General features: G+C 39.8%; 4 protein-coding genes across 13 annotated transcripts; 3 read left to right on the top strand and 1 right to left on the bottom strand.

Moving 5' to 3' along the window:
• Positions 1-8,955: 8,955 nt before the first annotated feature.
• On the top strand, positions 8,956-15,725 carry LOC131224075 (protein SODIUM POTASSIUM ROOT DEFECTIVE 2-like). The gene is made up of 3 exons (XM_058219641.1): positions 8,956-10,042; positions 11,077-11,152; positions 15,549-15,725. Exons 1-3 carry the CDS (start codon positions 9,842-9,844, stop codon positions 15,674-15,676), a joined length of 405 nt encoding a protein of 134 aa, XP_058075624.1. The 5' UTR covers positions 8,956-9,841; the 3' UTR covers positions 15,677-15,725.
• Positions 15,726-33,597: 17,872 nt separating this feature from the next.
• Positions 33,598-37,720, top strand: LOC131223358 (uncharacterized protein At5g01610). Its single transcript, XM_058218747.1, has 2 exons — positions 33,598-34,159; positions 37,532-37,720. Exon 1 carries the CDS (start codon positions 33,654-33,656, stop codon positions 34,134-34,136), a length of 483 nt encoding a protein of 160 aa, XP_058074730.1. The 5' UTR covers positions 33,598-33,653; the 3' UTR covers positions 34,137-34,159; positions 37,532-37,720.
• A 13,424-nt stretch (positions 37,721-51,144) lies between these two features.
• On the bottom strand, positions 51,145-68,156 carry LOC131223356 (25.3 kDa vesicle transport protein SEC22-1). 4 transcript variants are annotated; one of them, XM_058218745.1, is made up of 7 exons: positions 67,997-68,156; positions 66,912-67,074; positions 65,234-65,487; positions 60,792-60,952; positions 60,497-60,643; positions 59,066-59,142; positions 51,145-51,526 (listed from the first exon to the last, which is right to left on the bottom strand). In XM_058218745.1, the coding sequence occupies exons 3-7, from the start codon at positions 65,419-65,421 to the stop codon at positions 51,443-51,445; spliced, it is 657 nt and encodes a 218-aa protein (XP_058074728.1). In that variant the 5' UTR covers positions 65,422-65,487; positions 66,912-67,074; positions 67,997-68,156; the 3' UTR covers positions 51,145-51,442. The 4 variants fall into 4 exon arrangements, with proteins under 4 accessions (XP_058074728.1, XP_058074729.1, XP_058074726.1 ...); XM_058218746.1 differs by having other exon boundaries at positions 65,234-65,480; XM_058218743.1 differs by lacking the exon at positions 66,912-67,074 and having other exon boundaries at positions 67,997-68,155.
• A 2,241-nt stretch (positions 68,157-70,397) lies between these two features.
• LOC131223355 (3-hydroxyisobutyryl-CoA hydrolase-like protein 3, mitochondrial) lies at positions 70,398-109,744 on the top strand. 7 transcript variants are annotated; one of them, XM_058218736.1, is made up of 11 exons: positions 70,402-70,704; positions 73,846-73,947; positions 74,130-74,194; positions 76,085-76,219; positions 76,328-76,424; positions 82,420-82,549; positions 87,285-87,463; positions 92,240-92,367; positions 92,482-92,583; positions 104,843-104,938; positions 109,715-109,744. In XM_058218736.1, exons 1-11 carry the CDS (start codon positions 70,482-70,484, stop codon positions 109,727-109,729), a joined length of 1,272 nt encoding a protein of 423 aa, XP_058074719.1. In that variant the 5' UTR covers positions 70,402-70,481; the 3' UTR covers positions 109,730-109,744. The 7 variants fall into 7 exon arrangements, with proteins under 7 accessions (XP_058074724.1, XP_058074719.1, XP_058074723.1 ...); XM_058218740.1 differs by lacking the exon at positions 109,715-109,744 and adding an exon at positions 105,251-105,271; XM_058218742.1 differs by lacking the exon at positions 109,715-109,744 and adding an exon at positions 74,332-74,384 and having other exon boundaries at positions 74,130-74,174; positions 104,843-105,183.
• The last annotated feature ends 34,435 nt before the right edge of the window (positions 109,745-144,179 follow it).

Genomic DNA, 144,179 nt, shown 5'->3' with positions numbered 1-144,179 from the left:
ACATTAATCCACCGTCAGTCATTTCGAACTCTTTGAAAATAGCCTGCTTGAATTCTTCAAACATCGTCTGGCTGTTCCCAGTGAACAGCAGATCATCAACATATAAACAAGCGATAAGCATATCACCACGGGCATTCTTCTTTGTGTAGACGGCATGCTCATACGGACATTTGACGAAACCATTCTCTTGAAGATAACCATCGATCCATGCATTCCAAGCACGGGGAGCTTGCTTCAACCCATACAGGGCTTTCTTCAGCTGATACACCTTGTGTTCCTCCCCTTGCATGACAAAGCCTTTAGGCTAATCAACGTATACTTCTTCTTCGAGTACCCCATTTAGGAATGCGGATTTCACATCCAGTTGGTAGATCATCCAACTGTGATGAACTACAAGGGAGATAATCATTCTTACAGTGTCAAGGCAAGCAACTGGGGCGAAAACTTCTTTATAGTCTACCCCAAATTTTTGTTTGTAACCTTTTGCTATGAGCCTTACCTTATATCGTTCGATCTTACCATCAGCATTCCGCTTGATTTTGTACACCCATTTAAGACCAATGGTCTTTTGGCTTTTGGGGAGTGAGGTTAATTCCCATATTCAATTCTTCTCGATGGCATGAATTTCTTCTTCCATAGCCTTTCTCCAACATTCTTCATTCACAGCCTCCTCGAATGTGAATGGCTCGTGGTCCGCATACAGGCAAAGTAAATTCACTTCCTCAGTTTCTGCATAGATGTCATTGAGGCTTCTCATTTTAATAGGAGCTAAGGGTGAAGGAGAATTGAATGAAGATGTGCTGGATGAATTCTGATTTGATGAAGTACTTCCAGGAGAGATGGAACGTACTCCTGGACTTCTATGATCAGAAGGAGGTGATGTGGGTGTCTGCTCTTACTTCTCATGTCTCTCTTCTTCGTATTCTTCGACCTCGACCTGTTTTTCTTTGGCCGAGTTTCCCTCATTCTATTTCCACGCTTCTTCCTCACAAAACACCACATCTCTACTCACCACCAGCTTATTGGTTAGTGGGTTGTAGAGCTTGTATGCATTTAAGTCTTCGCTGTAGCCGATGAAGATGCACTTCTCACCATGATCATCAAGCTTTTCCTTCTCGCTTCTTGAACTTGAGCGTAGGCGACACACCCAAAGATCCTAATGTATGCCATGCACGACTTGTATCCACTCCATGCTTCCTGCGGTGTTTGGAATCTAATACTCTTGGTCGGACACCTATTGAGTAGATAGGCGATACATGCAACCCTCTACCCAGAAATTCTTTGCAGACTTTTCTCCTTCAACATAGTCCTCGTCATATCGAGGATGGTGCGGTTCTTCCATTCCGTAATTCCATTTTGTTGTAGCGTGTACGCTGCAGTGTGTGTTATTGCTTAATGTCATGTTCCCTACAATATTCTTGAAAAACATTTGAGGTGTACTCCCCACCTCTATCAGATCAGAGGGTTTTGATTTTAAGACCACTTTCTTTTCAACAAGGGCCTTAAAATTTTTAAATAGTAAAAGCAATGGACTTTTCTTTGATTACATACACCCACAATTTTCTACTGAAATCGTCAATAAAGGTAATAAAGTATTTATTACCTCCAAGAGAGATTGGCTCTAATGGTCCACATATGTTAGTGTGAACTAACTGCAATGGTTCTCTTGCTCTTCGGGATACTCCACACGAAAATGAGTTCCTTAGTTATTTTCCAAGTGTGCACACCTCACACACATGTTCTAGAGCTTCAATAGCAGGCAAGCCATACACCATGCTTGATGAGGATAGAAGTTTTAGCCCACTGAAATTTAGATAGCCAAAGCGAAGATGCCACATCCAGGAATCATTCTTTGCTTTTCCATAAAAACACTTCTCAAGCATTGTGTTTATATGGAGAAGAAACATACGATTCTTCGCCATCTGGACTTTCACAATCAAACGTCCATGCATATCTCTTATGGAAAGAGAAGAGTTCTCCATGCGTATGACATACCTTTTTTCAAGGAGTTGTCTGAGACTCAATATATTACTTTTCACGTTGGGCACGTAGTACACATTGGAGATATAGTTTGAAACACCATTATTCTGAAAGATTTTGATTTTGCCTTTACCTTTCACTGACATTTTTTATGAGTCTCCAAATGTTACATTACCATGAATTCCTTTTGTGAGTTCCACAAAGAGTTTCTTGTCACTGCACATGTGATTGCTTGCACCCGTGTCGAGATATCATACATCTTGTTGATCACTGCCTTTCTCTTATGCAAGGAGAAGTGTGGGGCTTTCTTATTCATGTCCTGATGCTTCGGCATAGTTGGATCGCTCGTCTTGATTCACCGGCTTACTCTAACAATCAGATACATAGTAGTCAAGCTTGTTGCAATTATAGCACTGAATGTTTTTTGTATTTTTCCGTCCACACATAGATCTACCTCTACCATTTTCTTTTCCACAGAAATTGATATTTTTCTGCTGGTTTTGGCCATGACTTTGTCGGTATTCGTGCCCTCTACCTCTTGCGCGATTGCTAGCAATACGCCCACCACGTTGTGAACTTCCACGTCCACCATTATTATTATTCAGAGTTAATCTTGACTCCAAAGCTTGTTCTATTGGCATGAAACTGACATTCTTCTGCATTCGTTGCTCGTGAACTTGCAACGATCCCATTAACTCCTCAATGGAGAGTTTTTCAATATCTTTTGATTCTTTGATCGCCACAACCACATGCTCAAACTTGATTGTGAGAGATCAAAATATTTTTTCAATAATTTGAACATCGTCAATCTTCTCACCATTTCTTTTTAGATTATTGACAGTTACAAGTAATCGCAAAAAATAATCAGCAATATTCTCACCTTCCTTCATATGAGTTGGTTCGAACTCGGCTCTTAATGCTTGAAGGCGAACCTGCTTCACTCAATCTACACCCTTGAAAATGGTGCCAAGGGTATCACATGCTTGCTTGCTTGATATTATTCAGTAATCTTTTCGAAGGTGGATTCATTCAACCCTTGATAGAGGAGAAACAAAGCCTTGTTGGCTCTCTTCCTTTGATTTTTTAGAGCGATCTTTTCTTCATTGGTGAAGGCGGCTTCTTCTTCCTTAGTGGGTTCTTCATACCCATCGATGACGATCTCTCATAGTTCTTACGACCTGAACAATGCTTTCATTTGGATGCACCATTTTTCATAGTTGTCCTTCGACAACTTAGGAACCTGCGGCTGAATTGTGCTAGCCATCTTTTCTATTTTTTAAAGGAATGACTGATTTTTTTGAAAAGTGAAGGGAGATGGATGAAATAAAAAATCAAGATTTTTAAAATAGATTTTTTTTTTTTTCGCAAACGCAGTATGTAAAAAGATATGTGTTTGCTACAATCGGATTTTTTTGAAAACAGATTTTTTTGTTTTTGTAATCAGATTTTTTGAAAATAGATTTTTTGTTTTTTAGTCGATTTTTCAAAACAGATTTTTTTTTTCAATCGGATTTTTTAAAAGCAGATTTTTTTTCAACTTATTTTTGAAAATGCATTTTTTCAATCTGATTTTTTTAAACAGATTTTTTTTTCTCAATAATTTTTTTTTTTTAAACACTTTTTTTTTTTTGTTTTTTTTGCTGCAATTTGATTTTTTGAAAAACATATTTTTTTGAAAAACAGGAGTGCAGGACCTTCTCACGGTGATTAGTCTTGGGTATTGCACTCCAAAACAAGTGGTGCAATACCTCCTTCTCACGGTTGATGAGGCCCAAGGATTAGCAGCTCCTCTCATAGCCGATGAGGCCCAAGGATCAAGGGCTTTGATACCACTTTGTTGGGTTTATAACCCAACTTCTTCTTGATGTGTGGTTGCAGCCACTGTAGAGAAAATTGAAACTTGAAGAAGAAGAGAACTTTGAAGAGAGAACTGCTGCAGTATTTCTTATTAAATAAAATCGTATTACACTGCTGCCTTTTATAGGCTTTCTTATTATGTAAAATGACTAATCTATCCCTGTCTAGATACATCCTAGGGGTAGCTAAAGAAAAAAAAAATCCAAAAAATATCTACCGTATATCTTCACCGAATTGCCACTTCCACTGTCGAGAACGTTGTAGCCACATTTGTCTAGAGTCCTAAATAGTCCTACATAAGGATTGTTGATGGGCAAGGCAGGCCCAACCCATAGCTGGGATTGGGCTGGATTATCAGGCCTGAGGACCAAGCTCAAGCTTAAAACTTAGGCTCGTTTCTGAATGGGTTGGTTTTGGACCATCTACAACAGCCCTAAGCCCAGCCTTATAATATATAGAAGTCCTCATTTATTCTTCATGTTACTGCTCCCACTCACTGATGTAGAGCAGGTCCCGAACAATTTCATGGCCAAGATAGACCAGAGAAGGCCCGATCAGAGGCAGAAGTGATCCGGACCGCCAGAACCTTAAAACCTGCATATCTCGCAAACCGGAATGAGTTATTCGACGCTGGGTTGCCCATGCCAAATTTGCGATATTCCATCAGATCGACGGTCGAAAATTCATTTTATTTCCGTTTTTACTATTTATAGCAAGTTTTAATTCGATCACGACTTCTGATCCATTGAGTTTTAGAAGTTGTGCCAAACATGAAAAGAGCTTAGAAAAATTAGGGGAATAATGTGGTCAGGCCGAATTGGACACTTACTATTTTTGGCCGAAAACCATGAAGTCTAGTGGAAATTATGATAGTCTATAAATAGTAGGTTTGCTATTTATAGTAAGTCACAATTTTAGAGAGTTTAAGTTATAGTTAGGGTTGTACACGAGTCAAGCTAGCTCGAAAAGCTCACTCGACTCGGCTCGACTCAACTCAGATTGACTCGGCTTGAAAGGCCGACTCAAGGCGAGTCAAGCTTGTTTACTAAAGTTCGAGTTGAGTTCAAGCCAAGTTTAACCATGGTGCATTTCAACTCAACTTGACTCGAACCTCGAGCTCGACTCAGCTCAAGTAATATATTTTAATAATATTATATATATATATATATATTATATTTATATTAAATATATATAATATATATCTAAGTAAAAAAAAGAAGTTAGAACTTAAAAGATTTTACTAAAAAACCATACCTAGCTCTACCCGTCCGCATTCCCTCTTTTTCTTTCCCTTACCCTACCGAGGTAAACTCGACTCGACTCGAACTTGACTCGAAAGCTATGGCAAACAAGCCAAGCTTCAATTTTGAGCTTAAGCTCAAACTCGAGTATAGCGTGGACAAGTCAAGCCGAGCCTGACCCACCTCGACTGGACTCGGCTCGATGTACAACCCTATTTACAGATAATGTGCAATAGTTAGGCCTTAAGTCCAGTTTAGGCATGATTTTTATTATCAATCAATTTATTTTCAATTTTTTTAGAATTTATTTCTATTTTCTATCTCTCCTCATGGATTTGAGGAATCTCCATGAGGAGTCTAACGAAGTTATCCCCCGAGGAAGAAAGTGCTCAATCTCATCACGTCCATCCCTTACACTCCCATCTCTCCCCCTCCCTCTAACTGATCAACCCTTGCGCTTGGGCTTAAAAAAACATTTCGGGCCAGGCGTGGCTGGACTGTTTTGGCTTGTCTTAGGCCTAACCCTCGGACACATACGTAGTATATGAACATTTTAGGCAGGGCTTAGCTGGATTATTTTGGCTCATCCAGGGCCTGGGCCAGGATAGGCTCCAACTTGATCAACCCTTAGGTTCAGGCCCAAGATAATCATTTCATTTTGGGCTGGACTTGGCCGGAAGCAGATTGGCTGGTGTATCACACACCACCTATGTGGCCCAGGATAATCTTGATTTCGATAACTAACTGGGGTTCACCCATTGATAGCCCGAAGCGTAGAGTCAGTTTCACATGTGCATAGACGTGTGAGAGTTGTGTTCATGTCATGGTGACGTAGGGCTGGTCAAGCTCTGCTGAACCCTAGCTCGCATTGTGCAAGATACACTTGAGCCTGTGATAGGCCACAATAGTCCAGCCAAGTCCAGCCCAAAATGAAATGATTATCCTGGGCCTGGGCCTGAGGGTTGTTCAGGTAGGAGCCTATCCTGGCCCAGGCTCCTGACGAGCCAAAATAATCCACCTAAGCCCCACCTGAAATGTTCATATTACATCTGTGCCTGAGGGTTAAGCATAAGACAAGCCAAAACAGTCCAACCAAGCCCGGCCTAAGATGTTTTTTTAAGCCCAAACGCAAGGGTTGATCGGTTAGATCTAGAGGGAGAGATGAGAGTGTGCGTGACACAGGACGCGAAGTAGCTACTGAACTAGGCAGTAGCAAGTCTCCTACTGAAGTGACGTCACCATGTTCTGTGGGCCCCACCATGATGTATGTGTTGTATCCACACGGCCCATCCATTTGGAGAGATCATTTTAGAAAATGATACAAATAACTAGTCAGATCCAAAGCTCAAGTGGACCCAGCCCACCACAGAAAACAGTGAGGATTGAACGCACCTGCCATTATAAAAAATTCTTTGAGCCATGGAAGTTTTCGAATAAGCGGATATTTGTGTTTTTCCTTATTTCATGTATGTGTTAAGGTATAAACAGGTTGGATTTCAAATAAACATCATGGTGAGCCCTAAGAAGATTTCAACGGTGGGCGTCACTGTCCCCACTTTTTTCTGTGGTGGGGTCCACTTGAACTTTGGATCTACCTCATTCTCTGGCTCATGGCCTAAAATAATCTCTCCAGATGGATGGATGGTGTAGATACAACACAAAAATCATGGTGGCGCCCACGTAATGTGGTGACGTAACTTCAGTAGCGAGACTCGCTACTGTCAGGTTCAGTAGCTAATCCCCACTCTTGCAACCTCTTTGTTTGTTGTTATTAAGATCCACAAGACCCGCACGTTCAAAACCTATCACATGAATTATACGGTACGTGACATCTTTGCACACCATATACAGGTTTTCAATTCTGACAAGCACGAGCCATGGTCAGTAATCCAGACCAATGACTGGTTTCCTATAACAAGAGGGAATATTAGATAAAACCAATCATTGAACTTTCTACGTGGATCAATTTATTATTTTTCTTCTTATTTGTATAGTTTTCGGTCATAGATCAAAGGGTTAAGATTGTCCCATTGATGTAATTTTTGACTTATACTCCATCTACCGTCAAACACAACAGACCAATTGTTTTGATCGCCTAAACATGGCCACTTGTTAGAAATGAAACCTGAATATACATATATCATGAAATCCTTTAACATATAAAATTTCTGTCATTCCCCTTTGACAACCCTTCTTCACGTGGACCCACCTGTAATGCCTAAAAAAATGGACTATCAAATAAATAAATAAATACATATAGCATGTCCTCAATAATTCAAAATGCCCCCAATAATGTCAGTCCATCTGTCACCGTTAATATTTTAAAAAAGGCAAAGGCAACGACAAGATCCAAGTGCTTCTAGTCTCACTTGTCTCTGAATGATTTCTGTACTTTTGGGCCAATTCTATCCACCGTTCCTTCACGCCATTCAATGAAGTTTGGATCCATCAAGGAAAACGAAGGAAGGATCACATGGGAAAAATAGCAGAGAGCGGATTAAGTGTTTACGCAGCCTGGAGCCCATCTTGATGTATGTCTTGTATATCCACACTGTCCATCAGTTTTTGCATATCATTTTAAGTTACAGTCTCAAAAATGAAGCAGATCCAAATCTCTAATGACTACATTACATGAAATAGTTGTCATTGAATGCCCATCATTAAAAACTTCCTGGGGTCAACCGCAATATTTATTTTCCACCTAACATGTTGATAAGTTCATGCAGACCTAAATCTATTAGAGATTTGGATATGATTCATTTTTAAGACCATGAGAGTTGAAAAAACTGATGAACAATATGGATATACAACACGTACATCAGGTTCGGCACTATAGGCTCAGGCCAACACGTTAGTGTTACCTGAATAACACCTAATCCACTCCCAACATCACATGCTAAGCTTAGCATATTTCTTGCCATGTATCATGACTGTAGGACATCTGAGCCATGAAAAACGATCAGCCCGCCATGCATGATATCATGAGGTGCAAACATCAGGTGCACTGCACTGCAAGTACATTGGGTCAGATCATCATCTATCCATCCATCCATTTTGATGGTATAGACCCATCTCATGAGTTGATCCACCTGATTTTCTTGTCAGTCGATCTTAATAATGGCCCCTTCCATTGGTCCCGCTTGGATATAATGTTACACTTTTACACGTAAGATCACTCATGCATCCATCACATTGAAAGAGGAAATTATAGGTGCATGTGAAATTCGTTACTGATAGACAGTAAATTTTAACGAACAAGAAGTTTGGTGAAAAGCCAAGATCTAGCCGAGTTTCTTCATCCTCAACTGCACCTTCATGAATGCCTAATTGGATGGGGCTTTCTGCTAACGTGTTGTGAAGTGAATTGGAATGAAAGGAGCATCTTTATAAATGAATAAATGAGAAGCTTTTCCCATTACTAAGATCTTGGATCTTTCAATCTCCACTTCTCTGGGTCGGTGCTTATGGCTCAGTGGTAGACTCACAAGAGCTCATGGGTTCCATCTGTTCATCTCTGTTCATACCTTCAATGAAATTGGTCTCTGTTAAATTTTTATTTTTATTTTTTTTTTTTTAAAGGTCATGGGTTCGAGTACCCACTTTGGTGAAAAACCAAAGTGGTATGAATGTGTGTTTAAAATAAATAAATAAATAAAAATATCCACATCTCTCATCAATGATCCAAATCATTGAATGACTTCTATGTTATGGTTAAATAAAAATATCCACATCTCTCATCAATGTTCCGAAACATTGAATGACTTCTATGTTATGGTTGTATGCAAACCCTAGCATGGATGATATTAAAAACAAAAAAATAAAAAAATAAAAATTTAATAGCATAACATGCACTTGGATAAACAAAAGAAAAGGCAATTGATGGGATTGTTTCATGGGGTTCTATCATTTCATGGGATTTTAATTTTAAGATGTAAGCCGTAGTGGTGCCAGTATGGATGGACTAGATTGATACATCAACCTGACACATCCTATGGAGAGATGCTCTATCATATTCTAGTCCTTGGGCTCTACCTTATATCATATCCCAGGCAAGGAGCTGTTCAGTTCTCATGCATAGAACTTTGGGATGTTGAGAGGAGTGTTCCTTTAAAGGTACAACCTGTAAAAACTCAAGGGTACTTGTGTAATTTTCAATTTTCAAAAGTACAAGAGTTCATATATCATCATGACCATGATTCAATATGCTCATCCATATCCACCTATATATACCCACAAGCTTGAGGTTCCCCCATTATGTCATAGGTCACCTTTTGTTTTCTTCTTTTATTTTTCTTCTCTTAATATTCCTTCTTCACATGTTAGTTAATGAGCTCATGAGCATATCCAGCACTCCAAATGGAAAGTGGTTGGTTTTGATATTTTGTTAAGGTTTACTAATATAAGTTGGTCACATGGGTGAGATTCCCATTTGTGTTACACATGAAGTTTCCTAGTAATCTAGTTGGACTCTTTGGTGTATGTCAATGTTTCTCACTTTGAGAGATGGTCACATGGGAAAATGAGTCTTGATGCTTTCTTGTAGTGTATATGAACGCCAATCCAAATGGGTCTTTCCCCATTGATATCTTCTTTCTTTCAACTGTAACTTCCTCCTTTTTTCTCTCTTTTGGGCAGTTGGCTGTATGGGGAGGTGTTAATTGTGGGTTTGGGGTTTGTTGATTTTTTTTTCTATGACCTTATATCTTGTGTGAGGATTTAATACTGTTTTTAGTTTGTTTTGTTATTTATAGAAAGTGGGTCACATGGGGAAGTTGGGTTTTGGGAGGGTGTTGGATTGCTTATGCCTCCCTACTTGTTCAAACTCTTGTTTTTGCATGAATTCACTGGACAACCAAGATGATATGGAGAGGAGGGCACTCATTGGAAGTGACAGAGGTCAGATGATGAGAACTAGAGATGTTGCTGATGGGAACCAGACATTGGCTTTTCATTTAAAATCCAAGGTATTTCTTTCTTCTTTGTTCTTCTTCTTTTTTTTCTTTTTCTTTTTCTTTTTCTTTTTTTTTTTTCTTGTATGTTTAATTATTTTATTTTCATTTCTATTTTTTAAACTTTGAATTACTCTTTTTTTTCAATAAGAAAACATGAAGTCTCAAATGAAACTAAGACACCATTTATGACATCTTAAGGCCTGCTTGGATGCCGATCATCATACTTGAAAACCCAAAAACTTAATATCCACTTTGGTCGGTCAGATTGAGACTTGAATAAGTTTTTACTTGACTCACCACCATATCTAATAATATTAATAGTTTCAAAAATATTTGGACTCTGTAGAAGGGTAAGGACTAAAAATAATTAAGATAACCAATAATCTCTAATACACAAATAATATTTACTAAAATAAGACAAACTCATTTCGGTATGAAAAGGCAATGCCCTTGCATTAATGAGGGGGAGTCTCAAACATGAAATCTCCCGCTCTGATAGCAATTTAATGTAGGACAATTAACCACCTACTTTAAAAGCTCAAACTGATAGAGCATGGCTAATTAATCTCCTTATCTCATAGCCCAGACACCACATCGCATGGGTTAGGATCTTGGCCAAATACTCCTCGTGGGCCCTACATCACGTGGGTACCGCCTCACACGAGCCACCTGCCTGCCTCACACAAGCCACCCGTCTCACACGGCGCGCTCACCCCGAGTGCGTCCTTGCATCCCAAATGCCACCTCACTCAAGTTCAGTGTGAAATTGCCCCTGCATTACTAACATGTCATGGTTGAAAACCCCTTTTGATCCAATTTTATGTTTGAGAAAAACATAAAGTGGCCAGGCAAGTTACTCATTCTGGTCAAAGCCAGGCTCATCAGATGTCCTGGTGAGCCAAAACAATGCACTATTTGGACAATCTGATGAATTTTGAGAGCTCATTATTTCTCCCATAGTTTTGCATTAACCATGTCTAAATTTCTAACATTCTGTAAGTATAACTTAGATAAATGTTACGTTTTTTTGTTGGGGTATTATGTAGATGGTGATCTTAAGGGTATCTATGCATTGTAATGGCTGTGCAAGAAAAGTTGGGAAGCATATCTCAAAGATGGAAGGTATGAAATTGGCCCACCACTTTTATTAGGATCACCATCATGGCCCTTAATCTAAAATCAATCACAAGCGTGGAAGTGGGGCGCCCTTTTTAAAATTAGGGGGTTATATATATATATGGGAAAAGGTACTATGTGCTCGACCTCACGATAAGCTCCCTTGATGTTGAGCTGTGTGGGCCCCACAGTGATGCGTGTCGACCATCAACACCGTGCATTTGATCGGCCCCCTCTAAATTTTGGGATATCCCAAAAATCAGCCGTATATGGAACTCAGGTGGGCCATACCATCTAAAATCATGTGAAGACACCGTTAAAACATATAAAAGCACTTGGTGGGGTTGACCTGAGTTTTTAATGCTGCTGAAACTTGGTCTGAACCCTCATCCAAGTGGGACACACATAATGGATGGGCTGGATTTGCAAACCACATCTCAGTGGGCCCAAAAAATGATTATGAATGTTTTCATGGTGCACGGCCCCTCCCCACTTCTGTATGTGGTGTGGCCCACACAAGGCACGGATTGACTTGATTTTTGAGACCTAGGCCCACAATGGAATGGTGCATCTGACGGAGGGGGTAGATGTTTGAAACGCATCACGTTGGGGCCCACACAGCTCGACCTCATGGGACAAACTTGTGAGGTAGAGGGAATAGTAACTTTTCCCATATATATATATATATATATATATATATATATATGGGAAAATGTACTATGTGCTCGACCTCACGATAAGCTCCTGTGAGGTCGAGCTATGTGGGCCCCACCGTGATACGTGTCGACCATCAACACCGTGCATTTGATGGGTCCCCTTTAAATTATCGAATATCCCAAAAATCATCTGTATACGGAACTCAAGTGGGTCATACCATCTAAAATCATGTGAAGACATCGTTAAAACATATAAAAGCACTTGGTGGGGCCGACCTGAGTTTTGAATGCTACTGAAACTTGGTCTGAACCCTCATCCAAGTGGGACACACATAATGGATGGGCTGGATTTGCAAACCACATCTCGGGGGCCCCAAAAAATGATTATGAATGTTTTAATGGTGCACGGCCCCTCCCCACTTCGGTATGTGGTGTGGCCCACACAAGTCACTAATTGACTTGATTTTTGAGACCTAGGCCCATGATGGAATGGTGCATCCGACCGATGGGGTAGATGTTTGAAACGCATCACGGTGGGGCCCACACTCGACCTCATGGGACGGACTCGTGAGGTAGAGCGAATAGTACCTTTTCCCACACACACACATATATATATATATAGGGAAAAGGAACTATGCGCTCGACCTCACGATAAGCTCCCACGAGTTCGAGCCGTGTGGGCCCCACCGTGATGCGTGTCGACCATCAACACTGTGCATTTGATGGGTACCCTTTAAATTATGAGATATCCCAAAAATCAGCTGTACGGAACTCACGTGGGCCATACCATCTAAAATCATGTGAAGACACCATTAAAACATATAAAAGCACTTGGTGGGGCCCACGAGTTTTTGCTGCTTAAACTTGGTCTGAACCCTCATCCAAGTGGGATACACATAATGGATGGGCTGGATTTGCAAACCACATCTCGGTGGGCCCAAAAAATGATTATGAATGTTTTAATGGTGCACGGCCCCTCCCCACTTCTGTATGTGGTGTGGCCCACACAAGTCACGGATTGACTTGATTTTGAGACCTAGGCCCACGATGGAATGGTGCATCCGATGGGGTAGATGTTAGAAACGCATCACGGTGGGGCCCACACGGCTCGACCTCATGGGACGGACTCGTGAGGTTGAGCGCATAGTACCTTTTCCTTTATATATATATATATATATATATATATATATATATATATATATATATATATATATATATATATATATATAAAAGGAAAAGGCACTATGCGCTCGACCTCACGACTGTGTGGGCCCCACCGTGATGCGTGTCAACCGTCAACATCGTGCATTTGATGGGTCCCCTTTAAATTATGGGATATCCCAAAAATCAGCCGTATACGGAACTCAGGTAAGCCATACCATCTAAAATCATATGAAGACACTGATAAAACATATAAAACCATTTGGTGGGGCTGACCTGAGTTTTTAATGCTGCTGAAACTTGGTCTGAACCCTCATCCAAGTGGGACACACATAATGGATGGGCTGGATTTGCAAACCACATCTCGGTGGGCCCAAAAAATGATTATGAATGTTTTAATGGTGCACGGCCCCTCGCCACTGCTGTATGTGGTGTGGCCCACACAAGTCACAGATTGACTTGATTTTGAGACCTAGGCCCACGATGGAATGGTGCATTTAACTGATGGGGTAGATGTTCGAAACGCATCACGGTGGGGCCCACACAGCTCGACCTCATGGGACGGACTCGTGAGGTCAAGCGCATAGTACCTTTTCCATATATATAATTGAAAGGATCTCTTGTGAGTAGGGCTGGCAATGGGTTGGGCCATGACGGCCCATTATAGTTTCCACTAGTACCGTTACATAGCAGATGTTTCATACCAGTTCTTTTAATACATTGTATATAGCTCCGTAGACGGTCGTAATAAGATATCTCTTATCTACTACATATAAAAACAATTCCATCTCAATAAATAAGGATACAATCGTTTACCCCACGTTGTACGTTGTTGGACTGGGATTCGGTATTGGTTGGTGTTGGTCGGTGTGCTGTGGGGCCCACCATGATGCATGTGTTTTATCCACTCCGTCCATCCATTTTCCAGCTTATTTTAAGGCGTAAGACCAAAAAGTGAGTCAGATCCAAATCTCAGGTCAACCACACTATAGGAAATAGTAGTGATTAAACACCCACCGTTAAAATTAAAAACTTCTTGAGGGCCACAAAAGTTTGGATCAAGCTGATATTTGTGTTTTCTCTTCATCCAGGTCCGAATGACCTACAGGTTGGATGGCAAATAAAAATTATAGTGGCCCAATGAAATTTTCAGGCGTTCAAGCACTACTAAAATGAGCTGGAAAAATGGGACGGTGTGGATAAAAGATAAGCATCATGTGAGCCCAGCACCGACCATTACAAACCTCGGTACTGGATGGGTCACTGACGAATCTGAGTCCCACCTAATCTCGTGTTAACATCAAAGAGGAGTGTGTGGTGTATTTGAAATATTTAAAAGGCTGGGCCCGGCCAAGTTGAATTAATGATCTGAGACCAAGCTCAGACTGATAATTTCTTAGGCCTTACATGTCAGGCCCAACCTCAGCCCATAGGACTAGCTAATGGGTCGACTCCCGGCCCAAAGCCGAGATTGAGCAGGACCAGTATACATGGCACGTGTGGGATGTTTCGGTCATGATTAAGGTGGGCTGCACAGTAAAGATGATCCGTCGAAAAAAATCTGATTGGTCCACTAATCAGGCGGATGGTTGTTAATGGTGCTTGCGAACTGTCCACATTCAACTTGGGGGTGTGGCCAGCCTGACAGCGGAATACCATATGCATTGCTGAGATGTCTCTCACACGCGGAGGTTGGAACATGTGCCATGCATAAAGTTTGGTGGGTGTACAATATTCGCCAACTGTAGCCTATGGTTCAGTGATCCATGCCGTCGATACTGTGGGGCCCACATTGGATGGCCAATGAACCAAATTTCTACCAGATGGACCAATCCGCATCCATCTGTAGGTGGATGGAAAAATTGACGGTTAGGATCTTAAAATTCAGGAGAGTTTTGGTTCATGGGCCATCTGGAAAGTGGGGAATCATATCTACAATTTGGATACTGAACCATGGGTCCATTGGTACAAAATGAAAACCCAAAGTTAAAGAGTACAAACTCTCGGCCAAGCATTTTATAATACTCTCTTCATTAAGTAGTGGTCCACCAAAAATTCCAGTGTGAGATGAAATCCCAACCTTATGATCCTAATCGAATGGTTGTAGGCATGGCTCACACTCAATCAGCTTGACAAATGCCAACGTTTTCGAATCACCCAAATTTAGTCTGGCTGACACATGCATAGAAAATTCTACCTAAGATATAAATTTGTTCCATCGACAATGATAACATATGTTCGAATGTACAGTAACTACCATTAATTGCAGCTGTGTGGGACGTACGGTGATGTGTGAGGGCCATCCAAACCGTGCATTAGATGCCTCCCCAATGTTAGGCCTACATCACAAAATCCATCCTTATCCAATGGAAATTCAGGCCATTCCAAATCTCAAGTGGGATTGCACATTGCTTGCTCCCTGTGGGGTCCTCCACCTGTGTTTTGGATTGGGATGATTCTTGACATGTGCGGCGAACATGAGAAGGCTCACCAGATGGGTGGCTTGAATTCCACGTTTACATCACCGGTGCTCCACACACAACCCAAATATGCAATATTTCCCCTTATTCCTCATTTCTCTACAGGAGTGACCGCTTTTCAAGTAGATTTGGAAACCAAGAAGGTGATTGTGATAGGCGATATTGCTCCATTTGAAGTGTTGGAGAGTGTTTCTAAGGTCAAAACTGCACAGCTTTGGACTTCTCCTTATTAAATAATCAAATGGTGGGAAGGACTTTAGATTGATCGTGTACTCAAAATCATATTAGATTAAACAATCCTGACCTTTGATTGATCAATCGACATTAATTTGCTTGTCAAATTTGAAACATTGGCTAATTTTTGTCCATTAGCTAGATGTCGGCAAATCAACCAATTCCGATCATTTGTTCCACAGTAAATGTAGGGGAACAATCCATTTCTACAGTGGGTGCTGCTGTTTGAGCACTTCGAATCTGAGGTGCATGCCACGAATACTCCGGAATACTCATAAGCAGTGGGCCACCGCGGTGAAGCAGCAGTTAAAGTGAATGAGTGTATCTTATTAGGTGGACCTTAAACTATTATTTTTTCTTAGTATTTTTTCAAATATTATAAATAAGAGAGATGGGGAGGGAAACAAATCATAACCCCATTTATCAATCCGAACTTGCGGCAATCATTCCCCTTGGATTTGTATCGAGGATAAGAAATGTACACGTAATTTGAATTGAATGCAGCAATAGTTAATTCTGTTTTTTCTTGAATGGTTACATTTGATATTTCATGATTTGTGGTGCCACCAAATGTACCTTTAATTCTTAAACACTAACCATCAAGCCAATGTTCTACATTGCCAAGCTAAAACTGTTCCAATTTTTAAGCTAAACTATTCTCTATGGATGCACACAATAGCCCACAATCACGTTCATCAGGTAATGCGGGAGAAGGAAGTTGAACCCTCACTTATAAGGAGCAAACCCATAATGTTGGCTGCTAGCCCACACCCCACTATGTCTATAGCAGGCAATATTTCAATGATGTTCTGTCCAAACGTCAAGTGGTTCTCAGTTTACAAAAAAAAAAAATTATGGCTGAAAAATACTTTTGATTTTTTTAATTAACTGTCCAACCATTTCTAACATTGTCACCCACCTTTTGAATTGAATATACCAGAGTTATCTTTGGGAGAGAATATCTACATCGTTATTACCATTCCCCATGTCAGTAGCACTTGTGGTGGCTCTTGCATTAGCCAACTTGTGCGCAATGTGTGTAGTAAAGTTCAGTAGCCAATGTAAATGAAATAAGTAACACACAAGGAAGTTTGAAGTTCAATTGATTGGACTACAAGTCATGGCCCACACAACGCATATTATCGAACCTTTCATGTTCATATGACATCCAACCTGTCCGGTAGGCCAGTCACTTGTGAAGATTACCTTGTGCAAAAATTCAGCCATATCCACTCATCCAATAGACCACGCTTTGTTATTTCGTAGTGGGTAGAAATTATTATGGTGTGGCCCACAAAATGAGTCATAGAGCTGATTTTTGAACCAGGTGGTTTACAGGTAGAAGAAGTAACTCATTTGGTGTGGTATCCAAACGGGCCCTAAAAGACATCCACTACATGATCTTAGCCATCCTACAGGAGAGATGTTCCAAGAAAGGGTGGTAACAAAAATCTTTGTCGAGGGTCAAATTTCAAAATCAGTAGTGAAGAAATGTAAAGGATAATATATAGGATCATCTGACGTGTGACTTAAAAAATAAATAAAAAATGAGTAGGCCATCCATGATGGAAGCTGGTACACGTCTGTGTGTTACTAGCCCATGGGGCCAAAAATCAGCTAAATCCACATGTTAGGCAGGCATACCATGGGTAATCAAAATGAGATCATGCCAACCAAAGGTTTTTGCGTGGGGCCACCATGATCATCAGTCAGGTGTGGCTCACGGGATGGGAAGTGGATGGTGTACTGCCCCTCCCTAGACATACTCAGTCGAGGGAGAGGGAGCCGTGGACCCACCGTGATGTATTGGTTATTCACGGTGTGGTCCATGCATTTTGCCATAGGTGCCAAAAAATAGGGAAATCCAAAGCTTAAGTGGACCACACAGTGAGGATTAAATGGCACCATTAAATTTTTCTTGAGAGCTGCAGTAAGGATATGTATGTTTTCCCTTTGTTAAGTTAGGTGGCCTTATCAATGTGTTGGATGGCAAATAAACATTTTATTGAGTTCTAGAAAGGTTTCACTGCTAATTCTTGTAGTGGGGACTTGAGCATTAAGTTTTAAATTTTTTTATTTTCTAATTGTACCCTAAAATAACCTATCAAAATGAATAATTGATAAGGATAAAAACACAAACATCGTGAGTGGATCTCACACAGGCAACATGATTGCCCAAAGAGTGTAGTCGTCATACATCATGGGCGAAGCAGGTGTTTGAGGGAGGATGATTGTGTCCTACCTGTTGGTCTCTAGCCACGAATAGATACATCTATGAGAGGGCCTACTGTGATTTATCCATTTATCTAGGCAGTTCATCCCTTTTCCCTGATCATTTTAAGGTAGCAGCCCAAAAATAAGACAGCTCAAGTGGACCACACCAAACAATAAGTTTAGGTTACATTAAATGCAAGAGTCATATGAGATTTGGTCTACTTGAGCATTGGAACTACCTCATATTCAGGCTTATATCTTAAAATGATATGAAAAAAAGGAGATGGAAGGCATGGATAAACAGATACATCATGGCGGGCCCATACTGATGTACCTGTTCGTGGCTAGAGACGAGCTGCGGCAGGACGCAATCCGCATGCGTGTTGGAGACAGATCTTGGTCAAGTTGTGGGCTCCGTGACGACCAAAAAACAAACGATCGTACAAAAGTGCTTCCACGTGTTGAAGTTGCAGTTGATTTTAGCTCATTAATGTTATTAAAAACCTTATTCTCTTCCTAACCAACAAAACTGGCTACGCAAATCTCATTTCAGGCAATTTCAACAAGAAAGAGATTTTCAAATTTTCCTTGAAATATTATTGTGAAAATCTAGTTAAAAATAAAAATATTTATTTTAAGTTAAATAGTTAATTAAACTTTTAAATATTTATAATTAAACTTTTAAATATTTATATTTATATAACAAAATACTTGTGCGTATTTTTCTCAATAATATTGTGATTTAACTATAATATTTTAAAATCTACCTAGTATTTGATGATATTGGGATAATATTAGTGTATTTTTCATGGGAGTATCCTCAGATTTTCAAATTTTAGGTGGTATTTGTTGGGAGCTGATGGTCTGTGACCCAACATAGGGATATCTCTATACCAATGGCTGTGTGGAGTCTATAATGATGTCTGTGACAAATCCACTCTGTCCATCTGTTTTGAAATACCATGACAAGATTTAAAAATTCAAGCAAATACAAAACTCTGGTGTTCAACATCAACAAAACAGTGGTAACAGCAATGTCCTCTATTGAAATTAATCTTCCTGGAGATGATATGATGTTTATATGCCATCCAAACCATTTATAAGATTATTACCGCTAGAATAAACTGTAGGAACAAATGCATCCTAATACAAAACTTTTGCCATGGTGTTTAATCCCCACTGTTACGTGTGGTGTGGCCCACATAAGTTTTAGATGTGACTTTTATTGCAGTAGTTCAAAATAGATGGATAGGGTGAATTTATCATGGACACCTTTGGGAATCTCACATTGTGGGTAACCTGACATGACCCAATGAAAACTTCCTGTGCTCGTGTCAGCGGCAGGAGATGCTAAAATTCCTTTGGTGAAATTGTCATTTTGTCTTTTTAATGCAATGCGTTTCACCGTAACTCTCACCTGTGCTCTTTTTTTTCTTTTTATTTTTTTTATTTTTTTTAATATTATGTCAATATTATAAGGAATTTTCATAAATATACAATTAATATTTTTATGCATGATGTGATCTCTAATTGTACATATGATTTCTTGGGACAATTTTAAGAATTCCAATGAAAAATAATTAAAAATAAGAAAAGTTCCCCTAAGCCAAAAAAAATATCTGCGGATCTAAACTTGTAAGGTCTAATGCTTCCATGCTATAGTTGAATTGTCTCGCCCCAGCATCTGTTAAGTCATTTTGCAAGTTGCATGGTGTATTTATACTTGTGAAGGGTTCACATGATACACATCAGCACTGATCGGTTTTAATATTGGAAAAAGATCTTCCCATTGTATACTAGGTTATGTCATGTGTGACGCACGTGAAGAGAAAGGGAGAGATCAAAAGTGAGAAAGTCAGCCTGCCATTTAACAGGTGAAATGGTGACAGTACATTTGTGAGCAGTCACATTCTCAAGCTTTTTAAAATGCCCTTAACTTCATTAAAATATATTTTCATGTTCTTTATAAAACTAAAAGTTGACTCCCCCACCTAAAAAGAATATATAAATGTCCAAGGTTATTAGTATCGAATGTCTCCTCTTACTGTTTCTAGGGTTTTGCCCCACCTGAGTTTTAAATATGGCGCCCCACTTTTTGTTGTGTCCTAACATGAGCCGTCGGATAGAGCAGATGTAACTCAAACATCCTCGTAGCACCGACAACGTTTTCTTAAACTGTCTGTCTTCTTGTCCTTTCGTAATACGGAGAAGATGAACATATTACGACACTCTTGCCCTGACTTCTAGCTTGTGCAGATGACTTAGTCGTCAAACATATCAAGCAATTGATGGGTATATCAGTTACTACTGGCTTCCAATAGCTTCCGATAGCTTTAAATTCATATTGCCAGGTACCGATCCCAGTATGTTTGATCTAACTGAAATTACTAGTGAGCTCAGAGTAATAATTTAAAGTCATGCCCATTAGTCCGAACACAAGGCTAGGGGTGCAACTCAGGTGGGTTGGGTTGGGTTGCGTTGGGTTGGGTGTCAACTCAAACCGACAGGACATCAGAATACCAAACTTGCAAACAACCTAAATTCTAACCTGAGGTGCTCAATCCAAACTACTTACACTTTTTTTTGCGCACACTTACAGCCACACATAACCACGCACTCACACCACTGCAGCATTTCACCACAATGAGTACTTGAACACATGACCTCATGTTCTAACACTTAGCCATGAGTGAGGACCAGAACTCCTCAATACTTGACCCAACTCAACTAGAACCAAATACAAGTGATTATCCCCAACCGTACTTTACAAGATTCAAATTAATTTCTCAACTCGAATCCAATCCGAATTCAAATCATGTTAGCTTTTTCCAACCTTAACACAACCAATGACCTTGGGTCCTTGACAACTGGACGTCACTCAAACTCAATTTAAGCTATCCAAAGCCAAGTTAAAGCACTAATGTATTACTGTGGGTCCAAATCCAATTGAAACCAACACAAGCGACAAGAACAAAGGCAAGCCCATCAAAATTTATCTAACACAAGGGTCACTATCATTATAGGACTTTGGATATTTCCCAGTGTAATAGAAATTTTATTAATTTTAAATATTTTTACGAGTATTTTTGTAAGAGCCAAGCTAGGTATTACTGGATTGACTTTCACAGACCAATAGTCATGTGGGTGAAACTTTTGTAAAATCTAACCCTATCCATCATATCCATCAGGTATATTGCCCCATTTTCACGGTTGAACTAAAAAATCATGATCATTTAAAATTTTAAGTAGGCCACACCACATAAAATAGTTGGGAGGAAACCTCCACTACCACTAGCTTTATGTAGTACCCACGGTAGTGTTTTTATGTGTTTACATGTGCCTCATTAGGATGAAAGAATTGAGAAAAAGATAGTGGTCTAAAACTTTGGCAGATCATGCTACGCCATGTGAATTTAGAGGCTTTACTTAGAATTATTTTTGGATTCCCCTTATGAGTGTTGAATCATCCTGATTATTAGGATCAGGTCTACAAGGGGTGCTGTACATGACGGACGGTGTGGATTTTATGCATGGCAAGTCTTTTCTTGCAGTTTAGTGCAAGTAAGTTCGTGGATGCCTAATGGCAGGTACCCTAATCCTTTTAGGTTTTGAAAAATAACTATGAAATTAATATGTTTAAAAATAACCACATCATTAATTTGTGGTTATTACAAATACTCACCTTTTGTTAATTTTTATTAATGGCTATTAATGTTTTTGGTATATTTTGAAAAAAAAATTATGATGAAGCTACCCTTACCTAAATCTTTTTCTCTCTGATCAATAAAAAATAAATAAATAAATAAAATAATTAAAAATATTTTATCCTTTGTTCCATATGAAGGAGAAACAAAGGGTGAATTTTGTAGTCTATTTCATACGAGCAGTATCGTCATTTAAAGCTATGAAAAATTAGTGAAATGTGGGTATTTGCAAAAAAAAAAAAAAAAATACACACCCAAGGGTGTCCTCCTCCAGCGAGATTGGACGAATGTTTCTAAGATAAATGGTCTAACAAAATCTTCAAAAAACAACTACGGCTCATTTCAAAAAAATAAAATAAAATCTAAATAAATTCAAAAAATACAAAACATGCGTGGCATCCGAGGCACTGACAGGTTGCCAATGCAACATTAATAAATGGTTTTGGAATTCCTCCGAATCAAATCTTTCTCAAAATCATAAAAACAGCATGGCAACTTGAACTTCTAGTGTCAGTCTAACTACCCTTTAGATGTGAACTTTGTTTATATGCAGGTCAAAGCAACCTGAATTATATTATAACCAAAGTGTCCGAGAAAAAGTCCAGTGGCAGGAGCATAATTCCGATGACTCTAATCAAGGATACCTGAAAAGCCTAATTGACGGCAATATAATAGACTTCTAAAGCCGTGGAACATGCAGGACAACTATTCAATTCAAATGATCAATCTTACAAATAATCCCAGGGATCATGCAATATCGGTAACTTCTATTTTAAATCAAAGTGTATTAGGTTAGTTCCCCAAAAGGTGGTAGAAAGTGCAGGGGCATTAGCCACCCAAAGTCCAATCTTACAGCCAAACCCGATATATATTGTCGATCATGGCATAAAAGAATTGTAATGTAATTTGATATGCCAGGTGACACCTAAATTGTTTTCCAGCCAAGTGAATTTTCGACAAAGATACTCTAGTTGGAATAAATAGAACGTGCTAATGCCTAACTAGAGGGTGGGGTATCCACTCACTTTGGCATTCAGTTACACATGTAACCTTCACTAAAGATGAGCATTTATATATACCCCATATAAAATCGTAAATAGTATTTCACATGATCATAGTAAACCTCCAAAATTGGCATCCATCGTCCTAAATGAACATAAAAAAACATAAACAGATTTCACCAAAGAGATACCCGGAATCACCTAGACTTGACTGACGATCTAGACCGACTAAAATCCACCATCGGGAATCAAATTCCCACCGGCCACGTGACAATCAGATTCAATAATGGGCCCTCAGTGGTTAAGGTGGTAAATTTGCCTTGAAAAGCATGAAAAAGCACCAACAGGAATCAGATTTCCACCGATCTAAAAAGTTCCACCTATCAATGCATGATGGCTCTTATCACCTAAGGAATCTTGAAATATACAAAATCAAGCCACATAATCACCAACAGAAATTTAATTCATGCCGATCATGTTTATGAAACTTCTACCATTTGGCATGGGTAGAATGGCGTAGAACTTTGAGAGACGCCTTTTCTTATCACTTAAGTCCTTCTCTACACTTAAGAAAAGAAAAGAGAGTATGGGAGAGAGAATTCTCTCTAGGATGAAGGTGCCCAAAGGAGCATGTGTTGAGGGTCAAATATTGCATATCAGACCCATTTATTGCATGAATTTACAAGCATGATACCGTTTAATGGCCTGATTAATCGTGTTTGTAATGCAGAGTGTATGTACGAGCCCGGACTGAAAAAAGAGTGGTAAATGCATGGATTTGACGCTCCAGAAGCACCAAGGCAAGGAACGGACTCTAGAAGACCAAGAGCGACGGAATTATACACCAGGGGTCCGCGAAATCGAGGAATTGAAGCTCAAATGGCCTGAAAAGTGTCCAGAATGCAAGATCATAGGGTTCTCACCATCCGATCAGTTCAAAACTTCATATATGGCCTGAAGACCCTAAATAAACCGTACACGTCAAATTTCAATAGTTGGATCGCTATGGAAGTATTCCAATGGTCAGATCAGCCCATGAATTACCGAGCTGAGGCCCACCTGATATTCACATATGCTTCAAATGTGGGCCTTATCCATTAAATGAGATGATAAAAGGGATGAGCGGATCTGATTTCCCGCAAACATCAAGGAAGACCCCGCTCCACGTGACAACTGTACACAGCAAAGGTACATGCACCGTGCACCGGATCAGCCGGCCTGGTCAAACCGACCGCGACCCGTCGCCCTCCCTCTTCTGCGGAAAAAACGGACAGCGTCTTTACGCTGTCCGTCCGTTCTTCGCTAATGGGCCCCACTCGTTATAGGGATCGATGATCTGAACCGTTCACCGGACTCAGGACACAGCCAAGACCGACTCCTAGCTGTCCGTCTGGTCCCATGCATTCACATATGCATAGATCTCTATTTAAACGCAGGTTGGACGGCTGGGTTACGCTCTCATGAGATACCGCACTCTGGATCGAAAACCGAACAATCCCAGACGGTTTTTCGTCCTGAAAACAATGGACGGAGTGGATTCTACATTTGAATTCTAGTGTGGCCACAGTCACCACCGACTAAACAACGTCCGCGGCTCTGTTTCCGTCTGCGTAACAGAGGCTGCGGACGATCGTAGTGGGCCATCATCACGGACCAAATCATCAATCCGAGCCATCCATCATGTAGAGGGACTCAATATTGTCAGAACCATGCTGACTGCTTTCAGCCATACACGCATACATGTCCGCCACAACGATCACAAAGGGACCACTCGAATACCGTTACAACAGGAATTCTTCCATGGGCAGCATCAACGGAGGATGAAAACAGACCATGTTCGGTCGAAATTCTGAGGAGAAGCTGTTGGACGGCATGGATCTCCCAAATGATAGATAAAGTGGGCCCCACCAAACATTCTTACGCAGAAAGCCTCTCTGTTGCGTGATTCAGAGCCCGGTCCTATTACAAACAGCTCCAGCTTTCGCAGCGGAGTCCTGCCAGGACTCCACAGCAGGAGATGAGAAGAAAGATAAAAGGGGGGAGAGGATTGGAAGCAGAGGGTATTAGCCTAGATAGGAAGGAGAAAACGGAGGCTGTGGGACTGTTTTTTTTGGTTTCGCTTGTCAGGGAGGAGGTTCTTTTGGAAAGTTGGGCTCGGTCTTGGCTTTGAGAGAAGAGGAGATCAGCGCTCGGTTTTGGTTGCTACTACTATCAGGGTGGAGATACAAGCTAGAGTCAATGCTACGATTTCTTGAAGATTATTTTCCTAAATATGAATTCTATTTGGAAAATGAAAAGACAGGTTGCATGTAAACTAAACTTGGTTTCCTTTCTTCTTTTCCTTTATATTTCTCATTTTATTTCTAAGTTCAACCACATCATGCCTATGTGTGGCTAAACCCCTTAGCTAGGGCTAAGAGGTGAAGCTTGTAGTGAGATGGGGGATTTTATTCATATGCCTTTAATTTGATTTCAATTCATGAACTGAATTTGGTTTTCGTTTAATTAAAGGAATACTTTCAGTTATTAATGGTGTGTTGTGACTGAAATTATGATAGATCTGCAATGGCTTTGAGTATTTCTTTTCCTTTTTATGTTTATGAAGTCAGGAACCCCTGTTATTCATCATTGTCCCATGGGCATGGTAGGATGACAGTACTCTTCCTGATCTTCGTACATTGTTGATTGGTTGTTAATTAATTTAATCCTGTTGTTTGCTCTGTCTCCTGGGCATGGTTAGATGATGGAATCCATTCTAATTCATATACCTTTCATCTCTTGAAAACCAAATCGAGTAAGTTCAGTTTGAATTCCATATGCGAGCATAAGATCTCCCTGATCTCTACAAGTGGATCCTCTGAATCCCTAGTTTCCATCCTCTGAATTCCTTAAAGTTTTAGATAATTATTCCACAATTATTTCTTAAATTCTATTTTGTTTAGATCGCATCTTAGTCCAGTTCTAGTTCTACTTGGTTTCAGATAACGTACAGGTATCAGTCCATGTGGATTCGACCTCGGTCTTACCGAGTTTATTACTACATCACAACCCTATACTTGGGGAGTGAACAGCATGAAAGTCTCCACTACATTGGAAGGCTACCAGTTTCAGAAGAGTTCATCGATTAATGGAGTAGAGATATAATCAAAGACATGCAGCTAACTTTTTTCATATAAGAGTGTTTGGTTTTTCCCTCTTTCTATTCTCATATCTTTATAAGTTTATATAAGCATCCCACACATAGCTTCTAAGAATCTTATTCTCGTCTCTTTTTAATTTTTTTACTCTAGTGTTTGTCCACTTAACCCTAGATGTAATCATTTTAGAACTCTTTCAAATTTTCAGAAAATTCAAAATTCCATAAAGTAGAAACAACACTCAATGCAAGCAAGAAATAAAAAATTAATGCACATGACCCCTTCTTTAAAAAAATAAAAATAAATCACCAAGGCCCTTACTTAGAGTCTTTAAGGCTCTTACTTAGAATCTTTGGCCATAGACTAACCATGGGTCAATAGGCCTTCACATCTTTCGTTCCCTAAGTAATTTTATGGTGTCTAGCTAACCTTAGATCCTAAACTTAATTAGCTAGTGATGACTCTAAAACAAGCAATCTATCATTTGTGAGCCAATACTAACCTCATCTGCACAAACAAGCAATATTCATCAGTAGTGGGTTGGCTCACCTCACACAAGATCAAGGTTCCGATAACATCCTATAATATTTTCGCTATTTTGGATTTTTCACAAAAAAAAAAAAAAAAAACTTGAAAATTTTCAATATAATTAACTTATGTTGCCACTTACTAACCATTAACACTCGATATTAGCCTATACATGGGTGGTACCAGTAAAAAACTGCACAAATTAGATTAATCAACCATAGAAAGTCAACGAATCCACCCGATTACTTAAGCATCGAGTTTAGCCTCATGATTGGTTCACATAAGTTCCACATCTAACCGACTTATCACTGACTAAGCAAGACGACCATAACTAAATTAAAGATCTTCTCAAAGCCGAGACAACTAGGGGTCAGATCTTAATTAACAAATCAAAGTGACCTAATTATTTATTTAGCCTACGAACTAACGGTTTAGAGTAATTATAACCGAATCATTATTTTCGTTAATTGCAAATAGGCTTTGATTATCTAAACAAGTTCTAGACTGCTCGTTAGTAGGTCACTAGTTCCGAAACTATAGAATAATGTATATCTCACTGGGCTTGACACTCATCGCGGATGGCGAACCAAGAAAGTGCATAAAACTACTCAACTTGGGCCAGAAGCCAAGTGTTTGCAACGCGCGAATCCCCTAGTCTGAAATATGAAACTTAAGCGAAATATACGCCCACTCTTTCGCAAAGTTGTGACTTTTCAACCATTAAATCGCAACCAAACTCGAGGTACGAGTTAAAGATATTTTTATTCTCATATCCGTATAGTTGCAGCCCCGATCAAACACCAACGACAATCATTCGTAAGTGGAGTCCCCACGGTTGATCGAAGTGTTAGATTGATACCCGTTTCTGACAAACCATAGATCCTATGGTGGAAAAAAAATTTCCTGGTACAAATGAGTCAGTGGGCTCCCAGAAAGACCCTGTAAATCGAAATCAACCTCCCCTAGGGCAAGTTTAATAGGAAAAGGAAAATCAAGGCTATTGTGCACACTTCTGGCATTATAAATAGCCCCATCTATCACCCCCCTCATTCCCACACAAATTTGATTGGAAGAAAAGAGGAGAGAGAGTGGAGAAGAGATGGAAAAGTGAGAGAGAGGAGCTAGTGTAGAAGATCCACCCCACCGCCACTAGCCAGTAATGCATCCGCATCACGTCGCATTGCTGAAATCTCCTCGACAACTATTTGAGGTAAATAACAACCCCTTTCATGAGGATTTTCATTTGAGAATCAAATGCATGAGCTCTTACAAGCCAACCGTCTTAGTACAGGGCGCTGATAAGCCAACCCGCAGGACCCTAGCACTAGGAGCAAGCCCGAACTCGACATACTAACCTAAGGTGAGGATCATTAACCCTAGGTTTTTGTTTATCGAACCATATGTTACGATTAATAATTTCTGTTATGAATGGATGAATGCATGCTAACTTGCGTCAAATAATGATTTGTGTAATGCGTAGACGAATGCATGCTAACCAGTGTCAATAATTGATTTGGGTAACGTATGGACGAATGCGTGCTAATAAGTGTTGGTTAATGATTGATATAATGCGTAGATGGATGCATGCTAACCAGTGCGTACTTGTATAACTGCTTACTTTCCATTAATTGATATCTTAGTGCAATGCCACATGCATGTTTGATGAAATGCATCATAAAGTAGAATTTTCTAAATTCATTGTTTATATCCCTCCCTGTTAGTCACGGTAGTCAATTTATTAGTGCGATTGACTGACTGGGGCTACTAGGGTAGTCTGGTTGGCCGGCAAACCATAAATCCACAAGGGCAGCCCCGATTGGGTTGGCCACCCCAAACTAGTCCGATTGATCTAGGCAGAACATGGATAACCGGCAGTAGTCGGACTACACCGGATGCTTACACCCAATGCCAGTTACGCTGGAGTTAGTCCGAGTCAACTGAATTAGACTAATAGCCGACCAACCGTGTGTGTTCACCATGTATGATCATGCTTGCTTGAATCTGAAGCACTCCAACCTTTGAAAGGCCTACTATTAACCGTTAGCGATATGATCCCTAACTCTCGAGAGCCGGGCATGGTGGTATGAGACACCGTATCAGTGTTGTCGGCCTACACTGGGGTGATGAGCCTCCCCATAGTGACCAACAAGTACTAATGGAGGTGATAGATCATTATTCGAATGGCCCCCGTCAAATTATCTGGCCGATGGTTTCAAGCCAGAGTACCGTTCGAATGACCCGGGCATGAATGGAATTGAGTGATGAGCCATTTTTCTTTGTGGTGATTTGTTTTTATATAACAAGCCCGCACCTTGGAACTGAGTGATCATACTCGATATTTAGGTGACAAACCATACCGAGTTGATCCTCATACCTTTAGGTATCATGACGTACCTTTGGAATTATTGATTTAAAAGATAAACGGGTGATACCTAAATTTTGATTAAGGATTGCAAGCACAGAGCCGCTACGGTCGCCCTGGGTCTAACAATCTAGATAAGACCATTAATTATATGGAGGTATTCCAGCTTCTCCAATTTTACTAGATGAACGGACTTAATTAATTCATTCAGCTAACACGAACATTCATCGCATCACATTAGTTTAGGTTGTGGCAACTTGGGAGTTGTGGTCACGTGTTGGGGGAGTGTTGGCATTTGCGAATATGGTGTCGAAGTTGCTTATGAAGGAGTGTTAGATTGTGAGGGAATGCATCATCTCATACAACATATATGTGCATTAATATGAGTATTTAGAAAATGGGTGTTCAAATTGCTTTATCATTACTTGTACTAGTGGAATTGATAACATACGTAACTTAGAGTTAATGGAACCACTAAGTTGATTATTCACTCCCACTTTGGGACAGTGTTTTGAAACACTAACCAGACCCTATCATGGATACAGGTACCCTGAAGTCCGACGCATTGGATGAGGCATCCATAGACTCAGATGAGGAGTCCTCGTATTTCCAGTTGCTAAGTGGGCCGGTGTAGGACGCCCGTGGGACGTCAATGAGATCTTAAAGTTAACACATTTTGTAAAATTCGGACTGTATATTTTACTCAGCTGTAGTCCCATACTCTTAATGGACATGTTTTATTGGTAGTTAATTTACTTACATTAAAATTTTCGTTTATGCCAGGGCATATCGCATAGTCTATTTTAATTCTATAAACTGCTCAAATGTCAGGTGAAACGAACTATAGAATCTCACTTCCGCGAAGCATAAGTAGCACCCCGGATATCAGGAGTCAAGTATTTACTCGGTCCTGAAATCCGGAGTGTTACAGTTCCACTCCATGTTAAGCCCAAGGCCCGAAAATCTGCCTCATCTAAGATTTAGGAAGATCACATGATTGGAAACAATATACAGGGCACGCTCACCCTCCAAATCATTCCCTTCATGTGGCCCACTTGAATCGTTTATGGGTCCGATTTTTTTGCTCTAGGCCTAATTTTTAGTGTGGAAACTAATGATTGGGTGGATTTCACATCACGGTGGGCCTAGTAAAAATAAAGGGTGTAGTCTCTCTCCCAACCATTTCCCTTGGTGTGGCCCATCTGAATCCTAGGATAGCCTCAGTTTTCATGCATGGGCCTAATGTAGGATTACACATCTAATGGTCGAAGTGGATTTCACATACACGTTACGGTGGGCCTCATAAAAATAAAAAATAAAAGGTTAGTGTCGGTTTCCCACCTATTTATAAAATAAAATAAAATAAAAAACCATGATATCTTAACTGAGAGAATTTAAAGTTGACCTAGTGGACCACAAGCTATAGTTCACCCATATACTAACTTTTGAAGTATAAAGTGCATGTGACATCCAGACCTTCCAGCATGCTAGCCCCGCCACAAGGAATTATGAGTACATTGGCCAGTCCTATTTACAAATTAAGTGGGCCACACCCTATAATCTTTCAAATATTGGTAAATAGCAAAACAAAAGTGCAATCCACTCAATAAGTGGATGGTGTGAAATTCTCCAAGTTATGAATCACATTATGTGGCAAACCTATTAGGTGAAGTGGATTTCTTATATACATGGAAGATTGGAAGTTACTTATAGGTTGGACCTCAGCCTATAGTCTAATATGTCCACGTCAATAGCAACTCTTGATTTTTATGGGGCCTACCATAATGTGTATGTGAGATCCACTCAAGCCATTGGATGTGTAATCCCATGTTGTGCCTAAAGCCAAACAATCAGGTTGACATATGATTCGAGTGGGCCATACCAAGGGAAATAGTTGGGAGAGAGATGTTCACCCTTAATTTTTATAAGGTCCAATGTGATGATTATATGAAATCCACTCCAACCATTAGTACCACACCAAAACTTAGGTCTGGAGCCCAAAAATGAGGCACATCCACAATTCAAGTGCAGCACACAAAGCGAAAGAGATTGGAAGCTGAGTGTTACTCGTACACTTTTTCCAATCGTGTGGTTCACCTAATTGCAGATGGGGTTGATTTCTAAGCCATGGGAATAACATGGAGTGACACACTTAGTAGTTGGGTGGATTTCATGGATGCAAATTATGTCTTACCCCTGCCCAAGATGGACTCGATCCTAATAGGGGCTTTATGGGGCCCACCATGATGCATTAGTTTATCCATTCATCCATCCATTTTAACATATCATTTTAAGGCATAAGCCTAATGAGGAGGAAGATTAAGTAATAATGCCTACGATGAAACCTTCCTAAGGCCCACCATGATGTTTATTTTCCATACAGCATATTCATAAGGTCACGTAGATCTGGATGAAGGGAAAACACAAATACCAGTGTGAATGCCCTCCCTTGCGCGGGCGCACGGCATGACCCTCACTTGGTCCTTTTTCTAGCTAGACTCTTCCTACCGCCGTGCACGGCATGACCCTCACTTGGTCCTTTTTCTAGCAGGACTCTTCCTACTTTAGGCGGTACTTGTCATGTTTAGATTATATGTGGGGTTGGCTCCAATGTGAAGATGTCTTTTTATGGACTTGGAATCGCTACTAGCCAAAATATAGCTTTATAATCTATGGCCTATTAGAACTCATAGAATCGTGTAGAGGACAAGAAAACACAAAATTTCTCGACTCAAGTGACTCTCGTCATTGACTTGCATCGTAAATTCTAAGCATGGGCCTCGTTTATGGAAAAGAAAGGGGTTAGCCATCCTTTTCTGCCCGTGCGTTACATGATATTCACTTTATGGGATTTTACTATTTTGATGGAGATTTAGAAAAACTTTTGATGTTACCATATTAAGTCATACTATGTTGGGTTGCAGGACCCTGAGTAGGTGAGTAAAGAAAATAAAGAAAGACATTAGGAGTCTAATGTTATCATGTTAAGCCTATTGTGTTGGGTTTCAGGACCATAGGCAAGCAAAGTAAAGAAGAAGAAAAAAAAATAATAGAAATGTATAGTGAAGATGTGTGCGTGTAGAAGTTATTAATGTTCTAAGAATGTGCGGGTGGAGTACAGTTTGATTCGAGATGTAAGAAGGAAAATGAAAAATCAGACACCTTTTTTTATTGAAGGGATGACCGGATGTTCTGAATTCCAACTGTATTTATTGATTTTAGTATCTTCTTCGACTTTAAATGTTTCATATCTTAGTTGGATAGAGTGGCCTTACAGGGGAACTTTTTCTGAGATGGCAGAGGATCGGGTAGGTTTGGACACATATAACTTTAAGTAGGTGATGGCACGTTGCCGCGACTATAACTAAACTTGAGAATCAGCTCTCATACAGCTCTTCCGCGAATATGCAGCTCAATTCAAACTGAACGACTACGACCCCAAGCACTAAGATATGCAGATACGTAAAAAAGTGGCCATATATGACTGAAATCTAATAGGATCGGTCGCTTATTCACCCACTTGCACAACGTTACTTAAGATGATCAAGCGATTATTAGAGGGTGGGGAACGACCTCTGAAAATGAGTCATACCTATGCCTTCCATATGAAAAAGACTTTTTCTCTTCAATACAGTCTGCCACAAAGAACAACTATAAAACGCCTCTCCGGATGAAAAACTTTACTTGATACTTGAATTGAATCCAATGTATAAGCATAGACTCAAATTACAGCTAAAGTTAACAATTATTTTGATTACTGCTACTGATTACACTAATGAATATAAATGGTAGATAAATGTAAAGATTATACTAAGGGATATTAATAACAGATAATTGAAAGATAGATTTGGTTTGGTTTGGTTTAGTTGGTATGAGATAAATTTCTTTTGTTGAATTTCTTTATTATTTATAACCTTGAATTGATTCTTCGGATGCTCCACATGTTCTAACTGTTGCTATAACCGTTTCAATACTATTAATACTTGAAACATTTTCTCTTCTTATCTTACCACCAGTACAAATAGCCACTCCAAGATTTCTTGTTGACTTGACCATGTTCTGCTTGGTGACTATTGTTTTATGGATGACACACTATCACTCGATAAACACCAACTCTATATATATCTACAAAATTCTCTTCAGATACAATATACATCTCATAAAAAGTTACACACATCTTTATTTAATTGTTAATCGTATGAACGGTCAGAACTATGGTACAATAGTATTTGTGAATGTAGAGCCATACTATATATATATATATATATATATATATATATATCAAAACTAGTACAACGCTCAAAAGTAGTTCTAGGCTTGATAAAAAACTCTTGCAGCCCCTAAAATGTTTTCAACAATAAGTGTTCAACCTTAATGTATCCTGTAATGTGACGCACTTCAGCATTGGATCTGCCTCTTTTTTGCCTTATGACTTAAAGACGTCTATTAAAATGGATGAATGGCGCGGTTAAGGCACATACGTTACGGTGGGCCTTACAGAGCCCCTGCCAGGACAGTATCCGTCCTGACAAAGGTAGGACGCAATCCACATCCGAATTTCACATAAACACTAGTGTTTATGGTGTGGGTTTCACCCAAGCCTACGATTCCTTTGAAATAACTTCCTATTAATTGACTACAGACGTCCAACCGGTTGGGCCCGAAAGTTTATTTGCAAATTATCCTAACCTGGCAGTATCCAAAAATCCCTTCCCTTTATTAGATTGTATCCCCTCCCCAGCAGATGGATCACATGCTCCAAGAAATCTCTCAGAACTGAGGATCCATCCCAGCAACGTATCTCGGGATTCTTTTTTCATTTGATTGCTAACCGTAGAAATTTATTTTGAGATAATCCATCCATCCACGCTGTTAAACAACAAATAAACGGTTCCGATCACCCATGGTGGGCCCCACTTGTTGGCATATACCACATAAAGATTTGGGTAGTGTAGCGGTGGTATCATATAAATGCATCTTCCTCAAATACAAAAGTCGGGTACGAAAGGGAAGAAAACAAGATAAAGAAAATGGCGAAGACCCTTCTCTTTCTCGTTCCTCTCATCCTTCTCTCCCTCCCTCCTTCTTCTTCTTCTTCTCCGCTTCCGAATCTCACCCAAAACCCTAACCCTAAACCTAATTCAGCATTCGACGAGCTCAAAAGCAACGGCTTTCCGATCGGATTGCTACCTTCCAGCATCTCCAATTACAGTCTCGATCGCAGCTCTGGCGATTTCTTGGTCCACCTCCCCGACTCCTGCCAGATCACGCTTCCGCCTGACAACTACCTCGCCACGTACTCCCGTCGGATCACTGGGAAGCTTGTGGAAGGACGGATTGCGGAGCTCGATGGAATCCGAGTGAGGGCTTTCTTCAAGTGGTGGTCCATCACTGGGATCCGATCGAGCGGCGAGAATCTGGTCTTTGAGGTTGGTGTTGTGACCGCTAAGTATCCCTCCAAGAACTTCGATGAGATCCCGGAGTGCGAGGGCCAGGGGCGTTCTTCTTCTTAGGCATCAGTAGCGCTGTATCTGAGGTGGGATTTTTCTCTCTCTATTTATTTCTGTTTCTAGTAGTTAGTGTTAGATTTTTGGGTTTGGCTACTGGCTGGTTGCCATGATAGTTATCGGTTTTTTTTTTTTTTTGTTTTGTGTGTGTGTGTGTGTGTGTGTGTGTGTGTGTGTGTGTGTGTGTGTAATATCTGATTAAGGTTTTGATATTTAGGGATAGCTGCCTTCTGGTATCTGACAATTGTAAACACCTCCCCTTTGGTTTGGATTCTTGCAAGTACCTCCCCTCTGCCAGAGACCATAGTTGGCAAAACCCAGTTAAACTCCGTAAAGAAGAAGAAGAAGAAAAGAAAAGATTAAAAACTGGTATAATTGGCTGGACAGTTAAACTCCATATATTTCAGAAGGTATGGAAAAAAAAAAAAAAATCTTGTTTGAAGGCTAACCACATTAAACGCTTTTTTTTTTTTTCTTTATGCGAACAGTTACAGTATCCTTTTTTCTGCCGGATGGCATTTTGTAACTATGCTGGAGACTTTGGAGGAATCTGCACAAAATAAAACAAATACCCTTGTCTTGTGAGTTATCTTTATTGCCCGTATATAGAGTTGACCATTATGTATAAATGGTATCCAAGCTGTCCACAAAAATCACTCCACCATAAATATTTGACACCAAAAAAAAAAATTAGGCAAAATCGAATCATCGGGTGGGCACAAGTTATTCAAAAATGGTTATGGTCACCGCGGTACCGTAATGGTGGGAACCATAATGCGTTACAGGGCTGTAACAGGGCCAATACAGTTTTTTTTTTTTTTTTCGTAGGGGGAAAGTATTAATGCTTTCACATCTACGAAAAATTGTGCAAGTTTGATAGTTACGAAATCTACATCCTGAAGGCAGCAGTGGAAAAACTGAAGTTTGATATCAAGAGACTTCCACGGACCTTTTGGACGCACCCACAAATAGGATGTTTAATGCCAAAATGCTGTTTTTAAGCCAAACCCTAGTTTGTTTATGCATTTTGATGTACTTCTGCAAGCTGTCGTTTGATCCCCCACTCAACAAAATTAGCACTAAAAAGCCCACTCACCGTAAACCATGTGTATTGGTTTTCAGCTGCCAACAAAATTGCGATAAACCCCCTTTTGCAGAACACCCTTTTTTTTTCTTTTCTTTTTTTTTGAAATTTTGTAGGACACCCTCTTTTGCAGTTGGGTTCAAAAGGGCCCTTAGAATTTCACCTGGTGACAAGTTTTAGAATGGAAACAAGATCAAAGAACATGTTGTTGCTTGATTACTTTTCCCATTGATGGCAAATATGATGAGGTTTGTTGTGATTGGGTACCAATGGATATGTATCATTGATTAATTGGGTCACTAAGCTTGGTATCCCATGATGGGAACAAAAAGAATTTCTTACCAGTTCGAAGAGTTCCATGTGGCTTTCGCGTTGCATCCTATGTTGGTCAACAAAGTGGAGATGAAATTTGGAACTAATTGTGATAAAAAGGATATTACAAAAAAAAAAAAAAATCAAATATTTGAAGCTGCTTACCTGCTCCAAACACCAGAAGATAAATAAATTGCATCAAAGTCCTAACCAGGGGAATAATGCAAGCAAGGATGATTGCTGGATGAGACTGATGGAGGAGATGTGGGTGCCAAAGGCCTAAACTCTGGTTCCTACAGCTCATCTAGTGGGCTCCACACGTGACACCTGTGTTGAAAACCAGTGTGTTCTTGTACTTTTTTTATGTTTTTATTTTATTAAGTAGGTTTATTTAGTCATTCGGGGGGTTTGAGAAGATTTTTTGTTGAAAGGAATGATCACATGCAACCATAACATGCTTAGCCTACCACACTACACCATTTTCCCTGTAAACTTGTCATGTGTGTTGGACATCCAAGCCAAGTAGGAGGCAAGAGCAATCATAGGCCACCTGGTGTGAAAATCAGGCCGATCCACTCATGTTGATGGATTGCACCATTGAAGCAATGTATGGCTGGCAATCTGAACCCAAAGTACAGGTGGCAAACTGGTGAATAGAGTGGCCTGATTTTCACCCCAGGCAATAAGTATGCTCGTCACCCTTTGCACATCATGACTGCCTACACATGTGATAGGTTGGGAAAACCAGTTTAACATGGTAGGTGCATCTAAATAGGATCTCTCTTTATAGAGAGGGCTGTGCAAAAGTGACTTGCTATGTTAAAGCTATGGTTCTACTACGATATTTTTAGGTCAATCAAGCTTTACTACAATATCTAGAGATTAGTGGCTGAGGCCCGAGATCAACTTATTGTAATGCTTTTCCCCTATCTTGCACAGGGTGAAAAACCTAAAAATCTCTTGAACTTGATGTATGAGAGGTGTTATCAAATCTCTCTCTTTAATCTTTATCCATTCTTTCTTCTAATCTTCTTCTACAAAATGCCTACCGCCTCATGTTAGTTTTTAATTAAACAAATCCACGAACATGAGGAAGAAGCAATGAAAAAGGCTGCCCTTCCAATTGTCCTTTACCCTTGGAGATGGTTATGGTATTGTTTTGGCAGACATGAGGACGCTTTGCAGCTCAATAACATGGCATGATGGAGAAGTGCTGCCTCCTTGGTGTCTTCTCTCAAAATTCAGGAAATTCTCCTGCTTCTGCTTTCATTGATATTGGAGGTCGAAAATCACCGATTGGAATTAGTTGTCAGTCCCACTGATGAGTTACAGTATGCTTTAAGTTTGCATTTAACATGAAGCTATTCATCATCTTTACTACATGGAAAAGGTTTAATTCTTTTGATTCTATGAAGAGGAGTGGTCCCAATTTCTAGGTTAACTCATGTGGACTAGATTAGAGTGTAAATAAGGTGAAAACATTATATATTGCCCTTTGTCATGGCACTGAGAGCACTTTGCAAGTATACTTACATTTACGAGAAATGAAAGAGGAAGATTGCAGGTTCGTTAGTTGGAGAGAAATGTTCACATGCAACCCTGTATTGGAAGTCTAACATACCTTCTTTTTTTCGTCAATTTGTCACTTTCCTGGAACATCCGAGCAATGGAATTGGTGGCACATACCATATTATCACTTGGGGAGTAATTTAGAACAATCCACTCATTAGGTGAGCCACATATTTACATTCAGTTGGACCATGTAGTCAACAATGCACCTGATTTGCATTTATGGTGCAAACGGGTTATATACGATGCTTCTCTTCATAGGAACAATATATATCTTGCTAGTTTCATGTTCACATATCAATCTTCCATTGTTGTTACTGTCTGCTGGAAATGATCATTGCTTTTGAAACAATTTGAAAGTTACCAGCGCCTCATTTGGATGTCTACTTATGGTTTGATTTGTAATGTTCATTCACACCTTGCCCGTTTCTTGCAGGTCCTTGCTTAATAGGATGTGTGAGGTAGGATCTCATGTCTCAAGGTAACAAACTACTGCTTTTAGATGCTATCTAACTATCTAAATGGTTGTACTCTTATTGATGCCCATTTGTATTATTACATGCCACGCATGTACCTGTAAAAGATTTCATTTCTCCTTCTATGCTAAACTAAGAACTTTCTATCATCTTGATCAGATGTAGTTGTTCGAGTCTTCTAGTTTAAGATGCTATTTCTCCCACCCGAGACTGAGAGGTTTCTGTTCGCACATTCGTTAGTTAAGCTTCAAAATTTTCAGTTAGCCTGCCTGCACTTTCTACCCATTTCCCGAAATCATAGGAGAGCTAAGAAATTTAGTTTCTTAGCTTCTCTTCTTTAACTTAAAATGGAGCTTCATATTAAGAGATCTATTTGAAATGGGACTCATTAAGTTAGTGGAGTTGGGTTAGCATGTTGAATTATGATTTACTTTCATTCTCCCTTATCAGCTGTAGTCATTGTTAGTCTCTCCTCACTGCACCCATCATCACCCTTCTCACGTCGGCGTGATTTGGAGGTTGTTTGTCTTCTCATTTTCATGTGCTTCCATCGTTGAATCTAGGAGTTGTTTATCGTTATATGCAAATTGAAATGGTATCTGTACCAATGGTTCAACCATGGCATATTAGAATCACGCACTACTGGTTTGCTCCTGGGAGTTCAAAGCTTTGGTTTTTTGCTTTCAAATCATGATGATGATGGTTTGCTAACTGAGAAATGGGAGAAAGATGGTTATCAGTTGAAGGACGCAAGTTGACCTTGTGTGGGGTAGAGGATATTGTCGAGCCAATATCCAAGTACTGGGAGCTACAGCATTGAAGGGCACCAGTGCCCAAAACCAACACAGGTGGGTAGGTAGAGAATACCTAGGGGCGCGAGACAACTTTCTCCAAGAATCTTGGCAAAATAGCCCCGTAACTCTGGGAAAAGGGTGCCTCGTCACAAATGGGGTCATAATGACTAGACCCAGGCAATTATTTACAAAAAAACACAGGTCTCCACAAAGTCTTGAGGCCATGTATGGGAGCTGACACCTACCCGGTATCGGAAGGTTAAGGAATTTGGTGACCTAGTGATAGGGGAGCCAGCTACCGAAGCCCTGGTGAATGGCAGCTGTAACTATGACGGTCCTAATAGAAGGAAAAAAGAAGACATTGTTGGTCCAAAACGTGACTTCTGGCACGTATTTACATTTCTATAAAAAAAAGGGGGGGTACTTACTATGGAGTCTAACAAAATATGATGCTCGAGCCACATGATCCACGTTTCTTTATGAATGTCTGTCTCAGGTATAAATCCCAACTTTCTCCTTTTTGGCACAAAGGTTCCTTTCCAGCTTTCTCCATCTTTTCATCAGAAAAGCCTTTTGAACTTTATTGCATCTTATGGTTTTGTTGTGGGGATTTTATTGTTTACGCTTTTCTCGGCTGCCATAAGTGGCCCATGCATGCCAATGTACGGTGTTATGGTGCACTCTGATTGATTGCATCTGCCACCACTCAAGTTTCTTCGGTGTGAAAGTTCACGAAGTCAGTTCTGCCATTGACCTGATCTCCATAGTTCAGATCAGGTTTCAATTGTAATGATTGAACTGCCGAAACTGATATGATTTTGGATATGGATTTGAGAATACAAAGTAGCAATAAGTACTTCGACGTGAAAAAAGGATCAGAGATGATGAGGTTTTGTTGTCAGGGTGTCAATGGGCTGCCAGAGCCTAGATTTCTTTGGTGTTGGGTCAGGTGTAAAATGTCAGACCCTGTAAAATTCATTTGGACTTGGGTCAAGTTTATCTCTGTGGAGTCGGATCAGGCAGGACTAACACCAGGCCACCATGGCAACCATGGGTGTTTGTATTAGACATATTATAACTTATAAAAATTGTTCATTGAGCTGGGCTGAGATCTGATAAAATTGTAGTTGGGTAAGGGTCGGGCCTAGGAAAATCACCTGTCACAGTGGCCCATGCGTTATTTTTGCGGGTTTGGCTGATTTTGGTTGGATCTGTTGGCCACCCCAATTTTTGGGAGAGTTAGAGTGGAAACAATGATGGAGAGATTGAGAGCTTCAAGGAACAAGTCATGGAACTGATTAGGTTGTCAACCCCAGCATAGGCCGTATTCAAAATGTTCTTCTCAGAATTCTCATGTTCCTACCTTGCAGGATTTCCTTACAGAGGAATTTAAGGTACATTCAACTACCTTTCAGATGAAAATAAAATAAGGTACATTCGACCTGTGCCTTTGCTACTCCTAGCATATTTGAGCTCCGACAAGTGGGGCCCATGCTCAGGTAATCTCATCGTTGGTCTTTTCCATCCCAACATGGAGTAGCGGTGCAACTCTGGCAGGTTGGATGTCAACCTGAGCCCAACCCGACCTCAAGAGAACTCAATCCACAACCTGACTCGACCCACATTCCAACCCAACCCAACCTGAATTGCTTTCTACTCAACCCAACCTGACCCAAATACATGTGAATATTCTAACCTGACCTAACCTGAATCAAATTTGCTCAACCCAAACCCAACCCAAATTCAAATTGGGCTGGCGTTTTCCTACCCAAACTTGACCAGAGACCTTGAAAACCCGGCTCGACTCAAACTCGGGTTGAGTCAATCAGGTTCAGGTCGACCCAAACCCAAGTTGCAGACCATGCCCCAAAAGCAAGTTCATCCCAGTTTAATTAATCATAATTAGGTACAAGAGATCATGAAGTAGCCTACATGCGGCCAGTTAAGATGAGAGATACAACGGTGCACAAACAATTGAAAAAGCTCCCTAGATTTGTTGCCAGAATGTTCCAGTCCCTCTGATTTGGAGAGGGTTATCAATTTCGGATGGCCCACCTTATACATGGCTGGAATGCCCCACACATGGGCACGTGTAAGGAAATCCAAGCCATTGGCAACTAATGAAAATTTGTCTTGGTTGTGGGACTATCCGGACCTTGTAATAAATATGTACTTCGCACTGAATATGTGAGCTTGTGCAGTCCTTTGCCGTCAGTGTCCATTCGGACTCTGTAGATTGAAAGGGATCATCAGATCATTTCAATCACATTATAAAGAGGAAATTCTAATAAAAGAAGAGTCGTCACTCCATGGGCCTTTGATCATTTCCCAATGTGAAGACGATTCAGCTTATGGCGTTGAGACTAGATCTGGGCATCTGACCGAGTCGGATTGGATTGGGTCCAACTCGAACCGATCTGAAATCTTAATGGCCTGACCTGAAATCGATCTGATCCGTGACCGAGTCCGGGTCACCTGACTCGAACCGATCTGAAATGTACATGGCCTTATCCGATCCGAGTCCAACTCGGTCAGGAAACCAAGTCGGATCAGATTGGGCACTATTCGGATTGGTCCAGATTTCAAGAGAAAAATTACAAAAGAAGTGATAAGGCAATCGACTCGTGAAGAAAAGGTGTCTTTGGATGACTCTAAATAAGGAGAGAGAGAGAGAGAGAGAGAGAGAGAGAGAGAGAGAGGAGAAGCAGGCGTTTTTGTTGCAGGGTCGGTGCCATAACGTGGACACTCTCAGAAGCGACATGTTTTGGTAATCATCAACCGGCAAATGCCGGTTTTGCCCTCTAAGGTCTCAGCTTACTGATATTTGAAAATTGAGATGTATGCTTCCACCGCCTAAAGTTGTTAGTAGTCCCTAAAAGGGTAATTTTGGTGAGAGAGTACTTTGATACTCGTGCGCTGGGACACGTGTTTGTTGAAGTGAGATCTTTGGATATTTCTCATTTACAGCCGTTCATTAAATTTCCAAGCCGAGACTGTGGGCCCGTGTGATGGGAGGACTTGGATGTCGCACGAATGTGTCAGCTAGTTGCAACTGATCCGGCGTGCACATCCCCTTCTGGTTCATCCTATCTTAGGAATTATAGTAGGCAGCAGCAGCAATAGTAAGGAGATAAAAAGGGTGTTGTGTATAATGCCTTCCTCGAGGATCGGTCCGGATCCCAAGTTGGATCTGGTCCAATCCGAACTTGACCCGAAAAGCTTTCGGATCTGAATGGACCTACTCGATCTGCACCCATCTAGGCCGTCGGTTCAGTTTGAATTGGGTCGGATCCACCAGATCGGGTCAGAAATGGCCAGCTCTAGTTGAGACTAAAGTTATGGCGAGGAGCATTTGTTGTACATACGTTAGACCCATATGGATTGATAACATGGATTGATTTGGATCGTTGGATGGGTTGCCCCACTGAATTTCCCATTGTATAAGAAAACCTTACCTGATCAAGAGATTGGAACAGGACCAGTAGATACTTTCAAGACAATCACATTCGAGGGCTAAAAAATTCAACATCAGACGGTTTTGGATCCCCTATTGAGATGATTCTTTGATCAACAGCAATGCGAGGTGTTCACCGAACCAATCGTCTGCATCAATCGGGCTTGGCCCACCTATCCAGTACAGGAGGTTCTGTCCCTTGGTTCCACTGAAGAGGATTGCTGATGTTGTGTGCATTGCAGGGATGCTCGTCGTACACCCATCTCCAGCATCTCTTTGCTCGTATACATCCCTAATACGTCAGTAACTTCCCTTCGAATCTGGGTTGTCTTCAAATGATCCAAACCATTTACAGAATTGAGTCCCACCTTGTCTGATGGAGAGAGAACCCAATAAAATAAAAGTTTAAAAGATAAAAACAAATTCTTTAAATTGGATTATTTTAACCCTTTGAAATTCTGCTCTTTTGCTCTTAAAATGGACGGTCACTATAACCTTTGTATAATTAAGGGTTGAATTATTCAATCTGAGAGATTTTTGGCAACTCAAGCCTTATCACAAAGGATTTGAATTATTGAAAAGAATCCAATTTCAATGGCTAAAGACCCAACGTATCATATTGTAATGTGAGGGGATGTATTGGAACAAACCCGTTGATCTGGCCAGCCACTGAACGGCAACAAGTCGTCACATTTCGGGCACTCTTTAAGTTGTCTGTTTTATAGCACTTGAAAAAATGGACAGGGATGCAAATCACATTTCTATGATCTTATATCCATAGATCACATGTATAGGATTGTTTTGGGTGTCACACACTCTGCGGATGGCCCGTTTCATTGTGGGGTCGGACCAACTATCGTACTTAGAAATCACTTGAGGATGTAGATATTATTGGAATCAATGTGATTTTGGGCTATTGTCTGAACAAGTGACGGTGACCAGGTAACCAGATCAACCATTTGGATCCCCGAGATAATTGCCACGAGTACTGTGGAGATACCAAATACATTTCAGTCATCATCTCGAGCATTAGAGGACGCAAATGGGTGGATTGAGTCACTGTCATTGGACCTGGCCTGGTAATGTCTTATTTGATTCTGGACCTTTGGATTGGGTGCGGGTCCAAAAATGTCAAATGGGTCAGTTTTGGAATCCCTCAAATTCAACCTGACCAAACCGCACCCGACTTCGGATTTGTACCAATGAGGTTCAGTGTACCCTACCGGTCACGGCTGAAACTGGGTTGCATCACCTCATATCAGCCGTTTTGGGCCTACACTGGTGCATGATTCATGGACAAAACTGGTCTGCATAACCGGATATGTACCGGTCCTGCCCCTCCTTTAGGCTGTGTGAGGAAAATAATTCATGTTCCAGGGATTTCTACTCTTTTGAGGTTTTTTTTTTTTCTTTTAAATGAAGAGAAAAGAATGCCCAAAAAGCTACAAGAAAACACCCAGGCCGAAAGTGAAAAATACAGTCATTGAGGGGCCTTACAAAAGAAGCCTATTCCATAATATCTAATTTCATCCTTCTTAGGATCTCCAAAATTGAACCGCTCTGGTTATGGAAGCATTGGTTGTTCCTCTCTCCATAAAAAAGTCTGCAAACTGGCCAACAAGGCAAGCCTCCACATTCACCCTTATATTTTGTTCTCTACCTTGCTCCCATGCCATGCAAGAAATAGGCCATCAATGGTGCCATGACAAAACCCACAGCAATTTGAAGAGACCAAAGAAATTATGTCACACTATTCCGGTGGAAGGGCAATGGATGAACAAATGGTTCAAGGACTCAGCAGCGTGCATGCACAAACTGCAACTATTTGGAAACTATCAACCTCTTCTGAAGATTAACAAAAGTAAGAATCTGATTCTTTCCCACCAACTAGGCAAAGGCCACAATCTTTGGGGGGTTAATGCCACACCAAGGTAGTGTAACCACAACACAGAGCCACTGAAGACTGCCACTAATCCATAATAGAAGGAATGAACTGAGACCCAACCCAACTTCTCCAACCTCCACGCAATCTCATGCTTCGCACCAGATCAGGGCTTGAAGATATGAATATGAGCCAAAAGCCATGTGATCCTCGCTTCTCGAGTTTCTTCTGCAAGGGAGAGACCAAACCACTTTCATTCCCGAGAAAGCAAAGCAACAATCAATAAAAATAACCACTTTCATTCTACAACCAATAAAAATGTCCACATTCGGAGAAAGCCTTGCTAGCCTAGGGAATTCAGCTTGGAGCGGGCCCTCATCGTTCCCCCTCTTTTGAGATTTTTAAAAATCATAAAATGATAATTCCATGGGCTGGTTGGACAACTAGTCGAGTCGGGACTTGCCCGAGTCAGTGTAACTCATGGTGTAGAATTGGAATGTGTACTACCAAATTCAAGTGGACTCCGACGAGTCGCGTCAGACATCTAAGTCTCAAAGCCTTTGTTTCAGAAGCTTTCTTTTCAATTCAACAAGAGACCATTTCTGTATATAGAAATTCTACTATGAAAATAGGCATGAGCCAAACAAACACCTTGTAGATAGCATTTGGACCTCTTATTCATCTCTACAAAATATGGCCCGAGCTTGGACCCAGTCCCAACCCGACCAGCTTACTTTGGCCTGAGCTTGCATGTTCTGACCCAAATACGAATCGGTCTGGGCTGCCGCTGAAATATAGACGTGCTAATCTCCCTACTCTTCCAAGATTAAGTATCATCCAAAACCAGTACAGAAACCGGTATGCTACACCGGCATAGCCCATGAATGATATGGCTTTATAGGCCTGAAACAGCCCTATACAGGTGTGATGCGGGCCATATCTGTGGTGAGTGATAAGATACCCGATACGCCATGCAGCAAACTGAATGAACGATCCTAATTTTCTGACTGAATGAACTATCATAATTTTCTGATTTTGTCCCTGATCAATTTCTGTTAGCTGATGACTTGATGACTAGGATGCCACGCCTACCGTACGACAAACGCACACTGTAGAGTCTAGCAGTAGACCATTTTTACACCTCACGCGATATTTTATATGCCATTGTCCTAGAATCGTACGGCCCTAATTGTCCAGGATGAATACAGTGTCTGGACTTGCCCAGTTCACACGATCAGAGCCCGTGGTTTGTTGGTCCATACACTGGTCGGACTGCCTGCAAAAGCAGGAAGTTCGTGCACTGGGAAGCTAGGTGGGGCCACCATGATGTTTGTAATAAATCCACCCCACCCGTCCTTTTTCCTTGCTCACTTAAGAACATTAGACAAAAAATGAGGCGGATCCAAAACTCAATTGGTTTTTTCAAAATTTGTCAATCGATCAACTTGATAGTTTGATCGTTCGAGACTGTCTAAAATTGTTTAAAGACTACTTTGTATAATTCAGCGTTCACTCGATTGATTGACAATGGTGGTCGATCGACCAAACCCCTATTCCATGTATGGATTAAAGACATCTCATAACAATCTCTACCATGGCTTCAATCATCATGAGCCATAGCTCCATATTGCATCACCATTACTAATCGTCTCCATGATAGCTTTACCATCATTATCACTTTTCATGCATAGTCCGTCTTCGTCAACCTTTCGCTAGATCTAGAGAAGTAAAACAAAATCGGAACTTCTTTATGGAACCACCTTCGTAAGCATGTTAGCCAGGTTCACACTCGTGTGCATCTTGTCTAGAGTAACACTGCCTTCCTCAAGTACTTATCAGATAAAATGGTGATGAACATCAATATGTTTAGTACGAGAGTGGTAAATTGAGCTCTTTTACAAATTAATTACGCTTTTGCTATCATAATTAACGGGCATGACCTCCTACTGAAGGTCAAACTAATTTATCATTCCTCTCAACCAAATACATTTCTTGAGAGTTTACGTCGCTGCCATATACTCAACTTTTGTTATGCAAAGAGCAACCATAGACTGAAGCTTCGACATCCAACTGATCGCTCTACTTACTAATACAAACGAAGAGTCAGAAGTCGACTTTCTATTATCCACATTTCCTATATAGTCCAAATCCGGGTAGCCTACCAATTTTCCTTCTGATTTCTCAGATTTCAAGACGTAGTCCGTTGTACCTCGTATATATCGAAGCAGCAATTTCACTGCCTCCTAATATTGTTTATCAAAGTTTGACATATATATGTTGACAACATCTATTGCATGTGAAATATCCAGTCTCGTAGAGGCCATGCCATACATCAACGTGCCAACTGCGGTCGAATAGGGTACATGAGACATAACCCTCTTTTCTTCATCTGTAATAGGACATTGTTATAACGAAAGCTTAAAGTGAGTAGCATTGGGTATACTAATTAGCTTAGCCTCGTCCATCCCAAACTTCACTAATACATTTTCAAGGTATTCCTCCTGATATAACTGTAACATGCTCCTCTCCCGATATCTGTATATATCCATGTTGAGAATCTTCTTTGCAACCTCCAGATCTTTCATTTCGAATGTCCTAGATAACTGAGTCTTCAATGTATCGATATTAGACATGCTATGACTGACAATAAACATGTTATTAACATAAAATGGCAGGACAAGGAACTGTCCATCACTCAGTCGTATTAATGGCCTCAATCAATAATTCTTTGCCCAAGGTATCATTACCCAACATATATTTAAATGCACATACTCTTTTTTTTAATTATTTTAAATTATTTTTAACACATGCACACATACCCCCACACACTCACGCTGTAGTGGGATTTCACCACCTATAGATGCTCGAACCCTTGACCAGGTGTTGAAACTCCTGAGAGTCTACCACCAGAGCAAGAGTAAGGATCCTAAATGCACATACTCCAGTACACACTTATGTGTATGCTTTCCAGTCTTAAAAGTTAACCGTGATTGTTTACCATATATGTAATGTTTATATACATTAAAATCAACGCTTTTAAAGGCATGAAGTAAGCAACGATCATAAATTACATTCATACCGTGGTAGCTCATGCGGCCTAGGTGCGCATGCGACAATTGTACCGATATGGATTCATGTATAGACAATGTAACTCCACCCAATACAATATTTCCGATCAACTTGTATAGGTTTCCGCTCCGTCGTGTCTTCATAACTATAAGTGTCCCCTTTGAAACTTTAAGGACACGATCAAACTCGATGAACTCGCACCCCAAGTGTCTCTAGTGCCCCAAGCGAGATCAGATTTTTCATGAGATCAGGAATGTATCTCACCTCTATTAGGATACGCTCCATCCCATCAAATATCTTGACACCAATACCTTATAGGAAATGTCATTGCCTATAAACATATGTCCATCATCACGGTCGTTGTAACTGATGAACCAATCTCGCTAAAAATTCATATGGTATGAGGCTCCCATATCCAAAACCCACTCGTTGCTGAGATATCCGAATTTGGATGTAGTTAGAGCATCACCACCATCAACTTCCTCGCTGGATTCCATTGTGTTGGTTTCCTTCAATGTATTACCAGATTTCTCTCCCTTTTGAGCTTTAGGATTCCGACAATCCCTATTCATGAGTCATGTCATCTCATAATTATAGCACTTCATCTTACATTTTTCTTTTGACTTTGACCACGATCGAGAGTTCCCTTTCTCCCATTTAGAATTCCTTCCCTTGACAACCAAAGCATCAGTAGAAGACACCTTGCCACTATATTTCTTTCTCAACTATTTCGCATGAATGGCCGAGTTGACAGTTTCAACATCTATGGCCTCTCTATCGTGGCACATGGTATTTATGAGATTCGTGTAAGATGGTTGAAGAGAATTCAATAGAATTAGGTATTGATTTTTTCTCTTCGATCTTAACCTTCGCATTTATCAGTTTGTAAAGCAACTCAATGAATGTGCTAATGTGTTCATTGATGTCAAACCCTTCTGCCATCTTAAGATTGAAGAATTGTTTATTAAGATACAGAAGTTTGCCCAGGAATTTCTTCATGTACAAACTATCAAGTTATGTTCATACCCTTGCGATGGTCTTTTGATCCAGGACATTATGAGAACATTATCCACTAGACACAATTGGATCGAGGTAGTAGCCCTCTCATCAAGTTCATCCCACTATTCATCACTCATAGATGTACGACATTTCGCTTTATCAAGGAGAGTGTGTTGCGATCCTTGTTGAACTAGGAGGCCTCTCATCTTCACTTTTCATAATTTAAAGTTATTTCTACCAGTGAGCTTCTATGTTTCATACTTCATGTTCGATCCCCCAGATGACATGTTTTGGATTAGATCTCGAAACCCAATGTTAACTCTAATACCACTCGTTGGGGATAGTGCGGATGTAAACCTGAATCTAATCAAACACGCGAAAGATAAACACAACAAAGCATACACAAGTACACATGAATTTTATATGAAAAACTCTTGTGGGAAAAAAAAAAAAAACCCATGACACAAAGCGACATCAAATTCACTATAACATATAATTTATAAAAGATTGATGCACTTACATTGATAAGAACCTCTTCGATTCTCCCCAAAACCCTAACTTTTCCTCTCTAAAACCTTTAATGATGCCCTCATTTGTCCTAATTCCGATTACACCTAATATATATAGTATAACACCTATAATATAAAACTAATCACGCGATTACGTAAAATCGTGTGCACCGTCGATTGGACCATCAATCGAGCAATCCTCAATCAATCGAGCCGGCATGTTCGATCAATCAAACATGCGTAAAATTGTCCAAAGAGTTAATTGTTTTTTTTTTTAAATAAAAATAAAAATTAATTTTTAATTTTTTTTTTAAATTATTTCTGTACTTGACAGTTCAATCGATCGAGATTATCCACAATTGTTCAAAGACCAATTTATATAATTCAGAGTTCACTGAATTGTTCAATCAGGGTGGTCGGTCTATCAAACCCTTGTTTGATGATGATGTACAGATTGAAGACATCTCATAACAATAATCCTTACCATTGATCAGATGTGCCTCGGTCAGTGAATGATAATATTCTCCACACAAAACAATACTTATACTTCCTTGAAGAACCATATCATCCATCTTATACTTCATATTTGTTACTCCCACATTAGCTTTAAACACAAGAGCTGCCGTTACCATAGACTGCCGTTGGAAGTGGAGAGTGACTTCGGGCCAGCCAGCAATGACAACTTGTTCACCTGCCGACAAAATATCCTTGTGGACAATAGTGACATCTAGATGGGTGGCTCTAAGAAATACATTATTAAGAAAACAACTATAGATGAAAATGGACCGTAATAAACTAGATGAGGATTTTGCTGGCTAGAATCTTTCAATCTGGGAGGTTTTTTAATCATGATCCAGTACTGGTCGGGCCTATCTGATTAATGATCCTGATTGCTTAACCATGGTCCCACTTGTACAAACCAAGCTCGGCCGACTCGCCGAGCCAACCTGTTTTTGAAGCCCACCAATTCAAAATTGGCGTACACTTGGCAGATGTCAAAATCTAACACAACTCAGTTGAGTTTGTCCGAGTTTTCAATTGACCTGGTGACTCATCCAGATGAAAAAGAAAAAAGAAACGCCACTGACCCGAATGGCCGGTCCCAGCAGGCAAAGGGGCAGACAGTGATCTAATTCGTTGATGCCGTGATGGAGCAAGACCCACCAAAAAAAATTATATTGGATCACTTTATACACCTGATCTACGGCTGCTATTTCGGATTGTTATTGTTTGTAAATGGGCTCTCTTCCATGTGTGTGGCTTAACCAACCTGGTTCAATTGGTAGAATAATTATTATATAAGAGCACTATAAGTTATATATTGTTCCTTGTTGCATTGGCTAACTTACACTCCCAAGTGATCAATCTGAACTGTCCATTAAGTCCATAACATATTTCAAGGGGCACCATGCAAAAATTGAACTGATTAGATGATCCAATCCATCCTTGATTTGGCCTTATTTTCTCTAGTCGTTCATTCTGCAAACCAGCATGGATGGCTTAAAAGTACCCTATGATGATCCTTAGCAAAAAGATGGATCAAATTGTTGAATGGACCTATCATTTAAAAATAAATAAATAAAAATCTTGACTATCCGTATCAAAGGACACTGATCAAATGGGTATTATTTGTTAGATGGGTATGATATTTACATGGTAGCTCATGAAATGTTAGAGAGTTTTGTGCTCTCATTACCAGTCCCAATCCAAATAAAAGAGGGTTGCGTCAGGTTGCCAGTCGGCATCAAACTCATGCCATAAGTTTCATCATGAATTGGAACGATATGACCTCCTAAACTCATGCTTCATCTACTCTGTAATGGGCAAAGGTTGGCTGGGGCGTCTCCTGAAAGCATGCCTCAAAATAAACGCAGAAAGCTTTGCCAGTTGGAGCGGTTATTTCTGCTCCCTTTTTTCTTTTTTTTTTTGTTACCAAAGGACAAATGTACAAACAGCTGTTGCATGCAAACATCAAACCAGTGAAGGTGCTAAGCCGGTTCAAGCCAACCCAACAAGTTGGCCTTCCATTGCCCCCATTTTGCCCCTTGTGAAAATGGACAGTTCATGTCTTTCAAAAAAGGGTCATCAATATCCATGCTTTTAAGTATTCCCACTAAACCCCGGTGGATAGGAGGCATGGTCAGCCATAAACATACCTTACTGTCCAAACGATGCACATGCCAGTCTATCCAGACCATCCACTTTTGGAGCCAACTCTTCCGAAAGCATGTGGTCTGAAAATCACAATGATCTCTGGTCTAACCATCCCAAGACACTAAAATTCTGCAGATGGATGCCATGGTCTTGTTGGAGTGAAAATAAAGAATAAAAAGTAAAAAAAGAAACTTTGTTCAGAAAGGTGGGACCATGCCACTCTACATTTTGACCCGTCCAAGAGTTGGCCCATTGGCTAGACGGTCCAGATCAATAGGCATGTCATCAGTGAGGCAATACAAGTCACAGCAAAAGGTGTGAATTCCTATGTGGGGCCCAAGTGAGCCCACATATGATCAGCAAGGAAAATATTGTGCATTGCACATGACACTGATGTCAATGAATTTTATAATCAATCATACAATTGAGTGCATGCAAAGTGGAGATGAGATTAAAAATGGTCTTACTGTCCAAATTGCGGGCCCTCATTTGAGTGGTTGTGATCACCTGATCAGGATTATAGAGGTCCATATGCAGTCCATCAAATGGTCCACTGTGATACCTTAACCTATTCTGCTTAAGACCAGGCCATTCATTATGGATTATATCCATGTCATGATTTCATCTCTACATTACTTTCTTGGGTTGAGTACAAGCTACCAATAATTCTCACCAGTCAGCTGATTAACAAGCATCTTAATAGCCCAAAACAAAGATTAAAATTCTGTTTCTTTAACTCAATTTCGAAAGAATTGGCCCAAATCTACTGAGCACTGAAGTTCATTTCACTCATCGTGAAATGTAGCATCACCTCATATATCCATGGAATTGACTTGTACCAAACATTTGACATTCGAAAATTTACGTTGCCCGTTTACATCATTCAAGTGATTAATAGACGTGGAAGCAGCTTGTTTTGCAGTGTCCAGAGAGCATGCCGTCAATCCTTTTGTGAATGACAGAGACCAGTCCAGATCATGTGGAGAGTATGAAATTGTCACAAGTAGAAATCACCATATCTTCTTTCTAACCCAAAAGAGAAGAAATACAACACCTAGCACAATGGCCACGGGTGCCCACTTCCGAATCAAGGCCTGAAAATGTGCCACAAGAGCAGACAAGGAGCATGATTAGGACATAGCTGATGTATAGAGGATGGTTCAGTACATAGCATGGATATTCTTGCTGAGAAAGAATGAAGAGTGTAAAAAAGCAGAACGAAGACTACAAGTCTCTCTTCTCCTTTTTTTTTTAAAAAAAAATGTCGGAAAGAAGAAGAAGAAGAAGAATGAAATTCGGTTTATGGGGTCCAAGTCCAGTACTGGTTCAGTGCTAACAATTGCAATGGAAAACTATTTATTTTTGTCCCTTTCCATTTGACAACACAGAAGATATATCAAAGATAAGACCGTAGAAGTTATAACAGTTTTGTTACCATGATGGCTGAATGAATATCCTGCAAGCCAGAAAAAACAGGCACGTGAATGGTGCACTATGTAGACCAACATGAATGGCATTCCAAGCATTCATTTGACAACATAAATAATATGGGTAGGATAGAGATCCTTTCTTTTTAAACAAAAATTAACTCCATATGATTTCTCAGGCATGCATTACGCACAACACAAATGAGTCTGCAGCCTTGATGTAAGCCACGAATGTTATGAAATCAAACAATGCACCACAAGTCACACATGTATGCACCATAGTTACAAAAATGGCATATGGCAAAGGAAAAAAAAAAAACATACAAGAACTGTTTGTGTTAAACTTGGTCTCCATGGTTAAAATACAGAAAAAAAGAAAGAAAGATGGAAATGCCAGAAATTTGGAGAGTGAAAAGTTCAGGTTTAATACAGTTTGGACTAAAAACACTGAGGATAAAAAAAGGCAATAAATGTGCATATATATACATATATATTATATATAGGGGTTTTGGTCATGTCCCCAAAGCTTTTAAATGGCACATGGGTTGACCTATCATTGATAACCATTCATTCATATAACAAAAGAGGAACCCATGGTGCAAAAATCACATCAATCAGACGATCCTAAGCATCCAATCAATAGCATGGAAAATGAGCAGTCAAGATTGAGCGCAGAGACAAAATAGGCCCAATCATCATCTTGAAAAATCTAGCAGATAGATCCCACTTTGTATTGCATATATGATTCCAACATAGCACTTCGATTTGATGATTCTAACCATGCGATTTATGGCTATGAATAACATATGGTTGTAACAAATTGGCCCCATTCAAATGGCTAGGATCATCCAATCATCATGATTCTCGCACCATGGCTTGCTCCCAATGGTGGTACTGAATGAATCATTCCAATTGAAGATTGGACGTCCCACATGTAATTCAAAAGATTTGGGGACATTGCTAACATCCCCATGAAGGAAGGGCGTTAGCAAAACCCAGTATATAGATGAGGTTAAAGTAGAAACTTTAATTAAAATGGTTATAATTTCTATATGTATGAACAACAATGCACATCGATAGTTAAATGGTATTCTTAGCCTATCTCAAATCTTTCCTTTTCAAGTAACCAAGTAAACCAAATATAAATCAGACCGTCAATTTTCACCTTCTGCAATTTTCTCAATGGTTGGTGACCACCAATTCCTATTTCTAAATTGCCCGCAAATTTTATTTATTTATTTTCAAATAAAACAGCTTTTTGCCTATCTTCTGAAATATATGGAGTTTTTTAAACGTTTAATCACCTATACAAGTTTTTTCACAAAAATAATAATAATAATAATAATAAAATGGAGTTTGCTAACAGAGGTTTGGACTACATGACACATGCCCAAACTGTGCAGCTCGTGGCACATGCCTGGCCCACCACATACCTGAATTACATCACATCCCAAATTAGAGACACAAACAAATTAATATCAATTAACATCCATACTTACCACCATGCATTATGCTACAACTTACCTAGAATGTTAAGCTGCATTACCCGCGTAGAAAGATACAATCAGAAATGCAAAAGGGGCAACCCACTAAAACAGAGCACAAAGACAATCATCAAAGAGAAAAATGAAAAAGAGAGGCGGATCTCTTATGGTTATGGTTGTAACTGTGAATACAAACTGGGAGTATGAAGGGATTGGTGGGAGGTTTCTACATAATAGTCACTGCCCATTTCCTCCAAACTGAGATAACAACATATATTAAATAGAGAGGAAACCTGTGCTCTCCTGATTTGCAGAATAAATTAATCGAAGCAAACTCTCATTACCTGATTCAAGGTTTAAGCAAGGTGTTCCGCAATGGTAATGGTGGCCCGTTATGGCCACCGTTACCATTATGATACGAGCCGTAACAGCCATTACGGTTCTTTAAAATTAAAAAAAAAAAAAGTGTTACAGGACCTTTACAGGACTGTTACAGGCTGTTACAGCCCTTTTTTCTGTAACAGTCGTTACGGCCATTACCGTTATGTAACCAATTTGGGATACCATGGGTTTTAGGTATGAAATTGCATCAACACAATAACTTCCCATGCGCGTGCAGTCACAGCACCAACCAATTGGAGCTCTGCGCCCCCAGAACAATGCAAACGTGGGATTAGGAGAAAAAAATACAAAGAAACTGTTCTCATTAACAGTTCACCATTCAGCCATACGGCATCTAAAAATTATAAATGCATGAAGGGAAGCAGAGAAAAACTCAAGTATGAGGTGGGGAAGCACCACTGAGGTGCGGGAGCAGCGCCTCAGTGGAAGGTTTGTGCAACTAAGCTACTAGTTGTATGTAAAGACCAAAAGAAGACCCAAAAGACCAAAACCTTTCTTTGGCCTTTAATAGCAATTCCAAATGTATTTCTCTAAGCCACAAGCAAATCCAATTAGATTTTGACATAGACCACCAGAGTTGTCTTGTTTCACAAGGAAACCTCTTTTCTTTTTGATTGGCACAGTAGTCTTGTTTCACGAGGCAACGTGATCAATCTCCATGGATCCTGCGTAATCAATTCAATCTCACAAAAGGCTTTTGGATTCTCATGAAAGAGCCTTGCTATGCCAGATGAGTGTGCAATAAAGCTCTTGTACATGCCAGACATGTGCCAGCATGGCATGGTAGCTCCGAGGTCCAATCCATCTATCAGAACTGCACCATTATACTGATGCCCTAGCCTGAGAACCAGGTTGATCCACTGGTCAAGTGGCCACAGTTAGCAGAACAAATGTACGCCATTGGCTGAAGTTTTCTAACCCATTCACCTGTTTCCAATATTGAGGGTTTGCATGCTGAGTGCACAAGATTTTCCAAGATGTACAAGGTCAGACCAACCTGATGGATGGATTGGACTCACACCAATGATCCATGCTGGCATGTGTATGGCGTGTACATGAGCTTTATTATTGCACATGCTTGTGCGCTTAGCAAAGCTCCTCATGAAAATTTGAGCAATACTTATTCTAGATCCTATCTAATATGAATCTTATCAAAACCCTAAAATCTCTAAAACTACCACCTGGACCAATGAGAGCACCAAAAAGCCTTCTAGCTCATACTTCAGCCCGAAAGCCTCATAACAAGACAAGGAAACAAAATTAATAAAAGTGCTAGACTAAACCCAGGTAAATCCCTAAATAAAAGCAAGTGACGTCCACTTGCATCCTTTACACCCCTTAGCAGGAGGGCCCATAAACGTTCTATTCGACATTTGCAGTCCTTATCAGCCCCATAAGATTACAAATCAATCAAAAATGAAAATACTGACACATGTGGCTCACTGGTTAGACTAAAGTCACGAAACATAAATTAGTGAAAATCAGAAATAACAAACTATTTTAGCACAATTTTTTTAGAGAATTCTTGTAGCAAGTGTTGTTCTAACAACTCTTGCACCAAAACATGGATTTTGTTGAGAAATCGTGATTGGAGAGAAATTTTGGAGCATAACTTTGTCCGATCGCACTTGTTTAATCCCCTAAATAATAGAAGATTATTTTTCAGTGTTTATTATATATATATATATATATATATATATATATATATATATATATATATATATATATATATATATATATTGTAATGCCTTTAGTTTTAAGCCTGTAATCATGTGTCTTTTAACATCTCCTGAAGTGACACCAAAACATTAAAATGTTTCCCTCAGACCGCGATACATTACACAATAAATATGATAGTTCCCAATGTTTCCCATGATATTCCTGTATCCATAGTGTGCAATACATAATGTAATACTGATGCAGGCTAAACTATGCCCAAGATCCATGGCCAAGCCCAAGCTCCACAGTTGGCCCATCAATAAGGAGCCCCAAACTTAATTAGGCAGCTAGTAATGCAAAATCAATCAGCCAAATTTTCTTCAACTCATTCTTATCATATAAACAATTTTTATTATTTTTCCATTTGTGTAATAAGTTATTGGTTGTCAACCATGTTATGAGCCTACCTTCTTTGTACGTGTAAAGAGCCTATTTAAGAGCCTTATATGAGTAGTTTTAAGACACCTTTGAATTAAATAAAAAAAAAATTTAGTGTTTTCTTTCTACTTTGTTTGTGGTTCTCGTGCTTAAATTGAAGGTGCCTACGTTTGGGGGGATCCTTCCTATCAGCCGACTGCGCTAGTTGGGTATCACAGAAGGTTCCAACAGCTGGATTGAAGTCCTATATCAACAAAAATCTCGATACTTGGTTTCCAGGTTCTTTAACAATACAATTTTGTATCTTTCACTTTATTCTATTTATTCCATCTATCCCTCCTAACCCCATTTGCTTTTATTTCTTTTGTTTTACAAAGCCCAATCGTCCAATTGACAAGGGGAGACGGCCAAAATTTTAGCAGCCATCTACCCTCCAAATCCAATACCTATTTCAGCCCATTAAAAGGTCCAAAATCCAGCCCCTATTCTGACCCATTAGAAGCCCAAAAAATCAACCATATGCTAGTCCAAATAAATCCCCTACTACAGCCTCTTAAAAGCCCCCCAACAATAGCCCTATTCCACTCTAAGTCCAGCCCTTTCACAGCCTATTAAAAGACCAAAATTCAACCCCTATTCCAGCCCATTAAGGGCGTGTTTGGATCACGTCAAATCACAGTAATGTAGTGTAATGGGTAGTAAAAAGAAATAATTACCATCACCACCGTATTTGGAAGGACAACAGAATATTGCCCCTATGCAATACTCCTCTTCCATTTTCACTACCGACAAGTAAAGCACTTTCATTGGTTAAATACATTGAGATATAATTTTGTCCATGTGTTATATCACACCATCTATCTATTTTACAATATTGTTTTGGGGCATGTCCCCAAAAATGTGGAAGATCCAACACTTTTGAGGACCTCAAGAAGTTTTCAATGGCAGACATCCAATCCCTACTGCTACATATCGTGTGGTCCATTTCAAATTTGTATCTGCCTCTATTTTTGTCTCATTGCATAAACTGATCACACAAGATGGGTGGACCATGTGGATATAACACAAACATCATGGTGGGGCCCATGAAACTATGCCACGTCAATCCATGTCCTCCCATTCATGCCATGCCGAGAATCCAAAGGATTCCAGTGGTTTGACAGTTGGTTGTATCCAATCAAAGGAAAGCAGTAACGATATGAGTTTTACTCTACATTACCGTGGTTTCCAGAAATCCAAACACGCCCTAAAGGCCCCAAAAATCAGCCCTATTCCAATCTGAATCCAGTCCCTGTTATAGCCCATTAAAAGCCCAAAAAAGCCCTTTTCCAGTCCAAATCCATCCCTTATTACAGCCCATTAGAAGCCCAAAATCCAGCCCCTATTCCAACCCATTAAAGACCCCAAAAATCAGCCATATTTCAATCCAAATCCAGCCCTTATTACAGCCCATTAAAGCCTAGAATCTTAGCCCATAAATAATCTTTTATTCTAAACAAAAAACCACTATATTTTGTCCATTACTTGGCCGATGTCGCTCTCCTGATATGATGTCTACCCATAGTGGTCACATTTATTGATAGAGGCTTATTAACCAACAACGAGACAATTGCATCACTAGGCTATTCATAAGGGTAGTCAACTTGGAAACTGTTGTTGACCAGCTTCGTGGAAAAACAGCACGAGGAGCAACCTGATTCCTTCGGAAAACCTGATGGTAACCCAAATCCATAACCACGGTTCTAGACAGAACCTTTGGTGAATCAAAATGGTATTGATCCTTGAGAGTTTGTATATGACTTCATACGACAACTCTTTGCAAAAGAGACACCTGGGTAGAGACACCCAAGAAAGATGATATCACCGCAAAAGTACGAGTTGAAGTTCCAGACTTCACGGGTTGCCTTGATGCAAAGGCTTTTGTTGACAGGATTACAACGTTTGAAGATTATTTTTGCATGGTACTATATTAATGATGTTCAACGAATGGCCTTTGTCAAGGTCAAGCGAAAGGGTCTAGCAAGAATCTAGTGGTGTATCATTAGTGACAAAAATCTCACCAGGGGTAGCCTTGGTATCACCAGGTTGGCTGACATGAGAGAGAAGCTAAAGAGTAAGTATTTGCCTTCAGACTACATAGATACTCTTCTCCATAAACTCCTCACATTCAAATAAGGAACTTTAAGTGCATGACTTCACTAAGAAATTCAAAGAGCTTTTTGTTCACCATAAGTTGCAGAAAAAAATTGCGTAACAACTGCTATCAGACAGGGTTACAATAAGAGTTCTAGTGTGAGATGGTCATGTATGATTTTGAGTCAATGGACGATATTCATCGGAAGGCTCGACGAGTTGAACATCAGTTGCGGTAGCAAAATCTCCAACGCTTTGGTTCTCCAGCTGGGAAACCTTCTGTAAGGAAAGCTCCGGATCCACATATTAACCAGACTCCACCGCAGGGCTACCAACCACCTCTCTACCCTTTTCAGTTGTGCTCATAGATGTAAACTTCACTTGTAAGGCAACCACAACCTTTACAACGCCTACCATTGTAGAATTCATACTAAAAGCAACCAGTGCTCTAGGGACATAACACCAAAAGGCGAGGTTCTAATCCTAATCCTCTCATCAGGTGAGAGAGGTGGGATGTTGATTATTGCCATTATGGAAAAAGATAAATGAATCAATTATCTATGCTTTTCTTCTTTATTTTGTTTTGGGTGTTCATCCATATGGGAGGGTCAGGTTAGGTAGGGTTCAACCCATTGACTTAAATGGGTCATAGTTCTAGCCCAAGCTTGACTCGCTACCCATTTAGATTGGCCCAAATTCACCTCAAAGCAGGTCGGGTCAGTTGACCTGGGGGCTGACTTGACCCATTGCCATCCCTAATTCTAATTGTAACTTGCTAAAGAGAGGATTTACGACGATGACCAGATCCAACAGATACCCCAGATTACTAAACAAAAATGCATGCAGTACTTCAAAAGTAAGCGAGAGGCTAAAGGCATCTGGGTTGGTTATATAATTGAAATTTCAAAGCATAAGATCAATATGGACATTTGTTTCAAAATATATTTCCAAAAACAACAAATAGAAAAGAAACACCATATACTAGAACATATGCAATAGCAAAAGTTGCCATAAAATTGAGCCAGATGAGTCTCACACAAATGTATTTGCAATGGGCTGATAGTCACTGGTATGATAAGATAATGCTCACCTGTCGATTTAGATCTTTTGCCTTATCAGCATAGATGCGAGATTCAGATGTCAATCGGCTTGACAGTTCACTGACCTCTGCAAGATTGAAAGCCAAAATTGTTATGAATGAATCTCAGATAAATATCTGTCACAAAAATATATAAATAACAGGATGCAACTGAACTAATGTAATGCAACCAGGCCACCAGATAATCCGATCAGGGCCCAAATACGGCCAACTGAGTGATCAGGCCGATTTAAAGGGTTCAGAATGCAGATTAGGCACATCCAAGGGTCCAAACTATAGATCATGCTTATCCAACCATCCAAATTGAAGTATGGGCCATCCAACCATCCAATATATGGATCACAACTGCACAACCCCTAAAGGCAATTCACTTCATATATGTACAAAAAAAAAGGGTATTGGTATTGTATAATCTTACAGCAGCAATAGAGCATACGGTTCGCATAAGGGCCTGTTTGGACAACCGTATTAAATGGTATGGAATTGCATTAGATGGAATTAACACCATTATTGCACAATGAGTACATGTTTGCAAATACCGTGGTATTTTCACCGTCCAATCCCACGTTTGCGATCAAATTCTTCCATTGGGAAATACATTGTCTTAAGTGAAGCCTGCGTTTGGTCGACCATGGAATTATAATCAACAGATCACATTTTCCAACTGTTGCTGGTCACCTATACACGTATGCAACTTGAATGTCATGTGTCAAGGGCACATATGGGTGGACGGCATGGATAAAACACACATCAACATGGGGCCATAGATGTATTGGATTTCAAAATCCTCTATAAATCCTGCATTATCCACTCTTAGCTTTGTAATATATAATTCCGGGATAAAACCAATCCATCCTATTGTTTCCAAACACCGGATGGAATTTGCACAGGACCAAATGCAATTCCATACCACTTAATCCCATCTAATACCATGCACATGGCCCTTGGACTCTCAAGTTGTTTCCATTTCCTTTTTCCTTCTCTCTCTCTCTCTCTCTCTCTCTCTCTCTCTCTCTCTCTCTCTCTCTCTCTCTCTTCTCCCTTTTATTTTATTGCAAGTGCGCATAGGATCCATTAAATTTTGCAACATATATTGTCCAATAGTGTACTATTGGAATTTATCGGAGTATATGTTGAAACCTGTGTAAAGACGATAACATAAGATCATAAAGTGTGGACTACACAAGTAATTGAATATTGAATGAAGCTTCTTCGGGGTTTTCTTTGCGATAATGTGAGATTCTCTTGTGAATTTGCTACTTTAAACTACAATGATGATGATGAGTTACTTTTACTTCTGCCCATGGTTCGATTTTTTTTTTTGTAATATAGATACTTTTCTCAAGATCAACTTCCAGCTACAAATCACTAGTGCATAATGAATGAGCCCATGCAAAAGGAAAAAATCAAAGATGAACTTACGGTCCAATTTTTCACCAACGCCAAGAACTTCTTGTATATTGCGAGTCATGATTTGGTGGACTTCATAAAGTTCATCATTTAACTTTGCAAGGTTCCGCTGAGTACGGGTGTCCAAGTATAATTTCTTGGTCTTCTGTATGAATGTATCTTTAAAACACAAAAGGAAAGAAAGAAAGAAAGAAAATAAAATAAAATAAAATAATCCAGCAAAAGAAAATACAAGGTATGAGAGCCAACACTGCAATCATATTAGCTTATGCTATGGGGAATAGAACAAGATGTAGAGAAGACATACCAAATTTGATAAAAGCATAAGGCCTCGCAGCAGTTTCTATTTGACTCCCATTGACTTTCTCAAATTCGTTTTTGAGGTCTTCTAGGTATTGAAATGCAAGTTTCTTCGGATAAGAACGATCACACATGGTTAAATAGCATACACGGCCTTCAATAATGTAACTGCAAAATTAGGTCAAGGTAATAACAGAAATTGAATTAAATGGACTGGACATAAAATGACTAACATAGAAGAATAAGGAATAAGGAAATTCATGTTGTGTCCTTAGGTAGCCAGTTATGTTACATGGGTCAAGCTTAAAACAGATCCCTAAACTCTCTCTCTCTCTCTCTCTCTCTCTCTCTCTCTCTCTCTCTCTCTAATGGTAAAAGATCCACACCATTTATGAGAATATGTTTCTTGATGGAAATTGAAACCTACATATAAAATGGGTCATATTGATCGCAGTAGTTGGAAATGCCCTAGAGACATGTGAAACACATTTCGGAAAGGGCATGATTCGCATTTCAAAGTTTCCACAAAAACGCTTGTGAAATGGCTGTGAAACACATTTCTGAAAGGGGAACAATTTGCATTTCACAAACTCTGCAAAAACTCGTGACAAATTTGTGAAATATACGTGAAACTCTTGTGAGATTTTTCTTTATTGGCAACATAAGTTGAACTCCCATGAAACATTTCTGAAACGTAAGTGAAACTGGTACAGTCAAAGGTGACTCAGGGGCATGCCAAGGTGTTTTGGTTTTTTTTGTTTATTATTATTATTATTATTATTATTATTATTTTTAACGTCAGGTTATCCTCGCCACATGTTGAGGTGAGATTATTCCCTGCAGATGCACACAATCACCAACAAACCACGTGCATTAGGTAATCCCGGAGAGGGGAATCAAACTCGCATCCGTGGGGAACATGAACGAGGTTGTTGTGCTTTGTCTGGACCATGAGCGAGGCATTTACCTTGGCGTGCAGCTAGGTGTGCCCAGTGTTCGAATTATCTCCGATATTATCGTTATCTCCAGCTCAACGATACCGATAACGCTAGTGTATCAGAAATTTCAGGTATTAGCAATGTATCGCTAAGTATCGCCAACGTATCAATATCGCTAATGTAATCGTCAATATTTTCAATTATGAAATTCTAAGTGTCACTTGTAGTATCAGAAATTTCAGGTATTAACAATGTATCGCTAAGTATCGCCAGCGTATCAATATCACTAATGTAATCGTCAATATTTTCAACTGTGTAAATTCTAGGTGTTGCCTGTATTGCCAATGTATCAATATTGCCAATATTTTTTACCATATAAATTCTAGGAAATGCTTGTATCATAAGTGTATCGACGATATTTCATAATATTGCCAATGTATTGATATCATTAGAAATTTGTTTGTTAAAAAATTTATTTCAAATTTTTTATCATGGGCACATGGTTGTATGTAGTGTTCAATTTACCATTGATAATATTAATAATATCTCGATATTATCGAAAACGCAACATGTGCGATATTGAGACCACAATCTTTTGTTTCCTTTCCAATTGTTGATGATTTCTTGGTAAAATATCATGCGTTGTTGATATTTTGCAATATCGATGGATGATTAGTTGGAAGGTTGGATGGTTAAATAGGCTGGATGGGATGGTTGGACTGATTTCTTACAACAACACATGTTTTTAAGGCCCCATTAAATGGAAACTTGTTATGTATTCATTCTTTTTGCAATTTTTCATTTCTAAATATGCAAGTATGTACATTTTAACATCTCCTGAAGTTTCGTTGAAAATTCCACCATTTTCCCCATGTTTCCCCGCATTTCGATTATCAACGATATCGATATTGTTTCTTTATCTCTAGCCAGCGAAACTTGTAGCGATATCGATACTTCGAACACTGGGTGCGCCTAGCACCTGGGTTAGAAGCGCCTACAATACACATGATACTTCATAAGAAGCACCCTTATGGGTACCTTATTTTTGTGTGTGTGTGTGTGTGTGTGTGTTTTATTTATTTATTTTAATTTTATGTTTTACCACCCAGTATGTAAATAGATAAGAAAGGGCTTTGAAGCCCAATTTTGACAACTTTCCTCATTTTTTGGGAGATTAAAGCTTGAGATGTTCTTCCCCCAAATTTCAACAACTTTTCCCATTTCTTTTTCTTCTTGATTTCTTTCTAATAGTGTGTTAAGGTCCTCACATATTCACATTAGACATCTTGAAAGTAATTTGAGCTTTTAATGTGTTGTACAAGAGATTTATGGTGAATTAGGAATTTTGGAGGAATTATCAAATTTAGATTAGAGGATTTGGGTTTTTGAAAAATTAAATAGGGTTCAAAAAATTTAGGAAATTTGGCAAAATTGTGGTTTTGGATTGGTGAATTTGGGGGATATGGGGAAAATGTGAATGTAAGGGCTAGAATTTGGGGAAATTGGAAAATTGTGAAATTTGCAAAAATTTGGGAATATGTAATGAATGGCATGAATTTTGATCATTTAAAAAATCGACTTACAGCTGTAAATAATTAAGGGGTTTTGCTAGCAGTCGTTAAAAAAAGAAAGAAAGAAAGAAAGAAATAAGAAGAAAAGAAAGGGGTTTGCTAGCGTCCCCACCTTCAGGGGATGTTAGCAACTTCCCCAACGCTTTTAATTGACGAATGGGTTGCTCAGTCATCAATTTGAAGTTTTCATTCTTTCATACAACTAGGGACAAGCACTGGTGCAAAAATCATGACAATCAAATGATCCTAAGCATCCAATCAATAGCATGGAAAATGGACACTCAAGATTGAGTGAAGAAACAAAATAGGTCCAATCATCATCTTGCACAATCCATCCAATATATCCCACTTTGTATTGCTTATGATTCCAAAGTAGCAATTTTGTTTAACAATTCTAACCATGCAATCTTTTTTTTTTTTTGAAAAGTCATATATTATATTAATAAACGAAAGAGAACCAAAAAAAATAGACTGCACAGACTACTATGAACCTAAAAAGAACAAATTACAGCCCTTCAATTTTTCTACGTTAACAACTAGAAATCTAGCTCTAGCAGTGACATAATCTGCTGATTTGGAAATCTCGTTAAAACACCTGCCATTTCTTTCTTCCCAAACAGCCCACCAGACAGCGAGAAGCGACAACTTATCCTTCTTGAGAGAGATACCATGCCAAGCCTTTTAAAAGCATCCAGCCGAAGTTGGGGCTGCCCGGTTCATTTCAAAATGAGAGAGAACATCCTTCCAAATACGGCTGATGAAGGGGCAGTGAATAAATAAATGATTCACTGTTTCCTCATTAGACATACAACAAAGACAAACATTAGTGAGAATCATTCCTCTTTTTCTTAAGTTGTCAATCGTGAGAACTCTATTCTTGCCCACTAACCAAGTAAACCCTACAATCTTTGGAGGAGCTTTGTACTTCCAGATCTTTTTGGTGTAGGTCTCTTCTTCCTTATCCGCTCCTTGGTCAATGCACCTGTAGAACAATTCAACTGAGAACTTTCCTGAATTGTGTTTGTTCCAGACTAACTTATCTTCGCTTTCCATATCTATCCTGACATCTTGAATACATTTTAATAGAGCCACATACTCTTCAACCCTGTTGTCGCGGAGATTCCTTCTGCACCCCACATTCCATACTACCACACCCCCAATCACAGAATAACTAGCTGCTACTGAAATGTCCTGATTAGCCACAATACAGTAAATACGCAGAAACTTTTCTTTTAACGCTCCATCCCCTACCCATGAATCTGACCAAAAGTTGATCCAATCCCCTAACCATGCAATCATGGCTTGTAAAAAAAAAAAAGGACACTTGGAACAAATTGGCCTCATTCATAGGGTTAGGAATTAGGATTATCCAATCAGCATGGTTCTCACACCATGGATTGCTCCCAATGGTACTATTGAATGAACAAGCATTTTGAGCGGTATAGGGGCAGGTGTGCCTAGCACCTTTAACTACACTGAGTGAAACGTTTGTGAGACTCAAGTGAAACACGTGAGACAATATTGAAACTTTAAATTAAAAAGTTCTCATATCTTCTTGCTTACTTTTCTATAAAATTTCCAATTTAACGGTGTACATATCTCGCGTGTTACTTGGACACCTTATAAATGTGAGAGGCGTGCTACCCATGCATGCATGCACGTGTGTGTGTGTGTGTGTGTGTGGGGGGGGGGGGAGACATACAATGTCTATAGCCAATTGCGTAAAAACATGATGGCGCTACTATAGTCATGAGGAGATTCTGCTTTATATAATTTCTAAATTCATATTGTCATCACATACTCGGTATTCTTTTGCACCAATATCTACAGATAAAATTGACTAGAAGCATTTGTCTATTGGCTCCATGCAAAAGATGGGGAATTCACAAAACTTTGGTCGTAACATGCCAAGACACAACAGGGCACAAATAAAAGGATACTGGAAAACATAAGGACCAGTTTCAATGGACATTCTCGATGCCTCATTGTGACCCTTCGAGAGATTCTTGAACAAAGACTTGGCCTGTTGCTTGTAGAATTCAGCATCTTTCTGATCACAACCGTCATCCAGTCCTTCAGCTAATGGAAGCCCATCAGTAACCCGAGCTATCATTGTCAGCTTCACCATCTTCCCTCCGCAGCCGTCCAATTACAGAAGTGTTGATAGAATATAATTGTCAATCACCTCTGGAGTCTGGATAAGACGGAATCAGATTTAGCATACCCAGGATGTAGTTGTGACAAATGAGTAATGACAGCTAAAAAAGGGCATTTTTTGTATCAAGACCAAGCTATCATTGCATATTATGTGAATGAAAATAAATGAGAAAAGCCAGGACTTCTCACTTCAGATAATTTCTGTTAGATCACATGTAGCATCAAGTTCAAGATGTGATGATACACACATACCATCAAGTCCAAAAATGTGACAGCCTTATTGTCCTAGACCTAGCAAATGAGTGACTTTAATGAGATCGATTTTCTATGTTCTCTAAAAGATACGGAATGTGGTTCTAAAAAGAACAGCAAATTCAGAATGAAGTATGGCAGGCACAACTGAGAACTTGCAGTATAATGACGGATTGTGATAATACCTCCCACTGGATTTACTCCATGCCAGTATACAATATAAACTAGCCTCACCTAGATGAAACAATTTATAGGTAAAGGCAGTTCTAAAATACCAATTCACAGTATAATAAAGTACTGGCTGACAGAATAATGAATCCATCAACCAATGGAAATTCCCTACTCTTTTGGTGGCAGTGGAAAACCAATAAATACATTACAGAGAAACTATATTTTCTTCTTGGGAAATGCAGGCTTACAGCTTACCACCAATAACATGATAAGCATATTAAAAAATTAGCAATTGAATGAATAATCGACCAATACGTCTGGGCAATTCAACTAGGCCCTGTCAAACCCAGATCTGGACAAGTTGAATGAGTTCATGGAAAATGGTACTAATGGTAAAATTGAGATTTAAAAAATGACAATTAAGCATATTAAAAAAAATTAGAATTAATATGCTCACCACCCAGAACATGATGAATATATTAAAATTTTTAAAACTGAATGAAAAATCTACAGAATTGTCAAGGCAGTTCCACTGGGCCCTGTCAAACCAGATCTCAATGAGTCGAATGCATCCAAGGCAAATGGTTAAATTGATATAAAAAATTCTTACCACTGTGAACACGATAAGATATTAAAAAATATGCAACTAAATGAAAAGAATCTACCGATGTGCCTGGGCAATTTGACAAAGCCCTGTCAAACCCAGAACTGGACAAGTTGAATGAGTCCGCAGCAAATGGTTAAATTGATGATAAAAAGATAATGGTAAAGCTATAGATTGCAAGGGGCAGACTTCTCCAATCCAATCCAAGATGGGATTTAACTTTCGAGCACTAAGCATCTATGTATCTTCTATCATGTTTCCTTCATAATCGGTCCCTTTTGGTATGGCTCTACACCAATGCCTGTTTCTATCAATTAGAGTTAAAGGTAGTGTATGAATGCCAAGTTGCGGTTAAACATTCCGGGTAACTGGAAATGATCACCACATATGTTGAACAAATGCATATGAACAGTGATAATCAAAACTCATTACACCTTTTGCACAAAATGACATCCAACCAGGGAGGTTCACCAGCATCAACTTTTGCACCTTTTGAGCCATGCCAATGCAACATTGTCAGCTCAAATCCTGGTTGGTCATGGTCGGGGTCCAGGTCCCTGTCCTGGTCTGGGTTCCTGATTTGCAGGTGAATTACGTCTGAATGAGCCAGCATGCGTTAGATCAGAATTCAAAAGAGATACGTATTTGAATGTCATTGCCAGTTGGACAGTTCACTTGCTGAAGCCAGGCTCAACAGAGGAAGCAGTGGCAATTGGGGAAAGAGTCTCATGAGCCCGCCTCTCCAAGGATGGTTCAAGCAAATGATGCTGGATCCACCACAAAGCTTTATAGGTTATAAGATTAACCTACAATGGGATGCGTGGGGCCTGCCATGATGTGTGCACGATATCCAATCCATCCATCACAAGCACACCTCAGTTGCTCTTTGGCGCCCAACAATCAGGCCGATCCTCATTTCTCTTGGCATTACTGAGGGCGACATCTTTGACAGATTACATGTCATGCACAAATTACGGTGGCCCCACACATCGCACCGTAGGTTAAGCTTACCCTACAAAGCTTTGCAGTGGATCAGGCCTCCAAGAAGAATTATGACGGGCATTCTTTGGTTAGTCAACTGTTTCGAGAGAACAGAGAGAAGGCAGGGACGGCATTCACGGGCCCCCATTTCAAAAGAGGCTCTCTGTCGGCTAAGATGCTTGCGCTGAGAGAAGCCCTCCATTCGCAATCTGGGAATCTCATCGTGGCACGAGATGCACCGATCGTTTGTTGGTGGATTACGGATCCCTAAGAAGGGCCCATGGCATCCACCTCATTCTATAGCTGAGTCCAAGATCTGGTTCATTTCCAGGTCGTGCTCCCGCCCAGCGTTTTCTGGTCCCAATCGAACGATCCAGATCGTCGGTCGTTCATGATCCGGACCGTCTGCTTCCGCGATCCCAGATTTTAGGGAGAACGCCCATAATCTATGATTTTTATGTTTTAAAAGAAGAACAAGAAGAAAATCCAGCCATACAAACATAGAAAAACACGATGGAAATTGATTGAAAATCCTGACCTCTTTTTCTATGCATTCTCAACCACGAGCATCTCGACCGTTCATTGTCGTAATCGCCGGGTCCACGATTTCAACGTAGGTAGGGTTGAGCCGGAGGAAGAAGGACGACAGGGGCCGGTCTGGATGTGGCGAGGAAGAAGACAATGGAATGGAGGTTTTAATGGAAAATGACGAAAATACCCCGAATCTTTTTTATATCCTAACGAAATTAAAGAGGGCACTTTTGATATTTTAATGGTTTGTACCAGATCCGCGCTAGCGTACCTCGTGCTAGGTACTTCGCGCTCTTACAGCCACATGAGTCAAATTTAATTAGATCCACTCCGTCCATCAGATAAAATGCCTCATGTTTACCTTATGACCTAAAAAACATGACCATCAAAACTTGAGTAGACCACCTGCGGAAAAAGTTGGGATGGTACGCTCAAAGTTAATTTTGTGTATGGTCCATCATGATGTTAAATGCTATCCAATCCATTCATTGATGTGCCTCGTAAGATGAAAGCATTGCCCAAAGATTACATTATTCCAAAACTTCAAAGTAAAAAATATCATGTAATTGAGAGGTTTTTAGATATAATTTGACAAGATGTTGGTAAATAAGTTCGCATAACCTATTTGAGGGGTGGATTTCTCACAAACAACAGTGCCCTGCATTGGATCCGAGCCCGTAAACTTCGTGTAAAGGCTTTTCGCAGGGAATCTGCGTCCGCCCTCTCATTCACGTGTGGTTCCGAGATTGGCAACTGTGACCTCACGCCAGCTACAATTGGTATATTGACACCGGCAAGTTCTATGGTAACATCACGAGGTATGTGTTATATCTAAACCATTCATCCATTTGGTAAGCTCATCTTAAAGTTTGAGCCAAAAAATAAAATAGATCTAAAGATCAAGTGGACCACACACCAAAAATTAGTGGGGTATTGAATGTCTACCATTGAAACCCTTTTGGGGTCAAAGAAGTTTCAGATCGATACTAAATTTGCTTTTCCTCTTCATCCATGTATTTGTGACCTTATTAATAGATTGGATGGAAAATAAATGTTATGGATACATGTGACCTTATTAATAGATTGGATGGAAAATAAACGTTACGGTGGGCCCTACAAATTTAAAACGGTGAAAATCATTATCCTAGTTGCTATTTTCGGTGTGGCCCATTTGAGTTTTGGATATAATTTTTTTTTGTATATAATGTTCAAAAATAATCTCTAAAAATGGATGAACGATTTAGATATAATAAATAAATTATTGCGGGGCCCATGTAATTTTGATCTCCTCTAAACTGTTTGTATAACTCTCAAAAGAGTGTCGGTGCTCATTTTTACATGACATATATATACATCAACTATATAGCTGGTGTATCAACAAGTTCTACGGGTTACATCATGAGATATGTGTTATATGTAATATGTCCATCGATTAGGTGAGCTCGTCTTAAGGCTTGAGTCGAAAAATAAAATAGATGTAAAGATCAAGTGGACCACACTGTAAAAAGCAATGGGGTATTGAATGTCTACCATTGAAACTCTTTTGGGGGTCGCAAAAGTTTAGGATCAACATGAACTTTGTTTTTCCCTTTCATCCATGTATTTGTGACCTTATTAATAGATTAGATGGAAAATAAATGTTACGATGGGCCCTGTGTATTTTTAACGGTGAAAATCATTATCCTCGCTGCTGTTTTTGATGTAGCCCATTTAAGCTTTGGATATGATTAGTTTTCTATATAATGCATTGAAAGGAACTCTAAAATTGGATGAATAGTTTGAATATAATAAATAAATCATTACGAAGCCCATGTAATTTTTATATCCTTTCAACTGTTTGTATAATTAGAGGAGCGTCGTCGTTAATTTTTGCCAAACACGTTCCTAAACCAGTTATATAGATGATGCACTGATGTCAGAAAGTCATGTGGGTCACACCACCATCGTATATGTTATATTCAAACTGTTCATCCATTCAGCGAGTTCGTTGTAAGGCTTGAGCTAAAAATAAAATAGCTCTAAAGATCAAGTGGGCCACACTGCAAAAAGCAGTGAGGTATTAAACGTCTAAAACCCTTTTGGGGGCTCACAGAAGTTTCGGATCATTGTATTCGTGACCTTATTAATAGATTGGATGAAAAATTGAAGTTATGGTGGCCCTATGAAATGAAATTTTAATGGCGAAAATCATTATCCTCTCTACTATTTTTGGTGTGGCCCATTTGAGCTTTAAATACGATTCTTTTTCTTTGTAGTGCCCTAAAATGGTCTCTGAAAATGAATGAACGGTTTGGATATAATAAATAAATCATTGTGTGCCATGTAATTTTGTTCTCCTTTGAACCGTTCGTACAACTCGGAGCTCGAGGAGCGTCGGCGCGCGTCTTTGCGTGACACGTATCTACACCAGCCGATCTGCTTCCTTCGATGACCCTTTCGGAAGCCGAAAAGGACATACATACAATCACACGGACATTGAAGGCGCACTCCTCATGCGAATCGTCAGAATCATCTCTTCCCGTTTCTTCCCCACAGAACCAAAGCTCTTCCATTTCCGCCATTTCCTTCTCCGCAAGAGCTTCAAACCCGCTCAATCTCTTCGGTCCTTCTCCGCTGCAGCCATGTCCGGAGATTTCGTCAAAGGGACCGTCTTCCCCAACGGCCTTGCCCTTATCACTCTCGATCGGCCCAAAGCACTCAACGCCATGAATCTAGGTCTTCTCCTTCTCCATTTCGTTTCAATCCCAATGTCTTGAAGTCAGGTTACGGATTCTCGCATTCCAGCCAAAAATGGCATTTTTTCCCGTTCTCCAGACAGTTTCCGAGCTAGGTTTTTTTTTTTTTTTGGTAATTCTAGGTCTTATTTGCAAGAAATAAACTAATCTTATGATTAAAAAAAACTCGAAAGTCTTGAAATCTGCTTACAGAATTCGAATTTCAGTTCAAAAGTTCTAAATGTTTTTTTTTTTTCCCCGGTTCTTGGACATGCTTTCCGAGCTATGGTTTCTGGTAATTCTAGGTTTTAATTGTCAGAAGTGAACCCATCTTATGGTTTTTATGAAAGGAATCTAGTTTTCATTCTGTTGACTAGCAGGTCTTGGAATTCTCAATTTCTGTCGAAAACCGTTGAGTTTCGTTCCTTGATGTGATTTCCAAGCTGGGGTCTGGATAGATATTCATAACTTGGGCTGGCCCATAACCTCTTTGAGAAGGCAGCTTGGTCCAACTGCCCAACGAAACGCTCGTCTGACCAGTCAGATATGTACTGGACTCATTTCAGCTGGAAATCTGCACATCTAAGATGATTAAAAACAGAGATAATTAACAGGCACTCTGCTGTTAGAGCAGTGGTTAGAGTTTGATTTTCAAGAAAAAGGTGTGGGGGGTTCAAGCTTTGACTGATGCAGTTAATTAATAAGTTGTTCTTATTATTGCCGTTGTTGTTTTTATTATTATTTTACAAAACACTCTCAACTTTAGGGACCGGGGTTTAATGTAGCAGAGCTGTTTTGCTGGCTGCTTCCAGTCCAACCGTCTGTGCAGGTTCCAGTTTTAACACACGTGCTTGAACAACTCTGGGTTTTACTTGCAATAGACAATTCATTAGAGGATTTTTTTAAAATATAATTTTTATGGGAGGATTTAGGTTCATTTTGTCTGGTAAAAGGTCCCAATTTTTTTTCCGAAAGATAAGATTATTGAAAATCCTTAGGTGCCATTTTGTAAACTGAAAAATAAGATCTGAAAGTTTAGTGCTGAAAACCTAAGTACTGAATTGTAATTTTGAAATGATTTTAGAAATATTTTAGTCAAAAGTGAAAAGAAATTTTAAGCCTTCAACTTTAAAGTGAAGGGAGGTGGGCTGAAAAAAGGATCCATATTTTCAGTGAAAATCAATTTAAGCACTTAATAATCTGGATTTGCCAAATGATATGGATCGAATAAGTGCTGACAATAAATAAGTTTTATCAAACGGCACCTTGGTTTGAATACTTAAAGAAGCTTATAATAATAATAATAATATTATTATTATTACTACTAGGGGTAAGTCAGTTGCGATGCATGTGTATCGAGGAGGGGGGAGATAAAGAAAGGGGTGAGAAATTTGGAGGGGATAGTGAAAAGGGACAGAGAGTCGGAGTCCTCTACAACACACGTTTATGCGGTGCGGAAAACACCCAAGTCTTGGGTCTCACCATGTTTTAAGTGTAAAATCCACTTTACCAATCAGATGCTATACTTGATGTTAGGTATTGAGGTAAAAAATCGGCTAGATCTACAACTCAAATGGGCCACACCACATGGAACAGTGTGAATGAATGCTGACCATAAGTTTATGCATGGACCATATGAGTATTTTATCGGGCTGATGTTTTCTATGTATGGTTCAAATAATGGTTCTCACCTGACGGATGGACTGGATTTTACTTTTATGACATGGTGGACCTCACAGAGGCATTGCACAATCTCCTCTTCATTCTTGCTAGGCGTGGAGAAGAGAAGTTGCTGCAGGCTACCTGCATTAAAAGAAGTGAAGGAAGCAGGTTTAATCTTAACCGTTGAGTGCATTTGTGGGTGAAATCTTAACCGCATGTTGTTAAGCATGCATATATTCCAATTCTCAAAATACCCATGAATTTATTTAAAATATCTTTTCATATCCATTAAACACAAAGTTATCTACTGTTGAAAAATAATTGCTGGGGCAAAAATGTCCCCCGCCATTGGCTTTATAACATAGATAGATTATTACTACCCTTTCTACCATTGATCCTTATCATTGGACCAAGAGAATTGTGGTCCCTCGTTCAGCGGTTGGACCATCTCATGAAGGGTGAGACGTTGAGAATACTCCAGGAAAAGCTCACGTGGTTAATTATTTTGGTTTGGTATGACCCACAAGGAAACCTAAGGTCCTGTTTGGTTGCCAACTAAAAATGATTTCATCTCATTTTAGTGAATAGTATTATGCTTTAGAGATCAATGCATATAAATTATGGGTCATTGTGATAATTTTAATCCTTATGAAAATCTCCAATGGCCTGTTTATTTTGCCGATTTTCCCAGTAATGTAGAGGAAATGGGTCATTGTTATGATTTTAGCACTGCCATACCAAATATAGGAATCGTTGGTCAAATGCAAATGTAATCAAGAGACAAGTAATTTGTAATCATCACGCCTTTTCATAAAATGATTGAAAATTTCAAACCCAAACAGCGATAATATCAGTGTATTTTGGTGATGAATTGACATTAAAGTAATGTAAAAATGGCGTTATTATGATTTTATCGCCGATAAACCAAACACGAGAATCGATGGCCAAATGCAAATGTTGTCAGGAGACAAGTAAGGTAATTTGTATTCATTACACATTTCGTCTACATTACTGTGGTAACTGGTGAAACAAACAGGCCCATACATAATTACTATTAGCTAAATTGAGATGAGCTCATTTTTAAGTGGCAACCAAACAGGGCCTAAGTTTCTTCTTATTTGAGAAGAGCTTCATGAATTGAATTGCTGAGAAATTTTGTGGAAATGCTCGATTTTGGTTCATGGATATAGGACATCTGTTTTTATTTTTATTTTTTCTATATCTTTTAAAATCATGATTAGATTTGCATACTCTTGGATTTATCTTACCAGGGAATGTTGTTGTGTTTCCACCGAAAAATTCTGGATTTATGAAAAAGGTGGTAAAATATAGTTTGCAGTTAAGTTATTGAATCTGGGTTCTGATGGAAGTTTGCTCTTAAATTTGGTATTTCGGACAAATTTTTTTTTTTTCCCTCTATAATGCTTCATTCCGGTGACTGTATTTTGATTGTGTTCACTTTTAACTGGACCATTTGCAGAGATGGATGTAAAGTACAAAGATTATCTCGATGAATGGGAAACTGATCCAAGAGTGAAATGTGTTCTGGTAGAGAGTAGTTCGCCTCGTGCCTTTTCGGCTGGTAAATCAAAATTGAATTTTAATTTTGTAGTTGTGATATACAGGTCATTTTAGTTTTGTTTGGTTTTCAAAATTTATTTTCATTTCTTCTTAAATTCATCCTTCTTTTTTCTTTTTTTTTTTGAGTAACCATTTTCTCGGGGTATTGGGTAAGGTTTGAGGGTGAACATTCATGATCTGCAGGAATGGATATTAAGGGTGTTGTGGCTGAAATTCGAAAGGACAAAACCACACCTCTCGTGCAGAAGGTCTTTTTTTGTAAAGTGTATTTCATGTTACAAAGTGTCTATTGCATGGTTGCATGTTTCAACTACGGTGTTTCTTAGTAGGTAGACTTGCTTGATGCTTCCATATTTGATAACTCAGGTCTTAGTGTGATCTGCAGGTGGTGATATAAAGCAAATAACAGTTGGACGCCATCTTTCAAAAATGATTGAGGTTTTGTTGTGTGACTTTGCACCAATAGCTGCTTTAGGACCATCTTGCTATTAATTAAATAAACCAAATACTTCAAAGCTTACATATGTTTATGAATTCATGTGCATGTTTTTAGAAACTATAAGTAAGAAACTGAAAGTTGACTATGACTCAACAAGTGGCCAAGGCTGAGTTACCTTGGTGAAGTGCTTAATTGATCAGTTGAATTTATGGCTTAACATGATAAAATGCTTCCAAAGACAAACATGGCAAAATTCTATTGCAACACTAAATGCCAACCATCTTCACATTTTCTCATATCCAATTATTTTATCGATTAGAAACCTATAAATAAAATCATCAATGGCTTCATACATAGCCCCAATTAGTCATAGGTTGTAGTCTTGCTGACTTGCTATTGGCTCATGGTTCAGTGTTTCATTTCACAATGGTCTTTTTACAAATCTTAATTTGGTACAACCTGAAAGGAGAACTGTGAGCGCAATTCTTGTTAGGAGAGATTGATTGATGGCACACACGTTAATGTTGCACACATGTGCAGACTTTGGGCCACTCATAAGGTGGGCAGTTCAGGTTCGTACATATGTAGGCTAGGCAGGTCTGGTCCAGCGACATGGCCCCTAGCTACAAGCCTATTGGATGTTGAGTCATGAGTGTTACACATTGGTGGTTGCTCATCGAATCCTTAAATTAGGACAGCACATCCTGAACATCAGGTGGTGGAGCAGGAGTCTCCTCAATTTGCTAAAGCTCGCACCCTCCCCCATCAATGTGTACATCACCCTTTTTCCACCTCTCCTCCATAAAGCATATCCTGCTCAGGACTGTAGTCTTTCTCTTGATGACATACTTGAATGCCTGATGACATAATATTCACTGAATTCCTCAATTGGACAAAAATGTATAATGTTCCTAACTTATGACTTCCAATCAATTGAAGGATAACTGGCATATGATTGTAACCCACAAAATTATCTTTCTTAAAGTTGCATTAGTGACAGAAGATTAAATGAGCATGTTCCTGTGGGGATAATGCTGGCATTTCATATATTTCGTAATGCCTATCCATTGATTTATGAATTACTTTCATGTGTTTGATACACCTGTCCTATAATTCTTGTTAAACATTCCCATGATCCTATCAGATTTTCCTCTAAGGGTCATTTGGCAGCTTGGATTGGATTTTTACTTAAGAATCCAAATCCGGGATTTGGAGTCCCTGAGATTTTCACTGTCAGCCATGTTTGGAGCTGTGAAGAAGGCATGTGCTGTGCTCAATTTGAAGAATATGGCTGTTAGAGATGATTTCAAATCCTTGGACAAGCTAGCTTTTGGAGAGGAATTGAAAAGTACAGTTAGGATTTCAAACCCAGGATGCAAACACAATGTTTTGGCCTGGATTTGGATCCAATTCCATGTCCCCAAGATCCAAGCTGCCAAACAACCCCTTAGTTGATTTCTATTCAGTATTTTTGCTCATTTGTCTATTGGGCTTGGTATTGAGATCTTGTTTAGGCCATTATCTTTTTGGATATGAAGTTTCTAGAACTTGTTCATTTTCAACATTATCTTTTATTTGAGCTGTAATTATCCACAACTTGATCCCAGTGGCCAGTAAAGTGTCCATGCCTTTCTCCATGAGTGGCCGAACAATGTTGTGTTGTAAGTTTAATTTATTATTATTGGTTGCATTCTTGCAGGTATTTACTGCGGAGTATTCTCTAATATGCAAAATTTTTGAGTATAAAAAGCCTTACATTTGCTTCATGGATGGAGTGACAATGGGTTTTGGAATTGGCCTTTCTGGTCATGGTCGGTACCGTATTGTTACTGAGGTATTTGTTTCATGGAGATAAGAATAGATTCGTGTTGTTATTATATATTTTCTGTATTATGAAATTTAGTTGACACTCTATCATTCAATCTAATATGGGTTTATGCAGAGGACCCTCCTCGCCATGCCAGAAAATGGAATTGGCTTATTCCCAGATGTTGGCTTTGCTTACATCGCAGCACAGAGTCCAGGAGGAGGAGCAGTTGGTAATATGCCTTTGAAATTCTACATTCATTGATTGATGTAATTGATTTTTAACTCAATGGCCAGTTAACTAAGTTTTAAATTCTCCAACATTTGAAGTTTTAGAATGCATGAAGATACTAGAAAAGGTAATTAAATTTACAAGTTGTAATTTTGCAAGTGCATCTCTGATTCTTTGTTCATTGAGTTTCCTGGACCCTGGGGTTGTTTAGCATTAGTTGCTCAAGCCTTCTACCCAGATTTCCTCTCTTACTTCCTAGCCCTTTATACTTGCTAACATTTTGAAACATGCATTTCCTGCTCGTGCACTTGAATTTGCTGCCGCTTCATGCTTAATGCAACTATGTTTCTACCTTGTCCTTTGGCCTAATGATCATGGGTTCTACATGGTCCACAATTAGCAGAAGAGTCAACTCCTCTATGATTCTTCAGTATCATATATTTGGCTATTTATTTCTTTATTTGAATGTGTGTGTAGGTGCTGTGCATGCAGTCATGCATGTGTGCAGTTGTTGTGTGTGCATGCATGCACATGTGCATGCGTTAGCAGCTGTCTACATTTAACTAAAAAGAGGCCCAGGATTGTGGCTATGATCTCCAACTGTGGAGATTTTTGGGCATGGTTCACCTGTTGTGGGCCCAATAAACCAGTGGTCCAAAGACTCAACTGAGGGAGGGAGAAGAAAACTCACCTCTTGTGCGACTGTATGCAAGGGCGATTGCTGTAGGTTTGGACAGCTTTAAATGAGTGCCACATGTGAGCAGTATAAATCACCACATAAAAAAATTTGTTGACAAACTAACCAAAAAATTTAAATACATCCCAAAAGGAAAATGCTAACGCAGTCTTACAGATAAAGGGGCATGCCTATTGCTTTTGTGGGGTGGAATGGCCTTGTGTGCATTTGATCCACACTGTCCATCAGGTGACTTAATATTTAGCCTTGAACCAGAACATCACACAGATCTGAAAATCAGGTGGGTCTGACCATAGGAAACATTGTAACATCATGCCTAAAACCTCAAAATTCACATGCAGTGGCTCACCTGAGTTCTAGAACAACATGGTTTTTGGAATGTCTATTCATCCTGGTGATTTGCAGCAGATGAACGGTTTGGATGGTGTATATAAACCACCATGGGCCTCACACAAATCATGGTGGGTGTTCCATCTCAACTCTTTTCTTATGGTGTGGCCTACTTGAGTTTTGGACCGGACTTATTTTTGCGTTCTAGGTTTAATGTGAGGCAACATGCCTGATGGATGGGGTGGATCTCTCACATGCCGCTCAGTCAGTAGTGGGCATGCCCTGGTATCCCTAGTTAGGTTATGGCAGTTCTTTCCAAAACCACCACGAATTTTGGAGGGTCCTTTTCTATTTGAAATTCAGAGGTTTTTCTTTGGAGGGGTTTTCTAATATTCCTCGGGTAATTGGGTAACTGGATGTGGATATGGTAATATTCGTATCTGACCTGCTTAGTAGTCAGGTAATTTGGTAAAAAATTTGAATTGGCTAAAACATCCCATATCTGAATTTGATTTTTTTTTTTTTGGGGTAGTCAGGTAAATGGATATCCATTCCCAGCCCTAATCAATCTATATGACCTCATGTTGCTCTCTGGCTACTATTTATGTGTGTAATGTCACTTATAGAGCAGAGAAATAAGTATTTCACCTGTTTACAATTGCAGATCTCTTAGTTGTGTTCATAAAAGTTTTCTCACCCTTTTCATTGGAGTTGTTTTAACTGATATATTTAATTTTGAGTTTGTCACAGGAGAAGTTCATGCATTATTTAGTGTGTTTTCTTTCATATAGTGGTTTTCCCGATAAAATAAGGCTAGATGATCTCAATTGAACAAGTTAGTTGACCATTCATGTACATAGAAGTGGATTATTAGACCAGCCTCTTCTTATTGGCAAGAAAAGAACAATATCTTCTTTTGTTATGTTTTAGTTACTTCAGTAATATAGAATAGGAGTCTTTTGGAATCATGATTCATTATATTATCTTTGTGTTGAATATCTGCTCTTTGCTCCCCTTGGAGCTCTGTGGTGTTTATCACATGCATGAAGTGGCAATATCTACTGTAAAAAGTCACCAATGAGGAAAGGATGCCTTTTGGATACCGAATTCTCTCATGATGCCTTGTACGTTTTGAGAGAATGTCTTTCGATGGCTGTTGAATGTTTGAGGATCTGGGTGTGAGATGAAGCTTGACATTCTTATACTTATTTGTTTCATTCTTTGTTAGGGAACTCTTTTTTTTTTTTTTTTTTGAGAGATAACAGGAGATTTTATTAAAAAACTTATGAAACGCCAGGAAAGAATACAACCCCAATGGAAAAGAAAGCCCACACAAAAACATCTAAATGACAACTAGACTGAGACTGCCTAGACATAAACAATCCACTCCGAAATCAAGTTCCTACCTTTAGCAATGGCCAGAGCTTCACTTTCCACTACATTTCTAAAGCAACGAGCGTTCCTCATTTTCCAAACAACCTGAAAAAACTGCCATGAGAAGCAATCTCCACTCAGCTTTCCCATGCTTTTCCATCCCACCTCCGTGCCATGCCCAAAGCAACTCTTCCACAAATTTCGGCATAACCCAATCGGTGTGCATCGAATTGAGAAAATGTGACCAAATGTAGTTAGTAAACTGACAATGAATGAATAGGTGATCGATGAATACCTCATTCGCCATACACATAAGGCAAATGTTGGGAAGAATCACGTCTCTACGCTGAAGATTATCAATCTTGAGGACACGCTTCCTATTGACAAGCCAGACGACCCGGTCAAGCGCAAGCCAAGGAAATAATCCTTGAAGAGCAGTATTACCACACCAAACATCAACCCAAGGCCTGGACGAAGAAGGTGCTGCGTGCCTGCGATTGCTTCCCACATAGAGGACACTCTATACAAGGACGAGCTCCTAACAAACCAACCCCCATCCTGAGTGCCATTTTTACCCACTATTAGCTTCCTCCACATGTTGTCCTCTTCAGTGCTAAATCTGCTTATCTACTTCCCTAACAATGTTGTATTCATATTTGTAAGGGGTTTCCTACCACGAATATTTAATATCTCCCATTGGAAGGTCCAACAGGTCATGTTTGCTTATCCAACTAGAGAATCCCTGCACACTAGAGGACACCTGAGACCTTGAAGATTTCTCATGAATGAAGTGAACAACATTAAAATCACCTCCTATGCACTAGGGAAGATTCCACTTACCTAAAGCTGAAGATAACTCTTCCTAAAAGGAATACTAAAGGATGGGATAGTCGGGTCATAGACACTAGAGAAAAGCCATAAAAAGTAGGGGAAATCTCCTTGAAGTGTCAGGTATAAGTGCTTCGCTACCTTCCCATTACATAGATGGAGACCCAAATACGTGGATGGAAATGACCCTGATTACAACCAAACACTATAGTAAAAGCACATGCTTCCTCGCTGATAGTGCTATACCCGACACCTTTAGACTTCTGGACTTTCATATATAAACCTGACATTGCTTCAAAATAAAAACGGCTTTCCAAAGATTATTTACTTGGGTGGCATCTGCTTCGCAAATAAAAATCATGTTGTCTGCAAACTGAAGATGAGAGACATGAAATTCCCTTCTATCACCCTTAAATCCTCGAAAGAGACTTTCAGATACCCCTTTCATCAACATACGATTTAAAGCTTTTGCCACCACTACAAAAAGGAATAGAGATAGAGGATCCCCTTACCTTAGCCCTCGGTTGACTTGAAAAACCCCTTGGGAGAACCATTCACTAAAATTGAGAACTTGTCCAAGCCCTTGCATTCCCGAATCCAATTTCTCCACTTTTCCCTACACCCAAACCAGCACAACATATAATCCAAAAAAGCTCAATCTACGTGATCATATGCTTTTCCAAATCCAGCTTGCAAACTACACCACTTTTTTTTATTCTTTTAATTTTAATATACTAAATTTTATTGAGGGCTAGGTGCCAAAAGGAGACAAAAAGCAAAGAAAAAAAAAATGAAAACAACGAATAAGGAGAAAATACAATACAATAGCCTAATGGTTATCAACCCCAAAGAAGACTAGCCCGAGAGCTACTTTTTCACGAGATTAAAAACCCTATTGAAGACCCCAAGAACCGAGTTGCTCATGTTGTTGAAGCATTGGTCATTACGTACCGAGTTTTGACCATATGCACCAAAGAACAACAATGAGAGATAAGTCCTAGGTAGATTTCTTGTTCTTCTTCCAATCATCTGAGAACCTTGACCAGAATAGCTGAATAGGTCTTCAATAGAACCTGGCATTACCTAGAGAATGTTGTGCGATTGAATGATTTTGGACCAAATGTTGCTAGAGAAGGGACAATGGATGAATAGGTGGTTCATAGATTCACCATCTTTATAGCACAACAGGCAAACATTAGGGAGGATGAAAGGCCTATTACGAAGGTTGTCTATGGTAAGAACCCAATTCCACCCATCTAACCTAGTGAACGTTGCCACCTTTGAAGAGGCCCTAGAAAACCAAGCCAGGAGGGTATGAAAGCGATTGGGTTGAGGAGAGTAGTAAGATAATCTATCATGAAGGGATCTCACCGAGAAAGAGCTAGAGGGATGAAATTTCCAGATTAGTGTACCTGGTTCGTCGACAATAGGCTTGAAGACCTACGGTTGAGAGAGAACGAATGTAAGTCGATCGATTTGTTCGTCTCAAGGATTACAACCCCTGTCCTAAGAGCCACAGAAACATTCAACAATTGATATCTCTGGGTCATTGCTAAGGGCCGCAATGGAGGGAAATGCAACACAAAGAGGGGCCTCTCTGCACTAGGAGTCTTGCAAAAAACGAATACAAGTGCAGGGACCAAGGGCAAAAGCATTCAACAACCGATATCTCTGGGTCATTACTAGGGTTGCAAGGGAGGGAAATGCAACACACAAAGGGGCCTCTTCGCACTAGGAGTCTTATGAAAAACAAATATAATTGTGGTCTCCAAGGGCTAAAACCATGCCCTCCTGCACTAGAGGGGCCATCTTGGCTATGGATTTCCAAGTATGGGAGGCTCGAAAAAGAGATGATATCCTGATTCTCTGATCCATGTGATTGGATTCATACTTCGCAACGATGAAAGATTTCCAGAGGCTATGATCTTCTAAAGGTAAATCTCCAGATCCATTTTCCTAACAAGGCCGACTTCACTTCTTTCAATCTCTTGGTGCTTGCACCACCAGCTTGAATGGGAGAACAAACTTCTTTCCAATTTACCTGAGGGCAAACCACCTTGCCATAGGACCACAACCAAATCGGAAAGGAGGGGGAGAATGAACCTCCTGCCAAGGGGCCAAGGTAGCTTGCTTACTCTTTCTCCCCAGCAGATACATATATTTATGAAGGTTCTCATGGGTGCTAGTTGTCGGATCCGGATGTTCCTAAAGCCGAACTCTTCTTAGAAGTGAACTATCCTTCTCTGTTGGGGTTAGGTGGCTAGGGAGTAGATATTTTAGAATATTGCAAATTTGCCACATGGAAGCCCTAATGTGTTGGGCTGTTGTACTTGGTCCAAGCCCAGCCCGTTTAAAAAGCAGCTTGAGTTTTAAGCTTGAGCCTAACCCTCAGGCTTGATATTGCAACCCAAGCCTGGGTTGAGGCGAGCTAGGCCCAAAAGCCCCATAGACCAACTCGGCCCATTGACAACCGTATTTAAAACACTACAATAAAAGCTAAACTTTACTTATCATTTTTCTAATTTCCAGAATTGTTTTGGGATTAAAGAAAAGGATGACTGATACATATTAGTTTTAGAACTTTCTGATATTCACTCTGTGATTGACGATTAGGACCTTATTCTAAAAAAAAAATAAAAATGGTTTGTGATTAGAACCTTATTATTTACCCTAATACACACATTCTTTAATCTTTTGCACATATTTTTCATGTGTTTTCTGCTTATTCTTTCTATTGTGTGACATGATTTTGTTAATTTTATTGTAGGTTCTTATCTTGGATTGACTGGAAAAAGGATTTCATCTCCCGCTGATGCACTGTACATAGGTCTTGGTACTCATTACGTGCCATCTGGAAACTTGGGTTCACTAAAGGAGGCACTTCTTGGGCTAGCCTTGTATGTCTCAAATAATCGTTTCATTTATGATTTCATTGTTCTAGTTGCACTAAAAAATAATAATAATAATAATAATAATAATAATAATAATAATAAAAGAAATCATGTCTCATTTGGGAAAGTTAATTATGTATCTGGTATGGGATCCTTCTAAAATAAGAAATATTTATTGTGCAAGCCCTTCTGGGAAGATGAATATATCCCTAATACTAACCGATGTAAACTTTGGGACATTGTTTTTTGCAAAATTGTTCATAGGACAAGTGTAGTTGAAATGATGATGTTGAGATGGGCACCACCGTTACCGTTACGATATGGGCCCTTAAGGCTATTATGGCCTTTGTTTTTTTTTTTTTGAAAAAATCCATTATGGGGCCATTACAAACCAATGTTTCTGTCACGGCCGTCGTTGTTGTCAACTAGTGTAAGCGATTGTATGTGACCCAAAGGGGGGTGTGCTCATATGCGATTGCACAATTGCATATGCCATCACACAACCTATATATATATATATATATATATATATATATATATATATATATATATTATCATATGAATGATGGCATAATCACATCTGCGATTGCATAATTGTGTAGGCACAATGTTTTAAATATCGACGATATCGGCCGATATATCCCATGATATATCTTGTATCCCACCTGTGCGATACGAAACGCACAAGTAGTACCGATATATCCCACATGTTCGATCCGGTGAGCATTTTTAATTTTCATGTTTTGCATGAAAAATCATAGAGTTGAAGCTTTGATTTCAATATCTATTGATTTTTCATGTTCTCCATTTTTTTTTTTTTTCAAAAATTTCCTTCAACCAGCTATCAATTGAGACTAATTTCGAAGTATTGTAGGAGTACTTGATGAAATGATAATCACATACACTGATTTTGAAATTTGAGCGTAGGTGCTCCGAATTGGGGAAAATTCGAATATTTCCCAATTTCTCCCAAATTGCTTGCAATGTTGAACTCCAAACATGAAATCAAGCATATATGAGGGTCGATCTACTGATTTGTTAAGTCCTTATAAATTTTTGGAAAATAAAAATCATTTTTAATTAAAAATTAAAAAAAAAATTATTACTATTTTTCAAAAATTCCCTTCAACCAGCTGTCAATTGAGACTAATTTCGAAGTATTTAAAAGTTTTTGATGAAATGATCATCACATACACTGTAAATGTTATGCATTCCATTTGAATATAGTTGCATCAGTTCAATCAAATAGCACAGAGCTTAGAACCCTATACAAAGGAAACTTATTATGTGCACTTCTTTTTTGAGATGTTATGATTTAAAAGTGTATTAATGTCTTTTTAACAATCCCTAAAGTTTCATTGAAAAATTCAACCATTTTCTCAATGTTTCCCCATGTTTCTCGAAAAGTGCAATAAATTACCTAATACAAACGATATATCTTGTGCGATAACCGATACGTATCTGTATCCCAAGGATGCGATACGTAACGCGATATCGATATTTCAAACACTACATAGGAATTTTCTATCGCACAATGTCCAATGTTCACAAAATTGCATATGCCACTGCCATCATATGTGGTATATGCTCCCAGAATGGCATATGCGATTGCATATTACAACACTGATGGTTGTTATGGCCATGTCGGCCTTGTAACGCATAATGGTAACCATCATTACCATTATGTAATGGGCCGTACGTACCGTTTTGGCATACCATGGTTGAGATGGATCAGTGTTTTCAGTAGCGCAGGTAGCGTAGTGGTAGCATACGCTACGTAGCGTATACAGTAGCATAAATCTCCTATAGCGCACGCTACAAGGGTCGTAGCATATGCTACGGACGCGTAGCGTGTATCGCAGGTAGCGCACGCTACCTATTTTGATTTTTATTTTTATTTTCCACTGCCGTAAATGGTGTTGAACTCACACCATAGCAGTAAGTTTTTTTTTTTTATATAAAACACTTAGCCTTTTCAAACAGTGTATTTGACATCCGGCCCTAAACCGATGCTGCTTCCTCTCCCCCCTCTTCAATCTTGCAATCGAAAGGCCCTTCGAAGGGGCTTCTTTGGCCGATTGTTGGAGACTACAAGGAGCTCCATTTGGTGCAGCTTCATCAACAATGGAGAAGAAATGAAGGAGAAATCGGATTTCCCCTATTCCGGTTGCGATCGGCTGTGGAGCTTCAACTTTTGCATATTTCATTAATTCAATCTCATCTTGAGACAAAAATAGGTTCGCACGCTCCTTTTTTTTGAATTTTTTTTGATGTACAATGAATAACTTGGTAGTTTGAGTTTTTTTCTCATTTTTTCCCTTTTAAAATGTCGGTTACTGTGCGTTTTTTTGTTCTTTATAATTTTTTTCATTTCTTTTTCAATATCTTTGTAGATATAGATTTTTTTTCTGTGGTATGACCCATGTGGGGCCCACTGAGGTGCGTGAAGGGGTGGATTTGCATTATTTTCTATATTGTGGCCCACGTGGGGCCCACTGTGGTGTGCGTATGTGTGAATGTGCATTGTTTTCTATGGTGTGGCCCACAGAGGTGCGTGAAGGGGTGGATTTGCATTGTTTTCTATGGTGGGCCCACTGTGGTGTGTGTATGTGTGCATTGTTTTTTATTGTGTGGTCCATGTGGGAACCACTATATTATTTTTCACAAGTTAATGTTTTTTTTTGTGACTCACTGATTTGTTTGTGACGTGTTTTTTTTTTGGGTTAAGTAGTGAATTAAAAAGAGAATTTGAGATATTTATTTTGAGGAATGTGACATTTGTATTGTACTTAATGCTCTTAACTTTGGGATTTTTATTTTGAAGAATGTGACATTTATATATTTTGCTTTTTTCTTGATATTTAATAGTGTGTGTGTGTGTGTGTGTATATATATATATATTAAATAATAAAAAATAGAAGTATTGTGTAGCTTATGCTACATGCTACGGAGGGTTGAACGCTACGCAACACGCTATCGCTATTTAAAACACTGGGATGGATGAGTGGTTAGAGAAGGAAGGATATAATTAAAAATGAATGCATTCTAGGGAACTTAGCAGTAGCACCAATAGACAATTAGATGAGGAAATTGCACTTGGATAATTTTGTTATGTGCAACGGAGACCACGAATTGCACCCCTCAGGATTAGGAGTGAGTTGGTACAAGTTGAAGGCTCTAAAAGGGTAAGGGAAGGACCAAGAGGACATTTTGTTTTTGTTAGCTGACCCTAATTGGTTGGGATAAATCTTAGATGACAGTGATTATTGTTTCTGCAAAATGAAGAAAACATGTACAATCCTTTGGGAGACCAAAAGCTCTCTTTTAGTGGCATCTCTCCTATTCTAACAGAGAAAAGTGATGAGATTGCTCATGTCTCCAGTAGAGGGCTTCTCTAGCTTGCTATTTTTCTTGCCGGCATTATCATAGGCATGTAGTTTTGTTATCCGTCTCGTGAACTTAGTGTTAAATTCCGGTGTGTTTTACCATTTAAAAATTCCAGTCTGTCTGTCATTACAATCACAATCACAATCACAACCAGAGTTTTAAATACTGAATAGCATGTACCATGGTGTTCGCTTCTTTGAAGCATGAGGTGTAAGCTGCATAGCTACTTCTAGATTTTTAATTAAAACAATAGGAAAAATATGGCAGTAACTAAAAAGATAAAAAATAGCAGCAAACTGATTTAATACTTCTAGATTTCATTGTCTTGTGGAACTGCCTTCATGATATCCAGCCCTCATAGGGAGAAGCATGTGTTGGTATTATCTAAAGATAAAACTGATCATTTTTCGGTTTGATCTTTATATAGGTTTCTTTGTGGCGTCCACGCAGAATCCCTTCATACCTCCTTTGTTTGGAATTCCTGCCCCCCCCCCCCCCCCCCCCCCCCCCGGAAAAAGGTCCTGACTATTGACAATCTCCGCAAGAGGAATATGATTTTAGTCAAAGTTTTTATCTTGTGCTTGCAAAATGAAGAGTCGAGAGATCATCTCTTCATTCATTGCTTGTTCACATGCGAGTTGTGGTCAGGGTTCATTTCAACCTTTTGTAGAGCTTGGTCACGCTGGGGTTGACTGGAAGTCCCTTCCTTGCTTGGCACCAGGGTGGGATTAGAAAGAAAAGCACAAAGCTTTGGAGATTAGCTTGCTGGAATTTGGGCTCTATGGGGAGAAAGGAACAATAGATGCTTCTGTAATAGAAGTTCGAGGGCTTCTGATGCATTCAGGAAGGCCAAATTCGATGTGATAAATTGGGCTTCAAATATTAAGGGCCTCAAGGAGTGTGTTTTTTCATCCTCTTCTTGTGAGCAAGTTTGTAATTTGTGAGGTTTTAGCCTCTTCTTAATAAGGTTGTTCAAAAAAAAAAAAAAAAATCTATTCATATTTATCTCACTAAAATCACTGAAAACACTAACTAATGATTAGTGAAAAATAGAAAAATAGAACAAATTATAAAAAACATTAATTGATTTTACTGTTTTGGTGAAAAGTAGCATGTAGTGTAAGCAACGTAGTGCGTAGGTGTAGCATGTAGTTTAATCAGTGGCATATGCTACATGACACTTGTGCTATTTCATGTTCTAAGTGGCATAGGCTATTTAAAACACTTGCAACAACATTCAATGATATACTATCAACCTGTGTCTTTGATATACTATCAACCTGTGTCTTTTATACTACATCTTTCAAGTTATGGGATATGACTCATGCTCACAATTAATATGCTGTGTATCCAGTTCGGATGACCCACACAAGGATGTCCAGGCACTACTTGCACAGTATAGGAAGGAGCTGGAGTCAGAAGCTCAACTGAAGTTGCTTTTACCTCAAATAGTTTCATCCTTTGGCACCCATAAGCCAGTCACTGAGATAATAGAAGAGCTGAAGAAGCATCAGCTGAGTACAGAATCAACAGGTATGCTAATTTTCTAGACACTCAAATTGGAGGTATATTATTGGTCTCTAACCACCCCTCAGAAAAGAAAAGAAGAAGAAGAAGAAGAAGAGTGACTGTATCCTTCAGAATATCCACAGGGCAACATAGAATACTGGCATCTACCCTAATATGATTATTAGCACCTGCTTTAGGATACCAATTCATGCATGTGTGACTTTAGAGATTGATTACTAGACAGCATTCATGGAGGTTTCGACTGTTCATATCCTATTTTGGCCAGCCCCTTGGTTGCAAAAGGTGCTTGCAGGAGTGTAATAGGCCTTTCATGGACAGGCCATGGAAATGTTCTTTTGTTAATCATGAAGTCCAAATCTCTCTCGCTTGTTGAATGTACTCATTTTTTTTCTTGATCGGTAAGCTGGGTGGGAACCCGAGACCTCAATGCTGACACACACCTTTTTTACCATTGAGGCATGGGCTTCTTGAACGTATCCTTTCCTTGTCTCTTGAGAGAGGCTAACAGTTTAGTTCACTCCCTCTCAAGGTGGAGTGACAAGAGGTTCACTTGCAGTTGGCTCATTTTTGGCTCTCCCATTAGCGTAATATATCATTTTCATTCAAAGAAAATTTAAAAATAATTGAAATGGTTAAGCTGGTTGCCCTTCCTTTTCACAAGCTTAGTTAGTAATGCGGCTGAGTCCATACATACCAGGCTGATAGCAAATAAATTAGCTCTTAGAACAGGCAGTAGGCGGACCTCCATTTCTATGATCAATGACCATGATCAAACACCAGGTGTAGAATGGAAGCAAAGAGGTGCTTGTTCATGACCATATGTGGGATCTGTATCAGGAGATTGACCTGGACATTATCCATGTGCAGCTGATCCATGACCGCCCCCTCTTTGGTCAGTGACAACCAGAAGAAAGAATCCAGGAAATCGAGAGTTGGGAAAAGGAGAATCTCTTGCTTAAGACGGAAAGTACGTATCTTGTTGGAGGAGGGCATTACAGGTTTGGTGGAAATGGAGGTGACCAGAACCTTGTTGGCAGGATCTGAGCAGAGCTCATGAAGATCTTATCCTCATCAAAAATTGGGTGCTGGATATCAGCATGGCAGTCACAAGTAGATATAAATAACATAAAATTCATGGCATTGGAGCCGAAGTTGCAGTTGAAGGCCCCCATCCATCACTTGCCCTATCCATTAAAAGAAGCTTGTCCCTTACTTAAGAGTGTGGTTTCAAGAGAAAAGCTGTGTTGAATGACTGCAATCTAAAAACCTGAGGGAGAACTTCCTTGGAAGGGATGGCTCTGCTCAGAAGAAGTTGACAATCCACGAGAGATAAGCAGGATTTAGAATAGAAAAGGGTTCCACTGGATGCATTGGTGAAATGAGGAGTTGGTGGGAATGACAGGTTAAAGTTTGCAAGTGATCAATATATAACAAGTTGCTGATTTATTTTTTTTTCTATTTTTTTTAAATATATATTTTTTGTTACTTTTTTCATCATTTTTTTTCTTAATTTTTTTCCCGGAACATACTTTCGTCAGATTAAGGAGCATCTGTGCTGGAGAGCTACTATGCTTGATTATAGTTCAAAATATTGGCTGATGTATATCATTGTTTAGGAAAACTGATATGATGCATTTCTCTTATGAAGCACCCATGGGCAACTAAATTGGTCAAAATTCACACTCATAGGACCAATTCGTAGTGCTTACCAGCGAACGTACTGATATGTGTCAGTTTTTGAGTAGGCTTTGGTACAGATTTTGAACCTCGTGCCTGAGAATGTCACTTGTGTCAGTATAGGTCGCTACGGTCCTGTGTAGATTTTCTTTCAACCATAGTAGGATACGGAGCTGCAATATTCTATTGTCATTTTAATTCTTACTCAGCTTTTCTAAAACCACAGACATGTTTAAGGCAGGCAATCTACATGCCAGCACAGGTGCTAGCATCTCACACAGGTGAGAGAAGCAATCCTTCCATCATGTGGGTCCTACATTGTAGATTTGATTGCCTAAAAGTAAGTCCAGTCTACTTACCAGGTAAACAAATGGATGAATGAAATAAACTTGGTCAAGTTTTATAAACCATCCAACTGTTTATCATATCACGCCCACCTAATAAGTTGGGTAGCCTGATCTTTAGTCTAGATCATCTAGACAATCAGACCCACCTGATGGACAACTTGGATCTTTGAAATTTTGTTTTGTCGACACATGCTTTTGACATTTTTGGACATGCTCATATGCAAAAGATTTTTATGTGCAACTAGAACTTTTAATAGATGATATTGGTTCATTGTCTCTCTTATTTGTCTTTGGGGTTTAGGTAGGAATGATTGATGAGGCAGCATGGGGCCTTTGATAGGGATGGTTGGGGAAACATGATTCGTAAAAACGACTGCAAATAGGTGTGACAAGGCTATGGTGATGTGATTTACCCTTGGCATGTCATTAAGGGGAATTTCTTGTGTTTCATGAAAGAATCTATTTAAAGTATAGGGCTTTGCTATTCCCCCACATGTGTGCAATAAGGCTCATGCACAATAGGTCTGAGATCCAATCCATCCACCAGAATGGCACCACTATATTGATGCCCTAGCCCAAGAATCAGGTTGATCCACTGGTCCGGTGGGCCACAGTTTGCAAAACAAGTGTACAACTCTGAAAAGCTTGGCTGAATTTTCTACCCCATCCACCTATTTATAATATTGAGGCCCACATGCTGATTGGACCAGAGTTATTTTTAGGAAAACATGAGCTGAGTCGAACCAACTATATGGATGGACTAGATCTCACACCAATGTGCCATGCTGGCAGATTCGTGCTTTGTACACGAGCCTTAGTGCACACTCATGTATGCTTAGCAAAGTCTAAGTTGAGGTCATGCCTTAACTACCCTCATCATGTCTATATCAAAGATCTAGGCGGCACTCTTTGGAAATCTAGTACTACAGTGATAAATTTGATGGGGAGTGTATATAAAGCCCTTTCTAAGACGCTCTCAATCCAACAGAGGGAGATGATAGATCATACAACCTCCCATTCTATAGTTTTAAGAGGCAAATTCTTGGTGGTATTCATGTGGCAAATGAATGTATTGATTCAAGATGCAAGGCGGGTGAGGCTGGCATTCTTTTATAAGATTGGTGTGGAGATCCTGTGTTCATGATTGAGACTTCTTGTCCTCTTTTGCTAAGCAGATGGGTCTTTGTGAGAAATGGATCTGATGGATTATGAAGTGTGTAGCCTCGGCATCCTTCTCTTTTTTCATCAATGGCGAGGCAACCCAACCTCCTCCTCTTGGTGACCGAGCCCTCAGTTTGTTTCTTATAGGGTGTCCAATATTGGTCCCTCTTAGGGTTTTGAGTCGATAATCCAGAGTTTGTAGGGCAATCCATTTATTGTTTTGCAGAAAAATACTCTTATTAGATGTTAAACCTCTCGTGATTGGATTAATAACCTGTTTGGATAGGAAGAAACCAAAACATGAACACGGAAAACCACACTGGAATCCTATGGATGGGATAACCGTGGAAATTAATAGAATTTTCCCTGTTTATTTAGTAAGCTTGTTTTTCATGGAAATGTTAAAGGACTCAATGGTCAAAGTCAAACAGTGAGCTGTCTCTCATAACTATGGAAATTGATATTTAACTTTTTTCAGGGAAACTGATATGCACAGTTTTTGAGGAAAATTGAGAGCGGAAAATAGTTTCCCTCTCTGCTTTCTTCTTTCCCTCAAATGGTGCAAAAGTATGTTTCCATAGTAATCGTCTTATTTTCTAAGGTTTTCATTGTTCCCAAACAACGTGTTTTGCGATGCTTCGAAGTGGTTTCAGCCTTTCAGGGCTTTGAGTTAATATGGAAAAAGTGCTATGACAGGGTGGGGTGGCTTCAAGTGGGGAGTTGTCATTTCTATGGTGAGCTGGATGGGGTGTAAAAGAATGGCTCTCCCTTTTGCGTATTTTGGCTACCAGTGGTGATAATCCGAACTGAGGTATTATCCTTATCGGACACGGTGATTGAAACGATGGTGTAAAGTTTGGCTGTGGAGAGTATCTTTCTTCAGGGTGCAGGATACTCTTATCAAGTTGGCTCTATTAAATCTTTCAGTCTATTTCATGCCTCTTTTTAAGATGCTGATAGCAGTGGCTAGGAAAGTGGAATGGTTGTAGCATGATTTCTTTAGGAGGGTTGAGGGAACAGGCATAAGTTTCACTATATGAATTAGAACGATGCCAAAGGGGAAATAGGGATGGGTTGAATTTTGGAAAAGAATTTGGCCCTTTTAGGGAAATGGTGGGGGAGGTATAATGAAGAGTCTAAATCTTTATGGAGGCCTGTAATCTTAGGGGCTGTTTGGTTACAAGGACAATAAGTTAAACATTTACCTGGGAGTTCATTATTTAACCATATTTGGTGAATTATGGACTGCCTTTGATGAGGTGACAAGAGAGTGGGAGGCTGGGTTATCTAGAGCCTGTCCTGATGCTTCTCGATTCAGGATCTAGAGGAATGCGATATGATGGTCCATTGGATGGCAAGAGATTCAGTGATGGGAGGGTTACTTGCTGTTTTCTCCTCACTTCTGTTGTCTTCTTGCTCCTTGAGCTCCTTGCCTAATAAATTTTACCCTTAGAAAAAAAAGGATACATGAGTATAATTTGCAGTGGTTCTTTGCTATTGGGTCTGTAGCTTTGTTCTATAGTCTTGCTTACTCTTTTCTTTTTCTTTTTTTCTTTTTTTCTTTTTAAAAAAAAAAATTTTAAAATCTATGCAGTGGCAGAATGGGCTAATGATGCGCTCCAAGGACTGGCAAAAGGTGCTCCTTTTTCTCTCTTCTTAACACACAAGCATTTCTCCCAAGCTGCATCTGCGCATGGGAACAACGACAATCATTTGTCGAAGGTGAGTCAACATATTTTGGTTTGATTTCTCATGAAATTTCTGTGAGTTTGTTATCAAGGTTCTACAATTTAAGAAATTGATACCTGCTATTCTTCATTAACTGGTGGTGTGCAGTTAACTGGTGTGATGAAGGCTGAATATCGCATTGCTATAAGGTCCTCACTTCGGGATGATTTTGCTGAAGGCGTCCGGGCCGTCTTGGTGGACAAGGACCAGGTTTTCTAACCTCAACAAAAAATTTTCTTGCCATTTAATGAATGAATAGGAGCAGGCCTACTGTGCTGGTTTTAACTTTTAACTGGAATGGCTTCTTTTTTCTTTTACACACGCACTCACACCCCTCACACACCCACACACTCACACCACGGTGACTTTTTTATATATACCAAAATGGGTACTTGAACCCATGACCTTGTGTTGAAGTTCTTGCGAGTCTACCACTGAGGCATGAGTAAGGACCTAACTAGAATGGCTATAGATCTATTGCTATTATCTGATAACAAGTTGCCTACTTTTATCCATTTTAGTACCATGATTCTACACCATAATCTTTTTAGAGCTTTGCTAAGTGCACATGATTGTGCAATAAAGCTAGTGTACGTGCCACACATGTGCAACATCTTATCCATCAATTAGGTTGGTCCAACTTTGTACATGTTTTCCCAAAAATAAAATCTGGTCCTATCAACATGTGGGCCCCAATATTGGAAACAGGTTGATGGGTGATGGGTTAGAAAACCTTCGCCAAGTTTTTTCAGAGCCATATGTTTTTTTTTCGGAGTGTGGTCCATTGGTGGTCAATTTGATTCTAGGGCTAGGACAACAATATAGCGGTGCCGTTCTGATGGATGGAATGGATCTTGGACCTATTATGCTATTCTGGCACATGTGTGGCATGCACATGAGTAGAGCTGGGCATCGAGTCGAGTCGGACCGAGTTAGGGCAGACCTGACTCAATCTGGTTTTGAAATAGGCCTAACTCGAACTCGACCCAATTCGGCACCGAGTCCAGCATGCCTGATCCGATCCGGGTCCAAGTCTGGCTTGACTAATCCAAAAGTACCGAATTGGGTCGAGTTGGCATCGAGTCAGATCGAGAGATATGAGAGAGAGAGAGAGAGAGAGAGAGAGAGAGAGAGAGAGAGAGAGAGAGAGGGGTGATGGTGGTGGGTAGCTGCCGGGCTTGGAAGAGGAGGATGAGGGATGGAGAGAGAGTTTGGGATCAGGTTGGGGTTGGGTCTAGCGGGTAGGGTTAGAGATACTTAGAAATTATGGTTTTTTATTATATATATACTTGAATTCGAGTCGAGTCGGGTTTCGGATCGAGTCGAGTCTGATCGGATCGAGTTTCGGGTTGAGTCGGGTCGAGCTACCGGGCAACTCGGACTCGTCTCGGTTTGAGTTTGGATTGGGGGAAGCCTACTCAGTTCGGACCGACTCACCCATTCGGTTCGGGTCGAGTCGGGTCTGAACGAGTTGGACGAGTCGAGTCAGGCGAGCCAAGGCGTCCCGTGCCCAGCTCTATACATGAGCTTTATTGCACGTATGTGGGCATAGCAAAACTCTTTTTTTTTTTTTTGTAATTAAATGCTTTCCTATTCAATCATTTCTTGTTTTGCATTGTGCATAGTGGATTGATTTATATTGGCACTGCATTGTACCACCTTACATACACGTAGGGTGATTAGAAGGCCAGTAAGTAGTAACAGGTTGATTCCACAAAGCATTTCTTGGGAATTCAATAAATTCTCTAACACCATGTGAAGTATAAAATTATCTTTTAAAAAAAACATGTGAAGTACAATAAAATAGATAGACAAGAATGGAGAAACAACGTCTCTCGCTTGTTAGATGAGCTGGTAGAGGTAGTGTAGTGTGTGTCAGTGATCCAAGGTTTAGTATTAGTTGTCTAGGCATCATATATGCTCAACCCCTAAATCTCAAGATATTGGGACATGGTCACAATGTAGTATTTTAGTGATAATATTTTACTATTAGAACATATAAATTTTTTTGAAAGGTGTATAAGTATAAAATATATTTTAAGCTGGTAGAGGTAGTGTAGTGTGTGTCAGTGATCCAAGGTTCATTACTAGTTGTCTAGGTGTCATATATGCTTGACTCCTAAATTTCAAGATATTGGGACATGGCCACAATGTAGTATTTTAGTGGTACTATTTTACTATCAGAACATATAAATTTTTTTTAGGAAGGTGTATAAATTATATTTTTCATACTTCACTTTTAAAATATGAAAAAATATATGATTTTGGCATGGCAGGACAAGACATGGGTAGAGGTAGTAAGAAAAGATGATAACCTATGGTTTAACTAACGATATGGCCCTTGATATAGTGGAATGGTGGAACTGGGTTCATGTAGCCAACTCCAATTAGTTGGGATAAGGCTTAGATGATGATGATGATGATGATTTTACTTTAAATATTATTTGTATAATAGAAAGAATTGGGCATGGCTTAAGCATACCTGACATGGATCTTTATGCATACCTATTTCTTGTTATATCTAGAATATTTGGATTGACTAAGCCATATCTCTTGATATTTGGCTGCTTTTAGGATTTTGAGGGATCTAGGTTTGGTAGGTTTGAATAAATTAGGATTGCACCTAGAGGTCTGATTATATTCGGAAACCCAATGAGGTAGCAAGGTTGAAGCAACACAACAACTGTGTAAGGAAAAATAATGTAAGGATTTTAATATGTTAGGTAATTAGGTTTCAAAAACATCATCAACTGATGGTTTGACAAATCAATGGTTATCTTTAAAAATCCAAATATGGTTCATGTGTCTCTTTATACCCTCTTTCTAGTATGATCTTCAAAACCCATGGAATACATTTCCATCTTCAATTTGAAGCTAGTTTGCGGTGCGGAAGATTATTTGAGAGAAGGTTCAAGATGTTCATTTGGCGATCGAAGGGTAGATTGTTGCAAAGGTGGTGTGGACTATAGAGTGACGTTTAGGAGGAGCTAGGCCAGAGAAGAATCTAGGAATTCTCAATTCTGATCTCGAGGCAAAAGATGAGGGCATGCAGGGCGCTCACGCGACTAGCATAATAAGTTCTGTGGCAATTGTCCTTGCAATGCTAGGAATCAATCAGGTCGAGGAAACGGAGAGAGTCTCTTAAGGTTGATTTGTTAAGTTGTTTTTGAATTCATCCAATCCGGTCGGATATCCAAAGAGTTGGGGAGCTCGTTTATCACCATCATCCCTAAGAAAGGGAGCTTCTTGCGTTGAACATTTCCAGCCTATTAGTCTCATAAGCAGCCCCTATAGGATTGTTGCAAAAATTCTTGTCAAGAAGCTCAGGTGTATTCTGGTCAAGGTCCTCTCGCCCTACCAAAACGCGTTTATTGCCGGAAGGCGGATCATTCATAGTGTGTTAATTGGTCAAGTATTGACTCATGTCACAAGATTGGAAGGAAAAGTTTAGTTTGTAAGCTTGACCTTGAGAAGGCTTATGACTTTTGTGGATTGGGGTTTTTTGCATTACATGTTGGGTAAGTTAGGGTTTGAGGAGAAATGGATATCATGGAACCATCATTGTGTCTCTTTAGCTCATTTTTCAATCCTCATTAATGGGTTCTTGTTCTTGTTCGTGTTCTTTCAAGCATCCAGAGGCCTGCATCTAGGTAACCCTCTCTCGCCTTCTTTTTTTTTTTTCTTCTTGGTTGTTTCCGAGGCCCTAAGCATAATGCTAGGCAAGGGGCAAGCGGTAGGTCTATTTGAGGGCTTTAAAATTCCTAATGTTGTATCTCTCATCTCCAATTCACAAATGATACACTTATTTTTTGTATTGCGGAGAAATCTCACGTGGACAATCTGTGTAAAGTTATCCGTTGTTTCAAAGTGGCCTCGGGTCTTAAAGCTAATCTTTCTAAGAGTGAGATTCTGGGTATCCATTTGGAAGCATGGGAAGTGGAGTTGGCAAAGATATTCAGATGCCGCATGGGTTCCTTCCAGTCGTCCTATTTGGGTCTCCCTTTATGTATGGGAAAGCCTCTAAAGGCGCCATAGAATTCGGTGATTAAGTGTATGGAGAGAAGTTGTTGCCTTGGAAAGCCAAGTTTCTTTCCCTTGGTGGTAGAAACACATTGATTAAGAGTGCTCTCTCAAATCTTTATCTGTATTTTATGTCGTTATTCCACTGCCCTAAATCAGTTCTTCTCAAAATCGACAAGTTGCTCAGGGATTTTCTATGGCAAAATGGGGGCCATAATGGGAAATTCCACCTATTGAAGTGGAAGGAAGTTTGCAACCCCTACAAGGATGGTGGTGCAGGGATCAAGATCAGGCTATCTTGATCCGAAGAGGGGCTTTTTGGAGGTCTATTGTCATTGGGAAATATGGGTTGTCTAGATTGGGCTGGGGGACTAAGGACTCTTCACTATATGAAGGTTCACATTGTTGGAAATTGATAGCCTTTTTGGCACATAAGGTTTTCTCGAAGGTTGTGTTTTTAGTTGGATGTGGCGAAAGGATTCAATTTGGAGCAACATTTGGTTGGGTGACTCCTCCCTTTGTTCGGCATTACCTGGATTGCTAGGTTGTGCTCGAATTAGAATCTCTCTTTGCCGTTTTCTTTCTGATTATGGGTAATGGTAGAGCGTGGGTCCCCCCATTTCGTCACACTCTCAAATGTAGAAATGGGTGAGTTAATGAGCCTCCTTTGGCTGTCTAAAAGATATCCATTCTAATCCTTCTGAAAAGGATGATTTAATATGGTTAAAGGATCAAGGGGAAGGAAAAAATTTGCGATTCCATAGTAAAATTTTATAAAGACTTGTCTCAGGATAGGTGCATTAGGCCGGCACTCGATAAATTTGCATTTTGAATCAATTTCGACCAAAGAGGCAAACTTGTTGGAACAAGTGTTCTCAGAAGATGAAATCAAACAAGCAGTGGCAGATTTGGGCAACGATAAGGCTCTAGGGCCAAACAGTTTCTTGATAGCATTTTTTCAAAAATTATGGGAGTGCGTGAAAGGTGATGTCATTGGTTTCATGCAAGAATTTTTTGAAAAAGGCTTAATCGCATCACAACTAGGGGCTACTTTTATAGCTTTGATTCCCAAGAAGGAAGGAGTTGAATGTTTGAATTACTTTTGGCCCATCAGTTTGTTGGGGGTCCATATAAGATTCTAGCAAAGGTGTTGGCTTCAAGATTTAGGAAAGAGTTGGGGAAGGTTATTTTAGAATCTCAATGGACTTTTGTGGATGGTAGACAAATAGTCAATTGCTCTCTATTAGCCAATGAATGTGTGGATTCTTGCTAGAGGAAAGGGGAGGAAGGTATGGTTTGCAAGCTTGATGTCAAAAAAGCTTATGATCATGTAGACTGACATTTCTAGATTACATGTTGGGCAGATTAGGCCGTGGTCCAAAATGGTGATATTGGATTCAGACATGCGTCAGTTCGGAAAAATTTTCCATAATGGTGAACGGTTCACAGAAAGGTTTTTTTACGGCTACTCGTGGACTGCGACAAGGTGATCCATTATCCCTTTTCTTGTTTGTCGCAATTATGAAGGCCCTTAGTAGAATGATTGAATGAGGGATATACGTGTAGGATTGGTAAGAGGCTTTTGGGGTGGATAACACGAATTTTCAGATTTCACATATTCAGTATGTAGATGATACTCTTTTATTGTGCAAGGCGGATGATTTTTTTGTGGAAAATCTACACTCAATTATAGTTTGTTTTGTGGTGGTTTCCGGTCTAAAAGTAAATATTTCAAAGAGCGAGATCTTAGGAGTAGGCATTTCCAAAGAAAAAGTGTGAGCATTGGCAAAGGTATTTAGGCACAGGGAAGCCTCTTCTCCAACAACGTACTTGGGGCTGCCACTTTGTATAGGAAGACTGGTAAAGCACATGTAGGATAGTTATTGAGAGATGCGAAAGAAAGATATCAAAATGACAGTTGAGGTACTTATCTATGGGTGGGCGGATGGTAATGATAAAATCATCCTCGTCGAATCTTTCAATCTATTGAATGTCTCTTTTCAAGTGCCCAAAATCTATTCTAAATGGTTTAGAGAGATGAAGAAGGGATTTTTTGAGGGAGGGGTCGGGGGAGAAACAAAAGTTTCATCTTATGAAATGGGAGGAAGTATGTAAACCAACGGTTCAAGGTGTAGCGGGGATCTTAAAGTTAGAAGAGATGAATTTAGCTCTTTTGGGAAAATGGGTTCGGAGATTTGGGGTGGAGGGAGAGGCTAGATGGAGGAAGGTAATAACGAAAAAATGTGGGGTAGAGGAAGGAGGGTGGTGGATGAAGGAATAATCCTTGTATCGGTCTTCTTACTTATGGAAGTCGGTAGCGTCCTTAAAAGAGAGTATGGGAAGGAATAGGCTTCCAGTTGGGGGTTGGTAATAGAATTAGATTTTGGGAGGATAGGTGGGTGGGTGAGGAGAGTTTGGCTGAGAGGTTTCCTTATTTAGCTAAGGTAGCTAGGGCAGAGGGGTAGGTGGTGAGCAATTGTTATTCTATGAGAGGGGAGGAGGTTTCATGGAGTCCTATTTTTAGAAGGAATCTTTCGGATGGGGAGATTGAAGAAATGGTTCTGTTGCTTAAGATGTTATTAAAGATTCCCCCTCTGCTTTCAGAAGCAGATTCCTTGCAATGGTGCAAATCGAGGACAAGTTCTTTCTCAGTTAGATCATTTTATCAGTTCTTGTGTGCGGGCAAGGATCATTTTATCAACAATGGCATATCTGTGGCACTGCGATGCTCCATTGAAGGTGGCGGCATTTGGTTGGCTAGTTGGTAGGAAGAAAGTGTCAACAATTGACAATCTAGGCAAGCAGAACATGTATCTCCCAAATGCGTGCTTATTGTGCTTCAAAGATGCGGAATCTGTGGATAATTTATTCATTCGCTGTGATTTCACCAAAGAGGTTTGGGATGTTCTTTTACAATTTTTCAGGGTTCTTTTGATGAGGACATCACGCGCACGCACGCCGCCCCCTACGCACGTACGGAATGAGAGGGAGGGCCCCACCGTCGATCTGGCTAGATGACGATGTCCAGGGAGGGCCTCCTAGGTAGAAGAAGTTTTAGTTCATTAGAGTGAGCTCGATAATCAAGTAAAGCCCATCATGAGATCTCATGATCGGGGCCCACTAGTCGGATTAAGTTCATACTTTAAGTTTTGCCTATTTATATTATTTAGAACATCATGAACGCTTTAGATTTCGTTGTTTGGTTTTTATTTTTTGTTTACTTCATCGTCAAGTAATAGGTTGTGCACATGGCGCGAGTTTTGGGGTATAAGGTTTTCCTATAAATAGGCACCCCTTGTAGGGTTTTTTTTTATTCAATGAAGATTAATAAAAAAATGTTGCGTTTTCCTGCTCCTTTCCGAGTTATGAAAACCTAATTGGGTGCGAAGCCCTCCTTTCTTCGAATGCGAAGCCACATCTATTCCGATTCACCCCCACCTTCTTCCATCCATATTTCTCCTCCTCAAGCATTTCATCTGCAAATCCATTAATAGTTGCAGCAGTTTTTCTCTCTATAGCAGATTTCGAGAATCTGGCCCTGCAGGAGGGCTGAAACTTCGGCGGAGCACCACCCACAAACTGTGCATCAGATCGAGCTGAGATTTGGGGGTTTTGAAGCCATCCCTGGCCGACCACTGCCAAGGTGGCCTTTTTCTGAATAGTGGGCCCCACACGTGCGGCCGTGATCACACGCACATGCGTCTGGGCCATTGTTGTTGTCCACGCGTGGGAACCGTCTTCCGGTTCAAGTTTTCTTCTTATTTTACCCTCTCATACTAGTTTTTCATAAACCCTAACCCTAGATTGCATTATCCTTAATTTATTTGTCATTTTTATTTAATCCTGGGGTTCCTTGAGTTGAAATTAGTGAATCCCTTGGATTAGGGACTGATTACTATGTATGTGTGGCTGATTTCTATTTCTCTTTGAGCATCGTTTGGTCCATAATTTTTATTAATCCAGCCCTAACATGTGTAGGCCTGGACCTGCATAAATTCCCCTTGATTGAGTGCTTGACTTTATATGGGATGTGGAATTTTATGTGGTTGTTTCTAATTTAGTATGATCTTAAGCCTGATTTTTTTTGCATATCATGTTTAATTTCCATATCGTGCATCAAATTTGGTATCAGAGCTTAGGGTTCTTATAGGGGAATACATTACGTGTTTAGGGTTAGTTTGTTTGAGTCCATCATGCACCCAGTTCATCATATATAGCTATTTAGAAACCCGTAGTTCCTGATATTAGTTGCTAAAATTTCTGATTAACAGGAAGTTAGCAATTCATTGCTATAACTTTCTGTTATTCCCTTATTTCAACAGCTACATTGCTGGATTTTGGTACGCACTGCGTAGTTTTCCTCATATAGAGTCTCATAGGGTCATTTAGTTCTTTTTAGACGCATATAGTTGTAGTAGAAGGTCCTTAGGTTGAGTTAGCAAGTGTATGCCCACACTTATGGGTCATGGTTTTGGATTACACCCTATACTAAACATGGAGCAATTGTTAGAGTCATTAAACCAACTGCTCCAGCAGATCGAGTCTTTGGGTAAGCGCTGGGAGCAACATATAAACCAATGCTTTGATCAATTTGATGTGCGCATTACCCAACTAAAGGCCTCCGCTGGGACAAACCCCACCCTTGGGGTGGATGTCCAATCTTAGGCAAGTGGCCAGGAGGATAGACTAATGAATGGATTTGGCCAAGTAATCAGTTATGGGCGTGCACCCGTGCACCCACCCCATGAGGGACATCAAGACCACTATTTTGAGGGGTATAACATGTGCGGCCTTGTGGCTGGAGAGATTGCACCAGAGGTTAGTGTAGAGTTACCCACTGAGGCCATTCCGGTAGTGGATGAGTTTCGTGATGTCTGTCCTGATGATCTACCGGATGAGTCTCCCCCTAGGAGGGATATAGAGCACCCCAGAACATGAGACACCGTAATACCTACAGCCGAGTTTGCGTTTAATAGTTCTGTCAATAGGTCCATAGGTCTCAGTCCTTATGAAGTCGTTACTGGTTATAAACTTGAGAAAACTATTGATCTTGTCCCTATGTCACTGTCCCATAGGCCGTCAGAGTCTACAGAATCTTTTGTGCATCACATTTATTCATGGCCTCAAGAAATTAGGCAGAAGATCACTACTAGTAATGAACATTACAAATTTTCTGCAAACCAACATAAATGTTTCAAAGAATTCAATATAAGGGACTATGATGGTATGCATCAGGCCCGAGCGGTATCCTCCGAGGGCCGTTCGTAAATTACACGCGCATAGCACTGGACCCTTTAAAATTATAAAACGAAACAGTCTCAATGCGTATGTGGCAAATCTTCCACCCACTAAGGGAATTAGTTCAACATTCAATGTGGAGGATCTAATTGCATTTCAATGGGCCATTGATGCATTGTCTAGCCTTTTGCCTAACCATCCTGATTCCCCTGAACTTTCCCTTGATCCATGGACCCTCCCGACCCATCTTCTCAGCCTCTACCTCCCATACCTACCATTCCCGACCCATTTTTCCAGCCTCTACGTCCCATACCTACCCATCCCGCCATTTTCCCAGCTCAACCTCCCATACCTACTCTTCCCGACCTTTCTTTCCAGCCTCTACCTCCCATACCTAGCCTTCACACACCCAGGGAGGAAATAGAGGATATTCTGGACCATCAGATAGTTTCAACGTCGGATGGTGAGTTTCAGAAGTACCTGGTTAAATGGAAGTCACGCCCAGCTTCAGATAGCATGTGGCTCACTGAGGAGGAGCTTCAGAGACTTGATCCTAACATCCTGGAGCGGTTCGGGAGTTTTATTTCACCAGTGGCGAAATCTTCGCAGTCGGATAGAATTGATGGGGACATCACGCGCACACGCGCACGCACGTCGCCCCCTACGCACATATGAAAGGAGAGGGAGGGCCCCATCGTCGATCTGGCTTGATGACGATGTCCAGAGAGGGCCTCCTAGTTAGAAGACGAAGTTTTGGTTCATTAGAGTGAGCCCGATAATCAAGTAAAGCCCATCATGGGATTTACGATCGGGGCCCACTAATCGGATTAAGTTCATACTTTAGGTTTTGCTTATTTATATTATTTAGAACATCATGAACGCTTTAGATTTCTTTGGTTGGTTTTTATTTTTGTTTACTTCATCGCCAAGTAATAGGTTGCGCATATGACGTGGATTTTTAGGTACAAGGGTTTTCCTATAAATAGGCACCCCTTGTAGGGGTTTTTTTTTTTTTATTCAATGAAGATTAATAAAAATTGTTGCGTTTTCCTTCTCCTTTCCGAGTCATGAAAACCTAATTAAGTACGAAGCCCTCCCTTCTTCGAAGGGCTAACTACCGTGGTGCGAAACCACATCTATCCCGATTCGCTTACACCTTCTTCCATCCATATTTCGCTTTTCCTTAAAGCATTCCATCTGCAAATCCATCAATAGTTGCAGCCTTTTTCTCTCTACAGCAAATTTCGAGAATCTGGCCTTGCAGAAGGGCTGAAACTTCGGCAGAGCACCACGCACAAACCGTGCATCGGATCAAGCTGAGATTTGGGGGTTTTTGGAGTCCATCCCTGGTCGACCAGGGCCAAGGTAGCATTTTTCTGAATAGTGGGCCCCACACACGTGCGGCCATGATCACACGCACGTGCGTCTGGGCCATTGTTGCTGTCCACGCGTGGGAACTGTCTTCCGGTTCAGGTTTTCTTCTTATTTTACCCTCTCATACTAGTTTTTCATAAACCTTAACCCTAGATTGCATTATCCTTAATTTATTTGTCATTAAAAAAAAAAAAAAAAAAAAACCCTGGGGTTCCTTGAGTTGAAATTAGTGAATCCCTTGGATTAGAGACTGATTACTATGCATGTGTGGCTGATTTCTATTTCCCTTTGAGCATCGTTTGGTCCATAATTTTTATTGATCCAGCCCTAACATGTGGAGGCCTGGACCTATGCAGATTCCCCTTTACTTGAATGTTTGAGCTTTTTGTGTGGGATGTGGAATTATTATGTGATTGTTCTGAATTAGTATGATCTAAGCCTGAAATCTTGCATATCATATTAAAATTTCATGTCCCGCATCATCTTTGGGTGTTACCGAAGAGGACAGGCCGACAGGGGGGGTTTCTTATAGCTTGTCACGGCAGGGAGATAGGGAAAGAAGGGAAAAGGTGGTGGTGACTAAGTCTATTAGCGACTCGATAGGTTTTATAGGGGGAAGGAACTAGCTTTGTTTCAGGAACAAATTGAGCGGGCCGGTGCAAGTATTCAATAGGGCAATTTTGAATATGGAGGATTGGGTGGAAGTTTAGTTCTTTTCTTGCTTCCCGTCTCCTTTTGGAGGCATTCCGATGGGTGGTGTTGTATTATTGTGTGTATATATGTATTAGTGCTTTCTTTGGCTTCGGCCTTTTTTTAATAAATCATCATCGTTCAATATATATATATATATATAGACACACACACACACACACACACATGCTGGAGAGATAGATCGGGAGGGTTCTCTGTCTGATCCTTCCTTGTAGTGATTCAGAACTGGCCTTTGCTGCTGAATGCCTCCATATCGGTGCCATGTGGTGGTATGGGACCCCATTGAAAGTCGTGGCGTTTGCTTCGCTGGCTTGTAGGAACAGAATTTTCACCGTTGATAATTTGAAGAAAAGGGGGATGGTCTTCCCTAATAGTTGCCTCCTCTATTTGAGCAATGAGGAAAACAGTGAATCACATCGTCATTCACTGCCCTTATGAGAAGGGGATTTGGGTCAATATCCTATCTGTTTTCAGCATTCCCTAGATTATGCCTTTTTCTCTTGGTGAGCTTTTTATCCTTTGTCTTGAAGGTGGCCCTGGCTCCAAAGATAGGAATAGATGGAGCATGTTGGTGCTTGCGTTTTTATAGTCTATCTGGCTAGAAAGGGACAGTAGATGTTTTAATAATTGTAATCAGCCTTCTGTTAGTATCGTCAGAAGAGCTTTCTCCCTTATTGGAGAGTGGGGGCTCTGATTTTTTGGGTTTGGTGGCTGCGGCTGGTGTTTTTCTTTGCTCTGTTTTGTTCTGCCTTTGGGCTCTCTAATAAATTACTATCCCTCAGAGTCCAAATTCACATATACCTGTGGAACACTGTCGTGTAGTTAATGGTCTGAAAATTAGATTGGTTGAACAATCCTAACCTCTGATTTTTGCACTTGTTTTAGGAATAGGACCATTGGATATTTTTCATTTTTAACCATCCAACAAATGTTTAGTAATATTTTGTTCGTTGTACATCTGAAATGTTAGCCATAATTTGGACTGTTTAGTTTAAATTACTCTTATGCCATGTCTGCAGTTTCTTAGTAATTTGTAACTGCTTGTGTGTCATCCATTACTTTCTGCCTGGGTATATTCTCTTTGGAATATCATTTGAATCGGGTTCTATTTTCAATGCCTTTGCAGAATCCGAAGTGGAACCCATCGAGGTTGGAGGACGTTGATCCTAGTGAAGTGGATTCTCTCTTCGAGCCTTTGCCCTCAGAAGTCGAGGAACTGAAAGTATGAACTTTGGTGAATTTGCTTGTTTTATTCTCTGCTTGTTTTGTTATACCAGTGAATGAAGTTAAAAGAAAAAAGAAGAAAGGAATAATTGTGCATGAAGTTGGGATTGTTCAAATACATTATCCCCCCTTTTGCAGTCTCCTTGATTGGCATGACTGTTATCTAGGATGATGAGAGTGCGTAGTGCTGAAGAAACTCTGATTATAGTTCATATGGAATTAGAAACTCTGATTTTCTTTTTATGCAATAATTTTGAAGGCTCTGTTGTTTAATTGTGCTACTCATCCTCTCATCCTCTTTCTGGTACAGAAATGATGTTGCTCATCTCACACAAGGTATCATACAATGCTAGGACTGTTTTCATTTTGTAGAAGTGGGGCCCATTATTCAGTATCCAAATCATTGGCATTTGGGGCCCTACTGTAGCAAATATCTCCAGTTGGGAAATCCTTGATAGTTTTTTTTTGAAAGGTGAGATGATTTCATAAAAACAGCAGAAAAGGCAAACAAAAGAGGGGCTGCTGAGGAAGCAGACCACCATTACACTGCAAGAAATAGAAAATCCTGGCCTAGAAGATCCTTGACATTGGAGGACCACTCTATCATAAGACGCTTGGCCCTAGTAGCTACATTCCCAGCCACAGTGGAAGAGTTCCTGAAACATTGTTATTCCTTTCTCCCCAAACTGACCACCAGACTGCAAGGACAGACATTCTCCAAATGACTGTCTTCACCTTTCCTAGATGGACACAGTGCCACGCTTGAAGGAACTGATTAACTTCACCTGGGAAACACCAAGAAAGATTAAAGCTGAGCATGATCTCTGCCCAAATGGCTTGGGCGAGGCGACAGTGAAGCAAAAGATGATCGACAGTCTCTTCGGATTGCATGCAACATAAACAAATATTGGGGAGATCATCCCTCTCTTCCTCAGGTTGTCTACCGTTAAAATTTTCTTTTTCCCTACTAGCCAGCCGAAGTCGATGATTTTTTTTAGGGGGGGGGGGCAGCAAGATTGGGCTTAGGATCTGCCTGTTGAAGGTGAATCTGATTGTAAAGGGATCGAACCATGAAGAGGGAAGATTTTTCAGGTTTCCAGAAAATATAATCTTCAGACGAGAGCGAGGGGGCTGCTGTGTAGAGACTATGAAGTAGATCAGTAAAATCAGGATCTCCCAGTCTTGGAGAGCTCTTCTACACGTGACATTCCATCCTGATTTCCCAGTCTTGGAGAGCTCTTCTACACGTGACATTCCATACAATTTTTCCTCCAATTTCAGAATAGTGATCAGCAACGTAGGAATTTTTGGAAGAAGCGATGCGATAGGCGATGGAGAATCTGATTTTAAGCGGTTGATCTCCTATCCATATATCTTCCCAAAAACGAATATTGGTGCCGTTGCCAAGCTCAAAACCAACATTCGGAAGAACTTTCCATTCCATTTTCATAATTCCCTGCCAGATATAGGAAACTTTATCTGAAGGCAAGTGTTTAACCCACCAGCCCCCAGAGGATGTGCCATACTTGGCCTTGATGATGGATCTCCGGAGACAATCTTGATCAGCCCCAAGCCGCTGAATCCACTTTCCAAGAAGAGCTTGATTCATAACTTTCAAATCTTTAATTCCCGCTCCCCCATCCGAGAAATGAAGGCAAACCTCGGACCATTTTAAAAGATGAAACTTTTTCCGAACTTCCTTACCTTGCCATAAGAAATCCCGCCTCGCTTTATCGATAGCTTCTCTGACAGGGGTCGGACAATTGAGGAGAGACATGAAGTAAATCGGTAGGTTGGATAGAGCAGATTTTATAAGCGTAAGGCGGCCACCTAACGAGAGATATCGGCTCTTCCATCTGGACAGATATGATTGGACTCTAGAAATCACTTTGTCCCAAACGGACATTGGGGGTTGACCAGAACAAAGCGGTAAGCCCACAAAGTAAGACGGCAGCGAATCCGCAGAACATCCAAATAAATGAGCAAGGCTTTCGACCTCTAATCTTTCCATGTTGATCCCGAAAATTTTGGATTTAGCCAAGTTAACCTTTAAACCGGAAATAGCTTGGAAGCAACGGATGGTAGTATGGAGGTTGGCCACCTTCTCGACCGAAGCTTCAGAGAAGATTAGAGAATCGTCAGCATATTGGATGTGTGTGATAGGCCTTGGCATGCCTTTGATGTGAATCCCTTGTAGAATGCCCGCTTCTTGCCCTCTATGAAGCATTTTTGACAAAGCCTCGCCAACAATGAGAAATAAGAAGGGGGAGAGCGGATCTCCCTGTCTCAACCCTCTAGAGTTCTTGAAGAAACCTTTTGGGGACCCGTTTAAAAGAATGGAAAAGTAGGCTGATCCGGTGCACTGACGCATCCAAGCTCTCCATTTCTCCCCAAATCCCATCCGCTGCAACATATATTGTAAGAAGTCCCAGTCCACATGATCATAGGCTTTTTTGATGTCTAGTTTACAAATAATATGCTTCCGACCCGATTTTACACTGGCATCCAAAACTTTGTTAGCACTGAGGGCTGCATCTACGATCTGCCTGCCAGCAAGAAAAGCACTCTGGTTGTCTAAAATAAGCTTTCCCATAACCTTAGACAAACGCATAGCCAAAACCTTAGCTAGGATCTTGTAAGGCTCCCCCAATAAGCTAATGGACCTGAAATCTTTAGGAGAAGCAGCACCTAACATTTTAGGAATCAAGGCCAAAAAGGTCGCCCCTAAGCTGATTGAGATCCTGCTTCTAGTGTGAAAATCCTTGAACCAATCCACGACATCAGATTTGATAACCTCCCAGAAGTGAGAAAAGAAAGAGATCGGAAAGCCATCCGGGCCCAGGGCTTTGTCAGCCCCTAACGAGTTGACAGCCCGTTTAATTTCTTCGGCAGAGAAAGGGGCCTCTAAAGATACCGATTCCTCCGCCGAAATAGCGCTGAATTGGATTCCATCAAGCTTTGGCCTGCACCACTCTTCTCCCTTAAGAAGGGACCTGAAGTAAGCTATCATTTCCTCTGCAATCTCATCTTTGTCATCTTTTCGAATTCCGTTCACCAAAATACTGGATATTCTATTGTTTGAAGCATGCATACTGGCCATGGAATGGAAAAATTGAGTATTCCTGTCACCTTCCTTTAACCAATTCAGGCGAGCCTTTTGTTTCCACGAAATTTCCTTTTGAAGGAGACTGTTAGAAATGTCTTGAATCACCTGGACTCTTCTGGCCTGCAACTCGCGAGAAAGAGGAACAGATTCAGCCTGGGCATCAAGGGCTGACAGTTCTGCTATCAGCGTATCTATATCCTGATCCTGGTTTTGGTTCTTTCTACTATGCCATTGTTTTTTCTCTTTCTTTAGCATCTTCAATTTAGAAGACAATCTGAAGTCTGCTGAGCCTTTGACTTGGAAACCTGTCCACCAATCGGCAATCATTTTGGGGAATCCCTCAATTTTTAACCAGGAGAGATCAAAACGAAGAGGCTTTGGCCCCCAATTCTGTTCCCCCACTGCAAGTAATATGGGGCAATGGTCTGACGTGGTTCTGGGGAGAATAGATTGAGAAGTAAGAGGGAAGTGATCTATTCATTCTGTAGAGATTAAGAACCTATCCAACCTGCTCATCGAAGGAATCGCTCTCCCATTAGACCAGGTGAATCTTGCCCCCAGAAGAGGAAGATCCAGCAATTCCTCTTCTTCAATCCAAGAAGAGAAGGCCTTCATAGCAGGGGAAACTGTTCTGCCGTGCGATTTTTCCTTGACATTTCTGATGATATTGAAGTCCCCTGCGATGCAACAAGCTCCCAAGAATTTCTGCCTAGAGTCCGAAAGTTCTTTCCAGAAGGATGCCCTGTCCCCATCCTGATTAGGTCCATAAACTGAGGAGAAAAGACAGACAAAACCTGATGAAATATGTTGAAAAATAACTGAAACCGAGAAATTACCGCTCCAACTGTCAAGGGCCTGCCAGAGAGACGACTTCCAAACTATAAGAATACCACCTGCGCTGCTGAGAGAAAGAACTGACTGGATGGAAATAGAAAGTCCCAGATGGTCGAGAAAGAGAATTCAGCAACAGGTTCGCATACAACCAGAAATAGGTCAAGACCCTCTTTGTAAACTCAAAGTTGGCTGAGTCAATGGTAAAATTTTCCACTGCTACTAGCATTTTTCTTTTCTTTTCTATACTTACTTTTTATTTTATTTTGAAGGATAGGCTACTAGCATTATATATATTAGAGATAAACAGAGGGGCTAGAAGGATCACCTTAACCAATACACCAAGGATGCAGGAAATATAGGTTAGCTGTTTTATATTTCCTAAATTAGTAAATGTTTTAGATATTTATTAATACTTAAGTATTTTAGTTATTAGATATCGAGTTTTGGTGAAGTTCAACTGAATTGAGTCTTCGAGTTGACCTTATCTGGCTGGACAGTGAGTCGGAGCTTTTGGGTGTCTGAACTATGGCTCAGATAATGTATCAGGGCCTTCTGAGGGGTTCCTGGTTCATGGGTCATCCATGGTGTGGCCAATCATATCAATGAACCATTAGCTGCACTTGTAACACTCTTGGTGAGACTTTGTATAGAACCTCCGGCAAATGCGGAATTCTTAATTATCATTTTATGAATTATAGGATCTCCGACTAGGGGTGCTGCATAGTTGTGCTTCTCAATTCCGTCGAGGACCATGCCACAACAAAATTCTTTCTGATTAGAAAATCCTTGACACTAATCTTCTTCTTCTTTGTATTTATTTTAATTTTTTTTCAGCTGAATGTGGACTGATGCTGTATCTTTTTTGAACCATCAATCTTTAGGCTACAAAATTGGAATGAGATACTTCGGTCTAAGGTAGGATCTAACTGTATGGTCACTGAACCATGTGCTCCACTTCTCTCAACTGAAAAACCCAGAATGCTGTGCAGTGCTGAGGCTGAGGATCGTATGTTCTTTAACCCCTGGCCTAGCGGATTGGAATATGTGGGACCAAACCGAAATCTAGATCCAAATCCAATTAAATCATGTTGGAACCTACATATCTAGGTCTCTATTGTCAGCTTATTCCTGGCCAGTCATTGCGATAGATGATTTCTTGCTTGATCACTGGGTTCTCAGGTTGTGTTTCGCCCTGAAAGCTCATGCCTGATTGTTAATTGGGCTGACACCATATTTCGGAAAAAAAAAAAAAAAACAACCAAATATTCGACTTGACTTGATATTTAGCCAGGTTGGGTTGACTTGAAGACTCAACTTGATCCTACTTGATATGTAATAATTAAGTTGAGAGATGTTTTGGTTAATCATAGATGTTTGGGATAGGTATGAGTACTAAAAATGGCATAGCCTATTGCATCTGTAGCACTTAGCAAGCTGTAGGGAGACATGCATTCGCCTTTGAGATCATACATAAGTGTGGTTCACCTTGTATTGGCCTAACCTTTGATGTGGGCCATCCATCAGTGTGGTTCACCTTGGATGTGGGCCATTCATCATTAAGGCCAACCTTTAACATGCATCATCCATTATGTTGAGCCATCTTTGATGTTGGTCATCCATCATAGGGGCCCACCATTAATGTTATTGTCCATCATGTGAGGGTCACCTTCAACATCCACTGCCCATCATGTGGAGCTCACCTTTGATGTGGACCGTCCATCATGTGTGTCTCACCTCTGATGTGTCCCATCCATCACGTGGGCCTCACCTTGGATATGGGCTACTCCTCATTAGGGCCGACCTTTGATGTGGACCGCCCATCATGTGGGGCCTTCCATTATTAATAGCCCATCATGTGGGTCCCACCTTCGATGTGGACTTTCCATCATGTGAACTCCACCTTTAATGTGGGTTGCCCATCATGCGGAGTTCACCTTCGATGTGGGCCATTATCATTGTGGGCCGACCTTTGATGTGGACCGTAAATCATGTGGGGTAGCTCCAATGTCCATTGCATATCATGTGGAGCTCACCTATGCTATAGATCGTCCATTGTGTGGTCCCCACCCGTGAAGTGGGTAGTCCATCATACCCACCCATTTTAGATGTGCCCTATTTATCATTAGGAGCCAACCTTTGATGTGAACTATCCATAATGTGGGTCCTCATTAATTGTCACACCTTGAAATTCAGTTTCCAAGTTGGCCAGGCCTGAATCCGAATCTTCGAACTATGAGTTGAATTTAAACAATTTATACATTGCAACCCACATAATTTCCATGCATTTTCAAGGCAACTAGAGCCACTAATAGAGGATAAAATAATATCATTTGAATTAAAAAATGTTTCATTAAATTATCATCAAGTCATAATTACATTAAAATAAAATATATTGAATTTTAATTAATCTTCAAATAAACAATAGGAAAAGTCTTCAATCTTGCCCAACTAGTTCTTCATATACAAACCCTGTAAAACAATCTATATAAGTGTAAGCGCGACAGCTTGTCGGGTTACATTCTTCTCAAAATTAAAAATTATACGATAATACTAATATAACTTAATAACATAAATACGATCAATGACATGTATTGAATTGACATTTTACATGACAATAATAACGATTTAGTATTCATGATAATAAAATAAGATCAGACAATCATACAATATCCTTTTTGGTTCAAACAAGGGTAGAGCATCCCAGTGTGTTAATCCTTTCGAGGAATGACCATCGGCAAAGCATCAGTGAATAAACTTTTAGGGTAAATACTTAGGGCAGAGCACCAGTGTATACATATCTTTTAGGGAATCACTCAGGGCAGAGCACCTGTGCCGATCCTTTAGGTAATGACCGCGGGCAGAGCACCCGTACCATGTCGATCCTTTCGAGAATGACCTTAGGCAGACATAACTTAAATACATCATAATCATCAAATGATTTCATTATCTAATATATAACACTAAACAACTAAATTCAATTTACAAAATGTAACAATGAATCTATAACACATAACAATAATGATAAATTCAGTCCACGGCATGTAATTATAATGAATTAAATTCAATCTACATACGTAATAAGAGTTAAGCAAATTCGATCTACAATATGTAAATACAATTTAAGAAATTCATTCTACACAATGAAATATTAAGATAAGAATGTAAATCCACATGTTAACGTAAGGTTACATTGTAACCATAAGGTTTTCAATTGGGAAGATCACCTACCTAATCTAGTATGTTAGAATTTGATGTATGATTGGTCTTAACATGTCGACGATCCGACTCTACTCTAGTTCGACTCAGTTGAACGCATTATATGCTAAGTGAATTAATGCGACTCTTTACAGTTTCTATATAAATTAATGAAGACATCATTTACATGAAATTACAATTGTTGGTCATACATAGATTAAACTAACGTTTTTATTCTCCAGCCAAAATCTAAGTACTCAACATAATGTCTCAATGAGTTAACTCAGTGTCTACCTGTCAGGGATCGCATACAAGGTTTGGATTAAACTTGGAATTAGTTTGAATGTGAAGAGTCGGCGGTCAACTCGATGAGTAAATTCGGTGGTAATTCTCTCTCCTATCTTCTTCCTCGTTTCTTCTCTTCTTCTTCCTCTTTTCTTATTCTTCTTCTATTCCTACCTATTGTGTTTTTCCTTCCTTTCCTTCTATGTTACTTCTTTTAGATCACGTCCCACAACTGGTCATGAAAAACCTGCAACTAAATGACTTAGTCACTCTCAGGGTTTCTCACGATCTCATTCTCTCTCTCTCTCTCTCTCTCTCTCTCTCTCTCTCTCTCTCTCTTATTTATGCCCCTCTCTCACTGTTGATGCCCACTGGAGAAAGCTCATAAAGCATTTGGAGAGTTGGACGTTGCAGCTAACACAATCGGTTTGAAGACAAAAAAAAAGACAAAAAAAAAAAGAGAGAGAAGAAGATTGCAAAACAGCTGGGTGATTTTGATTGGTTATTCGAAACATGAGGCGCTAGAAGATTTAGAACCATTGGATGGAGGAGGAATGAATGGCTAAGATCAGGTTATAAAGGTTTCACGTGGATCGTGGGGGAGAGTTTTTATCAACTTGGAAGGAAAAAATGAAAGTTCCATTTAACTTCGTTGCTTGCGCGAAAACTGTAATCGAATCTCGGTTTTGGTGGAAAATGGATAATGATGATGGGGTCCATGGTCTAAAACGTCCATTTGTTTTGTAAGGTTGAGATGGGTTGGGAGCTCAAGAATGAATCAGATTTGAAACTCTTGTGGACCGCACAGTCGGAATTTGGAGAAGAGTTTTCAACGAATAGGATTACTTCAGGGTCCGAACACGATGGATGGTTTGGATTATGTTGTGGGTCCCAGCATGACGAATGGTTGATGCTCGTAGATTGGGTCGTGCAGGTGCTGGCAGAAGAATAAGGGAGAGGAGCGAAAGTTGGGGTTGGTTACGTGAGAGGAACTACGTGCATCAGCACGTTACTTTCTTTTCTTTTCTTTTTTCTTTTTTTAAAAACATGGTGGGACCCATAAAGATGACGTGGAAAATCCACTTCGTCCACTAGTCTTGCCCATCCATATTAGGGCATGGGCTAAAAAATGAGGCTGATCCAAAACTCAGGTGGACCACACCATAAGAAACAATGGGGTTTGGAATACCAACCGTTAAAAAAAGGAATGTTACATTAATATGGATGATCCATCATGCAAGGCCCATCTTTGATATGGACTATCCATTGTGCACGCCCTATTGTTGATGAGGACCATCCATTATGTGAGGCATCCTTTGATATGGAAGAGAGAGAAGAGGTGAAAAGTTAAAAAGCTAAAAAATAATAATAATAATAATAATAATAAAACTTATGGTGATATGTAGCTTTAAGCATGTAAGTTTGAAGTGAAAGCTTAAAAAAATAAAAGATAATAATTGTTATGGCTAAAATCGAGCTAATATAATGTATGAGACAGACGAGCCGAGTAGAGATATTTAGAGACCTGATATGGCGACCTAAGGGTTGGGTATTAACCACGATCTTGAATGACAACTACCTTCTACCTCGGCCTCGGCTGTGCCTTTGGCCCCCAGCTCGACCAACAAAGTCGGAAGCTATCTTAGAGGGTGACCTCGACCTCGGGTACCGACCTCAAGGTTAGATACAGATATCGATTTCGAATGCCGACCTCAAGATCGGAAGGAAAGATCTAGAGGAAATTTAATATCACACGTTGAAAGGGCTCCCAATGAAGTCTTAGCCGAAGATCATGCCAATCGAGGCTTAATCGGATAAATATCCGAGGATAAATTCCGATTCCAATATAGGACCATCCTACATATCTTATAAATATACTCAGATACGACAACAACTTAAGAACGCCTATAAATACAACACTACCTTCACGAAAAAGGTATACACAACTATCCTGATTTTTTTATGCCCACTGCAAGTCCATACACTTGACTTAAGCATCGGAGGGTCCTCGGCCACAACTGGCACCCCCAGTGTTCCCTAGTTCTCCATTAATTTGCAGGTACTGCAGCTCGCAGGAGGTGGAACATTATCGATTAGATTTGAGCAATAATAATAATTTTTAGGGATAAGTAACTTTAAGCATATAAGTTAAATTTACTATCATGTTTATCAAACTCACTTAATTAAAAAAGGTAACTCAAGGACTTGCACAAGTTAAAAAACAACTTATTTGGTGGTATCCGAATAGGCCATGATTGTCCTCCTTGGTGGCGGTAAAAAACAAAAAATTGTTGACAATACAAAGGCAAGAAATAAATGTCCAATAACTCAAGGCTAAGATGATATCATGAATGTAATTTTGGGTATATTATCTTATTTGGTTTGAGTAAAGGTATTGTCTGCCACGTGTATCTTTGCATGAGCATAGAGGATCATAGTATCAAATTTTCTCTTGAATCATTGTTCCGGTCCATCTATGTCATTGTTGGTGTCATCCACTCCCAATCAAAAAGAAAAATGGACCACAGGATAATTCAAAGGTCTATCTTGTTCTTTATCGGTGTCATCCATTCCCAACAAAGCTAAAAGAGATCCCACAATATTAATTCAAGAGAAAAGTTGATAAACTTAATACTCCACGAGATTATGGTCTTCCATGCGCATGCACGGAGAAGGTACATGCGGCCCGCACTATCCCATGTGGCAGACACCACCTTGATTGGAGCTGACCAAGATGATTTCGTATCCCCAAAATTGCAAAGAGTTTATAATTCTAGTATTGGATCAGTGGATATTTGTTTATTGATTTTATATTGTTAATATTTCTTTTTCCTTTTTTTCTTTTAGAGCCAGTTGTAATAAATAGAGAAATTTACGACTGTGGACCCCACCTATTATCCATTGGATATGCATGAAGCAATACAAACTTAACATACGCACTTAGACCTCCTCGTACGGACAGCAAATTCCAGGACGAAAATACCCCTCCTTTTCACAGAAACGGATTGGCTACTCCGCCTGCCACCCGCCAATGGCAGATCGCCGGTGGTCTGTGGGCCCCAACATGATGTATACTTTCCATCCATGCCGTCCATATATTTTTCCGGATCATTTAATGGTATGAGACAAAAAATGAGGTATATCCAAATCTTAAGTGGACCACATTAGAGGAAACAGTGTTGAATGAGCGTCAACCATTAGAAATCCTCCCCCTGTCTAAGTTGGGGCCCACTATGATGTTTGTGAGAAATCCTCCCCGTCTAAGTTCATTCATAAGGTCACAAAGACCTGTATGAAGAGGAAAAACAAATTTCATAATGATCCAAAACTTCTGTAACCCCTAAAAGGGTTTCAATGGTAGACGTTCAATTCCCCACTGCCTTTTACAGTGTGGTCCACTTGATAGCTAGATCTGTCTTATTTTTCATCTCAAGCCTTAATACGAGTTCGCCAAATAGATGGACAGTTTGGATATAACACATACCTCATAATGGGACCCAAATAAATCGGTGGGGATTACAACTGGAAAAAAAGAAGAAGAAGAAGAAGAAGAAGAAGAAGAAGAAGCAGCAGCCAGCGAGTTGGTGACAGGGTCAGAGCTTAGCCTATGGCTACGGATTATAACCGTATCCATTACTGTAGTGCTATGCACTTTTTTCTCTTTTTTGTTTTTATTTTTTACATGCAGAACATTTCTCCCCTTACATTTTTCTATAGTACATAATTATGTAAATATGTATATTTAAGTATATAAAAACATTTCTCTATCTTTTAATTCATTTCTTTGTCTATTTATTTAACAAGCATATCTCCTAATCTAGAATGATTTATTTAACTTACCATATATGATTTTGGGGTAGGAGAAGCTAATTTAGCCAACCAACCTAGTTATTTTCCAAGATTCCATTGGGTCGATGGTCGAAAATCCATTTCATTCACTTCGTGGTCAATTTCAATTACTTTGCGATCAAACTGAAAATTCAACGGGGCAAACATGAAATTGAGCAAGGCAAACATGAAATTGAGCGAGGCAAACTAGAAATTCAACGGGGTAAACATGAAATTGAGTAGGGCAAACATGAAATTAGGGCTGAAAGTCAGGCAGGTTAGTTCGGGTTGATGCTCAACCCTAACCCAACCCAAGGTTCCTATACCTAAACCCTTACCCAACCCAACCCAAGATTGAGTTGGAAATTCTCAACCCAAGCCCAACCTAAGAGGGCTAGATGAGTTAATTGGGTTGGTCGGGTGTATACGTGCTAATATTTTCGTTATTACATTAGCTTATTATGCTTCAATATAGGACTTATTTTTTGTATCTATGATTTTATTAATTATATACGTGATTATTCGTCATAAAGAACTTCATTTAAAAAAAAAAAAAAAAAAAAAAAAAAGCTAAAATATAGGACTACTCCTTTAAAAAGTCATGTAGCATAGCACACAATCTATTTGGGAGAGAGAAATCCAGCATATCTTGCGAGCTTGAGTCCTTGGAAATGACGTGGACAAATAAGACCCGACATCACTAGTGTACCTTTTACACAAACAATCCACACTCAATTATAATTTACAAGTAATTAATATATTAATTGGGTTTGAGTTGGGTCGGGCAACCAGAGACCTCAACCCAAGCCCAACCTAAGTTTTATCGGGTTGGTGTTTGTATAGCCCAAGCTTGAGATCGGACCTGATATATCTTGCCCGAGCCCAACCCAATGTCGGGTCGGTCACGGGTTGGTTGGGTTGAACCTGCCCAACTTCCAGCTGTATATGAAATTGAGCAGGGCAAACATGAAATTAAGTGGGGGAAACTAGAAAATCAGCGGGGCAAACTAAGAAATCAGAAGGGCAAACATGAAATTGAGCGGGGGAAACTAGAAAATCAGCGGGGAAACTAGGAAATCAGCGGGGCAAACATGAAATTGAGCGGGGGAAACTAGAAAATCAGCGAGGCAAACATGAAATTGAGCGTGGGAAACTAGAAAATCAGGGGGCAAACTAGGAAATCAATGGGGCAAACATGAAATTGAGCGGAGGAAACTAGAAAATCAGCGGGGCAAACTAGGAAATCAGCAGAGCAAACATGAAATTGAGCGAGGGAAACTAGAAAATTAGCGGGGCAAACTAGGAAATCAGTGGGGCAAACATGAAATTGAGCGGGGGAAACTAGAAAATCAGCGGGGCAAACATGAAATTGAGCGGGGGAAACTAGAAAATCAGTGGGGCAAACTAGAAAATCAGCGGGGCAAACATGAAATTCAGCGGGGCAAGTTAGACAATCAGCGTGACAAACTTAACAGATAATTTCATAGCTTGAGCCGATAAATCTAAACGTATCCAATGTTCAAATGGACCACACCAAATGAAATTTTGAATTCAACTTCTAATGTTGATCATTTCATAGGGGCCATAGAAGTTTTGGATGAAGCTTATAATTGTGCTTTCTATTAATCCATGTCTGTATGATCTTATGAATAGGTTTGATAACAAACAAACATCACTGTTGGGCCCACTATGGTTTCAACTGTGGAAATCATTATGCCCACTGTTTCCCGTAGTATGATCCACTTAATCTTTTGATATGCTTCAATTTGGGGCTAAACCGCTAAAATTAAATGGAAAAATGGATGAACAACGTGGATATACTACATACTTCAATGTGGGCCCAACTGAGTTTACTTAGTACAATTGGAGCGTACTGACTAACTTAGTACGCAATTCGATTACGCTTGCTACGCCCCACAATGATGTTTTATTTATAATACATCATGTTCAATACCCCTCCATTTTCATCGGAATATGTATACACCGAAACCCCATATGTGGGAGGGAACCTAGACATTGAGTGGGACAAACATGAAATTGAACAGGGCAAACATGAAATTTAGTGGGGGAAACATTAAATTTAGCGGGGAAAATATAAAAATTCAGCGGGGAACACAAGAAATTGATCGGGGAAAACTTGATTTTCAGTAGGGGAAACATGAAATTCAGTAGGGCAAATCATGAAATTCAACGGGGCAAAAATGGAATTGAGCGGGGCAAACTAGAAAATTAGCGGAGCAAACATGAAATTGAGCGGGGCAAACATGAAATTACTACTTTCTATAGTGTGGTCCAATCGAACTTTCTATCTACCCTTTTCTGGGTTTATGACCTAAAATGATATCTCAAATTGGATAAACAACTTCAATTATATATATATATATATATATATATATATATATATATATATATATATATATATATATATATAGACACACACACACGCACGCATGCATGCACATGTGTCATGTGTATATATACGTGTATGGGAAAAGGTTCTGTATGGTCGAGCTCATGTGAACTCCCCATGAGGTCGAGCTGTGTGGGCGCTATCATGAAGTATGTCAAACATCTACCCCATCAGTCAGATGCACCATTCCATGGTGGGCCTAGAGCTTAAAAATCAAGTTAATCCATGACTTTTGTAGGCCACACCACGTACAAAACTTGAGAGTGGTTACCTTCCATTAAAACATTCATAATTATTTTTTGAGCCTACCGAGATGTGTTTCACAAATCCAGCCCATCCATAATGTGTGTCCCACTTAGATGAGGGGTCAGACCAAGTTTCAGACACATCCAAATTTCAGGTGGGCCCCACCAAGTAATTTTATGTTTTAGACATGTCTTCACATATTTTAGATGGTATGGCCCACCTAAGTTCCGTATACGGCTGATTTTTCTACTATCCCATAATTTAAAGGGGACCCATCAAATTCACAGTGTTGATGTTCGACATACATCATGGTGGGGTCTACACAGCTCGACCTCATGGGGAGTTCCCATGAGCTCGACTGTATAGAACCTTTTCCTCTACTACCCTTGGCCAGTACAAAATAAAAATGGAACTACATACATTCAATGTGGGCCCAACTAAGTTTAAAATATACCTGTGCTGCGTGCTTTCTTCACTGGACCGACCATTTTTAGAAGAAGACAAAATGCTGATAAGGGAGGCCCACAAAAAGGGTTTTTTTGGTCTTTTTACTGGAAAAGCAGTGAGGAAAGGGGGTGAAAGCAATGGCAGTGAAAGCAGTAGTAGAAAGGGAGAGGAAAAGTAAACAATGGAAATGGGAGAGGAAAAGTAGCGGGGCAAACTAGAAAATCAGCAGGGCAAACTAGGAAATCAACGAGGCAAACATGGGAGAGGAAAAACATTTTCTAGTTTTGCCCCGCTAATTTTCTAGTTTGCCTCGCTGATTTCCTAGTTTGCCCTGCTGATTTTCTAGTTTCCCTCTCTCAATTTCATATTTGCCCCGCTGATTTTCTAGTTTCCCCCTCTCAATTTCATGTTTGCCCCACTGATTTCCTAGTTTACCCTGATGATTTTCTAGTTTGTCCCATTTGATTTTCATATTTGCCCCGCTCAATTTCATGTTTGCCTCGCTGATTTCCTAGTTTGCTCCGCTGATTTTGTAGTTTCCCTCGCTCAATTTCATGTTTGCCCCGCTCAATTACATGTTTGCCCCGTTGAATTTCCAGTTTGACTGCGAAGTGATTGAAATTGACCATGAAGTGAATGAAATGGATTTTCGACTATCAACCCGATGGAATCTTGGAAAATAACTAGGTTGGTTGGCTAAATTAGCTTCTCCTACCCCAAAATCATATGTGGTAAGTTAAGTAAATCATTCTAGTTTAGGAGATATGCTTGTTAAATAAGTAGACAAAGAAATGAATTAAAAGATAAAAAAAATATTTGTATATACTTATATATACATATTTACATACATAATTATGTATTATAGAAAAATGTAAGAGGGGAAATGTTCTCTATGTAAAAAATAAAAATAAAAAAGAGAAAAAAGTGCATAGCACTACAGCTATCGCTATGGTTATAATCCGTAGTTATAGGCCAACCTCTGACCCGATCAACCAGGTCCCAACCCGGTCGACCCCAACTCGCTGGCTTCTTCTTCTTCTTCTTCTTCTTTTTCTTTTCTTTTTTCCTGTTGTAATCCCCACCGATTTTTGTGGGTCCCATTATGAGGTATGTGTTATATCCAAACTGTCCATCTATTTGGCGAACTCATATTAAGGCTTGAGATGAAAAATAAGACAGATCTAGCTATCAAGTGGACCACACCGTAAAAGGTAGAGGGGAATTGAACGTCTACCATTGAAACCCTTTTAGGGTTACAGAAGTTTTGGATCATTATGAAATTTGTTTTGCATACAGGTCTTTGTGACCCTATGAATGAACTTAGATGGGGAGGGTTTTTCACAAACATCACAGTGGGCCCCAACTTGGACGGGGGAGGATTTCTAATGGTTGACGCTCATTCAACACCGTTTCCTGTAATGGGGTACACTTAAGATTTGGATATACTTCATTTTTTGTCTCATACCATAAAATGATCCAGAAAAATATATGGACGGCATGGATGAAAAGCATACATCATGGTGGCGCCCACGGACCGATGATCCGCCATTGGCGGGTGGTAGGCCGAGTAGCCAATCCGTTTATGTGAAAAGGAGGGGTATTTTCGTCCCGGAATTTTCCGTCCGTACGAGGATGTCTAAGTGCGTATGTTAAGTTTGCATTGCTTCATGAATATCCATTGGATAAAAGGTGGGGGCCACAGTCGTAAATTTCTCTAATAAATAAGATTGAGATACGTTGCACATGTAATCATAGGGTGCATGTGCATGAATAATCTAATTATTGTACTGACCTACTCACATTTCAACGTAGATGGCATCCACGCAATGAAAATACTCAGTTTGTGCTTATTTTCTAAGGAAGCAGATTGGGTGTTACCTCAGACGTGGCGGCATCTTGGAGATGACTGTTATTAGACTATCAAAGAAGGGTCAAGCCCATGCTGGTGTTGTTGGGAGAGGACTAAGTGGAATGTTTGCAGTTTATCCACGCCGTCCATCTGTTCTTCTAGCTCATTTTAGATGTTGAGCCCAAAATTGAATCATATACAAGGCTCAAGTGGACCACACCAAAGGAAAGTTGGAACAATGATTTCTACCTTTGAAACCTTCCTAGGGTTTACAGTGATGTTTATTTGTCATCTAACCTGTTCATAAGATCACAAAAACATAGATAAAGGGAAAACAAAAATATCAGCTTGATCCAAAACTTACATGGCCCTCAAGAATTTTTCAACGGTAGATGTTCAATTCACATTATTTCCAAAGGTGTAGTTGACTTGAGCTAGGTATACGCTTCGAATTTAGCTCAATCGGGGCCCACAGTTTACTCAGTACGCCTTACTAAGTTATTCAGTGTGCAATCTTCTTTGGATTGGGTGAAAGAGACCCCGGATCCACCCACTGTGGGGCTCACGGTAATGTATGTGCCTTAAATCTACTCCGTTCAACCATTTTCAAATCTAATTTTAGGACATGATCCCAAAAATGAAGCATGCCCAAATCTTAGGTGGACCACACCGCAGGAAATATTCGTAAATGAATCCACACTATTAAAAACATCATGGAGGCCCACGAGAAGTTTTTCATTACATGTGAACTGCGTGTTAACCTGATTATCACGTATATCTCTGGTGACCTTGAGTATCTTAATTGGATGAGGATTGTACAGCAACTAGGTGATCCGTTGTGATACAATATACTGAGATTTAATTGAGCCTTGTTGTAAGAGATGTACACAATTTTTCTGTAGTTGGAATTTACACGGGCCCACAGAGATTCCCATGAAAAATCCACCCTGTTCATCAGTTTCTTAAGATGAAAATAAGACAGGAGTCCAAAAATCATGCATGCCCAAAACCCAGGTGGGCCACACCACAGAAATCAGTGAGAATAGAAATGTCCACTGTTGAAACATTTTTGGACCTGAGCATGATGTTTGTATGCTATACAAACTGTTAATAAGGTTACCACTCGGATAAACTGCAAGCACAGATATCATTCTGATCCGAAACTTCTGCAGCCCCATAAAGTTTTCAATGGTGAGCATTCAATCCCTGCTTTCATGTGACGTGGTCTACCTGAGTTTTCAATCAACCTGATTTTTTGGATTCTATCCTATTAAGAGCTTGATAAACTGATGAACGGAGTGGATTTGTTACTGGAATCTCTGTGGATCCCATGGCTTCCAATCACATGAACTTCGTGAGAGCGGGGGCACAGGCAATTCGCATGACGGTTCCAGTGGAGTACATGTTGCACCGAATAAATTTCAAAACGCGGTTTGCGGATCCATCTCACCGCAGCGTAGGCGCGGCTTCGGATCCACCGATCCCCGACGGTGGGGCTCACCGTGATGTATGTGCCTTATATCCACGCCCTCCATCCGTTTTGAAAACTTATTTTAGGGCAGCGTGATTCAAAAAATTGAAGTAAATCTGAATTTAAGGTGGACCATAATATAGATCGATGGCTAAAAACTTCTTGCGGACAAAGGTTTTGGATCAAGCTCATATATTTGTATGGTCTGTTTGTTAAGGCCCTTCGCACCTTATCAACAGGTTCGATGGCAAATAGATATGTTGGTGGCCTCCATAAACTCTTTTAATGGTGGGGATTCAATTACAACGGGTTTCTATGGTATGGTCCACCTTAGGTTTGGATCTACCTAAAGCGATCTGCCAAAATGGATGGAAGACGTGGATGTGAGGCACGGGCATCAAAATAGCCCCCAGAACTATTCACAGACATCGGTGGATCCAGGGATCACCCAAACCGTGCCCCTGCAGCTCGTGGCCCCGTCAGATCCTGCCACGACCAGTCACCCTCAATCAGCGTCCATTTTGTTTGTGTGGGTGGCTCTATTAGCCGTCTATGTTGAATTGTCAATGGTAGATAAGATGATAAGATCATTCATGCACATGCATGCAGTAAGATCGTCCATTACACGTGTCTCAATTCTAATCGTCCAAAATACGTGTCATTTCTTTGGAATGATATCATTGATTGTTTCGTTGGCCCGGTTAGGCTGGCTAGTGGTGCTCTGTGGGCCACATCATGATGTATATCCATTTTCAAGATCATTTTAGGGGCACATCATCATCGATGTTGTCACCAATACTGCATTTAAATACAGTGTGTGATGATATGACCTGGTAAGATTGATCAACATAAATTCTGTCTATGACAAGCAAAAGATCCGGATTCAAAAACAAATATCAACTTGATCTACAACTTTTGTAGTCCCCACTCAATCAACACTATTTTGTGTGATGTTGTCCACTTAAGATTCAGATCTACTTCGTTTTTTAGTTCATATCATGAAATGATCTTTAAAATGGATGAACGGCGTGGATGAAACAAATACATCATGGTGAAGTTTACGGAGCAACGACCACTTGTCATTTGCTAGTGGCAGGGTAATTGGCCAATCCCCGTTGGTTTCGTTGGTGGCGATAAAATAAAAAATAAAAAATGTTAACTATACAAAATAGGGAAAGAAGATCATAACCATATGAGTATCAAATTTTCTCTTGAATTATTGTATAGGCCCATCTATTTCTTTATTTCTATCACCCACTCACTTTCTATCCATCCCGATGCTCATAGAAAAGATGGAAAATGATGTGATAAAGCTTGATAAAATAAAACAGTAAATCTAGATTGCAATTATAAGTGATATCTACCACGCAGGGCGAGGATGCCATTTCCTTTGGTTTTTGGAGCCATGGGCATCCAAGGCAGGGCCAGCATGTGGACGGTCCTGATTATATTCATCGTATAAGCTTCCACGGATTTCAATGCTACTTTCAAGGATAGGGCGCGTCTTCAGGGGATATCCACCCCGGATCTACCGAGGTGGGTGGATTATCGTGATGTTTGCACCTTATATGCACACCATCCATCCGCTTTGACAGCTCATTTCAGGGCATGATCCCAGGAATGAAGCAGATCCAAATCTCAGGTGAGCGGAAACAGTGGTGATTCAATACTTATTATTGTGGGTAAAATTGGATTGACCAAACTCCTTGAATAAATCAAGAAGATCAAGGGATATGCCCCACCGAGAAAGATGGGACATTCAGCTCAGCAAGGTGGGACAGTCAGCTCGGCCTGACCATGACTTTCGCGAGCAGCCCCGGTAGCTCCTATGGATACTGACCTCTTCAACCGAGTCAGAACTTCACGGTCTCTATCAATGACTTAGGTCAGCTTTGTACACCGACCTCGAGGGACGCCCCAACCATCAGCCTTAAGGACCAACTCATACCAAGGACCTCGGTCTGACCACCAACCTCGGCCTCGGAGGTCCGTCTCGACCATAGACCACAGAGGACGGCCTCGGATACCGACCACTCCCTCGGATAAAAGGGACTGTCCTCTCCGAAGGATTACCCTTCAAGATCTTCACCAAGGATCACGCCAAGAAAGGCGCATTATGTGCAAAAGAAGATCTATTTTGTGATATGCAACTATTTGGTAGATACATTACCATATATGTAAGTAGTGCCAATAAGTTATAAATAGAGATCCTCTTAATAGGAAAATGTATGCACAATTACTCCAGCCCAACTAAGCCCATTATATGCCTATTCTGACTTACGCAGCTATAACCAAAGCTCCCCCATTGTCACTCAGTTTTGTAGGTACACGACGGGCTAGCAGGGATGACTAGATTGTATCATCAACAGTTTACCACCATCTATGGGAAGCCACAATAAAGTCATAAAAGATCGCCTATCGTGTTTTTATCTACCCTACTATGACTAAAGGAAGGAAGAGGGCTTTGGCCACCATTACTACACCAATCCCGGCACCAGAAGAACAACCCAAAAATCTCAAGACCCACCTTCAGAGCATCAAACTGACCCTCTCCCAGTGGTGGCCGCGCCAAGGCCCCACAATAAGGGGGTTGACTCATCTCTTTGGAGAACCAGGTCAAAGCCCTGGCCGACAACGTTGACTAGATAATGCAGATACTGGAGAGACAACAGCCATATCCTAATTGTGGTGTGAGTGCAGATGCATCGATCGAATTGTCCTGGCCTCCCCAGGTACCTCACGATTCCTACATATAGTAAAGCATCAACGACTAGGGCATCATGCCCAAGCTCCCACGTATACCGCGGAAACGACCGTACTCGTTGACTTTGACCTACGCCACATACTAGAGAAAAGGAGGCATGGGAAGGCCCCCGAGGTCGTCGCAAAAAGTGAGGTCTCATAGGAAGCTGAATTCGAGGGCAGCTCGATGACATCCAACAAGCCTATCAAGCCCGGGTCCCAACTTCCATTGAAGCTAAGGCTGAAAGTTGGGTTCCACCAAGGTTCCGGATGCCCCAGACTTGGCTGAGCATCTTGAGTACTTCAGAGCCTGGATGGAGCTTCACAGCAATTCGAGCTCAGTGATGTGTCGAGCATTATCCTTAACTTTGTTAGGAGCTGTGTGAAAATGATACGGATAGCTAAAGTTGAAGTCTATTAGCTCCTTCGCCCAACTGAGCAAGATCTTTACCACACAGTTTATCGGTGGGAAGGATAAAAGGAAACCTGTAACGCACCTCGTCACTATCAGCCAAAAGGAAGATGAGCTGCTAAAGGACTACATCATCTGCTTCAACGAAGAGGCAATACAGGTGGACAGCTACTCCGACCAGATAACTCTAGCTGCCATGATATCTAGTTTAAGAGAAGGGAAGTTCCTCTTCTTAATTAGAAAAAACCCCCGACTACTATTGCGAACCTCCTTTACCAAGCCCAGAAGTACTCAAATGCGAAGGAGCTTTTTAGCTTACGAAAAGCTACTCGAAGTGTAGGTAATTCAGCTAAGGAGAGAAAATGCAAGGAAGAAAGGGACCCGCTCATAGTTAACAACAAGAAGAGAAAGGAGGATGACCTGAACATAGGTGAGCGCTTGAACCGACGACCAGAGAGCCAGTTCCGTTCATACACCCTACTAAACATGATTCCTAAGCAAGTCCTCATGAAAATTTGTGATAAAAGGATCTTGAAATGGCAGAGCAAGCTGAAAGTCGACGCCGGCAAGAGAGACAAGCAGAAGTATTTTTATTTCCACCGTAACCACGGTCACACCACCGTTGAATGTTTCAACCTCAAGGAGGAAATAGAGTCCCTCATCCAAGACAGGCACCTACGGGAGTACATCAATAAAAGGAGGGATGACTAATCAAATAAATTGGACGAGCAGTAAGATAATAAAAATAACAACAAAGCGACTGGCGAGATACGTACTATATTTGGGGGAGCAACTGGAGGTGGAGGCTCAAATAGAGTGCATAGGGATTATGCTCGAAACATCAGTAACAACAACATGGAGCAACATGTATACCTCACCGACAAGGCTGCGAAAGAGTAAAAGTTGAGCCCCTGCAGCTTGACTTTCAATGAGGAAGACACCCGATGAATCCACCACTCACACGACGATGCCCTAGTGGTCACCATGACTGTGGCCAACCATAAGGTGCACCATATACTGGTGGATACTGGCAGCTTGACTAACATACTCTTCGTTGTTGCGTTCAATAAGATGGGGATCAGGAGGTCCAGATTATGCCCTGTCCACACCCCCCTGCCGAGGTTTGCGAGGGAGAAAAGAGTATATTGTTGCCCATGACCGCAAGTGTTGAGGGTCAAATATTGCATATTAGACCCTAGTTATTACATGGATTTACGACCATGAAAATGTTTAAAGACCTATTTAAATCGTGTTTATGCTACAGGGTGAATGTACGAGCATGTGACTGAAAAGGATGCTAAGAGCGTGGATTTAACGCTCTAATGTCACCAAGGAAAGGGACGGACTCTAAGGGACAAAGATTGACAGATTTACACCCTAGAGATCCGAGAAAATAAAAAAATGGAAGCTTAAGTGGCCCGAAAGACGTCTGGAATGCAAGATCACAGGGTTCCCACCATCCGTTCAACTCAAAACTTCATACATGGCCTGAGGACCATAAATTAACCGTACACGTCGAATTTCATCCGTTCGATCCCTGCGAAAGTGGGTAAAATGACATATCAGCCCATAAAATCTTGATTTGGGGCCCATCTGATCTTTGGATACGCTTCTATTTTGGTTTCAACCCCTTAAAGGGGGTGAAAAAACAGATGAATGGAATGGATCTATCATACATATCTCAAGTGGCCCCACAGGCCGTGCTTATGCACAGTGCACAGGTGCATTTAAGGTGCACTGGACCAAGAAATCGGGTCAGCGGGCGCTGACCCAATCCGTTTCACACTAGGAAATAGCGGGCGGATGCTGTCCATCCATTTTCACGGAGTGGGCCCCACACATTATCCATATGGACAATCCAAACCGTCCATGAGATTCACGAGGACCCTATCACTTAGACCTAGGTGGCGATTGGAAGGTAGATCAACAAGTTCCCAGACTTTATTCTTCTTCATGGAAGTGATTTCTTCGTCCATAACATTTACCCAATCGGCCGAGTTAGAAGATAATAATGCATCCTGATACGAATCAGGTTCATCATCATCAACTGCAACGCAAGAGAATGTTTGCCCCTCAATATCGAAGTATCTTCGGGGAATTAATCCTCTTTCGCTTCGACGTAACTCAGGAGCCTGTTGAGATGTCCTCCCACTGTCCTGGTGAACTATAGGAGCATCTTCATCTTAAGGAGCAGAACTCCCACTCTCCTGAGATACATCGGGTATTTCAAAAAGTTATATTGGAACCTTTTACTTCATTCGGCTTGGGTATCTATCTTCAACGAAGGTCACATCTCGGGATTCTATCTCAATCCATCGTCCATAGTTCTCATAAACTAGAACGTATCCCTTTGAATGCATAGGGTACCTAATGAACACGCATTCAATGGTTTTACTATCAAGTTTACCTCTATATTGAATAGGTAGCAAAACATATCCCAAAGATCCCCAAGGGCGTAGGTTGGCTAAAGAAGGAGTCCTCCCAGACCACATCTCATATGGAGTCTTAGGAATGGTTTTGGATGGGACTCTATTAAGGACGTAGACGGCTGTTAACAGTGCGTCTCCCCAGAATGTGGTAGAGAGATTGGCTTGTGCCATCATCGATCTAACCATGTCCAACAGTGTCCTATTTCTTCTCTCTGCAACACTGTTTTGTTGTGGAGTGTAAGCCATTGTGTATTGCCGAACAATTCCAACGTTTTCACAATATGATTTAAATGTTTCAGATGTATACTCGCCACCTCTATCAGATCGAAGGGTTTTAATCTTTTTCTCAAGCTGATTTTTCGCCTTAGCTTTATATTTAAGAAAACAATCAAAAGCCTCAGATTTGTGTGAGATGAGATACACATCCATAGCGCGAGTAATCGTCAATGAAAGTGACAAAGTATTGACAGCCGTTTCTGGCATGTACATTAAAGGGTCCACAGATATTTGAATGCATTATCTCTAGTGTGCCCTTAGACCTGGCCACTTTGGGAAATGGTTTCTTCGATATCTTCCCGGATACACAATGTTCATAAAATAGCAAATCAACTTTAGATAAGGAGTCTAACAGACCAGAATGTACTAGTCTTGTCATACGATCCTTTCCGATGTGATCTAACCTCGCGTGCCATTTTTGAGATTCAGATACTACATTTTTATTCGACATAGCAGATAAAGCAAGAGGGGCATTATCACAATCTATGTCTAGAATAAATAAATCTGAAATTAAATTTCTCCATGCAAAGATGAGGTTATTCTGTCTCAAAGAAGTTCTAGTCCCGGAAAATCAAATATCAAAACCATCAAATAATAACCTAGAAACAGAAATTAAATTCCGACGCATCCCCGGTGCAAAAAGAGTATCACGAAGGATTATTGTTTGCCCTATGCGCGTACGGAGATGGTGAACGTCAATCCCTAGTACGTCTTCAACAGCGTTATTGCCCATGTACAGCTTGTAACTTCCTTTGGCTACAGGCTGGAATTCCTTGAGTCCTCGACGACTCTGTGTCACGAGCTTTGTTGTGCCTAAATCTAAAATTCACTTGTTAGATATAGTATCAACGGAAAGGATTTCAGAACAAACGTCTACATACAAAGTATCTTGTGACTGAGAAATTACCGTCTTTTTGTGGGCATACTGCCGAGCATAATGGCCGAAATTTTCACAGACAAAGCAGATTATTTTTGTCTTTTTCTGCTTCTTCTTTCCATTCCCCTTCTTGAGATTTGGAGCAGGTGTTATGGTCTTCTGTTCTTAATTATTCTTCTTCGCCTTCTTATGAGCTTTGAACCGTTTATTGTTTGCTTTTTGCTTATGGGTCTCTGCTACAAAGGCCTTGGCCGAACCTAGCTGAATTGCATTCATTTCAACCTCACGTACCAAGTGGCTACAAAAGTCTCTGAACGTAGTGATAGAATTAGTATGGTTTAAAATTCTTTTGATTTGGGCCAAAGATTCAGGCAAGGAACGGTGCATGGCTATAATCTTCTGATTTTCAGTCAATTTGCACCCAACATTCCTAAGGGCACCTATCATTTGCTCCATCTTACGAATATGATCTTTGATGGGGCAGCCGACAGGCATCATGTACTCCTGAAATTTCAATTCCATTGCCCTAACTCTCGCATCTGACTTCTGCGCATAGGCATCTGTCAGTGCTTCTCAGATTTCCTTAGCGGTTTCATGCACTTCATACGTAGGTATGAGTTCTTTGTACATAGTGCTAAGAAGGACATTACGAGCTGAACGATTTTATTTTCGCCACTTATTATAGCGAGTCATTGCAACCTTATGTTCTTGAAAATTTCCGTTTTCAGCCAGGATGGGTTCCTCTTGAACTACATCGAGTGTGTGAGATATATCGTCTTCGTCCAGAAGGCATTGCACTGCGCGGGACCAGTCTTCGTAGTTGTTGCCGTCGAAATGTTGTCCTTTCAGCTGTTCAGCGATTAACGCTTTGGTGGCCATCTCTACATTGCATGAGTATCACTACTTAGCTATGATCTAAGGTATTGACACTAATCATCAACATTTCTATGTGTTATATAAATTTTCAAAGTATAAAAGTAGTTGACACATCTTAATGAGATCTGAAAGTCTACATACCCGAATGGACGGTGTAGAACAATCAAGTTCTCTAATTAAGATAGGTTTAATACTTTTATAAGAATAAATTTATAAAACGTGCAACATACCATTACTTAGTTGCATGCATCATTTGGTGGAGGAGAATAAACTCCTACTCAGGTTATGCACAACCTATTTTTATGTGTATAGAGAATATCTAAGCACTAAGTTTTTCTATATTTTCCAATGAAAAATAAGGGGGATTAGATCTAAGCACATCAAGCCTAATTATATCACATATATAAACATCATCATCAGAAAGAAAAATAAAGTGCTAAGATATCATGAGAGTTTTATCTTCACCTGTGATAATGACCATTAGTGATGGATTCGATCATTACCGTTAATGATCATTGTTGATGATGGATCCTTTCATCAACATTGATCATCATAGTTGATGATCGTTTTGATCACTAATGAGCTTTAGATCAACGGTGAAGAAGATATTATAAAGGAAACAACATTCTTGATATGTGTCCATCATCTCATAAGAAATATATATGAGCAAATCCAAAAAAAAAAAGGAAAACACATTCAAGTTGCAACATATTTGAATGTGGGTCATACCATGTAAATTAAGGATGAATTCAACAGATATGTGTACTCGTTTTGCAACAGATCCAAAACATATGAATGGTTAAGATATGTGAACTCATCGTTCAAGAGATCTACACATGAAGAATTAAAAAAAAAATAGTTGCTACGGATTGGCTGATATGTGTATACGTGCTAATATGTGTACAAAAGACATGTGTACAGAAGCCAAACATGAGTTCACAACAACATGTGTACTAAAGCCATGTGTACAGAAGCCATGGTAACTTCTGCTAAACACGTGTGATATACATCAACCCATCTGTTTCACGCAGCAACTATGTATTTGAATTTGAGAGGCACTACTAACATATGTGATATATACGTGTACATCAGTCGACATGTGAACACACGCGTACACTTGCACATTGACCAAGTGCTTATTTTTCTTCTCCAGCATAAATCCAAGCTCATCAGATGGATGGACGGTTCAGATTCAACACATATCTTGTGATGAGATCTGTGTTATACACGGATCAGATCCACATGTGCAGCTGATGTACATACCCACATGTGTTATAATACAATACGTTAGCTATGCCCACATGTGCGGCTGATGTTTTGCCCAAAACAACATGTGTATAGCCAACAACATCGAAGCTTGTATGGTTTAGATGGTGGTTCCCTCATGTTTAATTTGTTCGGCCCACCAAAAGCTTGTATGTTGTATATAAGCCAAAACGTGTACTGTACGTGTACATCAGCCAACACGTGTACATCAGTCAACACGTGTACAACACGTGTACACATGTGTATAGTAGAAGCTATGACCCAGTATAATATGTGTACACTTGCAGATTAGCCAACACGTACACACACGTTTACAGTAGCTAACACATGTACTTGCAGATTAGCCAACACGTGTACACACGTGTACAGTAGCTAACACGTGTACAGTAGCTAACACATGTACTTGTAGATTAGCCAACACGTGTACAGATTAGCTATTGCATGTACAGCCAACATGTGTACCGTGTGTACAGATTAGCCAACACGTGTACAGATTAGCTATTGCATGTACAGCCAACATGTGTACCGTGTGTACAAAACAACACGTATATAGAATAACATGTGTACAGTAGCCATTGCGTGTATAGCCAACATGTGTACCTTTTGACCGTTTTGATACAACTTATACCATTGTATCCATTGGTCATGATGGACGGTTTGGATACAACTTATGTCATTGTACAACACAGCAATATAGCATAGCATTGTTGATATTTCAATACAACTACTCTTGTTCATACCTCATCTGCCTCTATTGTTGGTAGTGTTGTATTTTAATACAACAACTAATGTTGGTATAATGCACATCATGTGTACAGAAGCTATATATACGTGTAGTCCATTGGGATATCAAAACCAACTTTGCTGAAAAGATAGTTTAGATACCACGGTTCTTTAATCCAAAAAGTTCATGTAGTGGGCTACACTATGCCTAGCCAACAAAATGGACGATTTGGCTACAACTTATACCATGATATCAAACCCACGTGTGGTTGACATCAATATAACTGGTGTGATGAGCATCATGCAAGTTTCAGTGGATATTTTGTGAAATGTAGTAACTCTCATAACGTGAGATGTTTTTAGTGGTGTAGTTTAATACAATAACTACAACAACTCTCATAACGTAAGATGTGTTTCAATACAACAACATCAGCCAAACTGATCCCCGCGTGTGTATCAGATATGGCATGATGTACACCAGCCAATATGACCCTCCACATGTATGAATGTAATTGGGCTTATATACATATGGCATACGTGAATACAAAAACTAATCCACCGTACACATACTGATTTGATACCATTCGTAAAACATGGATTCCAACCCCAAAAAAAGGATGGGTTACTTACCTTTTTAGATGAATATAATCGGAGATCCGCCGTTAAATTTGCTCTGATACCACTGAAGGGAAGCGCGGAAGGTGAGCCCTCAAGATCTGATGGTCTACACGAAGTTTGGAACCCTCACAAAGCAGAAGAACGGTGCTCTAACGGCCCGCCTATCTACTACTAGAGCAGATGGAACTATTCACACTTATGATTTTACGGTATATAGTGGCGCCAGATTGCGATCTATGGATCAGATCGTCCCAAGGACAAGCTAAGATGGACAGACTATAGTGCACACAGTATCTCTCTTTTCACTCTCAGTTTATCGTATCTATCTTTTTTGCGAGAGAGAGCGCATCCCTTTTTATAGGAAATGAGGGAGAGATCGGATGAGATAGGATGAAACCATATTATCCGGTCAAATGCCTATCTCTTATCATATTTTAAATTCAAAGTTGAATTTGAAATCTCAACCGAATGGAAAAGAAGGCCGGAGAAAGCCTAAACATGTGGGACCCACCCACTAGTGATTGCTCACTAGTGGGCCCCACTGGCCTACTTCCAACACATGGATCACAAAATTGCCTGACGAGATAGGATATCTCGTGAAGCTGAAGCACCTGAATTTGAATAACTGTAATCGTCTTGACAGAATCCTCGTGAGGCAATACCGAGACTTTCTAGGTTGAAAGTGCTGAAACTGTTGAAGAGTGTGTTCAATTCTAGGGAAGTAAAAGAAGAGAGTGGTTGCTTTTATTTAACAAAGATGGAAGGGTTGAAATGGTTGAGCCATCTTGAAATTTCTATAAAAACTGTAACTGAACTTCAATCGTTCCTTGATTCTCACAAGTTGCCGAAGCTGACGCGGGCTCTATCTATCAGATTCTGCAAAGGCTAAGCAACCTCCACCCTATTATCCTTCAGCCAGTCATTCGCCTTAGCCATTTAGTCGCACCGCGACTCGCAAACGTCTTGTTCCGGTTCGTGAAGGGAGCGACCCTCTGCGACACGATGCGCACGTGCGAAGTGCAAAGTGCGCCACTAGCGCCTCTACAACCACACTGCCTCACATGCCCACACCCTCGCACCAAGCTCATGATCGAGACCAAGACCGAGACCGAGCCCGTGCCCGGGCCCGAGCGCGAGCTCGCGCGTGAGTGTTCCAGTGCTATGCACTGGAACAAGCAAGTCCCATGGTCCATGGACTATGTGGGCAAATAATAAGGTACTCCACACTTTTCATTTAAACCACCTTTTCTTCTCTACTTTTTCCAATGTGGGACTATTCCCAAAACCCACAAAAAAGTTATTTTTCAAACTTTTTTATAATATATATATATATTATATTTTATTTAAAATATATTTAACAATCAATATTTTTTCAACAATCCCTCACTTGATTTTTAAAAAATATATATATACATATATATATATATGTATATATATATTAGATTAAACATTTCTGCCAGAATAATCAGCTTATATGTATAAAAAAAAGATATCTTTCGATTTTAATCTTTCCTTAGTGTAAGTATCTCAAAACTCTGTCGAAATTACTGGTAGCCATAGCGTTGAATCAGTTATTCTTAGATAACAGAGTCGGATAAACCACACACATATTCGCTATGTGTTTATTTAGAATTTCCACAATCTTGCTCAGCACAATTAATAGCCATGTGCTTATCCTAATTCTTTAACGATCTCGAGAGAAAACTCCTAACTCTCATGAGAGACGGCACCATCTCCACGTTCATATAGGTGAAATCCTTCCAGTGTCTCTGTTATTATAAGACACTTGTCCTACAGACTGGATTTCATTAAGAGTTCTAAGACTCAACCCTCTTTCGTAACGCTCAGCACTTATCTATTATGGATGGGGTTTTATAATTTAGTGCTGAAAAACTTTCCACATATCAGTGACTTGTTTTACCCATTGAACCCAAAAATAGAGATTTTTTGACTTTAGGTTGGGTTACATCACTGGTAGAACTTTGGTTGAAGAGTTTCAACCCCATCTTTCTAAATGTAGCCTTTACTACCTCTCTCAGTAGAGGTTTAGTGAAAGGATCTACAAGGATATTGCTTGATTTCACCTAGAAAATAGCAATGATTCCATCTCGAATCAATTTTCTGACATAATTATGTCGAAGATTGATATGACTAGATTTACCATTATAAGTGCCGCTATAAGCTCTAGATAATGTGGCTTCGCTATCATAATGTAGTGACATAGCGGATATAGGCTTTACACATAAAGGGATTTCTAATAGAAGATCCCTTAGCCACTCAGCCTCTTTGCCTGTTCCATAGTCAAGTGCGTTATGCAAGTCTGTTTCTTAAATCTCCTGCATCTCCTAGGGTGAATACCCACCCTGTAGTAGACTTGTTGTCCCCCGCACTTGATATCCAGCTCGCATCGGTATATCCTTCCAATACGGTAGGAAACTCTGAATAAAATAGTCCTAAGTCTCTACTGATTGCATTCCAGTGTTCAGTACTGGGGTTACTAGTAAATCTACTAAGTTTACTCACAGCATATGCGATATCAGGTCTAGTGCATACATAAGACTTCCTATAGCACTCATATATTCTAATTGTGCAACTATTCTTCCGGTATTTTCTTAGCTTGATACTTGGATCAAATGAGAATTTTACTTCCTTTATATTTAGATGGTTAAACTTGTTTAGTATCTTCTCAATATAATGAGATTAACATAAAGCATAATCCCCACAATATTTTTTAACCTTGATACTTATGATAGTATCAACTTGTCCAAGATCCTTCATTTTGAATACGGAAGATAGAAACCTCTTTGTTTCAGTCAAACCTTCCATTTTATTACTTATTATTAACATGTCATCAACATACAGATAAATAAAAAAGATACAACTACCATCTACTTTAGAATATATACATTTGTCTGCTACATTATGCATGAAACCATGAGATAGTATTTTTGAATCAAACTTCTCATGATACTGTTTTGGTGCTTGTTTTAATTCATACAAAGATTTGACTAATCTAAAAACTTTATTTTCATTTCTTAGTAGAACGAAATCTTCAGGTTGTTCATATATACCTCCTCATTGAGGTCACCATTCATGAATGCGGTCTTTACATCCATTTGGTAGATGTGAAGATTATGTATGGAAGCTAGCACAAATAATATCCTAATGGATGTTATTCTAGCTACAGGAGAGTATGTGTCAAAGTAATCTATCCATTCTTTTTTTCTAAAACCCTTAGCTACTAGTATAGCTTTAAAGGTTTGGATAGTCCCATCAGTGTGATATTTCTTCCTAAATACCCCCTTACAACCTATGGGTCTAGAACCTGGAAGTAAGTTTACTAGTTCCCATGTTTGATTTGATAGTATGGATTCCATTTCATCGTTTATAGCTTCTTTCCAGAAAGCTGAGTCTCTAGAGGATACAACCTCTTTATATGTTTTAGAATCATCTTCTATAATCATCACTATAGGTATTTTTCTTATAATATTTTCTCTATCTCCTTCTACAAGATGGAAAATGACGCGTTGTGAGTCTATGTAGTCGTCTCCTAGACTCTTCTCTATTCTTGTCCTTTGATTCCTACGAGGTTCAACAGGAGCTTCCACTATTTATGAAGCTGTGTTATCTAGTTCTCTATTAGGAGTTTGGATTTCATTATCCTTTGACTCCAAGGTAGTGAGTTCTCAAAGTACTTAACGTCTGTTGATTCTATTATTGTATTAGACTCTATGTCTAGAAGTCTATAAGCTTTACTATTTTGTACATACCCTACGAAAGCGCATTTAATAACTCTTGGTCTTAACTTATTTCTTTTTGGATCAGGAGTTCTGCAGTATGCAAGACACCCCCATACTTTAAGATATCCTAGGTTACGTTTTCTACCTCTCCATGTTTCATATAGAGATATTTTATATTTTTTAGAAGGAATTCTGTTTATTATATGGCATGATGCAAGCAGTGCCTCACCCCATAAACTTAGTGAAAACCTTGCTTTTATCAGCATTGAGTTAACCATTTCTGTTAATGTTCTATTCTTTCTTTCAGCTATTCCGTTTTGTTGAGGTGTGTATGGCGCAGTACATTGATGTATTAGTCTATGTTCTTCATAAAAGTTATTGAATTCATTTAAGAAGTATTCTCCTCCTCTATTGCTACGAAAAATTTGTATCTTCTTATTTAGTTGATTCTCTACTTCTGCTTTATATATTTTAAACATGTTCAATGCTTCATCTTTGCTCTTTAACAGATAAACATACACATATCTAAAACAATCATCTATAAAGGTTATGAAGTACCATTTACCTCCACGAGTAAGAATGCTGTTCAATTCACAGATGTCACTGTACACAAGATCCAATATTTGAGACGATCTTTCAACACTTGGAAAAGGTTTCTTCGTCATTTTGGATCGTATGCACACTTCATATTTATCAATTTCATTATCCGTATATAAGATTAAACCATTCTTAGCCATGAACTTCAAGGTACTATACCTTATATGGGCTAGTCTATCATGCCACAGTCTAACGGATTCAACCATATACGCAGAAGTGCTACTTTCATTCAGAGAAAACTTAACCATCCCGTTACAAGAATATCCCTTTCCGACAAAATTCTCATTCTTGGACAGAATCAATTTTCTTGACTCTACACCACCCTTATACCTGGTTTACTAAGAAGATCCCCAGAAACTAAGTTTTGCCTCATGTCTGGGACGTGCAGTACATTAGTCAGAATCACTTTCTTCCCAGAGGTGAATATCAGTTCGACAGTTCTTTTGCCGACGACCTTCAATCGAACTTCATTACCCATTTGGACTTCTTGACCATCGGTCAATTCCTCATAGGTTTTGAAGGCTGATTTGTTGTAGCACACATGTATTGTAGCGGCAATATCATACCACTAACCTGGAACTTTACCTTGGATGGTATTCACCTCAGTGATCATAGCCACAATATCGCCTTCTTCTACTGCACTTACTTCTTTTTTAGATTTGCGATATCGGCATACTCGAGCATAATGCCCGGTTTTGCCACAGACATGGCATGGGCCTTTGAACTTTCCGTTCTTCTTTTAGACATTTTTCTTGAATTTCCCTTTATTAGGTTTTAGGGAATTGTCCTTCTCAGGATTCTTGTTACTAGTATTCTCTACTGCATGTACCTTGGATGAGGCATTCCCGTTATCATTTTTTCTGTCGTGGTTATGGGATTCTTCCTCAATTCTAAGGTATTTTTGGATTTGTTCCAGTGTGTAGTCCTCAGTTTTATGTAGCAACTTCTTTCTATAATCTTTCCACATCGTTCGCAATTTGGCGATTATAGCCCCAACTTCGAATGATTCAGGAAGATCGATTTTGATTGCTTTGATTTTGTTTACTATTAGCTGCAGTTTTTGGATTTGGGGCAGCAGCGGTTTGTTATCTACCATGTTGAAGTCAAAATACCTAGCGATGAGAAACGTACCTTCTTCTTCAGACTTGTATTTGAAGTCCAGAGCGGCCCAGATCTCCTTTACTGATGACGTCTGTTGGTACAGATCGTACAGGCGGTCAAAGAGAGCATTCAGAATATGTCCTTGACACAAGAGTTCGTCTTCAACTTGTTTGGTGCGGGCAGCCACCTGTTTAGGTGTGTCTGCGTCGGATGCTTCAGGCAGTGCTTGCAGATTTGGATCTAATATGTAATAGATCTTCAGCGCCGTCAGAAGAAATTTTAACTTGTCTTGCCACCTCATAAAATTGGTTCCATCGAACCGATCAAGACGTATCAAGTCCTGATTCATCAACTTGATGGATGAAATACTGTCGGCTTCCATCAAATAACGCTTTAAGTTTGTTGGAAATTATACAGATTTATATTATTTTTGTATAATGTGGAAACCGAAAAATAAATTTAGCTTGAATAAGGACAGGCTGAAGCACGTCTGAAACACTGCCCTTAAAGCATTATTTGCCCCTACTTAAGTGAATTAAGTATGCTGATAGATTACAGGCAAACCGCTTCTAGGATACGACGATCCTGGTGTGGGTCTGCGTTCAGCAAACACGATGGCCCACCTATTGGAACTCTATTACACTCAGTCTGGCAGAAATACAATAAAAGAAAAAATCCTAAAAGAAAAAAGAGAAGAAGAATATTTGATCTTGACCACTGCACTGGTCAGTTCTTTAGCCACTGGTTCAGTTGAACCGTTTTAAACCACACCGTTGGTCTGTTCTTCAAGCAACGGTTCAGTTAACCCTTGCTGTCTTGTTGGAATCACTGGAGTATAGGAGATGAGTAGTGGGTTGTCTCAATTCATATGGTTGTGCTGGATTGGGTTGAGAGTTTGTTCGGAAACCCATCCAGGCCCTCTTTTTATAGGTCATGATGGCTGGGAGTAATGGTCCAGGAAAATAAATCCCATGACCGTTTTATAGTTGTTGGAGAAAACTAGCCATTTTATGGCTGTTTTCTGACTTTTGTGCATGGGCCATTAAACTGTTGCATGCTGACTGTTGTGAAACAACAGTTAGCCGTTTTCTAGCTGTTGGGCTAGCCATTCAGCAGTTTCAACTGGACCCTGCACTTATGGCACAGCTATTACAGATTTGCTGCAACAGCTCTTTTTTCAGCTCTTTATATATACTGGAGGACTCTCATTCAGTCCTATAGTCTCCCCTTCAACCAGTCATTCGCCTTAGCCATTTAGTCGCACCGTGACTCGCACACGTCTCACTCCGGTTCGCGAAGGGAGCGACACGATGCGCACGTGCGAAGTGCAAAGTGCGTCACTAGCGCCTCTACAGCCACAAGCTCAAGCCCGAGATCGAGACCGAGACCGAGACCGTGCCCGAGCGCGAGCGCGAGCGAGCGAGCGGGTGTTCCAGTGCTACGCACTAGAACACACAAGTCCCATGGTCCATGGCCTATGTGGGCAAATCATAAGGTACTCCACACTTTTCATTTAAACCACCTTTTCTTCTCTACTTTTTCCAATGTAGGACTATTCCCAAAACTGACAAAAAAGTTGTTTTTCAAACTTTTTTATATAATATATATTATATTATATTTAAAATATATTTAAAAATCAATATTTTTTCAACAACAAAGCTGCGAAGGAGTAGAAGAAGTAATAGGTACAAGTGATGTCATGATTCCAGTTGGGGAGGAATCGCTAAGATGCTTCAAAAGTCTGCATCTCATTAACCTACCAGAATTAACAAGCATTTGTAATCATACATTGGCTTTTCCTTCCTTGGAGAAGTTACTGGTGTATAGATGCCCAAAGCTAAAGAAGCTCCCACTCGGTCTCCAAACCGCTAATAATCCTCTAAAGGAGATCTATGGTGAGAAAAAATGGTGGGAGGCATACCATGTGTTATCTTGGTTCTAAATGCCTGTTTGATTTTCCATGATATAGGTAAATTCCTGGTAAATAGGTAATTATTACTTTTTCACTTGGTTGAAAATGAGTGAGTAGTTCCATCTAGAAAACCGGTCTAAAAATGTTAGACTTAAATCCGCGGGCCTTACTATGATGTATATGCTATATCCATGTCGTCCATTTGTTTTATTAGAATATTTTCAGATATGAGCCAAAAAGTAAGAAATATTCAATGCTCAATTGGCCCACATGAAAGGAAACAATGGAATTAATTTGTCCATTGTTGAAAGTTGATTCTTTTATTTGCCCCACATTGAGGTTTATTCACCATCTAACCCGTTCATAGGGTCACATAGGCATGGATAAGTGAAAAAGATAAATATAAGCTTGATCTAAAACTTCTAAGGGCCCCAAGAAGTTTTTAATGGTAGGCATTCGATTCTCACAATTCATGTGGTGTGGTCCACAAGAGCTTTGGATTTGCCTAATTTTTGGGCTCATGCTTTAAATTTAGTTGGCATAATGAATGGTGGGTGTGGAAAAGCCATGCACATTATGGTGAGCCCCATATTTATTTTGCAAATTTCTAGATTTAAGTGTCTAACAAGTAACCCGTCAAGTCAGCATTGGTAAAGATGAAGTAATTACCCTGGTAAATAATGATTACTCATTTACAGGATAATTACACTTGGCCACAAAATAAAGGAGGCATACCATGTGTTATCTTGGTTCTAAATCTTGAGGTCCGTTTGTTTGGAAAACGAATTGGCTACTCCCCTGCCACCAACCCGGAGGCTAGTGGTCGGTGCTCTATGGGCCCTACCATGATGTATGTGTTTCATCCATGCCATTCATCCATTTTTAAAGATTATTTTAAGGCTTGGCCCCAAAAATTAGAGGGATTTAAGTCTCAGGTGGACCACACCACAGGAAAACAATAGTGATTGGATATCCACCGTTAAAATCTTTCTAAGGCCCACTGTACTGTTTATTTGACATCCAATCCGTTGATTAGGTCATACAAACCTAGATGAAGGGAAAAAAGATCATCTTAATCCAAAACTTTTATGGCCCCCAAAAAGTTTCTAATGGTTGAAGTTCATTCAACACACGTTTCCTGTAAGGTGGTACACTTGAGATTGGGATATACCTAATTTTTAGTCTCATATCATAAAATTGTCTTAAAAAAATAGATGGACGGAATGGATGAAACACATACATCATGGTGGGGCCCACAGAGCATCGACCACCAGCCATTGGCTGGTGGTAGGGGGAGTAGCCAATCCATTTCCGTTTGGGAGTCACTTAAAAAGAGTTCCAGGCCGATTCATCCTTGACTTGGGTGAGCCCAGACTCGACTGCAAACCTGGTGAGTTGGTCCGAGTTGTAGAATCTCTTAACCATTGTCTATTTGCCACCTAGTAAGAAATTTTACAAATCATCCGATATTGTAGATCGACAAAATCATGTATGCATAGATCTCCATCTCTATGCTTAAAATCCAATAGTCTAATTAATTAAATTTTATTTTTTTAAAAGGTTTAGCCCTTAGTTGGTCATGAGTTTGGTTTGGGCTGCACTGAAATAGTCTATGTAAAACATGCAAGATCTATGGGGCCCATTATGTTGTAAATATAAATCACTATGTACATTAAGTTTGAATCCTTATTTGTGTTAGAAAATTAACAATCTAGAACACAAAGAGGATAGAGGAAAAAGATAACGAGATGATCAGATCTGGTTTAAGGCTCGACTTGAATAGTCAATTTCTCAAGACAGATTTGTTGTCTTTTTTCTGGAAGTTCTAGCAAGTGCAAACGAAGAAAATCTGCAAATTATCTTCAGGATACAATGAACTCTCAATCCGAACTTCAACACGAAAATTCGTGCATTTAAGTGTTGAACAGATCTCTAGTTTTGACATCGATATGCCTTTAAGACGTTTAGAAAAAACTTAGCAAGAGGTCAGATCGAGAGTAATTGCACGGAAGATGATATAATCTTAAGAATTAAGAGTGTTAACTTCTGGATTATAGTATTCAGGATTTATATCAATTGAAAGGTTATGAATTTCTTCCTGAAGAGATGTCAATGTGCCTCTTCAAGAAATCCATTCCCATTCACAGTAAACAATTGCCTTTCATGAAAGGACATGAATCTGTCCTATGGCGGTTATTTCTGTACCTATTCAGATAGAAACAGTTATCCAACAATGTATCCACATGAGCGACATGTGGCATATGTGCCACATATACAATCATGTCACAATTACTCTTAATCAACAAAATAGTAATAAAACATCAGGGTAGACCCTAGTTCAATTCCAATTATACTATGGCTCAAAAAGTTTGAACTGTGTGCAAAAAAGACTAAGGCTCTTTTTGCTCTTGCGACGATGTGCAAGTGCTAAGTGCGCCTAATAAAGTGCTAAAAAGCGCCCAAGCAGCCCTACAGCCCACGCCGCATGTGGACAATGCGAACCCTGGTTGCATAAGCAAAAATCCCTTTATCTTACCAACTGGCTATACACACTATTTATGTAAAGTTTAAATAATTAATATATTTATTTACTTTCTAAAAATAATTTTTATTTTTGAAATTTATTTTTATTTTAAAAAACACAACAATCCCCCACAATTTCAAAAATAAAATCAGATTCTAAAACGAATGGCATATTAGTATAAATAGGTGCATAAGTAAAGGTATCTTTTGGATTTGAACCTTTACTTTAGTGTATACATATCAAAGTTATGCCAGGTACTTAGTGACCCATTGGTCTTAAACTAAGGACCTTATATGACTCACCAGACAGATAACACACATCTATTCATATATAACTGGAGGTCTAAAAGTTCGCACATTTTTGACGTTATGCGTATCCTTATTTCATGAGTATTCTAAAGACGATCCCAATCTCTTCAAAAGCGGCATCACTTCTCTACTCATATAGATAGATCTATCAAAGATGATTCACTTCATCTCAGCAAAGTCTGCTTATAGATCTATTAAGAGTTAATACTCGACCTCTTAGGAAATGTAGAAACCAAATACTAGACTTTTAGGAATAAGACTCAAATTTTCTTTTTCTAGTATATGTTTCAGTCACATACTTGACTTGTTTGTCCCTTTTAACCTAACCTATATTTCGAAACATAGGTAGGGTTGCCATCAAGAGTAAAAGCTATATCTATATAGATCTTAGTCTCATTCCTTTAGTGGGTTTCTTTATTTGATCTCTTGATAAACTTTTTGTCAAGGGATCTGCTAAGTTCAGGATGGATTTAACATATTCCACTGTGATTACTCCATCTCTGATAAATCCTTTGACAAAGTTATGCCTTAGACGTACATTTCTAAACTTACTATTATAAGTCTTGCTTATAGCACGATAAAGAGTAACCTAACTATCACAAAAGATAGATATGGTAGGAGTAGAATTTGGCCAATACAGGATTTTCATTAGTAGGTATCTTAGCCACTCATCTTCTTTACAAGCAGCGCCAAGTGCAATAAACTCACTTTCCATTATACAGTGAGATATGCACGTTTGTTTCTTAGATGCCCATGATATTGTTCCTCCTTCAAAAGTGAATAGCCAGCCACTTGTAAATTTAGATTTTATGTTATCTGCATTTCAACTTGCATCATTGTACCCTTCAAGTACAACAGGATATGATTTATAATGCAGTCTATAGTTTATTGTTCCTCTTAGATACTTTAAAACTCTCAAAATCGCACTCCAGTGTACTTCTCCTGGATTACTGGTATACCTGCTTAGCATTCTTACTGTGAATGTTATATCGGGTCTAGTGTAATTCATTACGTACATTAAACTCCTAATAACACTCGCATATTCTTGTTGTACTTTACATATACCAGTATTTTTAACCAATTTAATACTTAGATCAAATGAGGTTGAAACCGGTTTACCATCATAATAATTAAACTTCTTTAACACTTTCTCGATATAATGAGATT

Source organism: Magnolia sinica, chromosome 13 (assembly GCF_029962835.1).
Source record: "Magnolia sinica isolate HGM2019 chromosome 13, MsV1, whole genome shotgun sequence".
Taxonomy (NCBI): Eukaryota; Viridiplantae; Streptophyta; class Magnoliopsida; order Magnoliales; family Magnoliaceae; genus Magnolia; species Magnolia sinica.
Note: the sequence above shows the minus strand (reverse complement) of the source record. Positions and strands in the feature narration are given on the sequence as shown.

Coding starts and splice junctions, on each gene's coding strand:
- LOC131224075 (XM_058219641.1), top strand. CDS start 9,842: ATGGGGAAGTTGGGTTTTGGGAGGGTGTTGGATTGCTTATGCCTCCCT. Junction 10,043..11,076: donor CTTTTCATTTAAAATCCAAG/GTATTTCTTTCT, acceptor GGTATTATGTAG/ATGGTGATCTTAAGGGTATC. Junction 11,153..15,548: donor GCATATCTCAAAGATGGAAG/GTATGAAATTGG, acceptor ATTTCTCTACAG/GAGTGACCGCTTTTCAAGTA.
- LOC131223358 (XM_058218747.1), top strand. CDS start 33,654: ATGGCGAAGACCCTTCTCTTTCTCGTTCCTCTCATCCTTCTCTCCCTC.
- LOC131223356 (XM_058218745.1), bottom strand. CDS start 65,421: ATGGTGAAGCTGACAATGATAGCTCGGGTTACTGATGGGCTTCCATTA. Junction 60,953..65,233: donor ACTGGTCCTTATGTTTTCCA/GTATCCTTTTAT, acceptor CTAATTTTGCAG/TTACATTATTGAAGGCCGTG. Junction 51,527..59,065: donor CAAAAGATCTAAATCGACAG/GTGAGCATTATC, acceptor GCACATTTTCAG/GCCTTGATTCGGAAGTGGGC.
- LOC131223355 (XM_058218742.1), top strand. CDS start 70,482: ATGCGAATCGTCAGAATCATCTCTTCCCGTTTCTTCCCCACAGAACCA. Junction 87,464..92,239: donor GCTGAGTACAGAATCAACAG/GTATGCTAATTT, acceptor AAATCTATGCAG/TGGCAGAATGGGCTAATGAT. Junction 92,584..104,842: donor TCTTGGTGGACAAGGACCAG/GTTTTCTAACCT, acceptor ATGCCTTTGCAG/AATCCGAAGTGGAACCCATC.